Source organism: Mauremys reevesii, linkage group 16, assembly GCF_016161935.1.
Source record: "Mauremys reevesii isolate NIE-2019 linkage group 16, ASM1616193v1, whole genome shotgun sequence".
Classification (NCBI taxonomy): domain Eukaryota; kingdom Metazoa; phylum Chordata; order Testudines; family Geoemydidae; genus Mauremys; species Mauremys reevesii.
In genome coordinates, this window is record NC_052638.1 from 38299437 (window position 1) to 38443615 (window position 144179).

At 47.8% G+C, this 144179-nt stretch overlaps 2 protein-coding genes and 1 non-coding gene across 14 annotated transcripts; all 3 read right to left on the reverse strand.

The window, feature by feature from the left end:
- Positions 1-985: 985 nt before the first annotated feature.
- KIAA0513 (KIAA0513 ortholog) lies at positions 986-82304 on the reverse strand. 7 transcript variants are annotated; one of them, XM_039503197.1, is made up of 13 exons: positions 35595-35823; positions 33379-33890; positions 26694-26793; positions 26172-26245; positions 25499-25569; positions 22852-23059; positions 21520-21560; positions 20848-20935; positions 20229-20306; positions 12424-12453; positions 8267-8347; positions 7203-7297; positions 986-6428 (listed from the first exon to the last, which is right to left on the reverse strand). In XM_039503197.1, the coding sequence occupies exons 2-13, from the start codon at positions 33720-33722 to the stop codon at positions 6379-6381; spliced, it is 1260 nt and encodes a 419-aa protein (XP_039359131.1). In that variant the 5' UTR covers positions 33723-33890; positions 35595-35823; the 3' UTR covers positions 986-6378. The 7 variants fall into 7 exon arrangements, with proteins under 7 accessions (XP_039359131.1, XP_039359130.1, XP_039359126.1 ...); XM_039503196.1 differs by lacking the exons at positions 12424-12453; positions 35595-35823 and adding an exon at positions 82195-82304; XM_039503192.1 differs by lacking the exons at positions 986-6428; positions 7203-7297; positions 8267-8347 and adding an exon at positions 82195-82257 and having other exon boundaries at positions 12165-12453; positions 35595-35838.
- Positions 82305-99187: 16883 nt separating this feature from the next.
- FBXO31 (F-box protein 31) lies at positions 99188-135761 on the reverse strand. 6 transcript variants are annotated; one of them, XM_039502832.1, is made up of 10 exons: positions 135661-135761; positions 127402-127473; positions 124258-124344; positions 115839-115915; positions 114158-114325; positions 112891-112965; positions 110880-110989; positions 105341-105494; positions 103762-104129; positions 99188-102355 (listed from the first exon to the last, which is right to left on the reverse strand). In XM_039502832.1, exons 3-10 carry the CDS (start codon positions 124310-124312, stop codon positions 102133-102135), a joined length of 1230 nt encoding a protein of 409 aa, XP_039358766.1. In that variant the 5' UTR covers positions 124313-124344; positions 127402-127473; positions 135661-135761; the 3' UTR covers positions 99188-102132. The 6 variants fall into 6 exon arrangements, with proteins under 6 accessions (XP_039358766.1, XP_039358762.1, XP_039358767.1 ...); XM_039502828.1 differs by lacking the exon at positions 135661-135761 and adding an exon at positions 135148-135478; XM_039502833.1 differs by lacking the exon at positions 124258-124344.
- Positions 135762-139584: 3823 nt separating this feature from the next.
- TRNAM-CAU lies at positions 139585-139657 on the reverse strand. Its single transcript has one exon. It is a non-coding gene; the product is annotated as a tRNA-Met (tRNA).
- Positions 139658-144179: the final 4522 nt, after the last annotated feature.

Sequence of the window (144179 nt, forward strand, 5' to 3'; positions counted from 1 at the left end):
ACTTTCTTATATAACATGGATTGATTTCTGCTGTGAAGTGGTGAGTAACCAATCAGTGATCAGCAATAAAAGGCATCATCTGTCACACTGTGAGCTCACATCTACATTTACCTATTTTTGAACAGTAATCGGACCATGACCAAATTTCTCCATGTAGAAAGTCCTATAAAATGTTTAAGCAAAGGCTGCAAGTCGATCCATTTCCCCACTCCCCCAACTGTGAAATATATACAGTGCCCTAAGGATGGTCATAAAACTGTGGCAGCTGTTTGTTATTTTCCTTATAATTATTCCCTGTCTTCCTTAATGTGAGAGCACACAAATCAGTCCTAGAAATGCCACAGAACACCAGGGACTCCGATTTGAAATCAGTCTGGTCTTTAGCAGCAAGGCACTCATGACATTGTGCATACAGTTTTGAGGCCCTGATTCAGGGTAGGGAAAAAATAAATCAGGCTTTGTTGTCTCCTCAGCTCCAGGGCAAATGCTCATGCTTTAAAAAGGTGCAACAATGTTATCGTTTGTAAAAAGTAGGTTAGCACAGAGAGAAGTGAGAAGGGGGGACTGAATGGAATGAGACATGGGGAAACACTGCAAATAATCAGATGGGGGAAAGGGGGAGAGGATGGGAACATTGCTTCTTTATGCACTGATATTGCTACAAAAACCAAAACACTCCTCACGCTTAATATACAGTGATGTGCTAAATGTAAGGAAGTTGATTGGGAGTGGGGAGAAAGGGGGGTTTAAAGATAATTTATTCCAATCCCTCCCCACAGTCCAAAACAGGAATGCATTATTTAGCCCTCTCAGTCTTCAGGCTTAAAATATTCTCAAACAAAATCCTTAAACAAAGATCACTTGGGAAATCAAGTTACATAATCCCAGTACAACACATCAATTGTCTAACAATCACCCTCCGCAAATGATATGGCAGTAAGTGTTAAATACAGTGTCAAAGTCAAACTCAGACCAAATATATATATATATATATAATTATATTTATACAAAGAGTAAAATACAGCATTTGAAACCCCAATGGAAGCAAACATTCTGTAACGTGGGGCAATACATTTAAACATTTTCTTTGCATTTGCGTTGGGTTTTTTTTAAATTTTATATTTTTTAGAAAAAATACACGTGCAAATAACATGTTTTCACTGCTAAACTTTTCTAGTGTTGGAAGAAAACAGCAGAATTCAGGAAAGAAAAAATGACAGAGAGAGAGATTGAGATCAGACATACTGTATGCTACACTTTGACGATCATCAGCTACCAGCCAAGGGTGGAGAGTTCACTGCTGCAGCTGCCCCTATGTCCATCAACCCATCAATAAGCAGAATAAAATTCTAAGTGCAGGCTACATTCCTAGAGGAGCAATTTCTCCCCAAACAACACAATTCTAGGCTAATACATCCCATACCAGCAATCCTTAGGAAAGCGACAACCACTGAATTTTAGTTAGGTGATGCAACATTCAAATTCATCCCCCCTTTGGGAATTAGGACAGAGCAGAGTGTGTGCTCCCAGTTCTCTTGGGCCTGGCTTTCCCCCAAGTTCAGTACCACATTTGCACAATTACGGATAAGTACGTCCCACAGGAGTCCGCCTGGGGGTTAGGTACCAAAAGTAATGTGTACAATTGAGATGCTTGGCAATGCTGCACACTTCAGAGCGAGGGGCTCAAGCCCCATGTATTTGTACAGATCGAACCCTTCTCATTCACCTTGGCGGTTTGCAATCATTCCTCGTGTGTCTCGAGAGATCTCAAAGGGGAAAAACAGGCCAATTTGTCAAACTCTCTCTCGCAGGCTGAGCGCTGTCTTGGGGTGCTGGTCATCTCGGCTGGGGGTTACTTTTCCTGACACGCTAGTGAAGATGAGGGCCTTCATCACTTCTACTGCATCTCCAAGGTGAAATCTAAAACCAGCCTCCACAGCTTGAGCAGCACAAACCTGAAACGGACTTTGCCAAAGCCCTTTCTCCATGCGGCACAGAGGGGATTTTAAAATGGGTCTCATCGCTGCCCCAACCCCCCACTCATCACTGTATTTACTCTGGCTCAGAAACGCAAGGCTCAGCCTATGCCAGAGACACTGACACACACCAAAGTCAACGCATTTCTACCTGGATCTGGAGGGTGGCGCTGGGGAAGGAAAAACTACATAGCAAAGCTCATTTCTGAAGCCTTGTTTAAACAGGTGCTGCAGCTCCCAAGGCCGATAATTACAGGGAGGGTTTGACTCAGCAGCTCCTTGCTATGGAGATGAATCTCACGACATTAAAATCCTCATCGCGCCAACATGACCTTGCATGGTGCTGAGGGGCAGGAGGTTACCCCCGAAGACGCAGCTTGGGAGAAGAAAGGGGGTAAAGTTAATAAACTAAAACAACTGATGGGAAAGGTCATCTGGGCTGGGGGCCCTGAGCCAGCCTAGTGCTTACATACCTATGTGTGCAACTTTGATCACGTGATGTCATTAGGTCTAGTCACATGATTAAAGTTTTGCATATGGCTTGAGTGCTTCGCTGGCCCTGGCTAATGGAGTCAAGATCTCCCTCCAATCCAGCTGGCTGCTCCACAGACAGTGGTCTCCTAACTTAACTTCCGCAGGGAACCAAGCCTCTCTCCCAGCAGAGCACTCCGGAGACCCTGAGCGGGGGGTGTGTGTGTCTCTGTGGCTGCTCCCAATCCAACAGCAAGCAAGGAGCTGACCTTTACGTCCATATGCTGGACAGGCCCAGGAGAGGAGATACAGCCCTATGAGTCAGGCTGGTCACCTGTCATGGATGGCCACTGGATCCCAGATGTCTGCCTCTTTTCCAAGTGGGGACAAGGACCCTGCAAGGCTGGCACAACTCCCCTCTTACTCCATCCTTGGGTGTCTCGGAGAGGAGGTGGGGGGGAGAGGTTATTGGGAAGCATCCGCCATTTGTCAAGCTTTCCGGGAGCCTGAGTGCCTCAGCTCTCCCGCATTCCACAGAGGAGGGGAGTCTCGGGAGCCTCGCAAGAGAGCAGTGACTAGGGTATTCCCCAGAGGTGTACTTGGCACAAAGCAGCTCTGACCTGAAAGGGCTGAGGCAGGGGACTGTGACAGTGGGCGACGCTTGGCAACTGGGCTGTTTGCTAGATAGCATGGGCAAAGAGAGGCAACTCTGGGAGGTGTGGGGAACACAGAGGACTTTACTGCCTTGTGCTACTCAGCTGTTCCCACTTAATAATATTGGAAAAAACAAACAAACCCTAAAGCACGTTCTCCTTAGACTGCTCTGGGATCTCTCCCATTTGCACTTAGTCGTGGCTTCTGCCTTTTAACCCAGGACGGAAGCACGGACTTCTCCTATTAACGCATGATGAACAACAAGTCTTAGTAGTAAGTAACTGACGACAACATGGACACACCAAAACTGGCATGGATCAGAAGCAGCAGATCTACTGCATTTGCAATCTGCAGGAAAAGGATCACCCACCCCGGAGCTCATGAACACCACAATATTTGGTCGCATACCCAACACCAAATGCCGCTGCTTCTGACACTCCAAGGAGACTTTAGCACTTTTACGAACATCTACGTAGGACATTTTTTCATTTCCTGAGCATCAGTCTACGGTTACTGGCTTGCTTTGGGGGCTAGGAAGAATCACAGAGCACTTCAAAATCTCAACGTGACTGGGAATATTCGCAGAGAGGTTACTCACGATGTTAAATACCATTCTATAGATTTAGGAAGTTACACTGCAGGGCCAACAAGTCAAGAGGCTGCATTAAAACAAACCTGCGACACTATGAATTAATCTTACAGGACGTAACCGAGAGCACAGAGCAGCCCTGGACAAACATCCCTTGAAACGCAGGCTCATGTAAACACAGAGTTCAGCCACGGTAATACTTGTGAAGAGAGACAAAGCACTGAACACACACAGCAAAATGGTCACCTGAACATCACAACACAAGAAGCATTTCATTTTCTGAAGCAGACAACTGCACGATTTCTATTGTAAATTAGCGTGTGCTAGGCTGTAAATCCTTGTTTGACAGCCACCGAGCACATGAAGGGGCTCAAAGCTTGCCTGCCTTTTGCATGTCTCTGTGCGCCACAGCCTTTAACGTGGGCTTCCGACACGCCTTATGTTCCCACGGGAGAAGCAATCCCATTTCCCTTGCATAAGGCTTTTCTAGAAGAAATTCCAGCACTGATCTCTAAGGTCCCTGAGTTTTGCTACAAAGTTCCCATTTTTATCTAGCCATCTGCACCTACCAAAAAAAAAAAAAAAAGTTTACATAGTAAAGTCTGGGGCCTCTTTTAAAGTCACTGGTATTATACCTGGATAATTCTAATCACTCCATCCCTCTCTAAACACTTGACACCCACGATTCACTGACGCAAGCTGCATGCCACTCTGGTAACAAGGGACCCAGAAAGAAATGAAAGTCTGTGTACTCTGCTCTACTGATTACAATATATCCAGGAGGCTGGAGTCACTCAAGGCCAGGAATAAAATGAGTATTTACAAAAGGCCATTTCAGGATGGCTCATGAAGCTGATTGGTATGGGAGGGGTCAGGAAGGAGAACGGAGGATGATTACATTTGTGGGAAAATAATAAGATTAATATTTTGTTTCCACTTGGAACAAGAACAGCACGATCTGTAGCCTGGCATGGAGAAAGCCCAGAGGCTGAGTGACTCACTAGCACCCTGGAGGTGAGCAGGCTGCACCTGCTCTGGAAGTAGACAGACAGACATGCATCAGTCTGGCCTGGTCCATCTGAAAAACTGGTGGCTGGAAGCGGTGGTTAACAGGAAAATTATCCTGGGTTTATTATGTATTGGGGCAAGTCACAAGGACACGTCATGCTCCAATCATTTTTGGGGCGCCTCCTGCCCCAGAGTTCCTCCCCCACCTGGGGGCCAGACTCTCATCCCATATAGTTCCACGCCCAAGCCTTGAACTCCACTCCATTGCTCCACCAAGCGAACTGAAATGGGGTGAAACTCTAGGGGAGGGGACCAGGTGGGAAGGTGCCACCTGGAGGATTTTCAGAGCAATTTAGAATCTGCAAGAGGAAATGCAGAAGGGAGAAGGTCGTCCTGCTGCTGCTTTACCATCTCTACCAGCAGAACCCAAGCAAAGCAACCCCTCTCCTCCTCTCTCCAACTGACGGCTGTGGACCTCTGCAGAATCCCCGCAACAAGGCTGCCACCAGTCTATCGCGCGTACTAAGGAAGGTCCTTTATTTGCCCTCACACTGAGATGTACAAACTTCACCCGCTTCCCTTGAAGCAAATACAATCATGTTCTCCAAGGGTCACCGTGGAAGAATCTTTGTATTGAAGGAGGGGGCTGGTTAGCCAGATACTGCGTTTCTCTGACTGCAGCAGAAAGATCTGCATGAGTTTCTCTACGCCTGCTTATTGCCCAGACCAAGAGGGACGTTTTCAGATAGAAATGAAATGCATTTTGACACAAAATCAGACTACCTGCGGCGCCACGATCAGTCTCCTACCCTCTCCCAGAGCGGTCCCATCTGCCCAGATTTTGTCACTAAAGAATTCTCTCCCTCTCTAGCCCCAATAATGGAAGTAATCAACATTTCCTTTCTGTGCAAACTGCAAGGGCGGCAGCCCATCTCACTGCAGAACAGCAGGTCAAACCAGATGATGGGACAGATCGCTCTGATCTCAAAGCTGGTTCTTATCGCAGCAGCTGCTAATCTGTCAGAGCAAAACGCAGGGTGCAGCTGTCGTGGATAAGCTTTCAGTGCACAACGCACTACAAGGAGGGTACAGCTCTTGATCTCTGAGCTGGGGGGCTTAGAGTCCTGTTTTCACCTGGATTAGCCGCTGGGTACCAACCTTCTAAAGTAACAAGCACCTAGTGCTACCATTTAATTCCCACCCTTTACATCCAACCCCCCACCCTGCCTACAGTATCTCTTGACCTCATCAGCTGTTGGCTACTGAAGCAGTCACATCAGGAAACAAAGTTTTCAGCAGCATGGCCAGTGCAAGGCACCTCCTTGGTGCCTGGGATACAGCAATCCTGCCCCTTCCCCGAGCCCACATAAACACACAGGGATCTTGAGCAGTTACTCCATTTTACAGACAAAAACACCTCTTGGAATATTCGACTCGGACAATGTGACGGGGCTCAGGGATGAAGGAGCATCTGAAAAGGGTTGGTTTTGTTTGAGCTCCTATTTCTACGGGCTGCACAGCGCAGCTCTAAGGTTTGCTGACAATCATGCAGGTTTATTGCGGTGGTTTTACGCAGCCCATCTTCAGTTGTGGGTGGTCTTGGAGGAGGAGGAGTCCTCCCAGTCCGCACCCACACCCACTGCCGCGCCTCTCTCCAAACGCCGGACACAGGCCAGACGGCTATTCGGCAGCCATTTGCTCGATGTGATCACTAAGCAGCTTGTTTTGCTCTGCAATGCAAAGAGAAAATGAGATTGGGAGGCCACGGTTCATCATTCTGATAACATGAAAGGAGAGGGATGGTGGTACCCTGTCCTAAAGGTTCTGGGGGCTTTTTAAATAAATCAAGGCAGTGACACAACTAGCAAGGTACCAGCATTTTTGTTTTTTATTTGGTTTAGAAACTACTGGATGGTGAGTTTCCCCACGTGAGTCTTGAACTGTAAACAAACCAACGATACACACGGCTAGATTGGGAACTGGTGTGAAGTGGCACCTCGCCACCGTAATCGCCCTGAGCTACCTTAACTGACCCCCACTGGGGATCCAACCCCATTTAAATCAATGGCATTGTGCCTATTTGCACCAGCTGGGGATCTGGCCCTATTTACTCCAATGAAGCTGCAGCAGTTCACACCAGCAGGGAATCTGGCACCCCATCTGGGGGTCTGGCCCCATTGATTCCAGCAGCGCTGCACTCCGAACCTGACCCATCCTGTACGTTAAGAAACATGCCAAGCATTTCAGACAGTGTCAGTGAGAATACGGTGAAATATTCTGAGCTTGCCATAGATTAGGAGGAGCCAGTGCTCTTTGCCCAGGATACCCACAGTATTTGACAGATACACCCTCTCTTCCACCATTGCAACTGGATTCTCCTGGCATGTGTCTGTCGCTAGGAATGGAAGCCATCTTGGAAATCAATTACTTCCCCACCAGCCACATTCCCCTCCCGCTGGAAGGTGGTGCTGGGCTCCAGCGCACAGCTCCCGCGCCTGCTCTACCTTCATCCAGGTTGCCGATCACGGCCTGCTTCTTCAGGAAGTCGTTGCAGAGCTTCTTGCTCAGGCCGAACGCCAACATGTTGTGAGTGAAGGTGCTGGGGAAGAGGAGACGGACATGGCACGGGCACTGCCGAGAGTCACCATGGAGCCCCCGGCCCTCCTCTCACCACTCCCGCCTCCCACTTCACTAACTGGCCAGTAGGGCTGGGCCTAACTGCAGAGCTGGGCTCTGGGACGCCCTAAAAGGCGGCGGGTGTTGGGATCGGGCCTCCCTTACAGTCCAGGGGTTGGAACAGGCGTCGGGGGTGGGCATACCCCGCCCTTCCTGTATTGCTACATGGGGCAGGGGTCCTGGTCTGGAACAGGTGAAACCCCCTGCTCTAGAGTTCAACGTACACCCCCTGATGGCTGCAAAGCACCTCTCACCTTCCCCACCAATCTGGGGGTGTCTGTTGAACTCTCCCTCTTTCCCCCACCCGCAGCAGCCATCAAGGTAACCCCATTTCAGCCCCCACCTGACAAGAGTGACAAGGGCAAAGGGGAGGGGTCTTCCAATCCCAGTCCGAGCCATGGGCGAGAGGAACTTAGTGGATTTCTTCCTATCAAGGTGGGAGAATCCTTGTGTTTGCTCTTAGGAGGGGGTAGGCATGAGGAAATGGGGCTGGAAAACCCTGGACACTAGAATGCTGGTTCTGAGAATCTTTATATAGTTTTAAAAAACCACTAGTGTTTTCCAATACAGTCTCAATACAGGAGTGACAGCATTTCCGTGACAGCATTCGGCTCCACCACCGAAGCTGTTTAATCAAGGAAGGAAACGCCAACGGCCCAATAACCTCTTTGCTTTGGCGTCAGTTTGTTCATCCCCTCAGACAGACAATTTCTGTTCTTCGTTATCAGAGAGAGACCCGACCCAAAGCCCTAAATCTGAATGCTTGGGCCCCGCTCCAAGCTTCGCAGCTCTGTCCCCATCTCTTTTTATTGAGATTTTGTCCATGACGACAATGGACAGGCTCCTTCTGGCCACCCAGACGCAGGCATTAGTCAATTAGCGTGTGCCTTACCCAAGCTGCCCAAAAGTGATGTTCTCGTTAAACCGTAGGCTGTCGTCACGCTCCTCCTGGGTCATGTGACACCACTTCTCCCTGCAACCACAGGAACAGATCTTGTAGCGGGAAGTCCCCGTGCAGCCTCCCCTCCCTACCCTCACATCCATCCAAACCCTGCTGGCTGCCGAGACCCAGCAGCAGGCTTGTAGGAACTGTGGAGCTGATAAAGAATATATCAAGGCAGCCTGGAGGAGATCACAGGTGCAGAACACCTGCCTCCGTGCCCTGCTCTCTCTCTTCTGGGCAAATGGCTGAGCCCTCCCTAGGCTGGAGCTGGCAGACACTGTAGGTATTTACTGCAGTTGTGAGGGAAATCTGCAGTGCCTTGCTTTATTGTTCACGAAAACGAGTTCCTACGCCGATGACAAAAGGGTGAGTTTGGGAGCACGGACACATCAGCATGTGCCTGCCACACGCAGCTCTGAAATCTGCCTTTAATGCCACTGTTACTGGGGGTGGATGTTGGGGGTTCACCGTCTGGGAGCAGCAGTCCCTGAAAGCAGTAGCATGAAGGTAAAGTATTCACCCACGTCTCAGGCCCAGTCTACATACCAGCCTGCGCTAGTTTAACTAAAGGGGATGGGGGGCTTAATGGATTTATTTAAATCGGTGTAACATGTGTTTAGGCCCGGTCGGCTTCTAAAAATTAGATCCACCCAGCTACATCGCTCGGGGCTGTGAAAAATTTCATGCCCTGTGCATCAAAGATAGTTTGCCTTAACCCCCACTGCTGACACAGCTGGGTCGATGTAGCTACCACCTCTCGCAGAGGGGAAATACCCCTTCCGTGGACGTAGGAAGTGTCTACACCCTAGCGGCACAGCTCCAGTGCCCTGGCTGTGCTGCTGTGGCTTAGACCAGGATTCAGTCAAGGTTCACCCCACCCCCTAAAAAATAAGATGCAGAGAGATCTGAACTCCTGGATAACAAAAAAAACAAGGGAAAAGGCGTCTGTTATGCCTCCTTTTCCCCATGAGCTGCAGTCACATGACTCAGGCAACTACCTTAATTACTATGCTGCGCTCCAGATTAAGCTGCATGGCACGTCACAGTGGGCCATTGTGAGCAAGGTCCGACAGGCTTTGTGGGCTGGCAATCATCAAATAGAAGGGAGCTGACGAATCAATGGAGTTTGATTCGAGGGAGTTTGAAATGAGACATCACAGTCCTCCCCGTGAGGATTACTGAGGGCTCAGTACGCAACGCTAGCCATGTCGCCTGCATTCTCTGAGGAATATTTTGAGCTAGATGATATGGTCTCAACTTGCCTCCGGAGGTCTAGCAAGGTCACTGAAGTTTATTGCCACTGCAACTTCACTTTCAAAATAGTAAACCTTGAAAACAGGATCTAGTTTTGTTGAATTCCCATTTGAGGGAACTGACAAAGCCTTGAAATAATTAATACTTTGAAGCGCAAGCGCCATGGCAGATGATACCCAACAGCACCGGCGGATCAGCACCTTTTGGACTGTATTTTGAGCTCTTTACCCAACAAATCTGCATCCACTCCCTCCTCTCATTAGTGAGGAGCGCGGAGATAAAACCGAGCGGATTGCCAGACGCAATCACCTAGACTACACACAGCATGTGTGTTCTTGCCGAGCATTTCATTATCAGTGAACATTACATTAGTCCCAGGAGCTAGATGCAAGTACATCGAGACATGTTTGACCATGAAACTAAATCAGCCTGTTGTATTTCGGTCATAGCCAGCACCTTTTTTGTACGCTCCCTCTCACATATTGCCCATGAGAGGTTACTGTGTGCATTCAAAACTAAAACAGGAGGAGATTGTGGGGCTCCCCATACAGATGTTTTACTAGGGGGTCTTTCACAAAGCCACTATCCTGCCAGGACACAAGTCATTCTAAGTATGTTCATTACACTCATTTAATACACGCACATGGGGAAGACTGGAGGCCAGGGTTTCAGACAGCCCTCTACTGAACAGAAATCCGGTGGGGGGTTATGTACAAGGTTCAGAAGAGGATAAAGAAAAGGGAAGGAAAAAGGAACAGGAAGAAGAAACGACAGAGGAGTGGCAAAAAGAGAATAAAAGGAACAGCACACAAACTTCCACTGCATGTTTAACTCGCCTGCACCCTAACTGGCGTTGGAGGGGCTGCTTCAACTGGAAATAGATGGTGGCACTAGGGTTATCTCTTCAGCAAATTCCATAGTGTAACCATAACTAGAACAAGTGTCAATTCCTGCTGGGACTGGTGACTAGCCATAGTTATCGCAGACTTCTCCCATGTAGGGCCCAATCCAGCAAGCCGTTCCTCATGTGTTCAGTTCTTGTTAGACAGCTTTGCAAGATTGGGCCTAGAAACTGCAAGGGATTTAGCTGCTTCAGTGGAGTTTGTGGGGCCAAATTCTGTGCCATACTAGAAAGTTTAGGCGTATGTTTAAAAACACAAAGTCTGTCAGGATCAGGTTCACTATAGCAACCAATATATGCACTAAATCTGAAGGCTGCCAAGGCAGAGAAAGAAAATCAGCAAGGTGCTTTGAATGCTGGAAGCAAAACTATATAGATCTCACTGTCCCAGTTAGAGAGGAAGCGTATTTCGGTTTTTCTGCCCTCTTTGTATATTCTTGCTGAGAGAAAACAAGAGCAAAGTGACCAAGGGAGATTTATGATGCTTCTAGGTCTGTTATTCAGAAATCGTGTTTGCAAAGGAAAAAAAATATGTCTACTTAAATACTTGGATTTTTATACTGGCACAAAAGGGAACTGTAGAGATTGATTTGTTTCTTCACTTAATCCCTATTAGAAGGGCATGCGGATTAAAGCTTTGACTATTATTTACAATGTACTAGGGAAAGGATATTTCTGCAAAATGAGCTTCTAAAATTCTAGCTCCTCAGCAGGGCAATGCACCAGCAAGCTCAGGATGTTGGACTACAGAGAACTCCAGGTTTGAGCAGGTGCATGTCCAATTCTGGTCAGCAGTGTGATTTGTGATGCATGAGGGTTGACGTTCATCCCCCTCTGCATGCAGAGGAGATGTACAAGACCTTGCATCAGTTAAGTCCCATTTAGTCTAGGCCCCGTGCATGGGTAAATTTCACACCAGGCAACTAATCTGAGCAGTGCTCTGCTTACACAAATTGAGTTGATTTCCTTCCCCTAACAGACATTAGCTGCACTTTCAAGAACTTATCTGTGAGCTCCAAACAGTCTTTTTTTCAGGGAAGCTTTTTTTTGTTGTCACTTAAAATGATTTATTCCTGGATCAGACATCAAGATCTAAACAATTTTTTTAGAGTCTTTCAAGAATCTTTCCCCAGCCCCAAATTCCAGTGTTCTCACTCTGAACCCCAGTAGATCATTTCCTGAACTTGTAAAGCTCAAGAACATAACTCTCAATGCAACTTGCTAGCTTCCCCCCATGGGCACTTTTTTTTTTTTTTTTTAAACATAAGCCACGATTTAAAGACAAATAAATAAATAAAAAGGCACGATTTCAAACCAGCAAAACATCTTCACAACCTCAAAGCAACAGCAGCGTTGGAAACGCACTAAGGCAGGAGATTGAATATACCTTGATTCAGCACTGCCCAGGCATCAGGAACTGAACACGAGAAAAGCAATGCTCACCAGACCACACCATTTCACAGAGTCAGTAGCAAAGGAAAAAATAAAATAAGGAAGAGAGGATAGAATGACATTCCCCCCCGTATGCCGGGAGACTCAGTTCGTGTCCAAAAACTGCCCATGAAACTGGAGCCTCATTCAGCTGCCAGTGTGTGAAGTGGCAGAAGAGAACAGAAGTACAAACCATCAACTGCTCTATCCACCACGGAGCTAGTTCATTACCGAGAGACCTCAATGCAGCGGCCTGTGATTACGTTTTGTTTTAAAAACCAGCAGATCTCAGGATTATGGATATAATTGCTTCCAGTTTTCTTCTAGTCTCACTGATAGCACTGTCCCCATTTCCTGCAGGTGGAGCCAGATTTGAATTTGTGCCCATTTCTCACTTGAGCAGGTGGCATTTCTGAGCCCAACCTGCATCCGAGACATTTTACCATGGTGGCAAAGTTTGGACCTGAAGTGAGTCAATGCAACTGTAAAAAATGCAACAAAGTAATGCGGACAGACACACCTCTTTTCCTCTTCCTCTCCAGCGTTCCCTCTGGAGTGGCAGCAGAAACAGGGTCAACAAAGGTTACATGTTAAAGATCATGCAAGATATATGGATGGAGAAAAAGAGAAGAACAGATGAAAGAAAGAAAGTCATTATAGGCAGAGAGAAGAAAAAAGGATTTTTGTTATTTTTCTTTCCCCCTTGCAGGAAAATCGCCTTCCCAGTGATCTCAACTCTTCTCCTGTTCTTCCAAAGCAATTACCAAGTATGAAACCAAACATTTCTACCACACGCCCCCAGCCACCCTGGGAAGGACTTTAGGCAGTTGTTGCTTTAGGGATTTTCCTCCCCCAGAGGGCTGCGAAGTGAGCGATACAAACCCAGCTCAGTGAGGAAAAACATTCACAAAAGCAGACTCTCTCCTGGAGGCCTTTAAGAAAAGGAAGGACAGGGGAAGGGGTCCCACTGCAGGGACCTAGTGTGTCTTTCTAGCCAGGTCAGAGCGGGTCAGTGACTGCTGGGCACGCTCACTGATCTCCCACCTCCAAGACCGCGTCTCAGGAGCAGATGAACAGTTCAAGGGTAAGCTCCCATCTATAAAGCAGGGTTGGAGTCAAACACCGAAAGGAACCAGTCTCTGGACAGAAGATGAGTTTCTCTTCCCCTTTAATCTCCGAGGGCCAAACGCCAAGGCCCTTAACTCAGAAACTCCCATCAGCTTCAACAAGAGTCTGCCGCACGGTACGTCTACACTTGGAGCTGGAGGCGTGATTCCCAGCTCGAGGAGACATACTCACGCTACCCGGATGAAGGAAGCTGCAGCAGCACGAGCTGCGGGATGAGCTAGCTGGCTTGAGTATGTACCTAGGGTCTCTGACGGGCACGTACTTGCGGTGGTTAACCCGTCCCGCTGCTCACACTGCCATGGCTACCTTGTTTTTAGCATGGTAGCTTGGTGAGAGCTAGTGTGTGTTTTTATCTCCTCAAGCTGAGAATTGCAACCCCAGCCCTCTGTCAGGGCTTCAGTGTAGATGAAACCCTAGCGAGTAACCAGGAGACCAGAACCCATTCTAAACCAATGCTGAGCAAATGAACCACATCAGGATAGCAGCTTTTCTTTGCCGAGCCAAACCCTAACCGAGGCACTGAAACTGTCACTACCAAGGAATGCAATGGACTAGTTTAAACCCCTTTTCATGCTATGCACTGGAAACCATACAAGGAGCTATACAATGTGGTGAGAGACTTGGTCTGAGCACTGGACTGGGAGCCAGGCGCTTGCAGGTTCTAACCCCTGTCCCTGACACACTTACTTCCCTCCACCTCAGTCTCCCTATCTGTACCACGGGGATGAGAATGCTTGCCTGCCTCCTAGGGAGCTGCAAAGATGAATGTTTGTAAAATGCTTTGAGAATGAAGAGCCCAAGGTGTTATAAAATGAACCTCGTGGTGCCGACAGAAATGCAGCTATGATCTTTAAAGCACAGAGATCTTTAGAAATAGACCCCCACACCACAGGCCAGGCCAGAAGGGCTGTAAATCCGGAAGGGGTTTTACATCTGCATGTGACTTTTGCATGCAGCCCCTCTGTAGCTCTGGGGAAAAGGATAGAAGGCCAGCTTTGATTGCTCAGATTCAATACTCCATCACCATTATATGAAAGGAAGCTGCAGCATCAGTGTCACAATCCCCTTTGCAATCCATTGCACATGTGAGATGCTGGAGGCATTCAATCTGGTAGGAGAAACCCTTAAATAGGTACATGCTCCTGCATTAATGATCACGGCTGGAAGACACTGCAGGTTCCTAGAACTGGTATTCAGATGGTATCAATCACTGGTTGCTATGATAAGAAGCTGCTGGTGAATCTCTTCTTGTGCCATTTGCAGGTATGAACCCCTATTTTCATCTCATTCCTCTCTATGAAGCAGTGAGCGCCATGTCTGCATGCCACCTTACCTTGCACCCACATGGAGCAGGCAGAGCTGGAACCAAGCCTGTTGCTTCGTCCCCTGATTTCTAACTTTAAAGGACTTGCAGTGGTTTTATTTTATTTGCAGAGACTGTGCCGTCCCTGTCTGAAGGGCTGCGATCAGCAGACCTGGCTGTCTCAGAGCTCTGCCAGGACCAAGGTGTCTCAGCAGTTTGCATGCTACATTTTGGAAACTGTGCCCATGTGCAATGTGATCCTGGCAACCACTTGTTTTTGCAAGGCGTTTATCAGCCAACTGCACATCTGCAGCATGTTCACGGTCAACTACAGAAGTGCCTGGATAGAGAATGGGAACCAATTTAGGAACACACAATATTCTTTTCCAAGACAAGAAACTCACGTGCAATGCTCAGACTGCTGCATGTCTGCAGAGTTCACCTGTTGGGAGTATTGGACATAAAATGGATTCTTTTCTTTTCAAAAAGAAGAAAACCCAGCTTGTTGGCTTTTATATTTTAACTATATTCACTGATTCATAGATTTTAAGGCCAGACAGGTCCATTTGATCATCTAGCCTGATCTGCTCATATTGCAGGCTATTCAATTTCACCCAGTTACACTGACGTTCAACCAAACAACTTGCATTTGGCTAAAGTTTACCCTCTGGAAAGGTATCCACTTTCACTGGAAGACACCCAGGATGCAGTAATCGTCACTTCCCTTGGTAGTTTGTTCCCATGATAAATCGCCCTCACTGTTAAAAATTTGTGCCTAATTTCCATTTTGAATTTGTCAGGCTGCAGCGTCCAGCCATTAGGCCTTTCTCTACTGGATTAAAGAGCCCTTTGGCACCCAGAAAGGCATTTATACACTGTAATCAAGTCATCTCTCAATCTTCTTTGTGATCAGCTAGACAGACTCATCTCTAAGTCTCTTACTGCAAGGCATTTTCTTCAGCCGTTGATTCTTTTTTGATACTGGTTTCTGCACCGTCTCCAATGTTTTCAACGTCCTTTTTAAAATGCAATCATAATTGTGTGCAGCATTCCAGTATCGGTCTCATCAGTGCCGATAAAAATCAGAGATAAAAATCACAGAGATAAAAATCACATCCCCACAGCTACTCTCTACTCCTGTTTATACACCCATGGATAGCAGCAGCTCTTTTCCCCAGAGCACTTGGAACTCATGTTCAGTTGCTTAGCCACTCTGACCCAGAAATCCCCTTCTGAGTCACTGCTTTCCGGGATACATTTCCCCATTCCGCAGGTCTGGCCTGTATCCCTTGTTCCTAGACTTTGCATTTGGCTGTATTATCACACATTTTGTTTGAATGGGCCCAGTTTACTGACTGATCCAGATCTCTCTGTATAACTGCCCTCTCCTCCTCCGTATTTATCGCTCTGCCAATCTTTCTGTCATCTGCAAATTTTATCAGCAGTGATTTGATATTTACTGCTAGATCACTGATAAAAATATTGAATAGTGTCAAGCCTAGTACCACTGCTTGAGGGACCCCACTAGAAACACACCTTTTCTATAATTCCTCACCGACAGCTGGTTTATGAGATCTGTCAGGCAGTTCTTAATCTATTTAATATGCGCTCCATTGATATTGCAGAGTGCTAATTTATTAATCAGAATATCATGTAGTACTACATCAAACGCCTTACAAAAGCCTAAATGTATTATTATCTATGCGGTTATCTTTATCAACCAAACTTGTAATCTCATCAAAGAATGAAATCAGGTTTGTTTGACAAGATCTATTTCCCATGAAATCGTGCTGACTGGCATTAATTATATTCCTATCTTTTAATTCAATTCCGTGTCAACTTTTACATTATTTTGTCCGGGACTGATACCAGGTTAATTGGCCTGACCTGGGTCTTCGTGCTTGCCCTTCTTGAATACTGACACAACATTAGCATTCTCTCCATCTTTTGGAATTTCCCTGATATTACAGTGTTTATTAAAAATCTATCGTCATCAACAGGCCAGAAATCTCCTCAGCCAACTCTTTTAGGACTCTTGGGTGAAGTTATCTGGACCTGCTCATTGAAATATGTTTATGCCTAGTAGATGATGTTTAGCATCCTCCTCAGTCACTAATGGAGCGGAAATAACTTTATCCTGCTGTCTGTCTGATTTGGGAATTTTCTTTTGATTACTGTCATCTGCCTAGGACTTATCTTGAAGTTTTCAGTGACAAAACTACTGCTCATAACTATAACCATGGGGTATGTTTCCAGCATACCAAAGCTGCTTATGTCAGACACCACGTTCACCAGGGGAATTGCAGCCCTCAGGAGATGTGTGTAACACTAGAAGGTTCCTTACAGCAAAGTTTTGGTAGCAGAGTTTAGCACAGCATTTGCAGAGCAGTGAGAATGGGTCTCCCAAATGGTGACTAAGTTAATTCCAATAGGGGGATGATCTCTCTACTGGGGGCAAATTAACAAGGACTGCTGAGAAGCGACCGCTTTAAAAAAAAACAAACTATGGGGACAAATTAGGACGACCAAGCACAGCAGAGAAGAGTTTCCAAGGAGATTTAGACTCAAGATTCAATCCATTACCTCTGGATTCCTGTCTACAAACAGGAATGAGTGTCAAATGCACCTCTGGTGTAAGCAGGTGTGATGCATTCCCATCAAGTACCGCACTTGCACACTTCAGGGCTCAATTTTGGCTTGAGTACTCGAAAAAGGGCCTTCATGCTACCACGTATGTCTTGAACAGCCTTTAACTGATACCACAGACCAGGCTAAGTCATTCTTGCCTTACCCCAAGTCGGCACTTTACCCTGGAGGAGTCTTTGAATGATGTCCTAGCCTGTGCTAGAGAGCACCCATCCCTGCATAGCTGCTGAAACCCTGCAGACCCTTCGCCAGAGCTGCGTGCAGGGGGAGGGAGATGGAAGTGTTAACAGATGCTACAAAGCTGTAGCGGGAATTGGTCCAGTTTGAGGCTTAATGATGCCACAAAAAGCCTTGGTGCAATATGTACCAAGAGTGCAACTTGTATCCCTCCTCACAACAGCCAAACCAGAAGGGAGGCCAGGGCAGACGTGTGTGTGTGTCTCTAGGTACCAGTGACAGCACACATGGAAACACCCCACAGTACCCGGGCACTGACCGACTGGGAGCAGAGTTTATGGTCCACCTCCCAGTTGCCTTCTGACTAAGGCCAGTCACTAAAATACCACGTCCGCTTCTTAACATTTGACTTCTACAGCAGACTGAGCTCTTTGCCCCTCAGGAAGGGGAAACGCCCGCAGCTGTGGGGTGGGCACAGCATGCTGCATAACAGGGCGGGGAGATGTGCCAGTAGGGGCCATTCGGGCTAAGACAGTACGACAAACCATTCCTCTCCCATGAATTAGCGTCCTGCCTGTGGGGCGTGGACAAAGGGGGTTAAGGTTTCACCCCCAATGAGCATAGCACTCACTGGACACGTGCCATGGAAGGATGAGGAGCTGAAACAAGATTTGAAACTGCAGTTCCAGGGGGAATCTTGGAATTTCCAGCCGAGGCTTAGATTCCCGAGCGCCTCCCTCCTCCCCACCCCACAGCCAGCACGAACCTGACTCTACCATGGCCAATCACCCGCTGGGGACCAGGTTTGAACAAAGGGATATTGATACAGAAGGGTTCAAACCAGTGCAGAATGTTACTCTGAGTCTAGAGGGCTTCCCCTTGGCCTTCCTTGGAGCTGCTAAAACAAACCACAGAGATGCTTTCTGTGGATTTAGGACTGTCCTTTAATGAAAGCTAAAAGGTGAGCCTCTGAACCTGGTATTTTTATAGTGTCCCAAAGCGAGTTGCAGGACGTTACTCGTTTTAAATCTGCTCTCCCAGCTATGATTTAGATTTTCATTCAACAAGCTGTGCCCAGGCTCACATTATGCAGCTGGCCTTTCCTACCTTCCCAAAGGTGCCACATGAGGCGTTGCAGCTTTTCAGAACCTCGGCAATATTTGCAGTATCCTGGCCACAGCTCAGAAAACGTATTTATTACAAATATGCTTTGTTTTTGCAGACAAGGAAAATCAGCCATCCGGTTAGCTCAGAAAGGCATTCTCATCACAGAGCAGCTGCCAAAGGCACATGACCTTGCGAGACATTTGCTCCTGCTAATTTCATGCTTCATAAATGCAAGTTGTATTGATGTTCAGTAGGATCTTTCATTGGTTTGTGTTTAAAAAATACTGAAAACGTGCCAGTCTTTTCCGGTCCATCAGGGCACTTCATATCTGGTAAGTAGCTGAGTCCTAGATTGCAACACTTGGCATTTTTCAACCACAGATCTCAAAGCACTCTACAAAGGTAAGGAAGCATTGTCCCCGTTTCACAGGTATGGAAACTGTGGCAAAGAGAGCTGATTCGCCCAAGGTCACACACACTGGGTCAGTGGAAGAGCAGGGACAGAGGCCAGGTCTCCTGACTCCCAATCCAGTGCCTTATGCACATCACCATGCTATCCTCCTTAAAGGGACACTGTCAGGTTAAAAAAAATTTCTTTTAAAGTAAGTGACCCACCCTGTTATAAGCAACATTTCAGAATACTAAGTCAGAGAGAATTTTAAAAAACAAATCGATTCCTCATCACTTATGAAACTTATTTCAACATTTAATTCAGTAACTTGAAAGGTCAATTTCACTTCTCTTTTGAGTCAATTTAATTTCTACTTCTCCTCTGCCTGTACCATGCTGCTGCTGCCCTTTCACAACACTACAGAGGATTTTGCAATCCTAGCAATGAAACCTCCCATATAATTTTATCATTTCCCTGAAAGGTCTCTAGTAACACAGCTTTCGTAAGACTTGCATTTAAAAAAAATAAAATAATAAAAAAAACAGGCAAAAAACCCATACTGGATTTTGGACCCAAGCTCTGCGACTGTGTCCCTTTAAAAGTAGCTAAAAACAAGAAAACCTTTGAGATCCCAAATCCTCAACAGGATAAATGTCTAGACTTAAATTACATGAGTATCTATATTCAAAAAGAACACTGGAAAAGGTATTCTTTCCTTAGCTGCCTAGACACAAGCTTAGGGTTCTACTTCCATAGCAACCTTTTAATCAAACACATAAAGCACAGCATTTCCCTACAATCTGCTTCTGTTTCGATAGATCAGGTCCATAATGGCAGAGCGAAAGCAGGACCTTGCGTCCAGGTCTTGGCAGGACTGATCATCATCTATTTGCTATACAAACGTAGCTATTTTGGAGAGATGACTTCAATGGATTTCTCCTGTCCCAAAGGCACACGGCCTCTATAACATCCATGGGAACTGCACAGCTGAACTCCTCTAAGCCTATGGTAACCAAGCCCCTCAGTGTTATTTGATTGCAACTTTCTGTGATCGAATAGAAGTTGGCTTAGATGCTCTCCTATGAAATTGCAACCTCTGAGAAGCGCTGATCCCCACCCCTGCAAGTTCTAATGGCCGGGGCTGCACTGCAATGACCAGCCCTGGCAGAAAGAGGCTCAGCACTTTCCAACAGCTACTATGCAATATAGGCAGCCTCACTATGCGCTGTACCCAGTGCAGAGAAAAGGCCTTCAGAAAGAACGCCTGGAGGAGGGGGCAGGCTCCTTTCACCGTACTCTTCTCCCATAATGCTCCACCCGGGCCCGATTCCAAGCACCTCCATGCAGTTAGTTCTAGCATTAGCCATGGCAATTGCCTTCACAGTGCAGCAGGATTTAAACAGCTGTCAGCTGGGTGGACTTCTCAGCAAACTGCTGCAGCAGGAAGGGCCTAACCTGTCATCTCCACTGTTGCGGGGGCTGGGGAGTTTGAGAGTGAAGCATGGGCTGTTTTCCCCCTGCCTTCCAGCCCTCCCTTGCCAAGGGCAGCCAGAATTTAATGTTCACGCTCTACCTGGTGGTGGGAGATCTCTTCCTCCTCTCGCAATGGACAGCATCGAAAAAGGCTGCATTCCAAAATCTCAGGGTGTGCCTGCAAAACAGGGAGAAGGCATTGGAGACGGTGCTTTGCACGGGAGAGCACGGCCGCCACCCCAGCAGCACCTCCGAGCAACCGCGGGGCACTTGTGCACGTACACGGGGTCCTGCCAAAGTGCCCTCCCCACAGATCCAGCCTTTGGCTTCTATGCACACAGCATGCAGCAAAGAGAAGTCAGCTTTACTGAGCTGTTAATGCCTGGTTTTGGGGGCTTTTGATCAGCGGCTGCGTTGACAGATCTCATCATTTGGGGGGAGGTGGGGGGTGGGCAGGGGGAAGGCAGAGTCAACTCTGCATATGCAAAGAGTAGAATACTTGGATCAGGCACATGGCTGAGTTGTGGGGAACGGCAGCATGTCACTCGGCCTGCATGGCAGCACCAGCTCTGGGCACTGTTCTCTGAGCAGCACAGGGCCTGGGTTCCCCCTCACACTGCCGGTGCTGTGCAAGTGGATGCTCCTGCCAGCTGACTCAGAGCTACCAGGCACAGCTGGTCCCCGGGGGCTGCAGCTCAAGGTGGATAACCAGGCTTTACCAGATAGGCTGCTGCTTCAGGTGCATATATAAATAGATCTTCTCTCCCTTCTTCTCCTCTTCCTCCTCCTCGGGGCCGTACAAGGAAACTGTCGGGAAGCAGAGTTGCACACCAAGGCTTGAGGACGCTGATCTGTACGAACACAAACTTAGCACGACTCAGCTACTCACCCCACCCCCCAAGCAGTCACCCCGAGGTACCGGGGGAAAAAAAAAAAAAGCAACTCAAACCATCCCTGCGGGGGCAGAGAAAAACAGCTCTGCTTTGTTTCTCCTCCTCATGGCTGCTGCTGGAGCTCAAGGAGCTGGTCCATTAGCTCAGAGGCAGTAGCCGACACAAACCTCTATACGGGGAAGGGGGACGACACAACACCACAAAGCACCACACTGCGTGTGTGCAGGTTACATTCAGCACCAAAGGGATGCTGCTGTGGAACGGGAGATGCTACTGCTCTGAACAATGGATTGGAAAAACATCCTCTGGTTTCACTGCAGCTTCCTTAAGTGCCCCTGCAAACCGCACTAAGAAGTTGTCAGTCATTCCCCACGGCAATTTCACTCTCCCGGTCACTGGCTATGCCGGGGCATTTCACACTGGGTCTGCCCCGAGCCCCACCCTAAGGTCCTGGGGATCCCCTTGCTAAAGCCATTGATTTGCGGCTGTGCTGCTTACCTGTCTTCTGCAGCTTCTCCTTCGGTTTGTCTTCCCCTTCCCTACAGCAAAGAAACCGTGCTAGTCAGCTCCTCCCTCTCAGAAACCGATGCCCTACAGCAGCCAGCTCCCCCTCCTATCAGCCCACGTGACTAACCCATTCAGCCTGCTGGCATCCACCTCCCCCATCACAGCCACTGGGGTGAGACACAAGAGGCTGACCGAGGTGCTAGCCATGGCCAATATACACTGGAGCCCTTGGGAGAGTTTCACCCAATAACTTCATGCCCACGCAGGCTATTTCCCCAGAATGTCTCCCAGTGCTTTGCAGCCACACTTGCCTCTCAGAAGTAGGTAAGCATGTTATCCCCATTCTGCAGATGGGGAAACCGAGGCATGGGGAGGCTGGCTGATTTCCTATCGTCACCCAGGGAGTCAGTGGCAGAGCCAGGAATGCAGTCCAGCTCTGCTGACTTCTGGTCCCATGACTAACCATTAGAGAACACTCCAGCTCTGGTATCCCCACCATTGCAGAGTTGGGACGATCAGTCGGAAAGCCCCTGGAAGGTTGTTACCCTTCTCTCTGCATTGGGCACTCTCACACTTTCTCACTGAGGGAGCCACATCTAAATGGAGAGGGTATCTCGGGGACACCTGCACGCCCATTTGTGATCACACGGGCCACGCCCATTTGTGATCACACGGGCCACACCCATTTGTGATCACATGGGCCACCTTCCCTCCGCTCCCATTGGTGGTCAAACACCACCTCCCTGGCGTTTAATGCATTTGTAGTTTATCGAGCTTTACAGGCTGAAAATGAGGGGCAGCAGCCAGCAGCACGTGGCCTGCCAAATCTCTTCCGCACACCAGCACGTTCTCTCTGGGCTGTTGATGGTCCACAGAGCAGTTTGGGAACCACGGCTCTACGCCCAAAGAAATCCATCTCCGGAGACCACCTGTCTCAGCACAGATAGGGACAGACATGTAGGCCTCGCTAGGAAGCCCACATAATGCTAAGAGCTGCAACTGGAGAGCCTGAATTAGAAGGTCTCACAGATCTAGGGGCCTTGTGCTGTATGGAATCATACCTATCCATGTGTCTGTCTCATGCTCTAGTGACTGCGGAGCTGGGTGAACGTGCTACAGGGGAGATAAAGCCCTGCTTTATCCTCCTCCTTTAGCCACCTGAGTAGAGGCACCTGCTTTCAGAGCAGGAGGTCGCCTGTTCTATCCCAGATAGCACATGCATGTGTCTGGTTGACAGCCATGCGGTCTGCACGGCCCGTTTGTCCAGCCCACAGCACACGCCCCCTACTCAGGGCGTCAGAGCACTGCTGGAGCAATACTCACTCGCTTTTCTTGCCCGTGGGTCCCTTGAGCTTGGTTTCCAGCCCCCCGAAGAAGCCCTTCACATTCTCAGTCTTCGCTGACGTGTTCTTCAAGAGTCGCTCGGCAATGTCTTTCTTCTCAGCCAGCCAGCTGTTCGCCGACTTCAGGTACGAGTCGATGCTCCCCATGGGCTTCTCCTTAGCCTCTGAGGGCAGCGCCTGGGCTTTACCTACAAGAGAAACAGGAGGTTCCTAGAAATGGCTCTTTTAAGTGATCCCAGGATAAGTAAATCTAGGCGGCTCCCTACTGCTAAGGCGGCTGCACGGCTTTAGCTACAAGCGCCTCAAGTCCTTACTCCTAGAAAGGTTACAAAGACACCAGGTTTTAGCCACATGGAGACTAAACCAATACCACAAGGCTTCAGAAGGCAAATCCCCCGTGTCAGCATCTCCGTCTCTCCGGGATGCATCCTTCACTTTAAAGCCAACAGCGTGTGCATGATGGCCAGCATCTCCTGAACCAACAGGTGGTGCAAGGCAGACTGCTGAGGGGTTTGGCATCCTCATAGCTAGAGAGCAGAGAGATTCTCTTGGCTGCTGCAAGAACGTTCAGAGGGGGAACAGCCACTCGATTTGCAGCGGAGGCTGTGGGGGTGCCGGGACGTCACTGGTCTGAGATCTAGAGCAGTGGTTCTCAACCATTCCAGACGACTGTGCCCCTTTCAGGGGTCTGATTTGTCTTGCATAACCCAAGTTCCACCTCACTTAAAAACTTGGGCTTCAGCCCTGAGTGGTGGGGCTTGGGCTCTGTGCCCTGGGCTCCAGCGAGTCTAACACTGGCCCTGGCGACCCCATTAAAACCAACTCACCCACAGATTGAGAACTGCTGACATAGTACATAGAGCAGTATAAACTAGTCATTGTATGAAATTTCAGTTTGTGTTGACGTCGCTAGTGCTTTTTAGGTAGCCTGCTGTAAAACTAGGCAAATATCTAGATGGGCTGATGTGCCCCCTGGAAGACCTCTGCGTACCCCTGGTTGAGAACCACTGTTCTAGAGGAACACTCTTTCCAGCAACCCACTGGATATTTTATGAATGCCATTTCCCCTCTCCTCCGCATTCACCACTCAGAGGTAAGGCCCTCACTCTCCAGCCCCCACACTGCTCAGGGTCTCCCATTAGGCTCCCCATCTATTTCCTTTAGTCTTTTGGGACTAACTAATCCACCACTTCACTGTGCTATGAGCCCAGCTCCACACTCTAACTCTCCAAGAGAGTTTAATAGTATTCTCTAGCTGGCAGCGGGACAGGAACAGCAATTCAGAGAAACTCAATTAAAAGAAGCTGGCCCCAGTCATGAAAAAAAAAAAAAAAAGCTGTCACTGGACATTGATTTCTTATTTGAAAAGCTCCAGGCTCAGCAGAATCAGAGGAGCCTGGGTTCCTAATGGGGAATCTTTGAGCCTCACGGGTCCGTTTTAACCTGAGCTCACAAACTCTGAAATGAAGTAAACTCAATCACGCAGCACTGCCATGACCCCATCACGCTGTGCTGAGCTGATAACACTGGCCTTAGAATGGGTGCGTTCCCTGGCCGAGAACACAGGAACAGGGACCCTCTAATAATAAAGGAGAGATGTTTAGAACAGCCGGATTCCCCTTCTGCTGCAGCTGGAGAAAGCATGCGCTGCAGCCCCGAGTTTCAATATTTATCTACCATGGCTCCCGTCGTCCCAATAGCCAAGCACTACTGTAATAGCCAGATGACATCTCTTCTGTTGAATGGACAAGGACACACCAGAGTTTGTCGCCCTTGGGCATTTGTGGTAAGACACTGAGCACCAAGGGGTTCAAAGCAGCCGTGAGCTGCCGGACGACGACATCTGGAGCACACACGATACACTGAAAAACACGCTCCTCACTCTCTGCATATACATAACTCACAGTAGCATTAATGACAATCATGCACAGGAAGAGGGAAGAGCCCTCAATGCCATAACAACGCCGGGCTCCCAAACACAGCTCAGCTCATGCCCGATCTTGGTTCCAGTGACTGCGATACCGATTCCATCTCTGTGCTGGGCATTTGGTGCAGGAGCAGAACCCGCAGCCAGAGGAACATGGACAAGGAGAGAGAGAAGCGAGGAAGCTCCTGTTTTTTAAAATGGACACAATTTTCTGTTGAAAATGGCTCCTAAGGCTGAAGACTTCCCTGTTTAAAAGTGCATTGGATTTAGAACAAGATTTTCAGAAGTGACTAGTGATTGCGGGTGCCTCAGTTTCTGGGCATCCAGAGACCCAGGAAGGAGGCCTGATTTTAAGGAGGTCCTGAGCCCCCCCTCTCCGAAAAATCAAGCCGCTGAAGTATCTCAAGTTTGCGATCCACAAATCACTAGTTAGTTCTGAAAACTTTGACCTTTAGTTTTTTAAACTTTGGTTAGAAAATTGAGCCCTCCGCAGACACCATTCTCAGTGACTGCCTCCCAATCTCAAATCAAGCGGATGTTTCCGTGTGGGATTAGGGACGTCATCCTAGAGCCAGCTGTGCCCCTTCAAGTGAACACACATCTGTTCTAACAACCCACCCTCACACTTATTCTGAGTCGTTTCAACGCCCCCACTCCTTCAGCAACACGAGAAAGGCACCCGTGCGCACAAGCCGCTTACCGATATGATAGTAAGTGAAACACATGGTCATTAGATTTTTGGCAGGACCAAAGTCATCCATCTGGTGACACCTGAAATGGGTCAGGGAGAGAGAGAGACGCAAGAAATTAGCAGCCATATCTACAGCAGCATAGCAGAACTGGCAGATACCCAGAGGTACCAGATGTTTTGGTACCAGGCCACCTCCTCCATAGTGTCAGCTTAACTAGACTCACCCTCTGGTTACTGTAAATCCCATTTGGGAAATGTCAGACTTCCCGCATCCCAACTGCTCAGAGCCCCACCCCACCTCAGCATTACTGTCTCTAAACCCACCTACCTACCCAGGACCGGCTCCCCCCACTGCTTTACACTAAACCAGACACTCTGCTTCCAAGCAGCCATGTGCATTCACACTGGAGATGCTGCCAATTGACAGGTGGCCCTCAAAGTAATTTCGGTGCAATGCAGCTGGCTCAAAAGGTGTTTCCAGAGACACTGCTCTGCGGTTCAACTGGACACAGGTAGCTATTGTTAGCACCGGTTGCTGACTTTCTACTTAGCTGAGGCTGGTCTCCTGGAATTAGGTGGCATGGAAGCAAAGCGTCCCTCTGATGGCTCGGTGGGTAGATTACAAGAGGGCTCAGTTGTGAAAAAAGAAATCAATCCTGCTTTGATATCTGCCATTACTTACTCGAACAGCACCACCGCGAAGGACTGCACCAGCCGATAGAAAGTCTGCTCCGAGACGCACTTGGAGTTACAGCGCTGCAAAGACAAATGAAGCCGACACATGCCAGCGTTAGCACCGCTTCCTCTCCATTGCTACTGACAGCGCAAGCCTCGAAGACCTGACGTGAGTGCTCCCAGAGAATTCGCCAGTGGGGCTGGGCCACTGGATGCTGTTTTGACTGTGTGGAATTTGACTTGGGAGCTGGGAGGAGTTTTGATGAGTTATTTTGATTTTCTTTTAAATGAAACTGACGGCTTCTCTCTAACATTCCGCTGCCCAGTGATTGATACAGTCGCATTTTTAATACAATTCAATACATGCATCCCTTTGCCCCCAGCTCTCCCCACTGAGATGAGGCATGGTCTCCAAACACATCACTCTGCTGTTCTAACAGACGTCCAGGAGACCCACCCTCCTGCCAGGCACCCTCAATTGCTTTGACACAGAGTAGTTAGCATCAGGCAGCTGTTATCCCCTGCTCACCTGAGCACTGACGTATCTTGCAAACCACTCCCTGCCTTTTCCGTTCTCTCCGCTGCACAGCTCCCCAAACTTGGCCTTCTCTTCTTGGTCCAGGTCCTCCCTGGAACAGACAAGAAATCAAACACTTTAAATTCCCCTCCCGCACTGAGCTGCTCAGAAAATCCCTGCAGCCTGTGAAACAAGCAGAGGTATTTGGAGAGCCAGGAGCAGACCCTGGGGGGAAAAGAGTCCACGAGTTCTATCGAGGACACAATCAATCAAGTATCAGAGGGGGAGCCGTGTTAGTCTGGATCTGTAAAAGCAGCAAAGAGTCTTGTGGCACCTTATAGACTAACAGACGTTTTGGAGCATGAGCTTTCGTGGGTGAATACCCACTTCGTCGAATCAATCAAGGACGCAGCTGTATCAGCAGGGCTACATGTACAGGACACGTCTGTATTGTCATGCACATACCTGCTGCTCAGGCTGCTTCTTGGCCTCTCCATTCTGCTCCTGGTCTTCACTAATAGATGCAGTACGTCTTGGGGGGGAGCAGTTTTTTTGTTCAGTGCATCACAAATCACCAAAGGTATGTCTACACAGCAACATGAGCCCAAGCTTACATCTAATCCCCCTTGAGTCTATGCTGCAATTGCGCTAACTCAGGGCTCCGACACAGAGTCCCAGGACCCTGCAGGGCTGGAGGGTCCGAGGTCGAGTTAAGCCGGGACCCAGGATCCGAGCTCTATTGCTTTGCAGTGTAGATGCAGCCCCACTTGACTTGGGGGCTAAGGAGTCAGCTGGAAGTATCCCATAATTCCATGGGACAGATTGCTTAGTCCTCTCTATCTGCAATGCACTCTATTGAAAACAGAAGCCATCCCCGCTTTGCGAATGGCAGCAGCTCAGGTCGGCGTTGACCCGTATTCTTCTGATCACCAATCTGTAAGCATGCCAGAGAGCCGCCTGGGTTTGCAATGGAGAGCGAATCGATCAAGCAAAGCGAGCTGCTTCCTGGAAACATGCAGGACGGACAGTAAAGTTTTCCCACAGTGCACCACATTCAGGTGTAAGGGGTGGCTAGGGACTCAAACCTGGTTACTTTGACTCAGGTCTGCGCACGTCAGTGTGGACATCAGAGCCCTAGGTTTTAGCACGGGTTAGAAAAAAATCTTAATGTAGGGTTAAAATACGTTGACGTTCAAGCCCAGAGATCCTTAACAGGTCAGCTGACTCGAGTCCCACTAACCCTGGGCTTACATTGCACTGTAGACATACCCGGAGTCACACATTCATCTTGCAGTAACCCCTAGAGGTCCCAATTATTGACCTTTGCTAAACACTGTACACATACATGGTAAAGACAGTCCCTGCTCCAAAGAGATTACACTGGCAATACGGATTAATGACAAGACATGATCGGGGATGAATATTTCTCGCCAACGCAGGGAAGGGAGGGATTGTGTGAGTATTACACTTATTGGTCTACCTGCTGAAAGACACCATGACTATTAATATAGCATCACAGGCGGTACGGGGCATTTTACAGGAGTAGCAAGACAAGCTTATGATCCAGTAGTCTTGGACAACTCCTAAACCATGTCAAATGGGCATGTCACCTTCCTTAGCCAGGGAAGGGCTGAGAGAGGTACCAGAATTTCTTTACACACCGCAAGCAGAGTATACAGTGCTCTGTGGTGGAAGTCAGAGGCGAGACACCAATACAGCAGCTGAAGCACAGGGAAGAAGCTGTTGATGAAAATCAGGCAGGGGCCAACCAACACTAGCCACGCATGACAGATTCTCTCTGTTTGGAGCCGAGATGGCTGCCTGGAAGCGGGGAGTGGGCAAAGCCGCACTGCTTAGTGGGAATGTGATGCATTTTAATTGGGGCCTTTTTGGCGCACGGTTTTAATTTAGTTTTAAAAACCCCAAAGCAAACCAAGTCATTGTGACTGTGAGGAGCCGAGGTTTCTGCTCTGGGTTGGGATGATGCAGCATTGCAGTCCTCAGGCAATAGCACTTGTAAACGAGATAGAAACATTACACATCTCAGGGGCTTCTCTAGAGCCAAGAAAGAGTGTTTCTTAGTGAAAAGAACTGCCAGCACGGAGGCAGCCAAGTGGGTTTTCTCCTCTGTCGAGTGCTCAGACTTGCCAGGAACGTTTTGAAAGTGAAACGAGAGCTCTACTCTCAAGAGCTATTCACTCAGCAACTCAACGAGTGCAAAACCTCATTGGAAATAGAAAGGGAGCTCTCCCTGCATGGCAGGGCCGAGGAACATCTGCTCTCCTGGCCTGCGCTCTTCACACACACAGTGCCCGGCACTGCAGGAGTCGACTGGTTTGTAAGATGAAAGTGGGACAGAACCTCAGGGTAGCGCGGATGTGAGAGAGCACAAGGTGCGAACTGACCCCCCCCGCTAGCCGGACACAGAGCGACCGCACACTTAGAGTTCCTGCCCTCAGGAAGGGCAATGTGCCCGACCACCATTGCCAAGTGCTACCTACCCAGAGAGTCCTAACAGGACTGTAGTAGGGCCCCTTGGCTTCTGCCTCTGCTAGGTTCACAAAGTCACTCGGAGACCCTGGGTTTAGTAACCGCTGGTGCACTTTATTCTCAGGCTTGTTCCCACCACCGTACAAGTGCTATTGCCTGAGGACTTTAATTTGTTCGCCTAAGGAGGAACGGGTGTGACCAAGGGCTGAATCTGCAACCCTTTGCCCAACACCTGGTCACTAGGACTCAAACCTTCCCTAGCTCCCACCACTCTTAAATTTTGTCTACACTACAGAAGTGAGCTGGGCGTGCCAGACGCAGCCTCAAGCTTTGGCTAAACAGGCAAGGAGGTCAATGTCCCTCGCCGCTAGACGGCTCCTAGGGCACAGTTACGGCACTGCTTGCTGCAATGGGCTTGAGCCCCTCAACATCAGCCAGACAATCACATTCAACCCGGCCTGAATTGGAGCTTATATTCTCCAGGCATATGCACTCCCAGGAGCTCCTGGGTATTGGGGAAATGAAAAAAGATTCCATGACGGCAATACTAAAAATTCTGGTCAGTTTCCATTTGAGACACACACACACAGACTGTTCTCAGCTTGGATCTAGGATGTCTCTGCAAGGAGAGACAAGGAGAGTGAGGTCATGTCTTTTATTTGACCAACTTCTGTTGGTGAAAGACACAAGCTTCCGAGCTCCACAGAGCTCTTCTTCAGGTCTGGGAAAGGTAGTCCTGGCATCACAGTTAATACAAGGTGGAACAGATTGGTTAGGATAAGTAGTTCACACATTGTCAGAGACCATTCAAAGTGCAGCGGCTCTGTAGTCACAGGACTAAAAAAAAAAAGGGAGTGGGGTGGGAGGTAAGTGGGTTATAGATTGTTGTAATAAGCCATAAAGCCAGTGTCTTTTTAGGACCATGATTTTTAGTGTCTAGCAAAGCAGGTTTCCTTTGAGGACAAGGACTGAGAGGTCAGACATGGAGTGATCGCTTTCTGGAAAGTGCTCACCTACAGGTGATAGAGTGTTTTTGTCTTATTTTCTGTTGTTGTGAGAGGTCATGCAAGTGTGTAATGATTGTTATTGGGGCATTCAGTCCACTGGATGAGGTCCCCTACATGTGACACGCATGCGCAGGACCCAGGGATCTCAAAAGGTGTTTTGTGGGCGGGCATGCACTCCGGGTCTGACCTCACTGTCCTCGTCCCCAAAAGGAAACCTGCACAACATCTTCAAAGGACGAGCTTGGGAGTTTAAGTAACTTTGCTAGAACCTAAAATTGGAAAACAGGTAGAAAGTTTTCCCTGTTTGGATAGTTCAGCTCTGGAATGGGCTTACAAGGGAGGTTGCAGAATCCGTCACTGGAGGTTTTTAAGAACAGGTTGGACAAACCCTGTCAGCGATGGTCTAGGTCCTGCCTCAGGGCAGGGGGCTGGATGAGGCCTCTCAAAATCCCTTCCAGCCCCACGTTTCTATGATGAGAGTCTGGCTGGCATCTCCTGCACCCGAGGGCCTGACGAAAGCTCTAATCCCCACTAACTCAGATCACTCCGGGACATTTGGCTCTTGCCACAAGAACTTGACAACGTTTTGGCAGTTGAAGTGTTCCAACCACTGCTTCTAATGCTGACCAGTATTGTCCTCCTGCCACCTTGAATCTGCCCCCAGTCTGTCTGTTGCATCCATCTGCTGTCTCTTGTCTTAAGCTACATCTACACTAGCCCTTTTGTCAGTACAATGTATGTCGAGTGTGAAAAAACACCCCCCCCGACCGAAAGAAGCACCGGCGTAGACAGGGCTATGTTGGGGGGTGGTTTAACGATGCCGACGGGAGAGCTCTCCCCTGTCGGCAAAGAGCAGCTACACGGGAGATCTTATAGCGGCGCAGGCACATCGGGAAAGCTACGCCGCTGTAAGGTCTCTAGTGTAGACAGTGCCTTTTTGTCCTGTGTTTGTACAGCACCTAGCACAAAGGGGCCTGGTTCAGGATTGGGGCTACTAGAAACTACAGTAATGCAAACAAATAATAAACTGCTCCCTTCAGCCACTTCATCACCTATCACCTTCTGGCAGCTTCAGGTAGAAGGGACAGGCCTCTGTGACCCCCTACAGTCTGGACCCCCACGTGCCCTGTCCCATCTACCTTTCAGATTTATCTGCACTGAACATGGCCACCCCAGCCCAGACGGACTCAGGAAGTGGGCCAGTTTCTCCTGTACAATTGACACGATGGAGGAGGCTCCATCTGCCACCCCTCTGACCCCTCCCGGAAGCTCCAATCCCCTGTCCAAGGAGCACTTTGTCCCAGACAGCCCCCTAGCTGTGCTCTGAATCCTTCCGGCTCTACTGCAACTCGTCGCTCTCCCTAGGGTGACCAGACAGCAAGTGTGAAAAAATCAGGACAGGGGTGGAGGGTAATAGGAGCCTATATAAGAAAAGGACCCAAAAATCGGGACCGTCCCTATAAAATCGGGACATCTGGTCACCCTAGCTCTCCCTTCCAGCCTGCATCCAGCTCCGTGGATCAGCAAAGCCGCTTTGGGAGTCTCATGTTACCGTGCACCCCCCATCCAGCACAATCCCCAGGTGCGGGAACTCCCAGTTGGGCTGGTTTATGGCCATGCTGACAGGTGGCCCTGTTCCCTTTTCCAGCTTCATGCTGCTCTTTTGTTCTCAAGACAAAGGAAGGAGCCACCGATTTCCAGTGCAGAAATTCCCCAGCAACAACTGAATCACCTCGAGCAAAACTATCAGCTCTGCCTATTGCTTCCCACAGACGATCTGCTCAATCACACTGGATGCACTGAACTGGATTATTTCATAGACCGAAACAAGTAAGCTTTGCTGTCGGGATCAAAGGGCCTGAGGCATCCGTCGCTGACAAACAGCAAACAGACCCCCGTGTGCATTGGATCCCCTGACATTAAGATTAGTGAGGAGGTCTGCATCAAAGCCTGGGAAACGCAGAGATGTGTAGCAGGGCGAGAATGGAGCAGGGGACACAGTCCCTCCGCCTCCAGACACAGCTCCATTGTGACTAGATGCAGAAAGCTCTCCCTGCTCCTCTCTGCCAACCCCCCTCACTCCCGGATCCTACACCAGGTTAAGCAGAGTGATCGAATCTGGCAGCCGGGCCTGGGCAGGCAATCAGAAGGGGACGTGCCGTTCCAGGCATCGCAGTCTGAGGAAGAGCCGCACGCAGGGGACATGCTTGATGCCTCAGCAGCTCCAGCGTATGGCAAGACATGATGTCAAAGGCCATTTCCCTGCAGCCACCCAAATCCAGGAACTTAGCACGGCTCCACTGGCCAAGAGCTTTCCTCTGCTAGACGGCTCTGTGCTACAGTGGCAGGTATGGGGCGGCCTAGACAGCGGTTATATCAGACAGGTCAATTCCTCCCCTCCTTTCCTGGGTACATGCAACACAGCCACATGCATATAGGGCTGGAGAGGGACTACATGCACAGGCAGTGCCCAAATTCGGACATGCTCCTAGAGCGGATGCCCCATACCACTCCCCGCTGTCATCCCCCGACTCATTCATTATCTCGCTTCATGACCCATTCTCTGCTTTGTACGGGAGGAATGGAGCACTGGGAAGCATGCATGAGGGCATGCACCCCTAGGCTATGCAGCACAGAAAAAGGCCAACCGCCGAGCCCCTGAGCAGCCCAGCACATGAGGGCAAGGAGGGGAAACAATAAGTCTGGTTAATTTCAGTCCTGTTGGAAGGAGGAGGGGAACTTGCAGAACCTGATCTCCCTCCGCGTGGCTACCACCCTTTCCATGGGAGAATCTCCAGGCACTTTACAAGCATGAGTGAATTTAGCCTCAACCTCTCATTCCCACTCATGAGATAAGGAAATATCCCATTTTACAGAATGACAAAACTGAGGTACAGAGAAGGAAAGGGATTTGCCCAAGGTCACAGAGCCAGTCAGTGGCAGAAGCAAGAGTTGATCCTAACCTCTTGAATCCCAGTCTCTAGTTCCTCTAACACTGTGTGGAGGGGGAAATCTATATTTGCCAAATGCAGAAGGGGGGGGAGAATTTAAGCTTAGAAAAAGGGTGAACAGAGAAAAGTCATGCCAGTGGAAGTTACTCAGCAGCGTGCTCTGGAGGAGGGAGCAGCTTCATTATTCCCCACTCCTTCCCAGCATGCACCTCCGCACAGAGCAACCCCCACTGCGCCTGGCTCACTCACCCCCCACTGAAGATCTTCTCCACATACTGCCTCATGAACTCCCGGCGCTCCACCATCACCTCGTCCTTGGCTGACTCTGTGCTCTGGTTGGACGAGAAGGACTCATTGGAGGAGGAGCGGCGGTAGTTGTTCCAGCTGTGATGGCTGGGCGAATCCCCCATGTCGTTCTCACTGTCGGCCGACTCCGTGGTGTCGCTCTCCTCTCCTACAGATGCCGGGTCCCCCAGTAACCCATTGCCGCTGGAGGGTTGAGGGGGGGAGGGAGGGGTCTCAGCGGGGACGGAGGCAGGGGGCTCGGAATCAAAGTCAATGAGGTTCCCCACCGGCACGTCGGTGGCCTCCATGGCTCGTAGAGCGAGCGTGCAGGGGCAGGAGGCCGCTTTGGTGTGACTCGATTTCCCCCGTCAGTGAGATTTCAAGGCCATCTGCAGCTCAGTGTGTCAAAGACGCTCCTAGGATAAGCCGGCTTGAGCTGGCAAGTCCCCCCGAGGCTCCAGGCTATCAGACGGCATCTGAAAGGCAAGACACAATCACCACTGAAAGGACAGCCCAGGGAACTGGCATCATGGAGCCACTCGGTGGGGTCACGACAGCTCCAACCAGAGCAGCAGCGGGCCCAGAACCTTCCATCCCTCTTTATCCTCCCAGTGACTGACACTTATTCAGCCAATTCCCACTCCTTCGCCACCAACAGTGGTTGCTAGAAGGACAGGGAAACAGTGACGAGCCGGTGCTGGCTTTGCAGCATTTATTAATGCCATCTAAACAAACCAACCAACCCACTCATCGGGCAGTTGCAGCTTTTCCCCTAATTCACCCATTTTGCCTGTGAATTTAATTAGCTCAAGCTCTGCTGGCTTGTTGCTGTACACGACATTGAATCATAGAAGATGTGGGTTGGAAGAAACCTCAGGAGCTCATCTAGTCCAACCCCCTGCTCAAAGCAGGACCAATACCAACTAAATCATCCCAGCCAGGGCTTTGTCAAGCCAGACCTTAAAAACCTCTTCGGATGGAGATTCCACCACTTCCCTAGGTAACCCATTCTAGTGCTTCACCACCCTCCAAGTGAAAAAGTTTTTCCTAATATCCAACCTAAACCTCCCCCACTGCAACTTGAGACCATTGCTCCTTGTTCTGTCATCTGCTACCACTGAGAACAGCCAAGCTCCATCCTCTCTGGAACCCCCCTTCAGGTAGCTGAAGGCTGCTATCAATCCCTTCTCACTCTTTATCTTCTGCAGACTAAATAACCTCAGTTCCCTCAGCCTCTCCTCGTAAGTCATGTGCCCCAGCCCCCTGATCATTTTCGTTGCCGTCTGCTGAACTCTCTCCAATTTGTCCACATCTTTTCTGTAGTGGGGGGACCAAAACTGGCTGCAATACTCCAGGTGTGGCCTCACCAGAGCCTCCACCCCCAGAATATTTACTGGGTCGCGACAGGCCAAAAACATTTACAAAGGGGTCCTGAGCACAACAAGATTGAGAACCACTGCAATAAAACATATTACCCCTCCCACCTTGTCTCTCTAATATCCTGGGACCGACAAAGGATAGCTCAGTGGTTTGAGCATTGGCCTGCTAAACCCAGGGTTATGAGTTCAATCCTTGAAAGGGCCATTTAGGGAACTGGGGTAAGAATCTGTGTAGGGATTGGTCCTGCTTTGAGCAGGGGGTTGGACTAGATGACCTCCTGAGGTCCCTTCCAACCCTGATAATCTAGGATAATAACTACACTGCATAATAGCAAAGTAGGCAGATTTTACTCTCAATTAGCTTTCTCAGAACTGTATTTGGGGCAGGGTGGGGTCTGATCCTGGGAGGTGCTCAGCACCAATGGTTCCCATTGACGAGCCAGGAGAGCTCAAGACCAGACCTTCTTTTGAAGAGCTCAGGAAACAAGTCACTAACTTTGATTTGCAGTGCAGCTGTGCGAAACGGTACATGGCACAAGTGCCAGAAGGGAGCCAGGGAAGGACACACTGACCTCTGTGGCGGTACATGGGGATCAGGAAGGAATAATGAGTAACTCACGTCCCAGGGGGCAGCACAGTGTTGGGAAAAGGAAAACAAGTCCTTGACTGGGACACAGGCTTTTACTGGTGAATTCGGGTCAATAACAGAATCTGTGCCTGTTTCAGACACACAGGAACAGGGTCTGAATGATCAACTTCACATACAAATTTAGCAACGTAAAGTTAATTTTTAGCACTGACTGATATACGCCGAGTTGCCTTTGATCTTCATGGTGTTTCGCAGACATGTAACCAGTCCTCAGCTCCGCAGCAGGTATTCTAATCCCTGTTTTCCAGCCAGTAAAACCAAAGTACAGAGAGGTGGTGTGACATGCCCGAGGCTGGACAGTGAGTCACTGTCAGAGCTGAATTCAGTAGGTGCCCATTCCCAGCCTGCATCTGGCCTGCACACCTGTCCGTCTGCCATCGATTTCTGTCACAGGACCTGGGGGGATGGACAGGCTTCTAATTACCATCCTTGCTGACTTATTCACCTGTCCTCTCTTCTTAATTCTTAGACCCAAGGGGTTACAGCTAATTCTGATGGGCAAGGGGCTTTGGGGAGACAGTTCGGGCAGTTCCACTCTCTACCAGCAGGTGTCACTGCGGGGGGAGGGGGGAAGGAATAATCCTAAACTAAACTACACAAGCTTTACCAGTGAACCAATCGAGACTGAGGTCTTGTCTACACAGCAATGTGGCACTGGTTCAACTTAAATCAGTTTTTAAACCAATTTAGTTAAACTGGTGCAGTCTGGTATGGGCATTCCTGTTTTGGTTTATGAGTGGCTTATTTCAGTTTAGCTTCACCTGTTCCGAATTGATTTACGCTGAACTGGAAAAAAAATCACTTTCAAACCCAAATGAGAGTGCATCTATACAGGGGTTTGAACCCATTTAACTGAATCAGTGTAAATTCACACCTTAGGTTAAACTGGTGCAACCTTCTTATGTAGACAAGGCCTGAGCCTCCTGGAGCATGTGTTTTGGGATATGGGTGCGTGGCACCTCTCTACATTTCTCCCTGAAACTCCTTGTCAATCCAACTCTTGTGGGTGTCTTTCCACTGACTGCAACAGGCATTGGAGCAGACCCTTACGGAGCAGTAAGGAGTAATGGCCCCTTAGAAAGATGACAGGGTGAGGCAAGAATCCCTCCTGATGGCAGAAGTGATGCAGAGGCCTCAGCCCTTCCCTGAAGAGGCGAGGAGAAAGGGCTACATTATTCTTTCCTAGAGATGGATGAATCACACAGCCAATCTGCCATCACCCCTCGATTGCAGAGATGCAAGGAATCCCCACTGCAAAATGAGGAAGACGAAGCTTTACTAGGGACTGAGCTCTGAAAAGCTTTACATCTCCCCTCTTCAAAGTGTTGGCCTCAGGCTCTCACCCCCCTCCTAAACAGGGCATGCAACGCACATACACTCTCTAAAACCCCATCGCAGACAGCGGATGCTGAATGAACTAAACAGAGCTTGTTCCCAGCAATGCACCGAGTGAAGGATTGCCCTGCAGAAAGACCCTCCGCATCAGAGACGAAGCAGCAGCTTAATTCCCAAGGAGCTAGTTTGACCCAAAGGGAGCAACAGACAGCAGCGAATGCGTTCTGACAAGCAAACCAAGTACGAACAGAAAAGCTGCAGCAGCGAGACAGGCCCCGCAACCGAGATCAACAGGAGCAAGTACGCACCCACCCAACGTGACATACAGCATGTGCAACGCCACGTGCAGAGCTAGAAAGGGCAATCACAGAAATCCCTGCATTCAGGCCCTCAGTCCACCCCCGCCTCCCCAATGCCTGCAAACCCTGAGATAGTAAAAGCATTTATTTTTCAAAGTATTGTTGTTACTAATCCGGGGTATTATGGGTAGCATCTAAGGACCAACCAAGAATGGGTTCCCATTGTGCTAGGTGCTGAACAGACACAAAATACGAGAATCCCAATCCCTGCCCCGAACAGTTTACAACTGAAATAGACAAGACAGAAGCAGCTAGGGGACTGGGGTATAACACACAAGCAGAGTGAACGTGATGGCAAATGGCATGTTGGTGTCACAATTGTTCTCCTTGGGGTAGGAATTAGTGAACCCAGGAGCACACATCATACTCTTTCACCGTTTTAACCCTTGCCTTACCACACTGTGCTTTTCCCCACCTGTGTGTACCAGTATTACTTGCTGCATCAATATTTAATTTAGATTAGTAAATCCAGAGTTGGACTGGGCTGGTTGAACAAGCCGATACTTTCCCCAGGGAGATGAGTTTTGTATGCCAGAATCTCAGCTTTCATCATAATTACAATATATATCATATTGAGAGATTTTTCCAAAAGTAACTAGAGGATTTAGCCACATAACCCCTGTTAAAATAAATGGTTGTCTGAAAATCTCAACCTAAGTCTCTAGCACGGATCGGTAACGCGATGCTCTTGGATAGGTCACTGGCAATGAGGCTCAAACCTTGGATCTCAGGATCTAAACACCAGTTTCGCTTCTGCCAGAGCTAAAGAACCAGGCTCTTCAGTTCAAAGGCTGGAGCAGACGTGAACAGCTGGTCCCGAACTGGCCCAGGTATGTCTGCACAGCGGCTGGGAGTGTGCTGCCTAGCCAAGCCCAGCCCAGCCATGTGCTAGCTCTGCTTGCTCTGAAAATCGTGGTGTGGCCATGGCAGCGTGGGCAGCAATCCCACCCAACCCTCTGGGCACGTCCTCGGGCGGCTAGCCCAAAGCACCGCGGACACGCTGCTATTTTTTAGCATGCTTGCTCGAGCAGAGCTAGCGTGTCTGTCTTCCCGTGCTGTGAAGCACCCTCTCGAGTAAGGCGTAGAGGGACCCTAAGGGGATGAAGGGAGCATGCTGCACTATGGTAGCCTAGGTTACACGTGGCTGGCAAGATAACATGCAAGAATGAATCGATACAGCAATGTCTGCCGGAGCCTGCAGCAAGCCTGAAACAAGGCGGGGCGGTATCAGCTCAGAAACCTGATTTCAAATCAACACGCACAGTCTCTTAAGGACCATTGCTCCAGCCAGCGGGACCACACTGATGGTGTCTCGCCAGGCATCGTGTGCTGAAGGCCCCAGCTCTAGCTCAAACCCGTGAGAAACCTAACAGTCGCCATTTAAACGCCAACATGTAACTACGGGAGAGACAAGGTGGGTGAGTAACATCTTTTACTGGACCAACATCAGCTGCTGAAAGATCCCAGACCTGAAGAAGAGCTCTGTGGAGCTTGAACGCTTTCATGGAACCGACTATCTAATATCCTGGGACCAACACAGCTACAACAACATGTAACTATTTCACTGCTTAACAAAGCACGGAAGAAAAGAAAAGGAGGATCATATTATGGGGACATGTGATGTCTATTGCAAGCTGCATCCCATGAATGGGTGGAGCTTGGGGGAGTACACCTGCACCGTTCCCCCCCACATCGGGCCCAATGGGCAGGGATCTACCCTTTTAACTGTCTCTAAAGGTGGGTCTAGCCCATCTAAATAAAACAAATTACAATAAGCAGCTTTAGCATCTGCGATTAGTTTGCAGTCATTGCACAGGGCCAGGTCTGCCCACCTAGTCACCCGGAGTTACACAGGAAAAACGGCACCATTAAATGTTGTTGCCTCCCGACCGGCAGAGCAATTTTTTATTGAACTGCTGTGATTCGTTTTAGCTGATTGCTGGCAGGAGTATGGAGTGCAGACTCCTGACTATTGGCTGGCCTTGGGTCCTTCTCTGATCTGCCTTCTGCTGCAGAGGAAAGGGAAAACCATTTGCTGGTGTCCCATCCCGAGTGTGTCAGTCTCCAGGTTCGGGGAGAGATGGCCTTTAGCTGAATCCCTTTTGCTGCTGATTGGCCCCTGGCCCATCCCATTCCTTCACTGGGAAGAATAGGGACCTGCTCTTTTAAAGCTCCGGGGGGTGGGGGAAAGATTCTCACACCTCTTTGCCAGGGAGTAACGTCAAGCTGATCATTGTGATCAATTCCTGGCTCAAAGATGGCTGCCTCTCCCTCTCTGTCATTAACCCAAACAGCAGGCCACCACCTCGGCCACTCGTCTCATCCCGTCGGCCGCGGAGAAAGCTTCCAGACGTGGGGTTCTCTTGCGGGGTGCAGGACGTCGCCATCAGCGAGAGCAGTACCAAGGGCAGATGGCGCCATCTCCTGCCCTCCATTCTTAATGGGCTCTCGTCAGCGAAGCCCCCAACTAACTCCAATCACCTCCAGCGCGGACAGACACTCCCGTCCACATTGGTTAGGTTCCTCCAAAAGGCTCCCCACACAGAAGGGGATTCCTCTCTGCCCCCCCACCATGTTGCATTCCCTCCTCCTGCCTGCCCCATTCTACAAACCCAAACACTTCCCTGATCCAATCCCCAGCCCTGCCCTCGACATACCTGGCACGTCTACACTGCAAGGCGGCGGCGTTCTTAACTCGGGTTAACATAGAAGCAGTGCAGACACGGCGGGTTAGCAGTTCGAGCTCAACCCGATTGACTAGCCTGGGGCTGAATTTGAGTTGCTAACCTGAGTTAAAAGCCGAGTTGCCACATCTTCACTGTTATTTTAGTCCATGCTAGCTAACCCTAGCGAAGAAACGCACCTTTTTTTACAGTGTGGACATAGCCCTGGAGTTCTCCATCCCTTTTGGTTTAAGTTTTCAATTTGACACCCCGCCCCCGCAGGGAACCATCTGCGTACACACTGCAGCTGTTCAATCAGGAGCAACGAATAACCACTGGGGAGGAGAGAATTTCTGTTTTTTGGGAGCACAGACCCATCCAAGAAGCTCCAGCTGAAAGCCCAAGGGACGAGGTATGGGGGTGAGACTGGCTACCTGCCCATTACGAACACCATTCTGTACACAGAGAACCGTTAGTCCCACCCACGCAGCTTCGCCAGCTGCTCAGCAGCTACACCCAGTAATCTGCTAATTGTATGGCCAGCTGCAATCACCAATAATAAGCACTTTCAGAGTGCAGCTGTTTCAGGGGGCATCAGACAGCAGCTGAGGGAGCCACCAAGATGGTCCCCTCTCCACCCCATCCCTCTGCTTTAACAGCCTGCCCCAAACCCAGGACAGCTCCCCACCTGCTTCACCGAAGGCAGCTACAGCAGGCTCTCCTCTGAGCGAGAACAGCGCTGCTTCAACAGGCGGATGTGAAAGTGGAATGAATTATATTAAAGAAATAGAATGAATTAAAGAATGCTGTATGTGCCTTTAAGTAGAAATGAAACGAATGCTGCGATCCAGGTGTCAGGAAAGCAGACATTAAGGTAGAACAATTGCTCCACTTAAGGGTGACTGGTGAAGCATTAGCCTTAGATCAATAAGAGTTAGTAAGGAAGTAGGATATGCATGCTGTGCCCCAGGTAAATTTTACAATTTTGCTCTCTTTGTTTAGTTCACGCTCTTTTATCTGTATAAATAAGACTGTTTGGGTCTCGCATGGGGGCTCACATTATCTGGGTGTTATTAGCAGAGCGCTGTGCTAATAAAACAGAGTGGTCTGACAAACTGTGAGTCCTGAGTCTAACTTTGACACGGATTACCATCCGACACGCACAAGGTCTCTCCTCCAGCCTCAGAGATGCCGGGAGTGAGTCGCAGACTCAGACCTGGCCTTTCTGCATAGCAGTGCAGAGCCCGAGTTCTAGTTGCGCCACCAGCACTTTGTTTACTGTAGGCTATTCCACACAATCCCACACTGTATTTTAACAGCCTCGGAGCATGTAACACATTAAGTAGAGACAGGCCAGGATACAAACTCTCAACAGCCCCAAGCTTCGCACCCGAGTTCTGTGACTTATGCCCGTCTCTCCCCACGGAGATGTGCCATATTTTTACATGCTCAGGTCACGTGATCAAAACTAGCTGTTTTTCATTGCCCCCCCCCCAGTCACATGCAAACGTTCCCACCGAAAAGGACACAGGAGGCAGCCCAGCGTAACACAAAGGACAATCTAAAGGCTGCGATTTGCTTTGCTTTATTGGATTTCTATTCCCCAGAATGGCACGCTAGGAATTAAACTGACACGGCAAACCTGCCAGGAATAAAGCCAGGCTTCTTTCCTTCCAACGCGCACAGCATCTCATACCACAAGCAAGGGCCGCCTTCGGTTGAGAGACATCCCCCACCCCACAAAAGGTTGTTTTACTTTGGAGAACCACCTTCCTGTACTGGGACAAGCAAATATACCCTAGTCACAGGTTAACTCTGCTCGCCCGTCACATATTCCAGAGGCTTTCCAGACCTGGTCTGCCAATTTCCAAAGACACTGGGCCACGAGTTTCAGAAGCAATACTGACTTTGGATGCCCAGCTTGAGACCCCTGAAAGGGGCCTGACATTCAATGAGCAGGAGCGCAGCCAAAATTGCTAGATACCCACCAAAAGCAGAGTTCAAGGGTCAGTGTCGTCCCCCCCACCCCCTTCAAGAGGTAATGACTGAAAAGACCTACAATCAAATGCGGAACCCAGGTAGAAGTTCTGCAGTAGGATGTTAGCAGCATCAACTGCTCTGGCGAAAGACTGAATTCTGAAAACAAGACTTGGAAACAGATTTGCAAGTGCGTGTCCCCAGAGTAACCATATTCAGCCACTGAGCCAGGATACTCGGCTCTTTTTAAAAAAATGCTTTTTATTTCAATCTTTAATGAAATAAAATCTCTTGAGAGCAACAGCATCTCTCCCCCAGTAAAAACAGATGGGCATCTGGCCACTCAATGAAAGCCAGTAACTCACTAATTCAATTTAATATGTAGGAAACCTCCATGCAAAGGATCAACAAAAATGCATTGCAGAACACAGAGCCAAAGATGGAACCAAGTTTTATTCAGTATACCTGCAAGACTGAGACACGGCCTCTTAGAAGGGCAGCTGCTTAATAAGGATGAGGTTAGAAAAGGAAGATTGCGGGTATTTATTTAGGTTTTTAAAACACATCCTACCCACACTCTGTTTTGCTCCCATTTAGCTGCACTTCCTGGAACATGACAGCTACACATTAAGAGCACTTTTCAATCTCAGCACAATTATTCTCAGACAGCCTAATCAATAGGGTCTTCTGCACCAGCCTGCACTCGGAGTCCTGTCAATCCTGTACAAGGCAGATCAGAAGGGCAAGCAAAGATTCCTAGCACTGAGCAAGTACAGCTTAGGGACAAAAGATAATCAAGGTTTGGGAAGCTGAGCATTAAGAAAACAAAGAGCAAAGATCCCTTAGTTTGACACTGTTCCGCTTTAAACCACTGAAAAGGTTCATACTGCATGGCTGGAAATGCACAGCCAGCAGCCTAGCACGATCCGTGTGCCATTCATATCACACGCACACACACGCACCCCTCCTCTCAAACATCTCCCTGTAACCCACAACTAGGAAGAACACTTTCCTCAGAACTGGCTAATACAAATCTCACCACATTAGACATCATCATCTGCTTCTCAGCAGGATAAAGGTCCTATGACAGTACCCAGGGCAGTGCCAGGCTTCTGCCTGGGAGAAGTCAGGTCTATAAAGAACCTAATGGATAATCTAGCACAACACAGTACATCTAATTCAAGTTTTCCTGCAAAGCACTGTAACAGGCTAACAAACGTTTGTCTAGAACAAGGGTGGACAAAATACGGGTCCGCAGGCCGGATCCTGCCCGTCTAACATTTCTGGCTGGCCCGCCAGGCTCTTTGGCTGCCTCCTCACGATCTCCAGGCCACTAAAAGTCCCGCAGCGCAATGGGGTGCTCAGGCAGGCTGCCTGCCTACTGTGGCCCCACGCCACTCCCAGAAGTGGCCGGCTGCTGCTGGCATGTCTCGGCGCGCCCCGGGGGGGGGGGGGGCGGTAAGCTCCACACACTGCCACCGCCCACCCCCATCCTCACAGCTGTGGGGGTGGTGCCTGTGGGCACCAGCAGTGCACAGAGACCCACTGCCCCTCTCCCCCTAAGGGATGCACAGATGTGCCAGTAGCAACCGGCCGCAGCCACTTCCGGTAGCAATGTGGGGCCATGGCATGCAGGCAGCCTGCCTGAGCCCTGCTGCGCCACTGGCCGGGAACAGCATGCGGTAAGCGCCTCCTGGCCAGAGCCTGCACCTCGCACCCTCTCCTGTACCCCAATCCCCTGTCCCAGGTCAGAACCCCCTCTTGCACTCAGACACCGCACCCCGTCCTGCACCCCTGTCCCAGCCCGGAGCCCCCTCCTGTACCAAACTCCCTCCCAAACCCTGCACTTCCTCCATTAATATAATAGAAATGTGCGGCCGGTGACAACTTATCAAAATTTGTGGAGTGGCCCCGCTGCAAAAATTATTGCCCACTCCGGTCTAGAAGATATTTCCACACACCTACGGTCAGATGGCGTTGATGCTATCTCTAGTGAACGGGCTATGTTGGAATCTGCTGATTCACTGAGGCAGGTGGCTTGTTCCCCTGCCTGGACATAGAAGCGTGTGGTCTGAGCACTCAAGCCAGGAAAGAAGGTTTGAGCTGAACATTGTTAAAACTGTGCATTAAGAAAAACAAACTTTTGGAGGAGGGGGTGAATTTCTATTCCAAACGGCTTGCAGTCTCTGCGAGCAGGCTCAGAAAGGGACCTCAGAAAGCCAATAAAGATTTTTAATCGCTCGCTGGGTATCGAACTATACTGTTCTTTAATAAAATGTCATTGAGCAACAAAAGGAGTTTTTCTACATTTCTAGCAGCTCGAAGTTTGAACCTAGATCATGTTTTGAAAAAACAGACTATCCCAAACACTTGGGAAAGGTCCCTTCCTAGCACTGCTCAGCACTTTCGTTGTAGGATCTTGAAGGACTTTACAAACATGAATTAAACCTTAGCACCCGCATAAAGCGGGAAAGCACACCAGCTCCACAAATGAACACACAGGCAAAGAGAAGTGAATGAACTTGCTTCTATGAAGCACAGAAAGTCAGTGGCAGAGCCAGGAATCGAAGTAAGAGTCTCGTCTTCCATTTCCCTGCTCCTAACTTTAGGGTATATTTCCCTCCCTCCCTCATCAATAATTCCATGGGCAAATTTAGATCAACTCAGACATGTTCCAAAACATATAAAATACAGCTGGGAACAGCAAAGCCTGTGGATACAGAGGCACATGGTTCTTTTCAACTGGATTATGATTCCCATTCTGAGTTCAGTAGTGAACTGAAATGGAAAGGGACTTCCCAATTGATTCATTTACAGGATTATGAAATAGATTCTGGTTGTTTATCACATCTGTTAGGTTCCGCAATTTCAGGGCCGCTTTGTAAACAAAAAAATGACACTGTTCAACTAGCCGAACAAGGTCAGTGGTACATAGAGCTGGCTGCAAACCTGCTTGGGTAGCAAGTACAGGAGTACATCTGCCTCCTCAGAGGCAGAAAAAAGTTGGAATACATACGCTAACCAGCTTCTTCCCACTGAAAACCCAAGAGTGAAATAGCAGCAGCAGAGAAAAAGCTGGCTGGAGCCGACTGTAAATTCAGCTGCCTTGGGCCTGTGGGTTTCACCACATAAGAGGATTTTTCTAATCCCAGCTGACACTCAAACAGAGTCTGCTTTATTATTAGAGTACCCTGAAGGGGAAAGGAAATGGGAATCTTTTCCAAGTGCTTTCAGGTTCAGGTTGATGACTTTGCAATGCATCAGTGCATGATGGGCCTGACCTAACCGCTGTTCTGAGTGGGCTAATGGAAGATACATCTTAAGCCCTCACTAGATAACTCCCTGGTACTCCTGCCCTGGCGCAACGCTCCAAGGGAATGCCAGACTGCTTAAAAACATTCCAAGGGGAACAATGTATTTTTAAACAAACACACTGATGCCAGCCTTAAGGTAGGGAATGGCCTATTTGCATCAATCAGGCTCAGACTGACCAGCTGGTGGCCTTTTAAACCAAGTGGGATAAGTTAGCTCAACCTTTACGTGCCCAGCTAACCACAGATGTAGCCTGCCCGTCTCTAGGGGTCATCTCACACAGCACCACATCCAGGGTGCCAGTGAAAAGCAAGCCACTGGAGCTGTCCAGTGGGCTGTTTCTCCGCTGCCTCCCCAATGAGCCCCAGTTCAGGTTCCAGTCCACATGTGAATCAGTGACTAGCAACCAGGCCCTCGTATTCTCTAGAGCTGAACACACCTGGGGAGCGAGATCACACCTGCCTCCCCCAACAGGGCTAACAGGGCACACTAGATGCAAGGCCAGCGGAAGGTGTATGGGAGAGGAGACAGTGCGGGGCCTTCTTCTGTAGATTCTACTCTTCCCAGCACAGCTACTGGGCAGGCAGATGCAGTGCCATCTTCCCCACAGGATAGTGGGCCTCCCCCATCCTCTCGAATGACTATCGCTAAGGTAAGTGGGTAGTTCAGTCTCCACCACCAGTGACCTCTCTGCCAAGACTGCACAAGCGGAGCTAATTCCAGTGTACTATACAATTCCCCCCCACCACCGATTTTAAAGACAAAACCAGCTGAGACAAAGAACAGCACATGAACACCTGGGACGTGAACCAAATTTCATCCCAACATCTGATACCAGGGATCCATCTCCATCTAAAAGGGCATCAAGGCTGTTTAATTCAGGTGGTACCATTCCCCTCCCTAATGAGAACTAACATTAAAACCTCTACTGCTCTGAAGCACCATGCATTTAAAACTTCTGGCTGCCTCCCATCTGCAGGCAGAAAACAAAATGGCCAGAGGAGAATCTGCTCCCTTTAGAAGCGAGTAAAATCTAGAGAGGGGATACTGCAATAAAGCCACCTGAGAAGAAAAGTTTTGAGTTACCCTGAAGGCAGGCTTTGGGAGCAGAGAGCACTTGAAAAGTATCCAAGTGAAGACAGACCAGGAGGGCGACTCTGATTTCATAGATTTGTAGAGTTTAAAACCAGAAAGCACCATTAAATCATCTAGTCTGACCTCCTCTATATCACAGGCCATAGAATTTCACCCAGTACCCCTGTAAAACTTGTGTTTTATTCAAACGTATCATCCAGAATTGGATACGGGTGGGAGCTTTTATATCTGTTTTAACAAGGCCTATGCTACTAATCAATTGCTTTGCCAGCATAAGAACATTAAGATCAGAGTTTACCGAATAAACCTTGGTCACTGAGAGCACAGAAAGCCAGAAGAATGCCTGACAGCTCTTTAGCGATGATGAAATTTCCGAAAGCCAATGCTAGATCTGACTGCATCCATTTATCTACTGATAAGCTGCTGGAGAGGAAATTGCATCTAAGAATGAAAAAAAGCTGCCGCCATCTGTGGATTTCCTAATCAAGCATGATATGAAATATACCCCAGCTCTCTCAGCAGCAGCTCGTAATAAGACTTTTGCTGGTCCAACACCACAGCTCAGGGGGGTGCAATACAGTGTCATGCGTGGCAGTGATGGAATAAATATCCGTGTTGCAATAACCCTGTGCATTTCCTGAGATTCAAGTATCACCAGCTCTCAAATGCACAATGTTTGCCAAGTGCCTGATGCTGGAGTTGGTACCAAGAGATACAAAGAGTTTATTTGTACTGCACCTACCACAATGGGGTCTTGCTCCACAACTGGGGGCCCTGCTAGACAAACAGCAATAGGCTTTGCCCCCGGCGATGTAGAGTCTAACAGACATGGAGAAGGACGGATGCACTGGGTGACCCAGAAGAAGGGGTTAAGACAGAACAGGGGTCGGCAACCTTTCAGACGTGCTGTGCCAAGTCGTCATTTATTCACTCTAAGGTTTCGCGTGCCAGTCATACATTTCAACATTTTTAGAAGGCCTCTTTCTATAAGTCTATAATATAGAACTAAACTATTGTTGTATATAAAGTAAATAAGATTTTTAAAATGTTTAAGAAGCTTCATTTAAAATTAAATTAAAACGCAGAGCCCCCCGGACCGGTGGCCAGGACCCGGGCAGTGAGAGTGCCACTGACAATCAGCTTGCGTGCCGCCTTCGGCACCCACAGGTTGCCTACCCCCGAGACAGAACATTACATTTGACTGACGAAGGGTTAGGGCAGTGTGGGCCACATTAGAGAGAGGAGTCAGTCTAGGAGGATTTGACAGAGGACAGGGGGGGGGCAGGCACGCTGGAGTTGGAATGACTTCCCGTGGCTAGTGGTTCAATGCAGGGATGCACAGAGGAGGCAGCGGGGAAGGAAACAAAGGAGGCCTTGAGGCTGGTATCATTGGGGGAGGCGGGAGGGGATGCGATGGGAAAGCAGATCTGAGACACAGCCCAGGCAGAGCTGTGCCGATCCTTCACAGCACTACGGAGTGGCAGGCAAAGGGAGTAAGCCAGAGGATGGGTTCAAAGAGCATAGCGCTTAAATCACAGCAACAGGCCAGGAGGTCATTTTGCAAGTTTCATTTTGGATGGGCTGGAGGATGACCGTGACTTGGGATTTCCAGGCTCCCAATCCTGTGCTCAGCACACACTTTTCCAACGTAGACAGGGCCTTTTCTGAACACGGCCTTTGCAGTCAGACACTTCCACTCCCGCAGCTAACCCAGAAGAAATTACCCACCCCGAAACCTTACAGATTGTAACTGAGCGGGAGGAGAATTCTGGGCCTGGACATGCAAATGAGCAGGGCACAGCCCAGTACCCCAAATGAAGACATTCGGGAAGTACAGAACCAACTTTAATATTATAACTAAAGAGAAAAGGGAACTTACAGACAAGCTCATTCACTAGCCCAGTAGGAAGACAAAGAAACCAAGATTTAAAACCATCAGGGCTGCCCAGAGGGGAGGGCAAGTGGGGCAACTTGCCCCAGGCCCTGCAGGGCCCCCCCATGAGAGTTTTTTGGGGCCCTGGAGCGGGGTCTTTCACTCACTCCGGGGGCCCCAGAAAACTCTCGTGGGGCCCGGGCCCCTGGAGCTTCTTCCGCTCCAGGCCTTTGGCAGCAATTCGGCGGCGGGGGGTCCTTCCGCCCCGGGACCTGTCGCCAAAGTGCCCCAAAGACCCGCGGCGGGGGGGGGGTCCTTCCGCCACGGGACCCGCCGCCGAAGTGCCAGGTCTTCAGCGGCAATTCGGCGGCGGGGGGCCCCCAGGCCTCCTGAATCCTCTGGGCGGCCCTGAAAACCACTGGTTGGAAAACCATCAGAGGAGCAGGATTAGAGGGGAAAGTGATGCAGATGCCAAGGTAATGCTAGCAATCGGGTGATTAAGTTACTTTTAATGATCCTTCCCCCCCCCAGTGGAAGACAGTGCAGCTTATAAAAACTCATTTACAAAAACAGCACAATCCATTTTTAAAAAGTGAAAGGACAAGGCTTCTCAGCCAATAAATCAATTCTAAAAGGGAACACAAGGCTCAGTCTCCTTACATTAGAAAAAGGAGTTTAACAGGCGTGTTCAACATAGTTACAGCTCGACTGGGTTACAGCAGCTTGGTCTGATCCGCGTAGGACAGGAGACACAACCTTAAAAAAGGATGTGCTTTAGCCCAACTAGAGACAACTGGACTTGGCATCCATGGCTGAACTGTTTAGACTGCACAGAGAGGAAACCGAGTCACCTTGCCAAGGTCCCACAGATCACAGACATCAGGTAACACAGGAGAAAGCCAAAGGAAATCCTGCATAACAAGTGTCGGCAGCAGAGAAGTGGGTCTCCTGGGAAAACCAACACCCGCTGGAAGGTTCTGAGAGTAAGGAAATAAAACAATTACCGACATGACCTTCACACTCAACAAGAGCCTTCATATTTGGCTTGCTCACGGAAGGTCTGCACCAGGCCTATGCACCACTTATCACTGACAGCCACAGTCTTAAATGGTGAACAGGCCTCATGCTGGCCCTTTGCGCAAGGCAGATTTAAGAACAAATGAAATTGAGGAGGTTTTTCCCCTGCAACCCTCAGGTAAATGGATTAAGCCTCTCTGGAACTGGGTCAGAGGCTTTAGGCCTAGCAGCACACACAGCCAACCCAGGCATCTGAAAGCAGAAGATAACATCGGGTGTAAGACCCTCCTCGCAGCCAGTGGGCCCACAGACAGCAGTCTGCACCTCTCCGCAACTTGCAGGTGGTGCTTTCTTAGCAATTCATCTCTGGACGTTTCTCCCCACTATGCATTTCTTCAGGTCCCTCTAGGATACTGAGTCAAAGCGAACAGCAGATCCTTGTTAATATGCACCAGTGACAGCGGAAGTCCCTTTGTGAAGCCCTGAATTTTGGAAAGCCCACTACTGTATGCAATGCTGTCTAAGGTGGAGAGAGTCAGGACTCCTGGATTCCGTTCCCAACTCTGCCAACAACTCGTTCTGCAACTTTGGGATAAATCCCTTAATCTCTGTGCTGCATTTTAGCTGTCTGTAAAATGGGGATAAAGCCCCAAATGTTCAAGAGAAATTATGGTCCGTGCACAGCCTTGGCCCTTGTGCCCAAGTCAAGGCTGGTGTGCACTAACCCTAACTCTCTGCTTCACAGATTGCGTTTGAAGATGCAAGACATCACCTATGTACCTCGCAGTGGAGTCAGAATAGCTCAGCACAGCATTTTGCGATCCTCACATAAAGACGCTGCAGGAGCTTGGAGTATATTATTCTGAAGAGCTCTAGCACTACAATGGAAATACAAAGAGCAGAGCAGGGCACTGGATGCTTCATTGCCCTGGAACATGAAACACACACTGCGCTACAGGTAGGTGCGACACAGGGAGCCTGTGAAAGATTAGCGGGCAGATTAACGCAGCCCAGCTGCAGAATTTTCAAGCCCCACTACAGCGAGGCCTCAGCATCAGACAAGAGAGAAAACTGCTCCCATCTCATCCCAGTTAGCATCTGTGATTTAAGCAGCTGCGTTTGTTTAAAAGGCCACTCGACCCCGCCCACCAGTGTCACTTCTTATCACTGGAATTATAAACTTGAGTCATCCCTTCTGTGCTGGTGCAATTTGCATAATTATGACATTGGAACCCATACTCACATCTGCGAGCTCCATGGAGACCAAGTCCTAGCCCTGAAGTCAGAGGCTATTAAAAGCTGTAATTAAAATGAAGCAACCTTTCACTGCTTTCTTTGCAGTACAAAACAGGCACAATAGCAGCTTGCACCCATGCTCTCCCCAACCACTGACGCAGCCAGCTGGTAATCTCCTGGTGAGCAAATATTCCTTCAGGTATCTGCACCGCCCTCACTTTGTGTCTACGAGAAGAGAAACATTAGTTTCTCCAGTTTACAGTGGATAACAAGCCGATGCTCAATATGCAGGGATACCAATATTTTCAGCATTGGGCGCATGCAAAAATGTGCATGCCCTCATGATGGCAATTCCTGCAACTGTGCAAACAATTGTGATAGATGTGCAAACAAAAAACAGTGCATCACCAGGCAGAGCCTATTCAGCCCCTGGCAGGATTCTGAATCATTCTGTTGCCAGAGTTTTCAGCACTGGCCAGAGAGAGGTGTCTAAGCACAGGCAGGGGCAGAGTGGTCTAGTGCAGTGTTTCTCAACGCCCCGGCACCGGTCCCTGAGATCTCCCGGACACAGATTAGGAAGGCGGTAAGTCGGTCCCTGATATTAAAAAACATGGTCTAAGTAGCCTAAAAGCATGAGACTAGCAGCCGGGTCCTCCTAGATTCTACCACCAGCTCTGCCACTGATGCTTCACCTCCCCGTGCCTCAGTTTCCAAATTGTAAAATGGTGACATTTACTTGCTTCATGGGAGGGTGGGGATGAGAATGCAATATACTTGTTAAATATTATCCTGCAACCCAGGCACTCTGGCAAGTAGAGAGATCGCCACAGAAGGGACAGAAAAACCCACCCAGTTGAACAAAATCCCCTCTACGCTGTGCCACTGATTTTCCGTACTCTTGTTGCCCATTACAAAGATCGGCTCGGGCCAGCTTTCTCCCTTGCAACACACCTTCCCCTCCTACTGGACCCAGCAGCAATGTCCGAATCCTAGAATCAGAGCAAGTCTCTCTGGAAGGGATCACGATGTCACAGGACCCGCTGCCGGATCAGGTGAGAGAACACGAACACTTTAAGACCTGATTCTGTACCTAAAAACTTAGGTTGATCTAGCTAAGTCGCTAGGGGGTGTGAAAAATTTCACACTCTGAGCACCACAGTTAGATCGACCTAACCCCTGGCATAGAAATGGCTGGGTCAATGGACTCCTTCTGTCGACCTAGTTACCGCTTCTTGGAAAATGGGATTACCTACAACGACGGAAAAATCCTTCCTGTCATTGTAGGAAGTGTCCGCCCTGTAGCGGCAGAGCTGCAGCATAGACGCACCCATAGAATAAAGGGCCAAACAAATGGAGGGCTTATGCCTGGCGGCATTTCTCTGCCTGTAACGAGACAACTTTTGAATGGAACGCTGCACCCGATCCGTTCCAAAATTCCAGGGAACGTTCTAGGCGTTCACGGGGAAAAATTGATAAAAATCAGAAAACTGGCAAGGGGGAAAATGAGGGACACATGGAGCTCCTGGCATCCGGTTAGCAAGCTCAGTAGTTTCAACCAGGTCTGTAACCGTCTACAGATCAAAGAACCGGTTGATGGCGCCATTCCAGCCTGGCACACCTCCCATCTCAGCTCTGCCCAGGGCACAGTTTAACATGTTGACACCCTGGATGACTTCCCTGCCAGACAGAGAAAAGAAAGAAGAATGGTGGAGGAAGGGAGGCACAGAGCCCTGATACAGTGGGGAAATGGGGGACAAAGGTCTGGGGGAGGGGGATGCAGAATCCTTGCCATGGTAGGGAAGAAGGGAACAGGAGGCCTGGGAGTGAGAAGGCAGAATAAGGGGACACACAGAGCTCTTGGCATGGAGGTTCAGTGGGAGACAATGGTATTGAGGGAGAAGGACATGGGGGACACAGAGCTCGCTCCATGGTGGGAAAGAGCCGGATGGGGGTACCCAGAGATCCTGCTATACGGGGAGGAGGCCCACTGAGCCCCTCACAAGAGGAAGAAGGTAGGGAGTTGCTGGGAGTCCCTTACAGAGGGGGATAGGAGGGTGGTGCCCAGGGAGCTTCAGGGGAGGGTGAGGAAGGGAGGGATGCAAGGAGCCCCAGGTGCGTGCAAGGGGCCCAGCCAAAGGAAGCAACAAAGCGTGCGACCCTCTAGTAACAACATTGTCTAACTCTGTGGGGAAAAGCCAGTCTATGCGCGATGCTGACATGCAGGCAAAGCCAGGAGAGAGGGACATCAAAGCTTCACAATCCATTTAAACCCTGGCCTATATTTAAAAATCAGATTAGACCTAGTTCCCTCTGAGCACTGTAGTTAGGTCCATTAACCCCCTGGTTTAGACACGGCTAGGTCAACGGACGCACCATTCTGTCAACCTAGCTACTGCCTCTCGGACAGACGGATTAATGGAAAAACCCCTTCCATCGAAACAGCAGCATCCACGCTGCGGCAGCCAGAAACGTGCCACTGTAGTGTAGACATGGCCTAAAAGGTCCCCTGTGCGGCTTCCCCAAATGGGTAGATCATCTCCAGGAGACCCAACCTTTCCTTTCACTGTTGCTCTCATTAGCACCACCTGAGAATAAATCCGAGAGACATTAAACTGAATTCCTTTCTCCACAAACTAAGTTCTACTCATGTTCTTTTTAAGGGTGACCCAGTCCACTTCTTTTCTTTTAAAGAGATGGCTAATTCAATCTTGAATATTAAAGCTAATTGTATTTTGTAAAGAAGAGAGCTATCCTGAAATTCTGGAAGTCTCTTGCTTTTCTTGTGCATCCCAACCGCATCATTTCCATTATGTCAACACCAGATATCAGATGCCAGCTTCTTATTTTATTATATTTAAAAAAAAAACAAATTAAACATCTCTTAAAGGGACAGGCTCTTCAAGAGCACCATTTAGACTACCTTTTCCACTGCACTGAAATTTTTCCCTTTAATTCCATCCAGCAGGACATATTTTTCAGCATCCAGAGGAGATATTAGACTAAGCCAGATATTTGAGAGTCCCCACCCCTTTGGGGGAGGGGGGGGGGAACAGGAGCCCAGATTGACCTTGCTAAGCCATTTGATGACCCAGCTACTTTCATAGCTGCAACCCCTTAAATGAAAATATTTTTAACAAGCTTTTCACGCACTAGAGCTCTCAGAAGTAAGCTCAGGCATTGACTAATTTGAACTGCTGCCTCCAGCCTTTTATTGAGTTACTGGGATATTACTCCAAGAAGCTGATCAGCAAAGCTGGAAGCCTGTCACTGAAGCACAATATTGCCAACGCCTCGGGATAAGATTTCAGATCATGAGTGTCCCACGCCAGCGGGCAGTCTGTCCGTCCATGCACAAAGGTACCTCTCAGCTAGGGAGAAGACAGAGAGAGAAGCTCTAACGGATTGCTCCACACTGCACCAATGGGCTCTGAAGGGAATGCAATCCAGCCATCTGCAGCCCACTGCATTAGTGCAATGAGAAGATTTTAAAGGGACAAGAATGTTTTGCAAGGGGGATCCCCAGTGGAAAGAGAACAGAGAAAAATCTCACACACACACCCACACCCCCCCGAACCAAATAATTCAGACTACTCTGCAAAAGCCGAGATCTCTCCAGTTCCAGGCTGCCCTCCATGCGCCAGGCTCTAAGGTAGCGGCTGCCCCTGCTTTGGCACTCAGCCATTTCCCTTCCTTTTCACCTCACCTAGATTTTACCTGTGGTGAATAAGTCTCAAAGTGCCTTTGTTCCCTGTGCTGTTCTGCTTGTTCAGTGGCAGGTTATCAGCGCTCAGAAAGGCTCTTATCTGACTTCACAGGAGCAACGGGAGTGGGGAACAAGCGGTGGAACACCATGGATATTCTTGAAGAAGCCACAATTCCTCTCTCAGGAGCTCATATGCACCTAATCCACCCCCCCCCCAAAACGCACACTCCTCTCCCCATGCCTGCCCAGCACTCCTTGCATGTCAGCTCAAAGAGGAAGGAAGGTGTGTGTGTTGTGTAATTTTGACAGTGTTCACATCAGTGGGTTTTTGTTCCCAAGCACAGCACACCCCAGACAACAATGCAACTCAACTCCCCAACAGCAAACCTCAAAGAGAACAAAACACAAAGCAAGGGCATTGCCTCACTGCAAAACTAACCAAGTTACACTGGTCAGAATTGGCAGCGGATTACCTCTTCCACTCAGGAGTCTGAGAACTGAAGCGATATACTTCGAGGGCATGATATACTTCGAGGGCATCGTCTCGCATGCTGGGCTTACATGCTGTACTGACAGCCAGCGTGCCAACCCATAAACCAGACACATAGTTCCACTATGAATAAAGCATTTCATGCATCTTTAAGTTTAGCAAAGTTAAAATAAATATCTCTGGCTCTCTGGTGATCTCGTTCGAAAGCAAAGCAATTACTGTAACTACCGCGGGTCATAAATTACCTGCTTTGCCACTTGCCTGGTGATCTGTGCCAGGAAAATGAAGACGAGATGGGGAGAAACGTCCAACTCTAGGCAGCTGTTGAGAGGGGAGGAGAGAACAATCCAACAGCAAGGGGTAGATGCTCAGCGCAGTGCGCAAAGCAATTCAGCACGCAACATCCAGCAGCCACCAGAGCTGCGTGTGTGAATCCTCGTGCATCCGTCTCCAAATCAGCCACACGCGTGCACACCCACACGCACCCCGTTGATCACGATAGGCTCGTCAGTTTCCCCACCCCCTGAGCTCCAATTAGCAATTGGCACACAACATATTCACTGACTCAGCTAATAATTTCTCTCTTTCACTTAAAGGTCAAATGCCGAGGGATTTTTTTTTTATAATGCCATTTTCTGAGCTGATAGCGAGGAGCACGTCCCAGAGCTACCAAAAGGCTTTGACATTTTAATTCCATAGCGCATCAGAGCAGTAAATGGTGAGACGTCAAGGGGTCTGAAAGCATTCTCCCCCCACGACGCAGCAAGGGGCTATGTGAATTGTGCATCACTAACAAGACGGGAACACATCCCACCATCCTCCGCAAAGCACTAAAGTGAGAGGTTAACGGATGGAGAGTTTTATTGTTCACTCTACGGCACTTGCACCTCCCTGTGGGGGGTGGAGGTGGAAATGTGGATTCAAAAGAGCAAGTGAGGGGGCGGGAGCCTTGAAACAGGCAGAAAGGTTCATCCAAAGTTTGGAATGTTGACAGTTCTTTCTTTGAAAAATCACCACTCTTCCCAGCCCGCTCTAGAAACAACCGGTGCAGAGAAGCTCCACAGCAGGGGTATGTACGGCCACTCTGCCCTTCCTACCCCACTCAGTGGGAAAAGGGTTCTAGAAAGGAGAAGGCTGAGAATCTCTGCAACAGGGCAAACCCTGCATCTGACAGCAGCGATACTGTAACATTGAGGAGGCTGTTGTGCTGTATTTATAAAGGAGCACGATATCAGGGAGGCTTCACTGATGAAGCACAGTTTTGCTCCAATACAATAGCTAGCCCCTTCACTTCCATTTTTTTATTCTAGCATCTTCCTTCTCTCTTTCTCGGTATTCTTTGCTCTCCATTCCCACAGAACAGTACAGCAGCTACTCAGAGTTTTGTGGTCACTAGCAAGCAATAAACATGGCTACTGAACTGACTTCTCAGCAAAAGCCCCACTCTACCACCTGCTCCTGTTACAAGGGGGAACCTCTTTTCTCGCCCCAGGATTAGGACATTGTACTAATTAGAGCTGCAGCCACTAGAGGGCGACACAAACACTGTCTAATCAAGGGCAGCGAATCATGTAGTCCTAACGAGTTCCGCCCTCCCACTTCGAGAGCCGTCTCAAGCCCTGTCCTCATTGGGAGTAAAATCATGCCAGCTGTGACTGTGTGTAAAGTGGTACCATTCTTCTCCCAGAGCAGATAGAGACTGATAACAGCACGTGCTCCTCCACCCCAGCGCTGCCAGGTGAGTCCCAACACGGGAGCAGCTGGGACATTTGCAACTGTTCCTTCTAGGGTAAAATTCTTGAAGTCTCCCAAGAGGTCGGGAGAGAAGGTGGCACAACTTCCAACCCCCATCTTACAGGCACCGGTCAGGACACTATGCTGAATGCCAGATCGAAAGGCCATCTGACTGTCCACTCAAACAAGGGATCCGGTGGGAGAATTACTCATGAGCTGTAAATACATTTGATCAAAATCACCGGGGAAGACATGCCTAGGCCCTGTTGGTCACGTTAGATTTCCTTAAAAAGAAAAATTTCCTACAGATCCTCAGCAAACCAGCTGAGCTTTAAAGCATAGTGCTCCCTTAGCAACCTGCTCAGCACAGCTGCTCTCAGTTATCCCAGAGCAGTGGTTCTCAAACTTTTGTACTGGTGACCCCTTTCACATAGCAAGTCTCTGAGTGCGACCCCCCCCATATACATTAAAAACACTTTAATATATTTAACACCATTATAAATGCTGGCGGCAAAGCGGGGTTTGGGGTGGAGATCGACAGCTTGCAACTCCCCACGTAATAACCTTGCAACCCTCTGAGGGAGTCCTGACCCCCAGTTTGAGACCCCCTGTCCCAGAGCTTAGCCTCGAGGAGGGAGAGATGACTCAGTATCAAGCCCGGGATCTTACACACACATGCTGATGTATGTAAGCCACTTGTTAGGGCACCTTACACTTCCCCCTCTCTGTATCTGACCCACGGAGGATGCCAGTCTGGTATAGCCCCCGGGCTCCTCCGCTCAAGCGGAAGACACTCCTGCTTTCAGCTGTGGTGGCTCCCGGTGTCAAACAAGACGGCAGCTGTCATGGAAGCACTTGAGAAGGCCACAGCCCCTGTTTAATACACCTTTCGCCAAAGCCTCATCCTTGATGCAGAGGGCATTCAGCACTCCAATTAGCATCACTCTCATGATGGACGGCCTCTGCCACCCAACCCCACATCACAGCAAACGCAATCCTCTATAAGGTTTTCCAGTACTTTTCAGTAATCCTGTGCATCCAACTCCAGAGACACGGAACCTCTGTTCTGAGAGCTCAGACACCCCTCTAATTCATGCTTTTAAAAGGCACCTCGCTGCTGCGCATGATGCGGTGTGGGGCTTGAAGTTACTGATCCAGAGATGCATATTTTTCCATCTCAAGTTGCATTTTTTAAAAAAAATATCATGCACGTGAACGTGGCCAGTAGTTCTGAGCAGAAAACCAAATGTCAGTAATTTACTACTTTCCACTGATTAAAATCATCATCATTAACATGTCCATTGCAAAGAACATTTTAAAAAATTATCCAGACCCAAAGCTTTTATACAACAAGGCTATGCAACCATACCTTGGCTTAGTTACATCCCTTTGCACCACCTTCCTACATCCCACTTTTGTCTGTTATCACTTGTTTTCAGGTCTTAACTTTCATTGCAAGATCTCTGATGCACAAATAGCAGATCCCAGTTTAATCTCAGTTCTGCTGTTGTAAATCCACAGCAACTTCAATCGAGTGACTCCAGATTTGCACCAGAGGCTCACAGATCAGAGTCTGGCCCCATGTCTTATTTGTTCTGTGAACTGCTATTCACGTTCATGGCACTATATCAGTGCACACATCAATCCATCTCTGTTCTCTCTCCATTACACTGCAGAGCCAGCAGATAGGGGCAGAAGGAACAATGGTATTTATTTCAACAAAGAGTATTTCAATCGTTTCCCCCCGCCTCCCCCGCAACTTTGACATTTCATCCCTAAAATCATTAGTTTCTTCCAAAAAGGAAATAAAGAGCCAACAGCCCAGTCAACCTAATGTCCCATGCACACCTGCAAGAACAGGTAAGGAACCTGAGCTGTCCATCTCTACTGTGTATCGAGCTTTGTTATTAGTACAGAGATAGAAGAGATTCCATGGTGAGTTACAGAAATATATTTGCAGCCAGAAGTTCCCCTTCCAATTCTCTCTCACGTTAAGCCTTACCTTGAAAACAACAGCATGGAAAACAAAACAGATTTACCCGCCATTCGCTAACCCATGGTGTATCTGAATCCAGAAGATTACTCAACATTTGACAGCCCCGGCAGCTTTAAACTCACTGGGGCATGTGGGAGATTATTTCTGGTTATTTTCTTCCCCCGCCTCCTCCCCAAACTCTGAAGTAGGCTTGGGAAGGGGGCAGGCAGCAAAAGAGAAAAATCCCAAACCAGGCCAGATCGCAGAAACTAAGATGTGATTCTGTTAGACAGCACAGCTAACATTTCAATCCTACTGCACTGCTGGACGTGCCAGAAGGAACTAGACAATGGAAGGAACACTAATTTCATAATAGAAGTCCTTGGAAGGAACAACATGGGCCTATGATATCTTCAGATAAAAACAAAATGTATTTTTTATTCCAGGCTTGTTACAATTTGTACACCCTTCCTGCTAAAAAATGTCGCAGGAAGAGTGCCCCTCAGGCCCTTTGCAGCATCTTGCAGAGATGCGTCATCTTCGTTGTCTTATTTCCATAAGAGGATCAGCTAATTTTCTGCTATTAAATAGGCTGCACCATGCAAAGAAAATTCAAGGATCACAGTGCCTGTCAGTCCACAGTTACTGAACAAACTAGGCACATAGGAATCCCTTGCAGCCACTTCTGCGGTAGAACATTACAGCAGTTTCACAGCGCACAGTAACACTACAGGAGTGTTTCAGGCTGGAAATGAAGGGTACTTTGGCTGAAACCATAGGGAGAATGTAGACTGGCAGTAGTTACCCACACTGGAATCTGGTCAAGGGCCAGTTCTTGCCAAAAAGGACCGCGAGGACTTCAGCTTCCATAAGCATATAGGACTTTGCCTTTGAGGACTCCTCCAAAACAGCAGCAGCAGCCCAGGCCATCAGAGCTCCGTGAGAAAAGTAACACCCAGAGAATGAACCAGCTCCACTTCCCGAGTCTCCCATCCAAATACCAGCCCAGCCTGATCAGGCTTAGTGTAGGAGATCTGATGAGGTCACCAGGAGCAAGGTGCAATTTGGCAGTGAAAGTCCTTTTCAATTAGGTGCAAGACAATCCATGAAGACGTCACAGCAAGGCCCAATGAGCAGAGAAAGACCAGCCTTTCCTAAACTCAAGCAATTATGGCACCATCCTAATGAGTCCTGGTGGGATTAGAGCAGCATTTGAGCCTACTCCATGGAATGGGGCACAAGTGGATGACCATAGAAGGCCCTTCCAACTCAATCATCTAGGAGCTGAAGGGCCCTCCAAATGGGATTGATAATGAGCTAAGTGATGGAGCTGATCACTCTAGGTGACTCATTCAAATACAGCCTGTGCTAGTAATAACTAGACATTGTTTGCCGTTCAATGGCCGGCCAGAGGACTTTGTGAAATGAGTTAGTGATTTAAATTCATTTCCCAATGGGCAAAACTCACACCTCACCACCACCAGCGGGCACTGGGCCTGGAGACCTCCTCGTTGTTAGAGCAGAGCTGGTTATCCCATGCACAAGGCTGAGGCACGTCACAGTACACTGCATGAGGAAGCCTGCACTGCTGCTGTCAGCTGCGTGCACATTTTTGGGGGCTCACGGAAGGCTCCAGTTTCCAGGGCCAACAATACAGTGGATAATTTAGTTTGTTTTTCTGTGTGTTCGCAATTAATACATAAGGAGCAGAAGACAGGAAAATCCCCCTCTGCTACAACTATGCTTTTGACAGCAGAACAATAGAGTCCTTAGCACTCAAACAGATTTGTGTGTATTTAGATCAAAGTGGAAACCAGTTGTTTGCAGGTGTGGTTTGTTTTTAGCACAGAGTTCTTAACCCTTCAGTGGCAAGGGCCCTGGGCAGCTCCAAATCTGCACAGGGCTGAACACACCAGTGGCATCCAAACATCATGCTGAGAACCTGCACGGGTTGGCTGCTGCATCACTGCAGGACCCTTGGCTCTGAACTTGGGTTCATTAACTGACTGCTCAATACCTAATTTTGAAAAGTGACAGCATCCAGTTAAGCACCAAATTATACTCACCCTAAAGTCCAGGAGACTTTTTTAGAAGTAAAAGAGAAAGGCATGTGTTAATCTTTCTACGCATTCCACTTCATGGGGAGTTTTAAAGGAAACACTACATTTATGGAGTAAAACCAACTGGAGACAAGCCCTGACTCTACATTGGAAAGCAATCATCAGATCCATTTGTCACTAATGTGCCAATCTCTGTGGTATTCCTGATGCCAATTTATCATCTCCCAGGCTATATGCAAATATACATAAACACCCATGGCAATAGTGTGTTATGATGTGATTCCATTGCCAGTCAGGAGGGCAAGGGCGGCTCCAGGCCCCAGCACGCTAAGCGCATGCTTGGGGCAGCAAGCCGTAGGGGACACTCCGCCGGCACCACAAGGGTGGCAGGCAGGGTGCCTTCGGCGGCTTGCCTGCGGAGGGTCCGCTGGTCCCACGGCTTCTGGACCTCCCGCAGGCACGGCTGTGGGAGGTCCGCCGAAGCCGCGGGACCAGCGGACCTCCCGCAGGCAAGCCGCCGCACGCAGCCTGCCTGCCGTGCTTGAGGCAGCGAAATGCCTAGAGCCGCCCCTGCAGGAGGGCACTCTTGAAAAAAAACAACAACCAAGATATGCCATTGTTCCACCACATCCCTTCAGAAAACTCTTCTAATCCAAAGTATGTCAGTGGAATTAAGCTGGCATCTCCCTCACCAAATGTCCCTGTTTACAGACTCACTGTGAGGCCTTAGGGAAGTCCCTTAGCTTAGATTCCTTCTGTTGCTGTTTTGACATCCTTTACATGGGGTAACAGCACTTCCCCATACCACAAGGATTTGTGGAGGCATTAATTAAAATCACTAAAGGCCTCAGATTCCTGGAAGAAGGTGTTACAGAAATGTTGCCACGCACGACAGTCAATTGCATTCTCTAGCCAGCCTACTACAGTGTATTGCACCGCGGGTTCATGGGGTTTGAAATGGGAATGATGCGATATGTGAACAGCAAGAGTAATACAAAAGGTGTTTTGGTACCTGCCGTTCCTGGACAGACTCTCTATCTGGGTGGTAAGGAAGTATGAAGACTGCAAGCAGCAAACTGCTGATAGGACTCTACTAGCATTTGCGAACAGAGTCATATAGTAAGCACGGCGCTTGGGGAAATGGCTAGCATCGTTCTGCCACTACCATGCTCCTCACCCACATTATGCCCGTATGCGTGGCACATGGAGTTTATTTTTGAATTAGGATACGCAGAACGAAATAATAGATTAGATCCCACCTAGTGCATCGTTCTGTCAGTGCAACATTCTTCTCTACTGTATGTTTTGACCAGAGTCTGGAATAATTTTAAAATGTGCCAAGCAATGGAGCTTTCATCACTTCTCATGGGAGGTTAGCCCACAAACTAATAGACCTCGCCACCAAGGAAGCTTTTCTTGATAATCTGTAAATTTCCCTTTTCTTAAATGTACTCCTAGTTGTTCTTCCTTTTATCATGGCAAATTCCTCTCGCCCTGGGATTCACAAACCTTTCAAGATTTTCTTTCTTCTACCCTGGGACCTCTGCTCCCAGATAGCTGTCACTTGTGCACACAACTACCAGATTGATGTGTAACTGCACACAATAGTTAGGTATTGAGTATGCATTGAGTGCACCTTAACTGTTTGAAAATTAGGCTCGTGGATCAGTGCTGGAACTAGGGGTGCTGCCGCATCCCCAAGCTTGAAGTGGTTTCCATCATATACAGGGCTTACAGTTTGGTTCAATGGCTCTCAGCACTCCCACTATACAAGTTATTCCAGCATCCCTGGGCTCATGCTAGATAGTCAACTATGCAAAACCACCTCCAGCCTTTGCAAAGAAAAGTTACACACACACACACGGAATGACACATAGAAGGCTAGAGAGTGCGCATATTTATTCTAGCGCTTGTATTCTTGTAATATTAACTGCTTTACAAAGGAGAACTTTCCCCATTCCCAAAGGTTTTTCTCTATTATGAACAGCTGTTCTACAGCATGCATGAAAAGATCAGCAAGTGACTCATCCGCCTTAATCAAGTTAGGATGAAAGCGTTACATTTACCATCAGCCTCCACACAATCTGCAGAGTGCAAAAGTTATACTAAACAAGTGGAAAATGGCTAATCCCATTCATAACACATTTTGGTAAACATACGCAAACTTGCTTAGATGTCATCTAACACAATAATGTACTCATGGATTTTAATCAGCTGCCAAACTTAAGACACTCATCACATGTTGCATTTACATTGTAAATCAGATCACACCAATTCCTTTATCTAGGTTGCCTTTTTGCATATCAACATTACCTTCCTCTCTATTTGCAACATGCAGAATCTGTAGACTGCCTTTATCCAAGTCAACAGCAGCCATTCCCACAGCACAAAAACAAATGACCAGGCTAACTGAGCTGGAAAGATGCATCTCAGTGCTAAGAATTAAGTGCACCTTGGAAGTCTGTGGCAATCATTAAAGACAGAAGAAACATGAAAGCTGCTCTTCTTTCTCTTCCTTGCACTAACACATCAGTTACCTCTCCCAGAAGCTGTTCCGTTTGCTCATGGAATCAGATGCTTCAACTTGAATGAAAGACATAACAGCGAGGTGGGAAGGGGGAAGAGAATGTAACCAATGAGAAAGCGTGGGACAGAATCGTGACACTGGCAGACCAGGCGTTAACTTACGCCAAGGCCCTTTGGCCTCACTGAACACTGACAAATGCTCAGGTAGAAAGCAGTCTGGCTCCCCGTGAGTTAGCATTGTTAAAATAAATGTTAGGTTTATAAGAATGTGTTTAATGTTTAGACTTTATGAAATGCTTGTAAACTGCTGCATGCATTACCTCACTTACAATATCTGTATCCTATAAGAGTTTTCAATGTTTGCTTTGAAACTATAAAAGTTTGCTATGAAACTGGAACCCTCCCTCCTCCCCATCCCTCTACCCGCCCCAGTCAGGAGAGAAGCATTACCAAGTGTGAAATACTAGTTCACGACAAGAGATGTCATCTTCCGCCCAACAAAACAAGGCCTATACGCATCAGACAAGCCACCGTGGAACATCAGTGGGCAGAAGACTGATTGCTTTCCCCACACCATGAAGAGAGGACGTGCACAAAAACTCGTCCCATCACAGCCTGAACTCAAAAGGAAGGGAATAAAAATTCCTGTCAAGGAGAAATTGTTATTACTGTGCTGCTTGGAATTTGGAGAGGGCAAAATTTTCAGCATAAGCAAGGGATCCCCAAGCTGCTTGGCTTGGGTTAGCTCTAAGGGGCATACAGAGCTCGCGTATCATAGCAGCTATTACGTATTTGGAAACGAAGCCTGTAGCTAATTTGTGTGGACACGTTTACCTGCTTTAACCTTGTAAATAACTCACTTCTTTTTCCTACTTAATAAATCTTTAATTAGTTTATTACAAGACTGGCTACAAGCCTTGTCTTCCGTGAGAGATCTAAGGTACAACTGTCCTGGGGAAAGTGACTGGTCCTTTGGGACTGGGAGTGACCTGAATCTTGCTGTGATTTTTGGTGCAAGGGACAATCTATCACCAAGGCAGGCTTGCCTGAGTGGCAAGATAGACCAGAGTGCCCAAGCGGACTGTCTGTGACTCCACGTTAAGGCTTGAGGAGTTCACACTTGATACTTGCAGCGCCACCACAATACAGAACAAATAATAAAAGCAGGGCAGTTGGGTGTTTCTATTCTAGGAGAGCATGAGGGTGTAATTAATTCTCTTTTGCTGTGGAAACAAATGATGCCACAATCAAGATTATGGCTTCAGGAGGCAAAAGCAGCAAGCGGGGCACAGGTATGTAGCAACAAACCCAGTTTCCATGTGTGGGGTCTCAGTGATACCACAACAGCAGAGAAATGCAGGAACTAGGAAACATTAGCAGGGTTGTTTCTCAGCAAAGCTTTCTTTAAAGCAATCTAAGAAGTATCAATAGCTCCTTAGCAATAAGGAGCTTCCCTCTGACAGCTTTAGCCAGGGATATGCAGTGCTGTCGTAGCCATGTCAGCGAGGTCATATCTTTTACTGGACCAGCTACTGTTGGTGAGAGAGACCAGCTTTCGAGGCGCACAGAGCAGAGCTCTCGCTCTCTCTCTCACCAACAGAAGCTGGTCCAGTAAAAGAGAATACTTCACCCACCTTGTGTCTCTGCTAGGCAGCAAACCATGCAGCAAATGTGCAATGAGATTTAGTTACTGGGCATCAACCGAAAATTCAGGGAAAGAAATTAAGCCAACTTTGGTCCATATAAAACGTTGACAGCTGAGACGGCCCTGCCTGTCAAAGAGATACCTACGAAAAGCAAGCAGCTAACTGCGTAATTAAATGCATGGAGTAGCGTGTGCTAAAGCGTATGCGTTGCCCTGGCAAGTGACAACTTGTCATTATCTTAGTGCTGCTGTCACACAGACAGGTCTCACTCCATTGGTTACAGAGACATTAAATGATGTCTCTAGATGCTGTATCTGAGCCTTTCAACTGTCAAAAAAGGCCTCACTTAAGCATAACTCTCCAGAGGGGTAGGTGAGTCTGAGGTTTAAGTACGGCTTGTAAAGATCCTCTGAGTTCTTCGAACGAAGGGTGCTATATAAAGTATTATTAATCACCCTTTGTCACTTAATATTATAGAGTCAGGAAAACGTGGCCACAGCAAGGGGAAATATCCTCAGATTGTCTAACCCAGTGGCTCTCAACCAGGGGTACGGAGAGGTCTTCCAGGGGGCACATCAACTCAACGACATATTTGCCTAGTTTTACAACAGGCTACCTAAAAAGCACTACAGAGTCAGTACAAACTAAAATTTCATACAGACGATGACTTGTTCATACTGCTTTATATACTATACACTGAACTGTAAGTACGATACTTAGATTCCAATTGTTTTATTTTATCATTATATGGAAAAGTGAGAAAGTCAGCCATTTTTCATTACTAATATGCTGTGGCACTTTTATATTTTTATATCTGATTTTGTAAGCAAGTCGTTGTTAAGTGAGGTGAAACTTGGAGGTACGCAAGACAAATCAGACTCCTAAAAGGGGCACAGTCGTCTGGAAAGATTGAGAGCCACTGGTTTAACCCACTATTTCTCAACCAGAGGGACGCAACACCCGGGGGTGAAGGGTCACATAAGAATTGGGGGGGGAGGTTTGCAAGGATTTTATCACATGCTAAAGCAAACAGACTCACTTCCTACACACCCTGACCTTTCAAAGTCAAGTATTCTCAGTCAACCTCTCCAAACACACATGCAAATAAATTATACAGGCATATCACTGTTAGTATTGATAACAGTTTTTACTCTTATAGTAAATGTAAGAAGACGACAAACATTTTACTTACATACAGAGTTGCCACCTGAAAAGGCTGAGAAACAGTCGTCTACCCTATGGCACTGATGCTATTCTTCCAAATACTGTAGTGCTGGGGGCTAAACTCTCTGACAACAGGCACATTCAAATGGAGAGAGACAGGCTAAGCAGTATATACCAGTGGTGTCGAGGACCTGATTTTCAGAAGTGCTGAGCATCTATAGTTTCAGTGAGGGTTGTGAGTGCTATGAAAAATATCAGGCCTTCCATCATTACCTAAATGCTATATGACAGAAGCAGGTGGTAGGAGCAGAATCTATAAGTGTGTTAGTATGCTGGGCTCCTTGGGGTAGAGAACTTCTACATCTGTAAAGCTAAAACACACAAAATTAAGCTCTTCTGCATGAGTTACAGTACGTGGCATATAAATATGTAGACAAGGAAATTTAATTTGCAATTGCCTTAAGCAATCTCTGTGCACAGACTGCAAGGAAAAAACCCTTTTCCTTCCATAGATATGAAGACATTGCTGAAAATTATTAAACAAGTTATTTTTGCTCATTTCATTCTATTTTTATTCAGTAAGGGGTTTGGGATTTTTTTGTTTCGGGCTTTTTTGGCCAAAACACAAAGCAAAACAAGAAAGTCGGACTTAATACCAAAAAGCTACACACTACTTATTAGGCGCAGGTAATGGATCAATAATGTAATGCTGCGCTTGGACATTCTTAAAATGCTTTACAAAAGTGGCTTGGAATTACCTCTATTTTATAAAGGTGGAAAGTGAAGCAGAGAGTTTGAAATGACTTTCCCAAGGTCACATGATGAGTCAGTGGCAGAGCTTGGACTGGGACCCAGGTCTCATCTCTCCGACCACAAGACCATACTGCCTCTGTAGCGTATTACGCCCTGGACTCAACTCCTGCTTAGGTCACAACGACGACACGTACAAAAGCAAAATGAGATAGTTGGCACTAACCTCGGTCTCTGCTCAGCCAAACTACAGAAGCACCATACAATCTGAGGCAAGTAGGGAACATGCTCAGAAGTAGTGCAGGTCACAGAGGGGGATGCAAGTTAAGACTGAAGGTCATGGGAAGCGTTGGCCCAGTACCCAAAGTAGAAGGGGATGCTGAGGGACGGGATTGAAGAGTACCAGTAAGCTAGGACGACTGGAAGGAGCCACACTGGATGAGACCAACAATCCATCTAGGCCAGTGGTTCTCAACCAGGGGTTCAAGGCTCCCTGGAGGGCCGCAAGCTGGTTTGAGGGGGTCCGCCAAGCATGGCTGGCATCAGACTCGCAAGACCCAGGGCGGAAAGCTGAAGCTCCACCATGCAGGCAGCCTGGGACCCTGAGCTCCAACACCTGGTGCTGAAGCCTGAGCAACTTAGCTTCACGGTGCCCTCCGTGGTGTGGGCCCTGGGCAATTGCCCTGCTTCCTACTCCTTAATGCCAACTGTAGAAGTTAATATGGAGAAAAACAATTGTTGTGGCACAGGTGGGCTGTGGAGTTTTTATAGCATGTTGGGGGGGGCCTTGGAAAGGAAAAGGTTGAGAACCCCTGACCTAGGCCATGCACCTCTGCCTTCAGACAGACCCAAATGTATCTCCGTAACGGCCAGCAGCTAAGTATACACAATACCCACCCAACCCAGAATCAGTGCAATTATTCCTTCATTTTTCTGGGCACGATGGTCATTCACGAAGATAAAGGGTTTGAACCTCGGAAGGATTTTACAAAACCTAGCATTATTAAAATGATTTCCTTCAGTTCCTAAAACTGAAGTTTGCGGTTTTAATTTGAACTTCTTCCTGCAGACTCTGAAACCCAGACCCTGTGGCACTGTGCACAGGACAATCAGAAAGTGAAACTGACGGGTAAATAGATGGGGCTGTTTATTTTTGAACCACCCAGCCTGAAGTAAAGGGTTAGGGGTTTGTAAGATTCTTTCCATACTGATAAGCTAAACTCTGACTAGCAAAGGCACGGCAATGCTTTGCCTCTGTGCTTTTAAAATTGCCTCCCTTAACAACTTGAATCACTGGATAGAAAGTCTGATGGTGTTTTCGGAAGATTGCATTGCACATTTTTATAAACTGAAATTTTCAGAGGTGCTAGGCCAAGAGCTCAACCCTTTGAAAATCAGGCCATTTACTTACCGCCCTAAGTATGGGCCTCAGAGCCTAATTTTTAAAGCGTTGACCTAGAAGAAAGGCAGCATCTAATATTTTTCCCACTAAAGTCCAGTTTTGAATGTAAGCAAGCTGGGTAATGGGGCTTCTGTTTCGGGATTCCTCCTAAACATTGTCTGTCTTGTTTTACATGCCAGACAAAGGAAGGCAGGAAAGCTGAAAGCGAGTAGCTTTACTGTCTATCAGCTGCCTAGCCTGAGGGATGGGAATCGTCAAGGAACATTTTATCAGATTAACAATGAAGCAAGGGCAATTTCATGTTTAATAACAATGGGACTGAACAGTCTTTGCTTGCAGGATTCAAGGCAAAAAAAAACCCCATTTAATCTGGGGTAAGTAATTAACCGCTAAGCAATGCCCAGAAGACAGGGTCTGGTGCTACAGCACCGCTCCTCCAGACATCAATGGGAGGGGAGAGTGCTCAGCACTTCACAGGGCTGAGCTTTTCCTGAGGATATGCTTTTAAAAGACCCACCCTGGAGCTACTGGCAATGATACAAACTTTACTATGCTATGCCATGGCTCTTTTATTGCAGTGGAGATGTACCCTAAGAATCTAACTCAGTGGGATCTGAATTCAAATCCCTTATTGCCCTAGGAGCGGCAGGGGGCTGGGAATGCTGTGGAGGTAGCAGCTGGAAAGGGAAAGAGAAAATGGATCATTCCTGCAACCCCCCGCTATTGGGTGAATGGCCGGCTCTAGAAGCAGCTACGCTCACCTCTCCTGAGCCAAGACTGTGCACAGCCAGGGTCTCTGTGAGCACAGGACAGAGGCGAGGTACAAACAGAGGAGGGAGTGGCCACCAGCCCACTGGGAACTAGGTAAACCTTCAAACAGCCATAGGATGGTGTTACTCTCAGGTCAGCACATGGTATAATTGCCCAGCACACAGTATAATACTCTCATCAGCTATGTATCTACTTTCCAATTATACCGGACAGCAAGAGCGACCATTTCCCTGGCTTTATAAAGCTGCATCACGAGGAGGGTTAACAGCCAAAGAAAAGATTTTTAAAATATATTCCTTAAATCAGTATCACTAGAACCATGTGTTAGAATTAAGAGCTAGGCAAACAGCAGCACAACACGTGCATAAACATAGCAGGTGAAGCTTCCTAACAGTGACGTCTACCCGGCTACTGAACAGTCTCCTAAGGGAAATGATGGAAACTTAAAATTGGGCTGGACAAAGGATTAGAAAAAGTCCTATGGGGAACCACCCTGCCTTGGCCAGGGGATGGACTAGATAGGACCTGATAGAGACTGAGAAGATCAATCTTCCATGAAAATCAGGATAAGTTTGCACCATTTATATATACCTTGGGTGGAATCCTGTCCATGTAGGTTAAACCAGGCAATAACTGACAAAGGATCAGTATAAAACGATGCTCATTCCTTGCCCATTACAGGCAGAAGGGCCTTCTAGATTGGAAAGCATTTGCAATTTCTAAGAAGAGCATTCCCCGGTCAAATCTCAGCAGGTTGAGATGCAAAGAAGAGCTGCAGGCCAGGATAGACCATGAGTAAATGCCACACACTGAGCAGCAGCTGCAGAACCCACCTAATCATGGCCGTGGGCAAAGGACAGAAGAGACAGGCTTTATCGGAACAAAGAGAATCCCAGAAGGGCGATTTCTCCTTGGGAGACGTGCCAGGGGTAATTTAACAGCAGCGCAATTCAGATGACAATCAGACTGTGCCCTGTACTGTCAAATTCACACTTGGCCACAGTGATATGAGCATCTGTGATCTTTAGGCTCAATGGCAGCAGCACGCTGTACCTAGGAACAGAAAACTGACCCAGAAATAGTTCGACGCTTGATTCAAAACGGAGCAGCCACCCTGCTATTAACACAGGCTGGCAAATGCACATCCCAGTCCTTTGCTCATTACTTTGGCTCCCTGCTGAACATTGGGTTCAGTCATCTTCAAAGCACACTGGCTTGAGCTGTCTAAACATGACAGCCTCTCAGCACCCCCACAAGCACCATCTCCCTCTACGTGTGTCTTGGAAGCACTCAGAGGCCCACCACAGTGGGTTCTATGCAGTCCCCACCCAAAGCAATCACTCAGTTCCTAAGAAACCGTCAACCTCCAAGGTGAGACTGATGAGAGAGCTAGCCTAACGAGCGCAGAATTCTCTTTCATGGGGGATCGGAACGACCATGAATCTCGCCGCTCTCAAGCAAAAGGCAAAAACTCCCTTTCTAGCTTTCCCACCACAAGACAAACAGTCCCACGATGGAGGGACTGAAGGGAGAGAAGACACAGAGATCATCATTAAAGTAGCTTTTGTAACTGCAAGCCCACAGTGAAGAGCATGGTACAAATGCCCTAGATTTAAAAAAAAGGGGGGTGGAAGGGAAATCAGTTCACAGTGACAAGACAGGAAAAGTTACCTTCTTTTATACAAAAAGAACGAGCAGTACTTGTGGCACCTTAGAGACTAATACATTTATTTACAGTAATTTTGTTGGTCTGAAGTTAATATCCTCTGTATTAATTCTGTTGTGATGAAGCCAAATAGTTCCATCTTTTAACAGCTCTTCACCACAAAAATTCACATACCTTTTGTCGGCCATGCATGCAGGATCACACAGACAAATGCCTCATTTCTAAAGCGTTATGACAGGCTGCAAGGAATGTTTGGCTTTGGTGGAGTTATCACTTGTGCTCCAGGAGGAAATAGGTCACTTCCTGCCATGCAAGTGAAAACAGTTCTCTTTCTCCTTCCTTCAAGTGTTCCCTCCCTAAACATATGTTTTTGACTTGCAAGCCGTCTGGGTCAGAGTCCATATCTACTGGTTCACACAGCACCTAGCCCAGAGTCCTCCATCCCAACCGAGGTCAGTGGATGCTACTGCAACATAAATGTTACAGAATGATTTAATAATACACTGGTCAAACACACTGTCTCTGAAACTAATAACCTCCATACAATGGGAAACATCTAACATTCGCCAGAGTTTATAGGCTGTTACTTTTACGATCAGCTATGAAGAGGCAACTCACTCAACAAAGAGAAAAGAGCAAATGCCACAGGAGAGGGATGCCTATTAACAGATACTGCTCAGCTCATTAACAGGAGAGAACAGCTGACAACTCCACAGAATTTAGCATCTGCCTGAGCTGCTGCAAGAACGCAGCAAGATTCCAGTGGTGCATTACGGGTAGAAGGGCTGCTCTCTCTACATGCACAGGGTTACATCTTTGCTAATTCTGTTCACTTTTTCTCACCACTCTGACACCTTCTGTAAGTGTAAAGTTCACATGAATCCCGATCAGCCGGCTTTGCTCCTGCCTTTGCTGCCTGGAGTCTATGTTAGAAAGAAGGGGAACTTGCCAGGGCTTTAACTATACTGACGGCAGGCACTGGATCAATGACTGTCGAGGTCACGATGAACTCCTCCCTACACGTGTACATGCAAACTGTTGCAGGCTTTCCTGCATCTCCAACTGGCGGGAGACGGTCTCTGACGAGGGGACCGAGGCACCATGATCCACAGTCTCATGACCTCCAGGTAAGAATACTGCAAACCTCTTTCAATGTGCAGCCATCACACAGCAACTTGTTCTGCCCTTCTCCACTAGATTAAACATCCCTTTAGTACCTGGTATCTTCTTTCAGTGAAGGTACTTCTATACTGTAATCAACTCTTCACTGGAACCTCTATAGTCCCTCTTCCCCCATACGCATTGTTCCATGCTAAGGTCTGATCCTGGCAAGCTGCTTTGTACGTGGGCAGAAACCTGTGGAGTGGCCTGCAGGATTGGAACCTACTGAAATATCCTCAGCAAGAGATTTCCACTGGAGTTTTCATTGCAGGTAACCCAACTCCCTTAAGCATGAAACACCGCTTTGCACAGCGTTCTCTGAACCTTTAGCCTCTTTCGGCAGTTCACAAGGGTTACTTGTCCCATCTACTGAACTGCCCATCTCAGAGGACAGCCAGCAGATTATGTCCAGCGCATTGTGTCATCTGCCATTCATCTGCGTGCTTTTAAAAATCTACACACCAATGTCCCCATCACACAAACAGTTTACAAGGATCACTCTTGCTTCCCAGCTAACCTTGAATAACAGAGCACCATTAATAATTCAAAATACAACTGTCAACATAACCGATGAACAAAGTGAATGTATGAGGCGTTGTCTGCTTTTTTTACTGCTTGTTCAGTGACACATTGCAAATTGCAGTTAACTTGCAATGAAAGTCCCAGCTATTACAGACAAGTCACTCTTGTTGTACGAGTAGCCCCCCTGCAGAACTGCAGCCAGAGCCAACCCCATTATGGACCAGTGGCTAGGCTACCAGCTTAGGACTCAGAAGACCTGGGTTCGAGTCCCTGCTCTGCCCATGACCCCCGTGTGATGGCAGAATGGGTCCAGGTTTTATAAGCTCTTTGGGGACAGGGACTAACAATATTTGTGAGTGGCCCATCCAGCACATTGCTAGCACTAAACAAACACTAACAGAATCAGCCAATTTGCGATGCTCCAGGATAGCTCAGAATTCAACTAGCTTGACTATGTTGTGGTAAACCTGCATCTTTAGGCAGAGCATTAAGGAACAATACAGCAGACACAAGGTCTATCGGCTTTCAAAATAAATTATCCAGTGAAACAATGGGAACTTTATTTCTCTGACAGTTACTGATCTTTAATGCTGTCAACACAAGACAAGCTGCGGATTCACGACCAGGAGCCAGGGACTCACGTGGTCTTGGTCTGGAAAGGTTTCGTTTTAACAAATGGAGGGTTTTTTCCCCCTGCAGCGCAAACAGCAAGAAACGTCCGAAGGTTCAAAGGCACAGAACAGAAGGAAACACTATAACCACCATTAGCTGGTGAAGAGTTGGATGAGGGTCGCTTGGCAGAGCTTGCTACTGCATCTTACTTACATACCCGCCTCCTCTGTTCTTAAATTTGCCCTGCAGCACTAGATGGATTTGCCCCAGTTATTTTTCAGTCCTGCTATGAGCGCTGATCTCAAAGGGTGACAGGCTGCAGCAATGCATTCCAACCATTGGATAGTCTAGTTACTAGGCTAGGATCTGATCCAGTGACAACTCATACTAGCGGGAAAAAATTAATGGAGCTGCTACTCCAAACGCCTACACTTTTTTTTTTTTAAATTCAACCATCACAGCTTTCATGTATAATGTATTTTAAAATATATTTTATAACAGTTTGATATAAATCTGTTTCCCGACAATAAGGGGGTGGGAATTAACCTGATGAAAACCTCTCTCTTTGTCAGCACTGCCTCAGGGCACACAAAACTAATCCAAAGAATACAATTTGTTGCTGTTTCTATACTGAACAAAAAACTCCAGGATCGGGGGGAGGGATAGCTCAGTGGTTTGAGCGTTGGCCTGCTAAACCCAGGGGTGTGAGTTCAAACCTTGAGGTTACCACCTTGAGGTTGCCACTTGGGGATCTGGGGCAAAAACTGGTCCTGCTAGTGAAGGCAGGGGGCTGGACTCAATGACCTTTCAAGGTCCCTTCTAGTTCTAGGAGATAGGTATATCTCCAATTATTACCTTCACAGTAATAGCAACCCTGCAAATTACAGGCCAAGGTAACAGACAGTTAAACTGCGTTACATGCTTACAGTCATAGACTATATGTATTTGAACAGCAAAACATCTTAACACGCACATCCTTCAACATCCGAGGCTTTTATTTGTCTTATATTGAGGGGTCTGGTAATCTTTCAACTATACATCACAAGTTCAAATACAAGCTAGATTAGTATCAGTTAAAAAGTCCTTACCATCTGATGGCTATTTGCTGGCCTGGAAGATATAAATTGGTGGGATTCCAGGCAGACGCCAATATTGCAATCAACACCATTCATGGCATGGAAAGTGAATTATTCAAGGTCAGGTTGATGGGGCAGCATAAGGGAGGTTTGCACTGTTCATGCTGCACCTGTTCTGTGCAGGAGGAAAGGAATTCAGATTCCAGAGCTGCCAAACAGGCTAGCAATAATGTCACTTGGTTTTACAGTATTTGCTTTGGGGGAAAGAAAACAAATCTTGGTAAACAATTTAATCTGCCTGTCCCTTGGCATCTGTAGAGATGTCAGCCCAGCAGAATTACTCTGACAGTTCTCTCTGTTGATTTCAGACAAGAAAAAAGAAACCATGTCATGCCAGATTTTGCACAGCGTGAAACTTGAGTGGCCAAACCACTATACCGCCACAAGAACAAACCAGTTTTTCCTTCAGCGAATATCTCACTTCTCTTCAACAAGATCTGGTGCTGGCATTCCTGTCACTTCCTTCTTTTGGGAGAGATACGCAATAGGCATTGTTCGCCTCTTGCTGATACACTGCACCCTGCATGATTTAAAGCTTCCCTTTCCCTGCACGACAATTGGCTTTCAAAAACAAGACTCGGGATCTTGCTTTAAAGCTTCATATGCCCAATTAAATAACATTTCCAAATTAACAAGGCCAGATTCATTCCTAGGGTAAGCTCCATTGGCTGCAAGGGAGTTTAAACCAGACAGTGGACCAAATGCATCTCTACCAGCATGCCAAGCGCACCATCAAATAGGTTTGTTACAAATTAAAAAGATGAGGAGCATATTGCCCAGTGGCTAGGGCACAAGGCTGGAATTCTAGAGACCTGTGTTATATTCCCAGCTGCCAGCCACCTACCGCAAGGCAATGGACAAGACACTTCACCACTGTCTGCCGCCCCTATGCCCGGCTTTGCCTGTCCCACCTATTTAGAGGGTGGGCTCTTCGGGACAGCAACCCTCTATTACAGGGGTGGCCAAACTGCTGCTCGGGAGCTGCCTGCGACTCTTTTGCAGTTGAAGTGCAGCTCGTGGAGACTCCTCCCTCCATTCTCCACCTACCAGACTGCTTCTATCCTGCAGCGGGGTGGTGAGGCTAGGAGCTTCTGCCAGAGATGACTGGGGCCTGCTGAGAGCGTGGGAGGGGGGGGCAACAGTTTGAGTCGTGTCCCCTCTTCTCCTCAGTGGCCCCTCCCTGCAACTCCCAGATGTTAGCTCCAGAGGCAAACAGCTGGGAGCAGAAGGAAGGGGTAGTGGCTCTCCCTGCAGCTCCCAGCTGTTTGCGTGGGAAGAACAGGCCCGCAGCCCCCAGCTTGCCAGCTCCAGCAGCTGCCATGGAGGGAAGCGGCCCTGCGGCACCACGTGACTGAGCAGGGCCAGCAAATCCTGGAAAAGCTGGGGGAGGGGTACCTGACCCCACACACACGTCGCCCCTGGCTTCTGCCCAGCAGGGAGGGCGGTCTCGGGGCTTCAGCCCGGCAAGCGCACCCTACACGGCTGAAGCCCCGAGTCCCGGCAGGCTCTACAACTTCTGAAGATCGTCATATGCGGCTCAGAGGGTCTATAAGTTTGGCCACCTTGCTCTATTGTGTCATTTCACCTCAGCTGGCACTAGGGTGCCCCAATCACTGTTGGGGCCAACCAGTGGGCTAGCAGGAGAGAACTGCAAAGCTACTGGGTTCAGCATGAAGCAAAGGACCTTTCAGTAGAGGGAAATAAGAGAAAGGACGCAGCAATGTGTATAAACAACTACAACAGAAGCCAAAAGGAATTGCTCTTCTTCATATTAGTAGCTCCAAAGCTATTACACTTCTCTTTAAAAAACAAACAAACCTTATCTGTGCTCCTGCTTTACTCGGCTTAGCAATCTATTATTAATGCACTTGTCTATAATGAACCATGCTGCGGCACTCAGATTTAATATTTGAAAACCACTTGGCCCAGCAGCAAGGGGAGCAATCTCTCCAAAGAGCATTTCCTTCCAGATTTGTCAAACTCTCATAAACAAACTCGGCAGGAAGAACTGTTTTATCATCACAATTTCACACGGGCAACAGTTTTCTAAATGATTTGGGAAAGTGACTTTGGTGTTGAGAACACTTCAGAACAAGGTGTTTCTATGTTCCCATCACTTAGAAAAAGGTGAAATTCACCCACACAACTAAGTGTTCAAAAGAGACTGCCCGTGACTAGAATGACAAGAGAGCTGCAGGGCAGGACTGAGGTGCATTAGCAGAGCTGTGGGGTCCCATACTGCAAGGTGCTAAGCACCCTTTGCTCTCATATAGATTCAGTAGGAGTTGAGAGTGACGATCATCTGAGAGGAGGCACCCAGCTTCCATAAGGATTAGCCACTGTGGGAATCAAAGACCAGAAGTGCAGAGATACTGCAAGTGGGAACTGAGGTGCATCCGCAGAGAGAGATGAAGACTTGCATAGCTCCTGCCCATCTTATACTTGAAGCACTAGAAAAGGTTCAGAAAAGAGCAACTAAAATGATTAGGGGGTTAGAGAGGGTCCCATATGAGGAAAGATTAAAGAGGCTAGGACTCTTCAGTTTGGAAAAGAGAAGACTAAGGGGGGACATGATAGAGGTATATAAAATCATGAGTGATGTTGAGAAAGTGGATAAGGAAAAGTTATTTACTTATTCCCATAATACAAGAACTAGGGGTCACCAAATGAAATTAATAGGCAGCAGGTTTAAAACAAATAAAAGGAAGTTCTTCTTCACGCAGCGCACAGTCAACTTGTGGAACTCCTTACCTGAGGAGGTTGTGAAGGCTAGGACTATAACAATGTTTAAAAGGGGACTGGATAAATTCATGGTGGCTAAGTCCATAAATGGCTATTAGCCAGGATGGGTAAGAATGGTGTCCCTAGCCTCTGTTTGTCAGAGGATGGAGATGGATGGCAGGAGAGAGATCACTTGATCATTGCCTGTTAGGTTCACTCCCTCAGGGGCACCTGGCATTGGCCACTGTCGGTAGACAGATACTGGGCTAGATGGACCTTTGGTCTGACCCGGTACGGCCTTTCTTATGCTGTCCGAAGCCAACATAACAGGGACCTCGTTTCCATAAGCACTCGTCATGAGAGATGTTTTATAAAATAACTTCAATACACTTCTAACAGTATCAGTCTGTCTAAATTATTCTGACCATAAACAGTGAAATGAAGTCATGGGACGTTAAAATAAACAGCAATATTCTGACATCAGAAACATTAATGAAGCATTTCATTTTTTCAGATAACTACTGTTACTCTAATTATACAGCACAGTGTGTGCAAACAGCATGTCTGCACAGCTGTAACCCATATGTATATGTATCTAAAATCCATATGACAGGTCTATTTCAGAGACATTCCCCCTGGCCAAGTCACAATGGAACTGTCTTGTGACACCACTGCAGGGCAAGGCACTTTCATGTCAGCATTCCAGAGCTTAGGAACATTCAACTAATCAAGCAATTTACCCATCTGAGCCTCCCTTAGCCACTTCCAAGTAAAGGCTTAACCAAGCTGAGAGAGAAGTATTTGTTATTGTCTCTGTACATCACGCCTCCTAGGGCTTGATCCTGCAAGCTGATCTCTGGGGGAAACCCTTACACCTGCACTGAGTCCCAGTGGAGTCAACAGAACTCAGTACAGGCATTCAGGGATATCTGAGATTGCAGCATCAAGGCATAAGATATTACGGTATATTCTCTAGAGCAGGAGCCCGGCTTCTCTCTGCAGACAACACCTAGCAGAATGGGTCCCCAATTCTAATCTGAGCTCCTGGGGGAACCGTAAAATAAAAGAACCATCATGCATCAGTCCCTAACAGCTGTAGAGCCCAAATCCACCCCTTTTCTCTATCCCACCCAGCACAAACTTCCAGCCCCTCCAGAACACTTCCACAAAACTCAACGCTCAACAGCAGGCAAACACTCCCTCCCCGTTTCCAGTCCACACTCACAGCAGCTGCAGGACCACCCATCAGCTCAACAGCAGCATTGTTGGCAAGTATCACACTATTTTAAACAAATACAAGTTACAAGACTTTAATATGACTGCTTCTCCTGAAGTCATTTCTCCAAAATTCAGGCCTAGTCTACACTTCAGTTTTGCCACTTTAGCCAACCAGAAAGCCCCTCTTAGTGTAGATGTAGCCTATACCTGGAAAACACCACCACAAATAGTGCGCTTCCTGGTATAGCTTATACCAATTCCCCAAGAAAACTGGAACTATGTCTACACTAGGAGTGCTTTGCCAGCACAGCAATCTGGCATATTGTATCAGCAAAGCATACTTAGTGTGGATTTTTTTGCATTTTTGCTGGTATCACTTATTCCAGATTACACACACACACCCCTCTCCAAGTGAAAAACACCATACCAGCAAAAGTGCAGTTTTGCCAATATATTTGCATCTACACTAGGAAGTGTGCCAATATAAAAGTGTCACACACAAAAAAGCACTCAGCCCCAGATTACTGCTAAATATTAAGGCTGCAGATTAAATCACCGTTAACTCACACAATTAATCATGATTAATCGCACTGTTAAACAACAGAATACCAACTGAAATTAAATATTTTTGGATTTTTTTGGCATCTTCAAATATATTGCATTCTGTGTTGTAATAGAAATCAAAGTGTACAGCGCTCACTTTGTATTTTTATTACAAATATTTGCACTGTAAAAATAAAGAAATAGTATTTTTCAATTCACCTCATACAAGTATTGTAGTGCAATCTCTTTATCATGAAAGTGTAACTTACAAATGAAGATTTATTTTGTTACATAACTGCACTCAAAAACAAAACAACGTAAAACTTTAGAGCCTACAAGTCCACTCAGTCCTACTTGTTGTCCAGCCAATTGCTAAGGCAAACAAGTTTGTTTACATTTACAGGAGATACTGCTGACTGCTTCTTATTTACGTCACCTGAAAGTGAGAACAACCGTTCACATGGCACTTTTGTAGCCAGCATTGCAAGGTATTGACATGCCAGATATGCTAAACATTCATACGTCCCTTCATGCTTCGGCCACCATTCCAGAGGACATGCTTCCATGCTGATGATACTTGTTAAAAAAAAATGTGTTAATTAAATTTGTGACTGAACTCTTTGGGGGAGAATTGTATGTCTCCTGTTCTGTTTTATCCACATTCTGCTATATATTTCATGTTATAGCAGTCTCGGATGATGACTCAGCATGTTTGTTTTAAGAACACTTTCACAGCAGATTTGACAAAACACAAAGAAGGTACCAATGTGAGATTTCTAAGGACAGATACAGCATTCGACCCAAGGTTTAAGAATCTGAAATGCCTTCCAAAATCTGAGAGGGACAAGGTGTGGAACATGCTTTCAAAAGTCTTAAAAGAGCAACACTCTGATGCAGAAACTACAGAACCTGAACCACCAAAAAAGAAAATCAACCTTCTCTTGGTGGCATCTGACTCAGATGATGAACATGAACCGGTCGACTCTGCTTTGGATCATTATCGAGCAGAACCTGTCATCAGCATGTATTCTGGAATGGTGGTTGAAGCATAAAGGGACATATGAATCTTTAGCACATCTGGCACATAAATATCTTGCAACACCAGCTACAACAATGCCATGAGAACATCTGTTCTCACTTTCAGGTGACACTGTAAACATGAAGCGGGCAGCATTATCTTCTGCAAATTGTAACTAAGTTTGTTTGTCTGAGTGATTGGCTGAAGTAGGACTGAGTGGACTTTTAGGTTCTAAAGTTTTACATTGTTTTAGTTTTGAATGCAGTTATTTTTTGTACATAATTCTGCATTTGTAAGTTCAACTTTTATTATAAAGAGATTGCACTACAGTACTTGTATTAGGTGAACTGAAATATACTTTTGTTTTTTTACAGTGCAAATATTTGTAATAAAAAGCAAAGATAAAGTGAGCACTGTACACTTTGTATTCTGTGTTGTAATTGAAATAAATATATTTGAAAATGTAGAAAACATCCAAAAATATTTAAATGGTATTCTATTATTATTTAATCATGCAATTATTTTTTTTAATTGCTTGACAGCCCTACTAAATACCTAAAAACTACAAGCGGTAGTGTCTGGAATCCTCCCTTTACCGCCTCCTATAGAAAACAGCCAGAGCATGGAACTAACAGAAAGACGATCCGATCATCTGGACAGTCAGAGGCACTTTGTAAGAATTAAGAGTAATTAGGAACGAAAGGTCTTTGTGAAAACAAAGCCACAGTTGTGTGGTGCCAAAAGGCTTGTTACAGCCAATTTTTTTTTTTAGAAAGCTTCTTAGCTAAAAATAAATTGAATGTCACTGTGCTAAACCTGGAAACTCTTAAATATGAATCTGCCTCCAGTCTGGGTCTATTACATGAGGATCCAGTGGCACAGTGGACTTTACTGTATCAAATCAAGCACTGATTCATATGAGGAAACCACATGCAAGTCCCCTGTAGAAGAGGGCACACAGGTAAAAGTGTGTCTACATTGCAACTGGGATTGAGCCTCTCAGGATGGGGAGACAGAACCCAACTGAGGCTCAAGCGAACATGCTAAAAATAGCAACGTGGATGTGGCAGCATGGGTTCTCAAGCCCACCCGACCGCCGGGATCTGAGCTCAGGTGAGCTAGCCAGGGGCACCACCAGATGCACACTATTTTTAGCACACTGGCTCAAGCCCCACTAGTGCAAATCTGTTCACACCCAGCTGCCATGCAAACATCCCCTAAGGGTACATCCAGTTTGCATTCAAACCCTTTTTAGATTCAGCACTTGTACCCACCATTAAATTGCTGTAGCGCTGGTAGTCACTGGGGAAACCCACTTCCTGTGGCTTGCTACCCAGGAAGAAACCTCTCTCTGTAATTGAAGTGTCTAGCTATGACCAGCACCAGTTCCCACTGGGATCTGTAGTATTCTATGCCATGTTAGACCCCCCCACACCTCTGTTCCAGGGGAAAATCATCTCCATCGCAGCTAAGAGGGTGGAGAAGTGTAAAGAAACACACAGATCCGCGAGGTTCAGTTTGCCTAGACAACTACTGGGCTTGTCACCTGCACCCACAGTGCCCCCCCCCCGCTCCGGCCCAGCTGCAAGGGCCTGGAGACTACAAGCTGAATATGAGTCAACAGTGTGCCCCTGTTGCCAAGAAGGCTAATGGCATTTTGGGTTGTATAAGTAGGGGCATTTCCAGCAGATCAAGGGATGTGATCATTCCCCTCTATTCAGCACTGGTGAGGCCTCATTTGGAGTACTGTGTCCAGTTTGGGGCCCCACACTACAAGAAGAATGTGGATAAATTGGAGAGAGTCCAGCGGAGGGCAACAAAAATGATTAGGGGGCTGGAGCACATGACTTATGAGGAGAGGCTGAGGGAACTGAGATTGTTTAGCCTGCAGAAGAGAAGAATGAGGGGGGATTTGATAGCTGCTTTCAACTACCTGAAAGGGGGTTCCAAAGAGGATGGATCTAGACAGTTCTCAGTGGTAGAAGATGACAGAACAAGGAGTAATGGTCTCAAGTTGCAGAGGGGGAGGTTTAGGTTGGACATTAGGAAAAACTTTTTCACTAGGAGGGTGGTGAAGCACTGGAATGGGTTACCTAGGGAGGTGGTGGAATCTCTCCTTCCTTAGAAGTTTTTAAGGTCAGGCTTGACAAAGCCCTGGCTGGGATGATTTAGTTGGGATTGGTCCTGCTTTGAGCAGGGGGTTGGACTAGATGACCTCCTGAGGTCCCTTCCAACCCTGAGATTCTCTGATTCTACACAGGCTGCTGGTTCCAACTGCAAGCTGGCCCTGCCCTAACCCGTCCTTCCTCCCTGCAAGCCGCTCCAGAGCAGGGACCAGGGGGCCACACGCCCACCTCCCCCGGAACATGCCTCCCTACAGCTCCTGTCTGCACAAGCGCTCCACCACCCCGCACTCACTCTGCTCAGACCCACGGGGTCCGCTGCCCATCACCGCCTTCACGCAGGACGCAGTCACCGGAGAGCCCACCGCAGAGCCACCGGCACCGTGCAAAGAGCTCCCCCCCCCCAGGGGCCCGGCACACGCACCCACACCTACGTCCAAGGCACCTGCCCGGGGCGCCCCTGAAAATCCTCCCGCCCGCGGGCTCCCCACACGCACACAGCGCCCCCCCCCGTCCGTGCACAGCATCCCCCGCCCCCTCGGTGCACAGCACCCCCAGGCTCTCACACACACACACACCCCCGTACCTCCCCCGTGCACAGCACCCAGGCTCCCCCCCCGCCGTGCACAGCACCCCCAGGCTCTCACACACACACACAGCGCCCCCGTCCGTGCACAGCATCCCCGCCCCTCGGTGCACAGCACCCCAGGCTCTCTCACACACACAGCGCCCCCAGTGCACAGCACACCCCTGCCTCCCCGTGCACAGCACCCAGGCTCCCCACACTCAGAGCACCACCCCCGCCAACAGCGCCTCCGGACTGCCCCCACCGTGCACAGCGCCCCCGCACCTCCCTCCGCCCCGCACTGCACCCCGGGCTCCCCGCCCACAGCGCCCCCCCGCCGCGCACCGCACCCCCGAGGTCCCTGCCGCCCCCCGCTCACCCGTGCAGCTGCCTGGGCCCGGCCTCCGCGCCCGGCTCGCAGCGCCAGCACCGCGCAGACTCCGAGCCTAGGGCCGCAGGCAGCGAACCTGCCGCCACGTGAGAGGGGCGGGGCGGGGGGCAGGGAGCTGCGCTTGGCTTGGGGGCGGGGCTTCGGCTTCGCTCGCCTGCCCCCTGCCGAGCTCGGCCGGCGCCCGGCAGCAGCCGCTCGCTCAGGGCCCCCCCCCCCAACTCAGCTCTGCCCCAGGGGTGCCCCCATCTCAGCCCTATCCTGCCCCACCCCAGGAGCTCCCCCCGCCCTCATCTCAGCCCCACAGCGCCCCTCGGGCTCCCCCCTCCACCCCATCTCAGCCCCACAGCGCCCCACGGGCTCCCCCCGCCCTCATCTCAGCCCCACAGCGCCCCACGGGCTCCCCACCCTCATCTCAGCCCCATAGCGCCCCACGGGCTCCCCTCCACCCCATCTCATCCCCACCGCGCCCCTCGGGCTCCCCCCTCCACCCCATCTCAGCCCCACAGCGCCCCACGGGCTCCCCCCTCCACCCCATCTCATCCCCACAGCGCCCCACGGGCTCCCCCCTCCACCCCATCTCAGCCCCACTGCGCCCCCCGGGCGCCCCCCTCCACCCCATCTCAGCCCTGCCAGGCCCCAGAGCTCCCCGCCTTCATCTCAGCCCCACAGCACCCCACGGGCTCCCTCCACCCCATCTCAGCCCTGCCAGGCCCCAGAGCTCCCCCCGCCTTCATCTCAGCCCCACAGTGCCCCACGGGCTCCCCCCTCCACCCCATCTCAGCCCTGCCAGGCCCCAGAGCTCCCCCCGCCCTCATCTCAGCCCCAGAGCACCCCACGGGCTCCCCCCATCGCAGTGCCACAGGGGCTCCCCCTACCCTGCCCCACCCCAGGAGCTCCCCCCCATCCTCATCAGTGCCCCTCGGGTTCCCCCCCACCCCTATCTCAGCCCTACCCTGCCCCACTGCAGGATCTCCTCCCCTGCTTATCTCAGCCCATAGCGCCCCACAGGCTGTCCCTGTCCCCATCTCAGCTAAGGTGACCAGACAGCAAGTGTGAAAAATTGGGACGGGGTGGTGGGTAATAGGAGCCTATATATTAAAAAGCCCCGAATATCAGGACTGTCCCTATAAAATTGGGACATCTGGTCATCCTAATCTCAGCCCTGCTACATCCCAAGTCTCCCCATATACCCCTATGTCAGCCCTGCAGTACCCCAGGGACTCCCCCCATCCCCATCTCAGGCCTGTAGGGCCCCAGGGGCTCCCCTACTGCCCTGCTCTGTGGCACTACAGGAGTTCCCTGCTTCCTCCCTCTCTCCCTGGCTGCCCCCACATCAGACCCACACTGATTACAAATGCTGCACCCCACCCTGCGCTCTGCTGCAGCTTTATCCACACCCCCTTGCCGTGTCACTGGTTTGGGCCTGTGCTGCAATGTTACAGGCCTTACCCTGCTCAGTTATGGAGTTTAGCTTCACTGGTTTGTTGAAAATCTAGATTCAGCATGCCAGCAATACCTCTTTTCTGTAATTCAGTACACCTCAATGTAGCTTTTAAAGCGAAATAAGCAAAGACTATTAGCACTGGAGAACTAGGAACAGGTTGTTCTGAGCTTTATTTAATTTATTAAGGATTCCATTAGCTGATTCTGTTCAGAAAAGTGCTTCTTGCTTTTCCAAACACAACCAGGCTTTTCTAGTTGGTCCCTGTACTTAGAGAGAGCATTCTGAGAGTTCAGCGTGACAACTTGTTCATTAGTGGATCTCAGATGCAGTCCCTAGAATTTCTTTTTCCCACTGTACTAAACTTTTTTCTGAATGTGCACTCTTATAATTAAGGGATCGTTGGCTGATTAAAGAGCATAGAACTAGTTTCTTACCCATCAATAATACCTAAAATGATTAGATTTTTATTGAAACAATTTTTTGTGTAGATTGCAAACTTGGTGCTTTGTTTGTTTTGTAAAGCAGGATGCATGCCTATGGGGCACTATATAAATAAATATCTAATTTACCATTGATACTGGGGGTGGGGCAGTACTCTTTGTACTGCATTCATCTTGGACGCTAAAAATAGATGTCAGTTTCAGCCCTTCTTTTTAGTTCAGTTTCACCTTCTGTGTTTCATGCACTAATAGCTCAGTGTAATGCTTGGGTTGCAGGCACACCTGAGGAATGTTTAAATTCAAACCACCAAAAAATATTTAATGGAAACATTTTTGGTAATTAGATTTTGCAAGCTTATATCAGCTATATTTTAGAGCTAAATTATCTTCCAATGTCCATTTAAGTATTGAAAATAGCATGATATGTTAGTTCAATTTTACTCCTGTGAAAGCGATTCTGGTTTAGTCAGCTTGCTCTCTCTATGCAGCTGGATACATTTGATTATATCATTTCTCCTTGGAATTGGTAAACATTCAGGCCAAGTCTGCAGAAGATATGTACAGCGGTGCTCAACCTGCCCCATTTTTTTAATCCTCTACATTGGCAGTTTGTAGAGAGAGCTAAAGGCAGATTTCTCACACCTCCTGTTTTGATTTACGAATGTGGGTTTTGACACTTATAAGCCAACAGAAATGGCGATGAAGCAATTCAGCGTACAGCCCTAGGCATATTCATCACACATTGTTCTCTGTATCGTAGGAGTGCAATAATAAATATATTGCGTATGCAGGAAGGATTAGATTAAGTCTGTGTCTATAATACTGTAATTCCATCCTGCTGCTCAGAGTCTGACACTCATTTTCTGGCCGTGAAATGGAAAGCTGTAAAATGGAATTGCCCAAGAGTTGGTGACTACTACTCCACCCATGGCATTAAAAAAAAAACATCCACCCCGGTAACTGGCCTGTGTACCAACCCAAAGGCTAACCCAGGTGTGACACTTCTTGGAATACCCAGAAGTGTGAGTCACCTTATTACCACCTGCCTATGCCAGCTGAGTGTTAGTTCCCTAATTCAACCAGCCCATCCACCTCTCCAGACACTGGCCTCTGGGCTATGCCATCCCTGCCTTGCAGGTTTACAACAGATGTGCCCCAGCTCCCAAGTCCCTTCAAAAAGAATCCCCCTGTGGTGTCCAACTCCTGATCACTGGATACCACTGAAATCCCACATCCTCTTGTTCCCAAAGGAGCAGTGTCCCGCAGTTTGCCAGTTTTACCTTAGCCCTGTATCACACACAGCGCCCGAGTTCAATGATAGTAAAACAAAACGAAATTTATTTAAGAAAGAGCAGAGATTCAAATCAAAACAAGTGTGAATGATGAAAACAAATGGTTACATTCCAAACAAAGTAATTACATGAAAATTAGGGCCTATACTTAATAATAGTTACCTTTCTGAGCTAATAAAGTAGATTATCACCCCCAAAATTCAGTCTTTTGCCGCACTTGGTAACCCCAAGGAGCCAGGACACCAGTCTTCCATGAAGCAACCACCTCATCAAGGTACCTCCTCAGTGAATGGATGCAGAGTGTCTTTTTCCATGCTGTGATAGACTGAATCAGTCTTGTGTCTTTATTCACGATGTCCTGTCTCTCCATTTCACTTCCAAATGGTTTCAACATTTATAGTTTGTCTTTGCTGGTTTTCCATTGACTGTTCTGGATGGGTGCAAAGGTGGACAACTGAGCAAGACATTACATCATTGGCTAGCCAGGGTGGGGCTGGTACAGAGACATACAATGGGTCACCATCAAGACATACAATTCCCTGATGACTCCAAGCCATAAGGGCATAATTTTCAATGTAGTTACATTATTCCTTAAATATTACCCATACACACCTCACAATGATTATGAGTACAGATAAGTTACAAGTTTTCAGTAGTGACCCTTCATGGATGAATACCACAAAAGCAGTGTATTAGGTGTAGTGAGTTTGTCAGGTCTGAGACAGGCATTGTTTGTAAACAACCTCAAGCTCTTTGCCAGTTGACACCAATGGATTCTACAAATATATACAGTAGAACTTCAATTTTACACATAAGCAGGTAAGTGAACCGTTTTTCCAGAGGGGGAGGAGAAATCACCTAACAAAAGTGATGTACATGAAGAACAAGTCGACATCTCTTCACATTCCAATGCTTGCACTGCATTGGAAATGACTTTGCAGTGGGTTGAAGGAAGGACAAGAAGAAAGTCATGCAGTGCAACATATGCACCACAACTACTGTCATTCTGAGATATTCAATGGTATGAACTCCGCACTCTGCAATTATTTCATAAAGTGGGGTTCTTATGGTAGCAAGAAACACTCCCTGCCCAGAGGGGTTTATAATCTAACTAGAGGAGACAAAGGGTGAGGGGAAACTGAGGCACAAGATTAAGCACCTTTCTTGCTCATGGTTTTACGGCAGGTCATTGAGAGAACAGGAATAGGATCCACATCTCCAGAGTCCCAAGACAGCTAGCCATTGACTGCACTGCCTTTCTAAATTGTAAGTCAACCATCTTCCCTGAGTCTCTCTGCGTCTCATCTGTGTCTGTCTTTTACACCATAAGCTCTTCAGGGCAGGTGCTCTCTTTCATTTATTCTGTGCAGGACCAGCTCCTAACAAATAATGCATTGCACAAATCTTTTCCATCTACGTGGCACATACACCTTGCAGCATTTTCCAGTGTGGGGGGAAAAAAACAGCACTATGGATTTAATGTTTACATTCAGCTGCCACGTGATATGTGATAGGAAACAGGACCAACTTGGCACTTCTGTCCACAACTAAAATAAATATGATCCAAGATACGATGCCTGTGGGGAATGAATGTGTTATCTAGGCTCGAGCCCTTGGAATTAGACTCTTAGGAGACTAGTTGCTTCTGTTCTTGACCCCAAAGGAAACAGGGACACTCAGAAATCTAGAGAAATAATGACAAAGATCTCTCCCTCCATAACCACAGGAAATTAAATCTCAGTGTCATTCGTTCAAGTGGTTTCCTGAGCCCTTAAATCAAACCTCTCAACCACGTCACCATTCTAGGGCTTCACTTGTCCTCAGTCCCCGCCTAATTTGTTTTAAATTCGCACCAGCAGGAAGGGAGCTGAGCAGCACAGCTCTAAAGAACAGAGATTTGCTCCTACATCAAGGATTAAACGAGAGAGAGAGAGAGAGAGAGAAGAGGAAGACATTGTAAAGTAGCCTTAATACCTTAGGAACTGGGGTTGGGTAAATCACCTGAGGCAGGTAAACAGGCTGATGCAAGAGAAAGTTTTGTGCATAACTAGGGTATTAAGGGGAAAGGATCAGAGTGAAAGGTCATGTGGAGTCACTAGGAAAGGGTGTGTTTTGCACCTCTCCCCACTGCGTGCAATTTACCCAATCATGAGAGGTCACGACCGTCTGCACTCCCTGGGCTATGGGTGGTGGTGCAGGGAAGTGATGCAGAACAGATGGGGGGGGGGGGGTGAAGGAGAGGCCAAGCAAGCCACAAAGAAAAATTATATGGAGAGGAGGAGGAGGAAAAGGAAAAAGAGGGGAAGGCCAGAGGAAGCGAAAGAGATCAGGAGAAGATGAATTTAGAAAGAAAATCTAAATCAGCTTGCCCTGCCTAGCTTGGGAGAAATAGGGAAGAACATTGGACCGCAGGCTTAGCGTGATCTTGGTTACCTCCTGGGAGAAGCCCAGAGACTACAGTGACCGTGGCAGGCAGGCACTGTTATAAGACCCTAGGACTCCTGTCCAGCAGCTTGCATTAAGGTCTCCGCAGCAGGATTTCCTCCCCTCAGAAGATGGCAACATTCATTAAAGGATTTCCCCAAACTGGCATGGATGGTTCCCCCATGACTGACACAATGTAAATACAATAGATCCAGGTTAACAGGAGCTCTCTGCACAGAGAAGACTAGGGCTTCCCACGGGGTGGGGGGAAGGGGCAGTTTGCCCCACACAACCCCCATTTGAGAAGGCCCCGAAGCCTGAGTGGTGTTGCAACCCCACCAGCCAGGTCACAATCTCCAGAGCAGGGAGCTGGGCCCAGCCCCACAGGACAGAAGCCATCGCTGCGGGATGAGTGTGGGGTGGGCTTGCTCTCCAAACCCCACCCACCCCCAGGGCCTCCCCTCAGTGGTTTTCACCCTTGGTTGCATGCTATTTGTGAGCATTCCTAAACTCGTCTCCACAGTAATACTTTGGGGGCGGGGGGGGAGGATCAGTTCCAGATTTTGCCCCAAGCCTGCCAAAACCTCTGTGCAACCTTGGAGAAAACACATATGGTCCACATATGCAGGCGTGCCTGCGGAGGGTCCGCTGGTCCGGTGGCTTTGGTGGACCACGGGTGCCGCGGGACCAGCGGACCCTCCGCAGGCACGCCTGCGGGAGGTCCACCGGAGCCGCCTGCCGCCCTCCCGGCGACCGGCAGAGCGCCCCCCGCGGCATGCCGCCCCAAGCACACGCTTGGCGTGCTGGGGCCTGGAGCCGCCCCTGGTTTTGTAACACATTAGCTAATGAACTAATAAGCAACACGCTCAATTCTTAGGGATTGGCGGAGTCCTTATTGCATTGTCTCATAAGCCTCATCACAAGTCGTGACACAGTGCAGCGCCTCACACTATTATTTGTATCACAGTAGCACCCAGGAACCACAGTCAAGGATCGGGGCCTTGCCATACGTGGCACTGTACAGAGACACGACCACAGGGGTCCTTCCCCAGATTGCTCACAATCCACATCAGGCAGGAGGCAACAAGCACTGATAGAACAAGCGGACAAAACAGTCAGGGAAGGACTGGGACAAAAACGGATCAGAGCGTAACGGAGAAGCAGAAGTCGCAGCTCCCCACTTGCCTAGCCAAAGCTAACTTGAAGCTTGAGAAAGCCCATCAGCTCGATTTAGCACATGATTCAGAAGCTACCGTTTGTTAGAACCAGGCTCCAAATAGTCTCAGAACAGTTAATCTTCAAAAATAGTCTCTTTGCAAGATCAGCGTTGATTGGCATGAAGCATAAGATGAAATAAATGTCAGTCAAATAGCTCCCTAGGCAGGGGCGGCTCCAGGCCCTAGCACGCCAAGCGCGTGCTTGGGGAGGCATGCCGCAGGGGGCGCTCTACCGGTCGCCAGGAGGGCGGCAGGCGGCTCCGGTGGACCTCCCGCAGGCACGTCTGCATAGGGTCCGCTGGTCCCGCGGCTCTGGTGGTCCACCAAAGCCGCTGGACCAGTGGACCCTCCGTAGGCACGCCTGCCGCCCTCCCGGCGACCGGCAGAGCGCCCCCCGCGGCATGCCGCCCTGCTTGGGGCGGCGAAATGTCTAGAGCCGCCCCTGTCCCTAGGTGTGTCAATACAAGTCGCCAGGTTCAAGGCACCACGCAGGCGCATCCGACGGGGACCGTAATGTGGGCTCTCTCGTAGGTGGAAAGCTCTAGGTCCCTGTGGCACGGCTTCCTGCACAAGACCAGCATGCTGTGCTCCCAGAAGTATGAATTCGTGCGGAGAGTCTCAGTCTTGGAGCGCCTGTTGATGCAGCCAGAGCACAGGCAATCTGGAAAAGCCAGTTTTTGAGGATGTGTGTCTTCGTTAGGGTTGATTCTGGAATGACGTTCAGCAAGGCGGGTCTGAAATCAGGGCTTTGAGACAGACTGGAGTAGCCTGGGGAACAGCACGGCTGCCACATGGGTCAACTTGGGCTCAGAAGCCAACTCAAGATCCCTGCCTACCCTGCCCTACAAAGAACCTGAAGATTATTGCTGCAAGAAGGGAGCTGGCAGTCCTGATCTCAGGGCGCCCCCTGCTGGTTTATCTGTTCAATTATTGCAACAGCTGCCTCTGGAAGTGTTCCCAGGCCAAATTCTCATTCTGTTGCACCAGATTAAATTTGAACTAACCGCATTAACATCAGTGAAGTCACTCTGGATTTACATCAGTGTAACAAAAAGGCAGTTGGTCCTCACACCCTAGTAGCGCTATTGGCAGGCCAGTGAACAAGGGCTTTTTATATTGTAATTTACATTTATGTTTTTCAACTGGCTTTTTAATGCCAGGGTCAATAGGTGGCCTGAGGGACAAATCCAGCCCACACAGATGCTTTTGAATGGACCCCAAAATCTTATTATTTTTTTATTATTATTATTTTCTCTGAAGTCTGGACCTTGACTGTACCTTGACCAATAAATTTGGGCCTTGACAAAAAAATAATGGACTATCCCTGCCTAAAAGAGAGTTAATTATTGGGTTGAAATGCCATGAGATCTGATTTTCTCATTGTACTTTAGTCCCTGCATGGTGGAAATACCCTGGGAAGATCATATTTCATATTTTTTCCCTGAGACAAAACAAAAAGCCCATGAAAACCAAATACAGTAGAATCCAGTGGTGCTGAAACTAGGGACGCTGCTGCACACCCAGCTTGAAGTACTAACAACAAACAACAAATACATGGTTTCCATCATCAGCACCCCCACTATAAAAATTGTTCCAGCACCCTTGGTAGAACCCAAGAGCAGTGGAAGCACCCTAAAAGTGTGGGGGGGGTACACAGGCACCCAAACCGTGGCCATATCCCCTGCACTGCACCACCCCCAAGGCCCCACCCTCACACTGCCCCTTCTCCCCGAGCTCCCGCCCCACTCGAGTGCCACCTCTCCCTCCCCGCAAGGCTCCACCCCAGCTCGCTCCTCTCCGCCCATCCCCCTTGTCACTTGCCCTTACTGCTGATAAAAAGCGGGAGGCCATAGGAGGCCATAGCCCCTTCTCCCCACCCCCATTCTGGCACCTCTGGTAGAACCCCATTTATCTGAACAAGCAGCATATGGGGCCAGAAGGGAACAATCTCTCCTGTGGCTACTAGATGGCCCATTCTCCAGATTATCGGAATTTTTGATTATCCAATCTGGCCTGGGGTCCCAGTTAGACCAGTTAAACGGGGTTCTGCTGTACACAGATAAAAGCAGATTTATAGGGGTTTTCTGAACAGCGAGAACACCCAGCCCTAAGCCCTGATTCTGTTATAGAGAGGGACTCTTGGTCATGCTCAGAAAAGAGACACTCCCAAAGAATGCAATACTGCCGGTCAGGATTGAGATGCAAAAGCACATCTGTTCGGGGGAGCCCAGAACTGCACTATCAGGGGGTGCCATCAGTCAGGATTACGGTGCATTGACAAAGCTGTAGGGGAGGGACTGCGGTAGCAGGGGGACAGTCCTGCAGGTTAGAACGGCAGTGCATCAGCAGAGCTGTATGGAAGGGCCCGAGTGGATTAGCAGGGGTTGCTGTAGGTCAGGAATCAAATCACCCCTTACTCTTCTCTTTGTTAGGCTCAAAGAGATCAACAAATTTAGGTTATCACTAGAAGGCAGGTTTTCTAATCCTTTAATTCTAGTGGCTCTTCTCTGAACCCTCTCCAATCAATCAACATCCTTCTTGAATTGTGGGCTTCAGAAAGCAACAAAGAATTTGCATGACAGAGATGAGACAAAAGAACGAACCAGCCCAAACAAAACAATGCAGCTGGCTGCCCATAAGACACCGAGGTCTAATGCTTAGGGAGCCACCGAGCCAATGTGAAATGCTGTTGTGTTGATAGCAACCACCTTCCCACAGAAAAACCTGAACCCTTTGGCTCCCTCCCTATAGTTACTACATTTACAACTGTACACATGGGGGCCTTTTTCTTTCATGGCAATGGCTGGTAATAAATCACATCTCCAAGAGCTTTTATACCTTTGACAGGCAGAAAATAAAAACACAATACGTCACAGAAATGTAGGCCTGGAAGGGACCCTTGAGGGGTTGCCAGGTCTGACCAAAGGAACCTGTCTGTGCTGGAAGTTCATGTCTGGACCGAAGCCACATTCTCCATTCTTGGGCAGCTGGCTCAGGGGGCAGGCTGCATGCGTTTGTCTGTCTGTAGCTCACCCAGCAGCATCCCCAACCTCTGAGCAGTGTGAGCTGGTCCATTGTCTCAAAGAAGTGGCAAATCAGGCCTGATGAGGATCATTTAAATGTCGACATCACTAGTCCATTCCTCGCGGCAAGGAAGAAGGGAGGGGCACAGCAAGGGAGGGCTCATTTTGGGGTCACGCGTGGCTGGAGTTTGGGAGATACCACCACTTACTTCTATTACTCAACGGGAAAGGCCGCAGGCCAGTGGAGTCCAGCCTGGCCCAAGGCCCCTTCAGGTCCCACTGAACGGGGTCTCTCTAGAAGGAGACCAATTAAGCTCAAAGAATCGCCCAATGGAATCTGGAATATCTGCACTAGCCCCTGTGGGAAGTGTCTCCTTTTGGCAATTCACATAGATCGAACTTCGACAAGTCCCACCCCCTTCCCTCCTCACCCCACCTTGAGGGTTATCATACTTTCGGGGCCGGGAGAGCAGAAGCCACATTGCAGCCTAGACTTTGCAACCGTTCAGAAAACATTTCAGGGGTAGAGAACTGATTGATCATGGCCAGGACTCATCCTGGCCAAATAGCCGGGACAGTACTGCCCAGGACAGGATGTGGGCGATGGCATTGGGAGTGCACACCATTCACCATTTCCAAGGGACTTCCATGGTGGCCCCAAACACCAAGAGAAAGGCTCAACTCTAGAGGAGAGAATCTGAACTCATGGCCCTTCTATTCAAGGGCAGTGCTTGCTCCGCTAAGATACCACGTGAATACACTACTCAGTGAGTCAGTCACCAAGGACTATGAGAAAACAACAGCTTTCAGAGGAGAACTGTCTAAACAGAGGTGCTAAACCTCTTAGAGTGGCATAACTTGAAATACTTCCAAACTAGTCAATCAGTAGGTGATTGCAGGGGCAATTCATGACAATTTCATGAGGGCCAGTGGATCAGATTTTCCATAGCTCTGCATCAAAAATAGTTTAAGAATCAGAAAGTGTAACGAGCAATTTGTTGAGAGACTGTATTGAAGTCACCCCTTGACCCCACATTTTTGCCACAAACTCTGTCCTACCCTTGTTGTTGAATACCAGTTTTCAAGACAATTTCCCCTATGCATATGGATTTTAGAGCCATTTGAAAATTGAACACCGTTCCTTATTGGGCCCCCTGTATCTGAGGAACCCCTGGATCAAACGACCACAGACTTGCATCACTACTAGATATGCTTTGAATTATCGTCCCTTAAACCAGAAGCTTTGCTCTTGCGGCAAAACTCCCCAAAGAACAGGGTGACCAGATGTCCTGATTTTATAGGGACAGTCCCAATTTGGGGGGCTTTTTCTTATATAGGCACCTATTACCCTCCCACCCTCTGTCCCAATTCTTTACACTGGTTATCTGGTCACCCTACCAAAGGCAGCCCTGCAGAATGTAACCTGTGTGCACAACACGCTCTCAGAAAGCTGCCCCAGGCAGGACTTGAACCGTAGAGAGCATGACTCAGGTTCAAGGGCCACAGTCTGTCACCTTAAGCCGCCCACTTACTCTGACATCAAGCAACATTCTAGCTTGCGGTGGAGCTCCTGTCCCGCTGCAGACGAGCACATGATTAATACGTCAGCTTAGCTTGAGCCCCACTGGAGAGTCCAATTTTGTCCTGAATAACTTTGAAATGTTGCTTCCCCAAAATAGCATTAAGTTCGGGAAATCAGCTGAGATCAAACCTGAGTGGATGATATCAGTGTGGCAAGGATCCGAAGCCTGGTTTTTGCCCCAGTAGGTGCAAAAAGATAGAAGAATGGTAAAATGTTGATGTCATGCAATTTAGGGGGATGGGAACTTGGCACTCTGCTCAAATGCGCCCAACTTTGAATCACAAATCCCATGAGTTTCAATGAGGCAAAGCAAATTTCAAGATAATTGGAGTATGCATGCGGATATTAGAGCACTTAGGGGAAAAAAGTCAGCAGTTAAATAGTATGCTAGTCTTAAGCTTTATATAGTAGTGCTACCACCTCACTGTATTCCCTTGGCAAGGCAGAGGTCCATGTTTACTCCTGTAAGTCTTGCCATTTTGAAGCTCTTTCTAAAGAGCAACTTTTAATACCAAACCAAAATACATACTGTAGACTTACATTTTCCAGAGTTTTGGATGCTTATGGCACCTTTTGAAAATCAGGTCCCATTCAAAGTGCTGATAACCTATCCTCTGAAAATTAGGTGCCTTTAAAAAGGTGTCTCAAACTAGGTACCCAAAAAAAATCAGTAGTCACTCTTGAAAGTTTAGGCACTGAACGACAAATTTTACGGATCCCCTTGCATCAACTCCTTCATCCCTCATCTGAGCCCAGGGGAAATGCACACATTGGGGTAACAAGCATTCTGCACATTTAAAGGTCTGAAAGTTAACAGCCACATTTCTATGGAAAAACCAGACACGACTAAGTTCACAAAACTTTCATTTTTATTATTTTAAATTGGAAAAGGCTCCTTGGGTAATCATGATCGGTGTAAAAGTCACACACACACTTTGTTCACACAGCTTGCTATCCGACACCTGGGATGCAGTGGGCAAGTGCTGCAAAATCACTGCTGTTTTTTTGCAGAACCACCCCTTTCCTCCCCAAACCAAATACAAGCAGAGGCAAAAAATCCCCCTCCGCCCCCCAAAAAGGACACAAACTGGGACAGGTGCATTGTTTAAACTGCAGTTCTGATTTTCCATGTTAATGTTTGTAGCATAAGAGGTTTAAGTGCCAGAAATGGAGGATCAAGTGGCATTTCAGAAAGAAAGTTCACCTTTCCTCTCTCTGCTACCATTTGTAGAAGGCAGATAGCTGGCGTGTTATTTATATGGTGTCATGGATGCACATGGCACTTTACAAACACTTAAGACGACAATGGTATTGACACCAGATACAAACCTCTCTCTGAAAGGCCAGGTGGAGACTGCAGTCTGTGCCATATGAAATTGTTAATGAAGGATACACATAGGAATAGGGGAAAAACTATTTAGGGGAAGGAAGGGGGAAAAGCAACCAACAAAGGGCATATTGCTTTGATAAAGCAAATGAACACAACCAACTTAAATGCTTTTTTCTTTATCAAGATTGAAAATTAGAGTGCAACCCAAATAAAAAAACCCACACATAATTACATAATTTTAATTTAGCATACACACACAAAAATCAGTTGCACTCACATTTACATAAGTTACCTCATTCTTCTATTGATCTCAAGTATCTCGTACGTTCCACTGTTTGTCTGCCCTGAACCACAAAGACCAACATGCAATCCTGTGGCAGCTGGACACAACGAAAGAAGTTTGGCCATGTGAGTAGTCGTCTATACACACAAAATTATATATTATCTTCTAAGCTAGCAATCTGAGATCCAACAGCTCTGTTTCAACACGTGAAGCCAGCACTTGCATTATGCTCAGTGATTAGTTTTAAATAAAAAAAGCTACTTAAATTAAAAGTGTCATCTGGTACAAGTAAACATTGAGCCTGTTTCATTTTTCTCCAGCTGTTCGCTTCTCCACAGCAAGTCTTCTATAAAGTTACCTTCTTCCCCCGTTATCGTTTCTTAATGAGCTGCATCCCTTCCCTTAATACCTTGTGCCAGAATTGCTGCAGCCACACTGTTAGAAACATACAGCAACCACAGGGGAAAGTGGATACCCAAAGCTACACATTTGCATTCTCCCTAAGTAAACAGAACTTTACAAGTCTGTCTGGACTGCCAAAAACCTTCTGTACCAGTGGAAAGTCCTGTCAAGTCACAGCAGTTTACAGCTAAAAAAAAATCCAGCCCAACACATGGACATCCTACTGGTTGTTACAGGCTCTATGAAGTTTGCTGGATGTGACATTGAGCTAGAAATAAACCCACATTCAGGAAAGTCTCCAAGGATGTGACAGTTTCCAGCTGCTTCATGGGCATCTCTGTTTCCTAATGTTCATGCACTGTCCTAAGCGTGCTTGTATGGAAACACCTGTCAGAGGATGCTGAGCCATGGTTTGTCTGGTAGCTGCTAGGTTAGGTTGCAGTGCAGATTGCAGGGGTTTGGTTTATGTATTCCCTGGCGCTACTGCCAGCAGAGCATTCCTAAACCAACAGACTGACCAGCCGGAGTCTATTTCCTGTCCGCGGACGTGATAAATCAACCCCCGAGCACTCTCCCTGTCGACTCTGTCTGTGCCTCTCACGGTGGTGGAGTACTGTACAGAAGTCAACAGGGGAGTGGCAGCAGTCGACTCACCACGGTGAAGACACCACGGTAAGTCGATCTAAGTACGTCGACTTCAGCTACGTTATTCACATACCTTAGCTGCGTAACTTAGATCAATCCCTCCCCTAGTGTAGACCAGGGCTCAGCCTCCTCTAACAGGTGTTTCCGTGCAAGCACCACTCGTAGGACAGTGCACGAACAATGGGAAACAGAGATGCCCCCAAAGGTGGGAACTCTGTCGCACCCTAAAAGATGCAAACTCCACCACAAGGCTCCTCATCTTGGGCCAGCTCAGACACGCAGACCCCTCCCTGGTAAGTAATTGCTCCTCCGAAAGACAAGCGCCTTCACCCAGAGGAACACAGAGCCTGGAAACATGGTACCACCCCCTGCCCAATGACAATTCTTCAACTAACCCATAAAAGGGGCCCATCAACCTCCCAATGTCAAGAGACAGGATTCCACACACTTGAAATGGACTTATGCTACACATCATTGCTATTTAGAGAAAACCCTTTCCCACAATCACACGCTTCCACACTCCAGCTTTCACTAGGCCTCTGCAGCACAGATGGTTATTGGGATTATCACAGTATCTAGGAGCCCCAGTCACGGAGCAGGACCCCACCGTGCTGGGCGCTGTACAAACACGGAACACGCTCACTTCCCCCGCCGCGGATTCAGACAACCCTGAGAAGGTCTCCTGTGCTACCAGCCGACCCTGCTTTTATACAACCTCCCCGCGGGTGGAGCGGAGGGTTGGCGGAGGCATTTGGAGCCACTCAGAGAGGGCCCAATCCTGCAAGCATTCTGGGCATGAGCCAAAACCCACTGAAGTCGATGGGAGTCTTTCCATCAACTCCAAAGGGCTTTGGCTCAGTCCCCCATGAGCAGAGAGGGCTTGCAACAGCTTTTGGTAAAATACTTGGAGATCATTGGCTTGGAGGGACTAGACTGGTGCAGAGTCCTGTTAATGCTGGGTAAAATATCACCTTGATCTGGACTAAAAGCAAGGGGGCTACTGAACAGGAGGAGAGCTTGGAGTAAGACTATCTATTTCCCCACCCCCCAGTGATCAGGTCAGGTGGAGAGACCAGTAAGTTTTTCAAGCTGATCTACAGTACAGAGCGGTTATGCCATCATTTAAATACCTTTAAATAGGGGTTTCACACCCCAGTTTTCAGGGGCACAACGGCCCATACTCCATCTGCAAGGGTCTGCGCAAGCGTCACCATTTCAGTCCCGCTGCTTTGCTATGACGCAGGCACTGGAACACTCGGGAGATGATCCCTAGCGAGAAGCTTCCCCCACCAGGAGTGATGCTGTTTTCCTATTGTTGTAAAAACTTGTCAGGGATCAACCCTATCCGCAGCTTTAGGATTTCACAGTGATACAAACACCTCCATCGCTCAGCCACCTCAGCTTCATCAGTGGCATTCACTTCCGGGTGGACCGGAAGTGTAGATTACAAGAGGGAGGGCTCATTCTGAAGAGCGCTACAGTAACTCTGTATTGATGTCTAGCCTCAAATGCATCAGCACTACAAACTCCTGTACATTGGCGCTGGATGCATCGTTACACACAGTGGCGTACGGTAAAAAAAGTGGGTAAAGAACCTAAACTCCATATTCCCCAAACGAGAAGGTGGGTAAAGTCCATTTACCCGTGACTACGCCAGCGGTTACACGTCAGTTTTGCCAACCCAGATGTCACCTGCCTCCGCTGAAAGTTGGCAGGGGAACCCCACTGCATAAAGCTCTCACTAGAGAAACTTAGGCTGCCAAGTGCAACAGCCTTGTTCTGTGGTGGCTTCCCACACTCAGCTTTCGCACAAGCAGAGGGTCTTGCTGGGCCCCTTTTGCAGTAAGTGGCATTCTCCAGGGGGAAAAAAAAAATCTTCATTTGTCACTGGCTACGTTGCCAGTAGGGCTCAGGAGGCTAGCAGGGCACATGATATAAAATCTCACCCTCCAGGGCATGTCACAGCCTGCATGAATTAGTACAGCCAGACTAGACCTCGGACACTATTGCTTGTGCACGCTGTCATGACACTGCTTAAAATTACCACTCCACCAATGACACTGCACCGCTGAACCTGACTTTTTTTTCTTTTTTGTATAGCTCACACCTACCAAGTGCCACTCCTCTCTCTCACTCTGCCCTTCTGCAGCCTGACTCTGAAAGCTGTTGGGTCAAACTCTTCACAGCAGCTTTTCTTTATTCTACTTTTCCCTGCAAAACATGGATACACCTTGATCCAAAGGCCCCTATACAGACTGTAGCGTGGAAGGCCACTGCTCCCCAGAGGTGAAGTACCAGGTTCCATGGCTTCAGACCTCTGCCAACTTTCCATTCACACAGGGCCAGATCAAAGGGAATTCGCTTCTGAAATGTCACAAGCTTGAAGGCCTTTTTTTGGCATTAGCCCAGATTCCAGTCACTGTCTATTCTCTAGCAAGAGAATAAAAACCACGATGTACCAGCAGTTCAGCCTGGTACGTTCTGACACTGAAGTTAGTCGGGCACCCTATAAATGAGAGGAGCTTCTGAAAGTCTCTGAAAAGCAGCTGCAGCACATGCAGATCTCTGCACAGCCCTCTCACTGGGTGAGGAGCTGGCCATCCTGCCAAGCACATCTCGAGTTCAAAGGGCATCCACGGAAGAACTCAAAAACTGCCATTAAAATATTATGGAGCAACACGCTCCAAGTGGGGGCATTGCACCAGTCTGGAGATCAGACACTGCTGAGCATGCGCTGACAGCCTAAGAAAAGGACTCAAACACAAGCATCAAGACTATATTTGTGAAAAGCCCCCCTGTCTTCCAGTGCATGATGTCTGGGGGCCACAGGTAACAAACGCAGGGTTACCCCACCACTCCACTCCGCAGCCAGACTCAGAAATACAGGGCAGTCTAAAAGTGGCAATCACGACCCATAACATCATTTTAATAAATCTTAGTGTACACGTTATCTTCAAACATTCCCCCACCTGGGTAAAAATGCATGAGAGATTTGTTCTACTCCAAGATCAGCTACTGAGTCAATGTAAGGGTCTATGTTTGTATTTACATGATCGATGGAACAACTCCACAGGAGTCATGAGTCTCTCAAGTCAAGTATCCATATTGTATTAAATGCAGGTTCATTTTTAAGTGCTACTGTAGAAACAATTCAGGAGAGTCTGTCAAAACTTTAAGGGCCAGATTTTTGATTTGCATATGTAAATTAGGGCAGTTATGGACACATTTTTGCCTTAGAAATTAGACCCGAAACTGGCTGCTCAAATGCCTACCAGGCAACTCACACCCGCAGGCCACCTAATTAGCCTGCACAATTGCACCTGCAATAGCCAATGCTCCTTTTTGCTTGTGCATTTGCACAGGTGCAGCTCGGAGCGTCTGGTGTGAAGGGCAAAAAGGAAATTCAGAGCTAAGATTGAGAAGCTGGTTTTAACCTGTGCCCATGGACCAATGACCAGAGAAATAAACACCCTGCCGGCATTCCACAGCCTTAGCAATGGTGTGAGAAGAAAGTGAATTCTCCCTTCTGCTGGGGTAGAAAGAGTCATAGCCCCTCACCCACATGTAAAGAGCTACATTGGATAAGCTATACAAACGAGGCAGGCTCAAACGAACACTACTAACATTCCAGAGGCCCTCTCACTCTGATGTATACCTTGGTATGGTTCATGCTAGAGATGATTGGGTAGGAAGGGAAGAAGTGCCCAGAATTGCTTTTTGATCCATATAGATTCATGCAACTTGATATGATAGGGATTAGTCCCGTGAGTGACACAACCTGCTGCTCTGAGGGACACTGTTCACTTGCAGCTCAGGAAAGGAATGACATGAAGGCTGAAGTCGGAGCAGCAGCAACAAAACTGCAACAGGAGGGAATAAGTTTCCTGTTACCAGTGAAATCAGCCAAGAAGTGAGTCTTTCCCACGAAAGCAGCACAAAATCATCCCACTCCACTGTCAAAGGTGGAAAGGGGGAGAACCTGCGAGACAAGGAGTCGTCCCACCAATGGAGGCGCCCTGATGGGGGTTGAAAGATGCAATCTTTAACAGTCTTCCTCTTCTCCAAAAGGGATTGGGACAAAGGACGCAGATTTCACTTGGAGTCAAGCCTTTCCTTACATCCCCTCCCCCCAATCTGCCTCCAAAAGAAGCTGTTGGGGAGATCGCTTCTATAATAGCTGACAAGTGATAAATAGCAGGAGAGATGTTAGAAAGGCACAGAGTTATCCATCAGCTGCCTCACAGCTGCGGTTCTCCCAGCCCCTGATCCCAGACTCAGGTCAAAGAGATGGAGGAAACTGGAAAAGGAAGGCAGTTCCCTTGATACGTTACACCTCAACTCTTTCTTCTTCGTTCAGTTGGGGATTCCTGCGTTTCTTAAGACTAATGAGAACAAAAGTGTCTGGAAAACTTGTGATGCTGTGAATAAGAGATATAGAGCCCGAACCATAATCCTTCTGCTGCACAGTTACCTACTGCCTGACCTACAGTCACCTACCGGGTTTCTGAGGCAAGCAGCTCCATTGCTTTTGAAGCAGAACAGTGCCAGATAGAAGATAGTGGTTGGAATTCTGGACTTCTTCCCACCTACCTGCACCTTCCAGTAGCGCTCAGATAGCTATGTTAAGAGTAGCTAAGGGAAATTAAGAGCAAAAGCTTTCTGAGATGGTGTCACTAGAAGAGAAATCTATATTAGGCAGGGGAAAGAATACAAGAACTCTGCTGTACAGTGATGGGGAAGCCATCAGAGACAGGCGTCTACAGAGGCCACTGAAAAATAAACAAAACGTTCCCCGGGAAGTGTCAGAAAAGCCGCTGAAAGGCATCAGAATGAACCACAGCTTCCTTTTCGCTGCACTGGGGGAAATACCACATCACAGGCACTGGCCTAGTCAGAAATTACATTTCACAGCGGCTGCCATCCAGCAAGCGTGAAGAGGTGAAGGTCATAAGTTCACCATATTTAGAGGATTTTTAGTTCTTTAAAACGAGAACTTTAAAAAAGTCTTTAAAAAGATCCAATTAAAATGAGCTAAAACTGCAGAAGATTCTCCTCCAATCTGAACTGGTTTTGTCTGGAGTTCCATATTGGGTCCCTATAAAGGTAGCTATGATTCCCCCTTGGCTTCTAGTCAGATTCGGACTAGAGTCCGAGAGGGTTATGGGGGCAGCGAGCTTTGGGAGACAGCACGAGGGTACCTGTGGAGCTGTTTGCAGTGGAAATCCCCTCTCTTACTGTTGAATCCCACTTTGATTTCCAAACCAAGGGCAGAGCTACCTCGGGTCTGTTTTTCCATCAAGGCTTTGGAGGGGGGCGAAACACACATTAGTAGTCACTTTTGAGCCACGCAATAAATTGGCAGGTGGGGGTGTTGGGTTTTTGGGGGTGATCAAGTCTTCAAATTATTAGATTGGGCCGGCTGCAGGAAAGATTGAACATGACACTGAAGGGTTTGCCTTCTGCAGAGATCTGCCAATGGCTAGAGCAGAGAGCACGTATATATTATATCTGCTATATCGATTATTTACATGTTCCTCAACATTGGCCTCTAATGAATTTTGCTCTGATACATTCTTTTAAAAATGCGAGCATGCTCATTTCCCTCCTGTGTAGGTTCCCTCCCACTATGCAGAGTGGTGTCGCAGACTATATAGAAAGTACTGCCAGGGAGCAGTGTGGGGATTCTGTTTATATTCTAACAGGGATGTGTAGATTTTGGCAAAAAGGCCCTATTGAAAAGTGCATGCTTTTGTTCAGAGGTACCACAGGCAGGAGTTCTGTCCTTGGCAGGAGAGAGCAGAAGCGTTCTTCGCAATCCCTCCTCTGTCCACCAGGGGCCGCCTGTCAAGTCGTCATGGACTGAATGTTTTTGAGCATTTCATCGAAGGCCTCTCGGGACGGCGCCTCGGCGTTCTGGAAAGAGACCTTGATCCGGCTGTAGAGGCTGAAGGATTTCAGCTCCAGCCAGATGAACCCGAAACGATCGTCATCGAAGAGAATGAAGATGCCCGGGGTTCGCTCAGGGCTGGTGAAGCCGTGTCCAGCAATGAGCCCCGTGCCATAAAAACTACAGAGAGGGAGAGAAAAGCAGGGAAAAGAACAACATGAAAAAGCCTCTGACTGCATCACTGTGGCAGTTTAAGATGAATTTACTGTACCAGAGCAAACCTGAGGTCCATCTAGACAAGCCACCAGCGGCTAGGACCTGATGGTTCAGAGGAAAATCAAACGACCCCAGAATGCACCTGAGTAGATATGCCATGCTGCATAAAGGGGGGAGTTTTACCTGCTGACTTTGAAGCAATCAGCTCACACCCTGCAGCATGAAGTGCCATTGCCTCCATCTTCACAAGCATGAGAACAATGCTACAAACACTCACCTGCTCCTTTAAGTGCAGCTACATATCTGACTAAGCTAAGGATACGGTACATGGGAGCTAACCTAACATCCCTGCAGCTATGCACACAAGGATTTGACTTCAGTTTCAAGGATCAAACCAGACTATACAAAGGCTGATAGGCCTGGGGCATGAGACGTGTGTAACCAGGCCACATTCTGGCTGTGGAGGAAAGATGGGTAAAGTTCAGTGCAAAGCCCTTAGCACGCAGTGGGAAGGGCACATCTGAACAGCGTGTTGCTTCTAGCTTGGAATCGGGCCTTTGTGGATTCCTGGAATGACCCGCTGCGAGTTAGTTAGCACAGATGTTTGGCTGAGGGTCATTTCTGTTTAGATCCAGACTCTTCCCCCCACCCCACCCCTTCATTTAGCAAGGTGCCTCACTGAAGACAGCACCTCCACTATCTGAAAATAAAGGGCTCAATCATGCTGCAAGGTGCTCTGCATCCTCACAGCTCCCATTCATTGAGGGTGCTGAGCACCTTGCAGGATTGGGCCCAAAGCGCACAAGCCCTGAAGCAGAGTCAGCGGGAAAGGGCAGCACATTCCCATGGTCTCGGGAGACAAGTGTGATGCACAGGTAGGACCCAGCTAGGGAGGATCCTGAGAAACAGGGAGAAAAGGGGCAAGTGGCTCATGGAGAAACAGAGCAATAAAGGGAAAATACAGGAGGGATTATGCCCCAGGGCACCATCGGGGCAGGATCTGCAGGGGAGGTGAGATAGGGACACAACCCCCCCCACCGCTCGCTATCTGCCAGGAGGTAAAAGGAGCAAGGAGATTGCACTGGATGGAGCCGCAGAGGACGGAGTGCTGATAAGAGATGGTAAGCTCGGACTGAGCGCTGGGGTAGGGGGGTGAAGAGCACAACACGTGCTTCGGGTGTCAGTGCAGAAAGGCTCTGGGGGTTTTTGCCCCTATATTTTCCGCTTGGGTTCAGGTTGGATGTCCCGTCTGGGCAGGGGAGGGGCAATGAGGGAGCAGTGCTAATAACGGGGCCTCTTTCCTTTGCAGGTCCCAGCTGCTTGCGTGGGGCAGGGCGCGTAGGAAAGGCTGATTAACAACATTCATTTACCACATCCGGCAGGTCCGGGGATAATCCTCGTTCCTTGATATGACTCCCACAGGCAGCACAAAAGGCTGCGAGGTCGGCGCTGACTCCTGGGCTGCTGCTGCCCCCGCAGCCTCAGTCCCCTCAGCCCCAGCATCGTCCCTCTGCGCAGGCTGCTCCACTTGCTGAGAGTCGCCCTGTCGGAAGCGGCCCTCCTCTTCGTCCTGCCCTTCCTCCTCCTCCTGCTGCTCCCGGCGCACCTGCTCCTGCACCTCCAGGACAATGCGGGAGAGCTCATTGAAGTTGCGCAGGTTCTCGATGTCAGGGAGCTGGATGGGGTGCGCCAGGTCGATCTCCACTGTCTGCTGGCCAGCTGGGATATTGGGATCTCCCTGCAGCAAGGAACGGAAATCATGCTTCAGGACACTACGGAACACAGCTGATGCCAAAAGCTCAGATACCTGTACTGCTGCAGCTGGCTAACAAGTTTCCTCCACCCTGGCAATGCCCAGTTCCACAGCAGCACCCCCCCTGCTTGTCAATTAAAAGGTCCCCCCCAAATCCCAGCAGCACATGCCCCTGGAGCTGCCTGCATCACCCCCTTGCACCTGGGATACGGCACCAAGGCCCAACCTGTATGTGGAGACTTGTTCAGAACAGATGGGACAAACTGAGTGGCTGGTGACGTGGCAGGGTAGCCCTGCAAAGTTGAAGGGGTTAGTCAATTTCAGAGTTGCTTTCAATCAGGACCACTCCCTGCAGGGGGAAGGAAGAGAGGTTATCAGCTGGTCTCAGTGCATGGCTGCTAGTGTCGGGTGCGGGGTGGGGCGGAAGAATCTCAGATACAGGTAATCTGCTCATAACCAGATATTCCCACAGAATGGACTGGGGTGGGGGGAAGGCAGTCTGGATTCAAAAGCATTTCACAGGCCTGCAGAAGCTCTGCATGGTAGGATTTTACTGCTGTGCAGACAGAAGACAAGACAGATGATAGCTCAGCATTCTGGAAAATCCTGGCATTGGACTATTTGCCTAGATGGCATTTCCCCCAAGGCTGAGAACAGCTAGGCTAACAAGTGTCCCTACCCCAGGAAATTGTACGTGCTCCTACATAATGAATTTATTCCCACCAATCCCCCAGGTAAGTTGGTTCTGCTGTGACAAAGTTATTATTCCCTTCTCTAAGTTACTTATCTGACCCCAATCCCCATAGTGTCCGAGCGCCTTATTCTCACAGCATCCCAGTGCTATTATCCCCATTTTACAGATAGGAAACTGAGGAACAAGTCAGTGTAATACCCAGACCCCTAAACCCCAGCAAAATCAATGGAAGCTAGGAGCCCAAATACCTTTGAGAATCTGGGCCGTAGTGACTTGTCGAAGGTCACACAGGTAGTCTGGCGAGCAGGTAATGGAACTCAGGTCTCCCAGATCCTAGGCTTGTGCCCTAACCACTGAATCATCCTCTCTCTACCCCAGGCAACCACCTCTGTCACACAGACCCCTGCCGCAAGGGAGAGCGAGAAGGGCTGCAGCTTACTACCCTGATTCCACGGCAGTTGGAACCTGTCAGGGAGCTCGGGAGAGAGAAAAAACCACTCACAGTTATTTTAGTCCCTTTGGCTTTCTTCCCATGAAAACTCAGCATGACAATCTCCAGGCCGTGGCTCCCATAAGTTCCCTTGAAGAGACCTGGCTTTAAGAGGTCATCAGCGTTGCTAGGAGGGAGGTAGATGCGTCGGTATGTCAAGCAGTTGCTGTGGAACAGAAGCTGGTCAGGTAGTTTACAAGAGAACAACGAGATATTGATTCTTCGCCAAGAACTTAAGCTCCCCTCCGCTCCCCTTGCCTGCCTTGGATCTTTTAAAGAGATTCTTTAACAAAAGGGGCAAGATTTTCACTTTCTGGCATTTTAAAAAGCACTCCAGATTTTGAATAGCACACATCCCCCTACACCACCCCTCCCAACCCCCTTTTCCCACCTCCAAAAGTCCATTTGGCTACGAGATCTGTCGAACAGGCAAAGGCTGCGCCGCTTGTACCTAAGCTACAGCATATCAACCCACCCCTATTTCTGGAGAACCCAAGGTGAGTGGAGCCTAGTTAAATATCTTTTAAAGCAATTAACTTCTGATAGCTCTGAAAATGACATTTACTGCTAGTTGTTACGTTCCCAGAAGCTGGGACTGTGTAATTTGTGTCTAGTGCGGTATAAAGCATATTTCCTGCTAAAAAATATAACCAGCAGATGGCCTGTAGGGATGGTTGATATTCACACCATTTTAAAAGTCAGTAAGATACATTTATTCATGTCTGAACATTGGTGACATTAGAGCAGACCTTTTGGAAGCCTTCTCAAACCATTGCTAGCTTTGAATACTCAGCAGCTACTGCACATCCTCTTTTTATCTTCTAACTGGTTGTCCCCTACAACGATGACCCATCACCATTCCTTCCATGATCATTTTCTCAAGGTTATTTTAATCTCCATGCCTGACGTAACCCAAATACATAAGTTTGCGCCTGTTGATTTCCAAGAGGAGGGGCGGCTTCTCTCCAAGAGTATTTCTATAATAAACATTTGTTTTCTCCATCCAGAAGATATGCAAGTCTTTGCTAGCACCACATCTCAAAAGCTTCCATTTTCTTCTGGTCGGCAACATTCGTTTCCCATGATTCACATCCATAGGTTGCTATTGAGAAAATTAAGCTTTTCTCCAGTTAAACCTTCGTATATTGAAACACCATGTTTTTTTCCAAACTTTTGTAAGAGAGGCCATTGCTGATGAGCTGTTCCTCATGGTCTTCTGATTTCTTTGGAACAGCCTTCTTGGTTGGATATGTATGATCCCAGATAGTTTAATTCATCTAGTGCCTCTACAATTTGAATTAATCGTGCTGTCCACATGCATTCCATTTTTGTCAATCATGTCAATGTGCATGCATTTCATTTTCACCTCATTCAGGGATAGTCTATATTAAAAACAGACTCCAACAGTCCTCGCATTCCCTCAGTGGTTGTAGCAAAGAGCACTGTATCATCACCTCAGTGGGAGATTATACTTCCTGCACTTTTCAATGATGCAACAGATGTTCACGATTTGATCATGGGTGCCTCATCCCTCTCTGAAACCATCCTGTTGTGATGGACATTCTGTTTTTATCCTTTGCTTTGTGCAATCCTGGATTATCTAGAGCAAAACTTGACTGTGTATGATAACAAAATGATACTATTCTTATTACACTGTTATGTAATCTCTCTTTGGTAAGATTGATTCCCTTTGTTCAGTTGTCCAGCCAATTTCTAGTCATCCACACAGCACTGCAAATTTACCATGAGATCAATACTGAGCACTGTCAGGCTTTCCATGGAAAGGATCCAGTATCTCTGTTTACAAGCACCCTGTGATCTGTACAAGTCTGGTTCATAATGATTTTCTTAATTTATCAACAAACTCAATAAAGTGTCTTACCTTTCTTAAAAAAAAACAAAAAAAACACACAGTCTCCAATCACTTCCAACAGTTCTGCTGGTATGCTATCTACCCCTGGTGCTTTCCCTGGCTTCACTTTCACATTAGCATGCACAATTTGTTCTCCCAGGATCAATGGCTCCACCTCCATACTCCTTTCTGTTGTCCTGTATTAGGAGTGGCTGTGAGGAGGAATACAGATTGGCACAGTAATCTCGCCACTGGCATTTGATAACATCACTTTCAGTGAGGGTTCCGCCATCATGATCTCTTATTGGGTTTGATGACAGGGAAGTCTAACCACTGTAAACATCTCTTTTGTATTCCTCTTTGTGACTCTCAACCTCTGTGCATTTTGCCCTTCTGTATTTGCTCTTGTCTCATCTAATCTGCTTTTGGAGGCATCTGCTCAGTTCTTCGTCCTTACACCTTCATTTTTCAGTCTCTCTAAGCCATTCTTTTTCACTCTGCATTGTTATTCTGCCAGCTCAAATATCTTCTCAGTCAGCCATGCTGCGATCCAATGCTGATTTTTCAGAATATGTGCTTTGGCAGCTTTGAGCATGAGTTTTCATTTTATTCCAAAGTGCGTTCGGGGTGTCCTCCTCTTTCTCCTGTGCCAATGCCTCAAACCTGTTCTGGACAGAAGTCCTGTAGTTTTCATTGATTTTGGACAGATCCAAATGTAGTGGACCTGCCAAATGTCTTATCTTTTAAGTTTTCATTTTATGTTTGAGGCTAACAAGTGACTGCCTGACCCACACGGTCTGCACTTGGGAAAGTCTTTATCCATTAGACTGTGACGCTTCCCAGGGGTTTCCAGGGCTGTGAGGCACCTTGCTACCACCTGCCCTTGTCTGTGCCTGCTGTGGGTCAGTTCCAACACCATCAGCCTCTGACAACACAAGCCCTGCCCTCCAGACCTCCATAGGCATTACTTTCTCTTCACAGGTCAACGAGAGGCATCCACCAACCCTCGAGTCCTCCAGGCATCTCCTGCAGTGCCCCACCCTTGATGCACTGGACACTTACAGAATTCTCAGATCCTCTGTTTCCAAGAGGAACAGGACACCTCAGCTTACCAGATACACTGCAGAACTCAGCTCTGCCTAGCACATAGCATTTAGATTTGTTGGTAGCGAAAGCAAGTTTAACAAAGAACAGAGATTCAAATGTACTGGAAACAAAAGGTTACATATAAAATACAATCATAACTTGCATCCTAGAGCCTAAACTTAACTCACAAGATGCCCTGCTGTCTAACTGTGACCCTAAGAGCCACTGGTAGAGAGCCCACTGTACTGCAACTCACATCAGGCCTGACACACTCATTACCCTCAACACATTGAAGTCGTAGTGTGTCTAAAAGGTGTCATGTAAGATACCCACACATACACTGGTGACATGCTGGTCACAAAAATCATTGTGTGATGTATGTATGGGTAGTGCACGAAGAGTAATATGAGAGAGCTGGAAATAGGTTCTTAAAATGCCTTTGGGAGGCAGTGCATACATGGAGCTCATCTAGACAAAGGAATGTGGATTCTCCTGTCTGACTGGAGGCAAAGGACAATGAAAGTTTCTTTACATATACGGTAAACAAAGCCAAACATGCAGCAGTTTAATAAGAACAACCGGGGACAAAGTCTGCACCCCAGGGCAACTTCCTGGCTCTTGAGGCACAGACAATGGATTTTGGGTAATATAAAGGGAACAATTAGACATTTGAGTTCTCTATCACTTGGGGAACAGCACCATTTTATTCTGTGAACATTGGTTCCCCTGCCCTAGAGGGCTGGAGATGCTGGTAACTTGATGTGAATGAGAAAACTGCTTAGGCCAAGACTAAAACTTGCTAGGATTAAGCTTTAGTCACTAGAAAACGTGCTTTATTTTGTTTTGTCTGTAACCATACCTCTCTTTTTCTCTTGCTTAGTATCACTTAAATCTCTGTCCTTTGTTAATAAACTTATTCTTGTTTTATTACAAAACCATCTCAGTGCTGTGTATTAAAGCAAAGTCTGAGTCTCCGGGCTAACCTAACAGGCTGATGGGTGCTCTCCCTCTTTGGAAGCAACAAATCTAATAATTTCCATGTGTCCAGCGAGAGCGTCTGGACGCTGCAGAGACATCTCTGGGGGAACTCAGATTGTTACCTGCAAGGCAAGCAGCATCTTGAAGAGTTTGCTGGCAAGGCAGACAGGCTGGTGTGTCAGGGAGCCGATACAGCTTAGTGGCAGCAAAGCTCTGCCAAGTGGGTAACAAGTGGTTCACAGTCCTGGATGTCCTGAGCAGGATGTAACACTAATGAAATCTATCTTACCCAAATTCTTCTCCCAGAATTTTTCCTGGCTGTGGTCCTTTTTTAATGAAACAACTTACCTCTGAGGTGAAAGATTCAGATTGAGTCTCTTTAGCTGCAGTTATAGTCCGAAAAAATCCACTGTTTTCACTTGCAAACAGGATAACCCTGCTTGTGTTTTCCTGTTTGTAATTTCCCCTGGAGACTTTGTGATCACTTGATTAGCATTTTGCTCAGAGTGTAAATATCCCCTGTAAATACTTCACAATGAAGTATACAATAGTCTGTCTACACAGATACACTTCTGCCTGAAAGAAACTTGTTTACCACTTCTGAGGCTGGCCCCAACTCACAGACCTTGTAAAGATGATTTCCAGCTTATGCGTACACACACCCCTTACATATTATCTGTACATACATTTCACAATGACAGTGATGACCAGTGTGACACAGGCTTTCAGTAGAGACCTTACACAACACTGTGATGAACTAGTACATAGATCCCAGACCCAGGGGATTTCTGGAAGGCTTACGCACCCAGTGTCCTCTGGTAGTCAGCACCAAGAGTTCCCTGACAGAGACACTGAATCCCCTTCATTGCTGCATCGTTACCTAGTCAATTTGGTTCCTGGCTATACCATCAGGCGACATCCATGTTGGGTGAAGATGGTGTTTGTAAGGACCAGCTGACTACAGCAGCAGAACTCAACTAAACCCCTTCCTCACTCCTTTTGTAAACCCAGACCATTGTTTCTCACTACTTCTTTATGAGAGCTTACAGCTCCAACTTTCGCATCCAGGTCCTCAATCACAAGGGAGATCTCTCTGCTTGCTGTTTTAGTGAATGTCTTTCAAAGCAATTCACAGAATCCTGCACTGGGGACTGCACCTTGCTGTGGTGGGAAGGCTTGTACAATTTTAAGATTACACAAAATCAAATGACCCAAAGCCATCTACTGGGCACACAGCTATTCCGAGTGACCGTACGGCCTGTCACCGTGTCCCCCTGCTGCATCTTACCTTTCACTACGCTTACAGGAAGAGACTGGTTTACCACGTGTTTGTACACTGCTCAGTGAAACAGGGCCCAATCCAAATTAAGGTCCTGGGGCACTATTGTAATCCTGATAATGGACCTGATGAGGACTATTACATACGTTCATTTTCTGTGCGGACAATACCACCCTCTCTACAAACACAGCAGAGGCCCCTAAAACAGGAGTCTGAGGAAGGAAAAAGATCCATTCACATGTGTTGCAGCAACGTTATCAGTTAACCAGGAAGACTGAACCAACAAAACAGCAGTGCCCTGGGCCAAGTTCAGATGCCCCCAACCCCAATGTTTAGAAAAGAGCTGCTCCCCTTACTCATATTGGCTGGTGTAGATGAACTTCATCAAGATGAGCTCTTGCATGTGCTCATGGAAGATATCCTCCAGAGTCCGGCCCCATTCTTCCCTCAGCCACGTCCGGAATTCCTGCAGCGCACACAGAGACATGGAAAACCAACGAGCTACTCACAGACACTTTATAATTATGATGGTGCCTTAGCTGCACAGCATCACTCTTGGCCATGCAACAGAATTCACGTAGACAGTCAGCGAGGAAAAAGCCCAAGTGCCCAGCTGGTTACAGAAACAAAAATACCTATTACTTTATACAGCCCTTCCCATCCCCTGCCCTCACGGCCCTTCATGAGAGGGGAGCAGGACCACTAACCCCATGTTAATGGAAAAGAAACTAGGGCACAGAGTGGAAGTGACTTGTCAGACTGGGAATGGGACCCAAGTCCTTGTTGTCTTGGTCCTGCACCCCATCCCCTGGATCATGCTACATGGCGTATTGATCATCAGAAAGGAGAAAGAGGCAAAAACACTAAAAGATTGAGGAAAATAAATTCTATTTACTTGTAGTATTTGTGCTCCTAAATCCTTCATGAGCTCTGAGAAACCTCCCCAAAGTGTCTCAACAGCAGCTCTGAGCAATCTCTGAAAAGCTACTACTCTAAGGTGAGTTACAATTTCATGACAACAGCATCCCCACTAAAGGTATCAGCCTCTCAAGTGATCTTCTGAACCTGCATTCTTTACCTTCTAAATACAGAACCTCCAGTTACCAGGCTCTCACTCTTACCCAACACACTGTTTCCAAAGGACTGTGCACACATTATTCATCTGCTACGGAACTGACCAAAAACTTACCTCTGCAATACATTAGCCCTCTACCGGGAAACCACTGGGGGAAAGGGTTGATTTTTTAGCTTCACAGATGGAACAGTTTGAAGTATGAAAACTCAGAGAGCCAGATTTTAACTAGATGGACTCCTAACTGAACTTCTCAGCAATGAGCATCCCTACACTGTGCAGTAGTTAACAGAGAAGCTCTCTCATGATACATCTGCTTTTTCCTCTTGACAGGCAGAGCTGCTGTATTTAATTATATTACTCCTGCACTGCTAACCAAGGTTTTAATCCCTCATCTCGGCAGACAGGCAGTAAAAGGAGCCCCTCTTGCCATAATTACAAGAAAACGAGGCACGCAAGCATGGCTGATATTTAATATCGTGCCTGTTTGTGACAGGCCCAACTTCACACAGGTCTCAGCAAAGGCTGCTTGTCTTATTCCAGACTGGGCCGTCGAAACACAACCTGAGGGGTCAGACATGGCATAGGAAGAACAAGGACATAGTGGCTTAAATCTTGCCACGTGCTAAGGAGTGGGGAGCTGAGGGTTGTTCATTGTCTCATAACCTTGGTACACAGTCAGAAATGGTTCTTCACGCACTCCGTTGTGTTTGGCTTTGCAGCACATATGGTGCGGCAAAGCAACCAATAGTGCTCCGGTATCACAGAGGTCTCCCAACAAGATGGTTGTATAGTCTGACTACTGAGACGGTCCGGTGAACTGGAGTCTGAAGCCAGGCCTTACCCAGTGGCAGAAGAGGTTCCTTTGGATTGTGCGATGCACAACACAAATCTGCGTGTGATGATTTTCAAGGGGCAGCCCAAGGGCCAAGTGCAGCCTGTACCTGACGGTCTCCCTGCATCAGCAGGAGGAGGATAAATTTGCTCCACTACAAGTTTTACCACCGGCAAATTCAAATCACAAGTTATTTCTATCCATTAGAAAAGCCCCAAGGACAGAAACTGCCACTGATCAGCAGCTTTGTTTTTTTCCAATACCTGTAAAATTATACACAAGTGGGCACCTTAGGGGTCGTATCCCAGCTCCCATCATGACCACACAGATCACAAAGATTTGGGACTGGACAGTAACGCCACACCCTGCTGTGCCTCACAAACGCAGTTAACCCCAGTGCATTTAGATGGACATGCAAGTGACAGACTCTTTCCAGCCAGGCTGGAAGGGACGCTGTTACCTCCTGCCTTCCTCCTGACATTCGATGGTGATCTGTCTGGTTGCACTTTGTGGAGAATTCGTCCTTCTTTACGATCTGCAGTTATTGGGGAGGAGAGTCGGTGAGCTCAAGTTAGCAGCAGGCCGATGTAGCAATGTAACAAAGACTGCCTCAAACGGAATCCTAATGCGACATGCTGGATGGCAAGATTTACGTAGTTTGCCAGCCCCCCCTAGCTGCACTGACGAGGCAACGGGACTCAATAGGTGACCGCTAGAGAGAACGGAGGCCAAGTGCTTCAGCCTCTTAATGCAGCAGCTCCATGCTCTGAGGAAAGGGAGCGAGTGGGCATCATTCCAAGGGAGAATCCCAATGTCAAGCTGCCTTCTGCAATTGAGCCTCTTGTTTCAAGGAGCAGGATCTCCCTGGAGTTTGTTCCTTAAACATCCCACCTACTCCATGGCTTATCCCAAGTACCCTCCCCAAGGCCCCTCCAGGGGATGACAGGTCACTGTGCATACTTGGACACGTCAGTGCATGGGACCATTTTTATACACTCCTTCCCTTGACTCCCACAGCCTGCTTTATAACTGGTGCCCCCAAGCCGGCTGATCCATCCTCACCAATGCAGGGGCAGCAACTGAAAGCAAGGCCTCAATGTGCGATCAGCCTAGAGATCAGAACTGACCAGGAGATGGCCTAAATCAGCGGCTCTCAACTTTTCCAGACTACTGGGCCCCGTTCAGGAGTCTGATTTGTCTTGCGTACCCCCAAGTTTCACCTTACTAAAAAACTCCATGCTTACAAAAGCAATCATAAAAGTGCAAAAAAAGTCTCCCAGCACACTATTGCTGACCTTCTCATTTTTACCATATAATCAGAAATCAATTGGAATGTACATATTGTAGTTACATCTCAGTGTATAGTATATAGAGCAGTATAAAAAAGTCCTTGTCGGTATGAAATTTTAGTTTGTGCTGACTTTGCTAGTGTTTTTTATGTAGCTTTTTGTAAGACTAGAAGTATCCCCTGGGATACACGTACCCCTGGTTGAGAACCACTGGCCTAAACGATCCCTTGTGGTCACTAAAGGAAAGCCGATTGAGAGATGGACAGAGAAAAGCCTTGCGCGTGACCCACACAGTAGTGATGTCACATTCCCTACCACTGGGTACTTTTGTTTACAGGCCCAGGGAATACAAACTCTTCCTCAGCGCCTGGTGCCCAGGTTAAGCAGCCAGACTCACCTGTGTGAGGGGAGGGGAGGGAGGCACAGGCTGGAGCTCACCTGGATATGGCCATTGTGGGGCCCCTTGTGGCCGTACATACACTCAACAGTCGCACTTTTCCTCTCCATTAAGTGAATCCGGAAAAGGGGCTTGAACCTCATTGGGTCATCCACGTGAGGGTCATGAGGGGGCAAGTACATCCAGCCAATGATAAAAAAGCCATCTACCTGTGAAGAGGTGGGAGAAGCAAATGGAGTTAATGCTCCCCGGTCCTTCATTCATTGGGCAGCAGCTGTTGCCTCAGCCCCAGAACCTCTCCAGTTAGGGAGTAAGGTGGCTCTCCCCCAAGGCACTGAGGAGCTGTTCTCAGCAATCAGATGCATTTCCAGTGCTAGATAGCTGCTTTCCAGTGCCAGGATTCCCGCCCAAATAGACATAGTGCAGCCTCTGTGAGGGGGAAGAACCACCCTTTATAGGGCTTTGTTTCACGGGATAAGCATTCACGTCATTACTGCAAGCAGCTTGGTGCCAGATACGCATTGGGCTCTGGAGAGCGAGATTATGCTGAGGCTAGTCAAGTGCTAATTGGTTTGTGACGAGCTCATGCTGCCAGTGATCCTCTTACAGGAAGGACTTCTAGTCTCCCTAATTATGTCTGGCTTTTGGATGATGAATTGTTGTGCACTATTTCTCACTGCCAGTAAGGAAAGCAACAATCCCCTTCACTTGCTAAGATGCGTGAAAGAGCCGCCTTTCTTCCCACCTCTCTTCCTGCAAACCTCATCGAATCCTCACCCCACAAAGGGAAAGCGGCTTTGAAGAGCAAGTATTCTGTAATGGAAATTTCTCCCGAAGACACAAGGAGAGATCGGCACTGCGGTCTCTCTTCACAAGCTAACAGTAGTGAACAACTAAACCGGTGGAACTCCTTGCCAGGGGCTCAAAAAAAAAAAAAAAAGAACTAGATAAGTTCATGGGGGATAGGTCCATTGAGGGCTATTAGCCAAGATGGCTAGGGATGCAACCCCATGTTTGGGGTGACCCTAAACATCAGGCTGCCAGAAGCCATGAGTGAGAGACAGGGTGGATCACGCCGTAACTGCCCTCCCCCTATACACTCCCCATGGAGCTCTGGTACGGTCACACTGCTGCAGCCAGATGCCCTTGATATCAGGCTCTGGAACACACATTTCTACAAGATAGCCTTGGGCTCAAAGATTAACAAACTCAATGAGTTTAGTATGTTAAACCAGCCAAGCCATGATCCTTGGTGCAGAGGTGCCAGAGGATATCAGAGGGCATCAGGCAAGCCTCTATCCTCAGCCTCTCAGAGTAATCCCAATAATCCTAAATCCAGAGAGGCAAAATGACATTCAGCAGCTCTTCTGCTTCTCTAGACTTGGTCTCACTGTGGTCCTAACTCAAAGCTCATTGAAGTCAGTGGAAACATTCCCATTGAATTCAGTGACTTTGGCTCAGACCCTCTGTCAGTATCATGTCTGATGTACTGCTCTTCAGGGACTAGTCACTATGCAAGTAAACATATCACATACTGTGGCAACGAGGCTATGAGGCAGCCAAGTGAACTGCATATGGAGCGTCTTTACCAAACTCTTCCTAATGCAACGCAGCGGATGCCAACTTATGCCAAAGGCGGAAGCATAAAAGTTTTAAAGGAGCTTGTATGAAATTGTTGCCAGAAGCTGATGCAACAAACCTCTGGGACATCTCTGTACTCACCACCACGTTCAGCAGTCCCCCGTATGGCCCAATGTCTGGCTGCCACAGTCCCAAGATGTGTCGGTATCGGTGAAGCACTAGGGAATAGGAGACAAAGCAAGACATTTCACAATGAACGCAGCAAGAGGGATTTGAGGGGAGAGGAGGAGGCTGCCATAAAATTGCACAGATTGAGGGGGTGTCAGTTAACAAACAGGGTTCTTACTGGGACTGGGAGAGAGAATCCCAGTTCTCCCAAACCCAAAGAGAGGGGCTAATTCTGAAGACTTTCAAAAAGCTGTTACATGAAGCCTACAGCAAACGCACACTATCCTCCTGCACAGCTGCACGCCCGGCCAGGAGCAGTGGCAAGAGCTAGCTTTTCAAGGATTTATGAAGGCAGAGATCCAAGGACCCAACTAGCAAGTAACTTTCCATCAGAAAATCCTCTCATTGAGATCTGTCGATAGGCATCACATGCTCTGCTTGGAGCTTACAAGTGCAGGCTATCCACCTTCCTGACCACAAGTAAGATGTTCTCGACACCAGACACCTCTGATTTCATAGAGGTGTGAATGCGGGGGGATTTGAAACTTACAAGTAGGGGAGAGCAGGGAAAGCAAACAGCGTTTGCTTTAAGAGATCATCCCCTTCTTGTCTTACCAGACAGATGCACCCCCCTGACTCCACTTAAGCACCTGATCCTCATCCGATTCAGCCATTAAGATGGCAGCACACATGCCCCATAGTTCCTGAGCACAGCATCCAGAAGACTGGGTGTCATTACAGATTCAACACATACAGAAGACCTTGGAGAAATCTCAAATAGGTTACTGCATTTCAACATTTCCTCAAAGCTACTCCCAAGCATCGTGTACTGGAGCATATCTTGTACTTTGGATCCTCTTCTCGGAGCTAGTTAAGATTTAAAGCCTACCGAAAAAGGGGACAGAAGTAGGAAAGTTTTCCACAAACTGCAAACACAAGTGATTCTTTGAACACTGATACATACAGCCTGCTGCAGACAGGAGTCATAAGGAACTGACGGTATCTACTACATCATATGCCTGCCTTCCATGAAAAATACAGAGGCTGTTCATCTCAGATTCTAAAGATAAGCATCAGCTGACCCATAATATGAGAGTACATTTAACGGCCTGACGTGAACAAAGGACACAGGACTGGAAGGGACCTCCTGGGTTACCACGTCCAGCCCTCTCCATCACAGGCAGCCGAGCCATCGTAGGAGTAGAGAGGTTATTTTACCTCTATTTGGCACTGGAATGGCCACAGCTGGAATCTTTGCATCAAGTTCTGGTGTTCACAATTGAAGGATGTTGATAAACTGGAGACAGTTCAGAGAAGAGCCATGAGAATGATTAAGGGATTAGAAAACCTGCCTGATAGTGGGAGCTCAACCTGTGTAGCTTAGCAAAGAGAAGGTTAAGGGGTGACTTGAGCTGTAAGTATCTACATGGGAAACAAATATTTTATAATGGGCTCTTCAGCCTAGCAGAGAAAGATCTAACACGATCCAATGGCTGGAAGCTGAAGCTAGACAAATTCAGACTGGAAGTTTTTAATTTAAGTAGGCCAGACTGAGCTGGAGTGAATCCTGTTACTGGAAGAGTTTAAGCCCTAAGTGGACGTCTTAAAAAGTAATTGTATAGAACTAAACAGGAATATTTTCATTATTTAAATGCCAAAGCAAAGAGCCGTATCTGGGATCAAGGACACTGCTGAGGACTGTTTAAATCCCAAACAGCCCCATGCTAGGGAAGAACTGGAAAGCAACACAGGAGAAACGAGAAGTAGGAATGATTGGTCCAATGTCACTCAGCCCATGGAGTCAAGCGCAAATAGCAAACTGCATGAAGGATACCAAAGTGGATCAGATTTAAAATAGTCTAAGTGCAGTTACTATGCACATTCCATTTAATACACAAGAAACCCCACTCACTGATACCTGCCTCCTCCACCCTGTTTGTGTACACAGCTGATAAATGCCAGTGGCTTTTAAGATTAGAATTGAAAACCTAACAGCTGTTGAACGCAGACAGCACTGAACTGGAGGAAGAAAAGCTCTTCCATTAGAACCATCTTCAGGGCTAATGCTACAAATAACAGTCTTGTCTTAATGCCAGACTTTTAAACACAAGAAAGTGCCTGTTCAAAAGAGGAGAGACTGTACTGAACAGGGTTCATAAACTCAGTTTCTGGGTAATCAGCCAGCTACAGATTAGTTCAAGGAAGGCCATGTTTTCTTAGGGAAAGTGGCTGAGTCATAGCAACATCCAGATCAGTGAGTCTGACACAATCACCCTTGAACTTGGATTAAAAGCTGTTCAGCCTTCCAATGGCAGGCGAATCTAACCGAGCAGTCAGAGGCTTAGATGCCCTTCTCTCGCCAGTAATGTGAAGGGCTTTTTAACAGCTGTTCAGAGCCAGAAAACTCCCTAATCAGCTGAATGGGAATAGACTGTTCCCAGACAGAACCTGCAACCTGAGCAGCATTGAAAACTAACTGCAGTCTCCCCACCCTCTCCCTGGAACTTTCCAACAACCCCTTTTGGAGGCAGGCAAAGTGTCTCAGGTGGACAGCAGATGGTCTGCATCTTGGGGCAGGGGGCTTTGTATTTTTTAAAAGGAAGTCTCCAGGAAAATGGTAACCTTTGGGCTTCATTTCAGATTGTGAGCAGCGCTGCAATGCCTGAGCCTGTCAGCTCAGCAGGTGCATTCCCTGCAATCAAGACCTGGTTAGTTATAGTTCTGACTCCGAAAAATTAGGGAGATTAGGGATGAGCCTGGCAGCTCTCTCCCAATTCTGGATGGAAGCACCATACCTCTCCTTTCCAATGGACTCCCCTCCTCTCTTTGTGCCTTCAAAGAGGTGGGGGAGATAGAGATGGTCCCTAAGAAGTGGTCCCTTTGGGATATAGGCCCCTCTCCCCATCAAGGGGATGTGTGTAGGGATTTCCTTCTGGTTGTCCTGGCCCAGGGTCAGCTTTTCTGGCTCCAATGCATGCTGCCCCTGGTCAGGAGAGGTTACCTCCAGTAGTGTGATTGATGTGTCCAGCATCATTCAGGTAGCCAACAACGGATGGCCAATTAGCATCAACTATGGCAATGTCTGCAACAGAGGGCTTGTCTACACAAGGACACTATTGTGAAGTAAGCTGGAGTGAGTTTAAAGCAGGGTAGCTATTCCCTCATGTAGACAAACCCAAAGATGCATCTGCTGGAAACTGACTATGACCCACCATTCACAGGGCCACCAGGAAGCCATCAGATCGGAGGCCATTTGAAAAAGGGATTGTATTCAGTCAGGGAAGGGGCAGAAGGAGGCACATTCCCCCAACTCCCTTAGGAGGGAGTTTGCTTTGGCAAGTTCCAATATCAGTGTTATCCAGCTATGGTGAGATAAGAGAAATATAGAGAACGCTACCGAGTCCATCCCATGCAATTCAACCAAGCGAGATCTACGCAGCTGGGACACGCCACAGAGAACAGCACAGCGATGCTGTTACAGCCCTGGAGATATTCTTCAGAACGGGATGGGGACCACTTCAAACGCCATGAACGTTAAGTAAATATTCTCTTATCACCAGCATCTGGCTTCTACCACCTGGTGACTTTAAAACACAAATACTAGGTACTTGAGTTTTCTGTGAAATCTGCAATCTCCAGAGCAAGGGGAGTTGGGAATGAATGAAAGAAAGCTAAATCAATGACCCGTCACAGCTGTGTCTGCAATTCTTTAAAGCAGTGGTTCTCAAAGACAGTCTGCCGCTTGTTTAGGGAAAGCCCCTGGCGGGCCGGGCCGGTTTGTTTACCTGCGGCATCTGCAAGTTTGGCCGATCGCGGCTCCCAGTGGCTGCAGTTCACTGCTCCAGGCCAATGGGGGCTGCGGGAAGAGGCAGCCAGCACATCCCTTGGCCCACACCGCTTCCTGCGGCGGCGAACCGCAGCCAGCGGGAGCCGCGATCGGCCGAACCTGCGGACACGGCAGGTAAACAAACCGGCCCGGCCCGCCAGTGGCTTTCCCTGAACAAGCGGCGGACCGGCTTTGAGAACCACTGCTTTGAGGCTCACCTACAGAGGAAACAGGCATCAGACGTCAGTAATTTGGGAGGATGGGGAAACAACCAAGAAGTTTGCCATTAGGGAAACAGCCTGAAATGCAAGTTCAGAGCTGTTGAAAACAACAAACTCGCTATATCAGTTATTCACTAAATCAGTAAAGCAATTCTGATTCCTGCTGTGCAGCGTGGCAACCCCGTTTCATTTAATTCCAGGTGGAGAACTGGGCTGGTGGGTGCATCAGAGGGTCCAACTCGGACATGATGGCCACCGGTTCCTGTTCTGAAACAGTCACTGCTTTGCCAGGCTACTTCACCCATTCTAGCTCCAGGGCTGCTTCAAACCCTCGTAGGCTGAAACCCAATGGCTGCCTTTAAAGCTTTAGTGCAGGTGAGTCCATAGCATCCACACCACATGTTAGCACATGCCATGAAACCGCACTCCCAAGCGCCAGTGAGTTAGTAACTCCATCCTGCTTTACCCTCCTCTACAAAATAACCATGCTATCATCCCACTGATAGCAGAGGTGGCTTTATACATACCCCCAAGGACAAGGCAAAACTGGTTTTTCCTCACTCGATTTCATTCATTAGATCGGGGGTCAGCAACCTTTCAGAAGTGCTGTGCTGAGTCTTCATTTATTCACTCTAATTTAAGGTTTTGTGTGCCAGTAATACATTTTAATGTTTTTAGAAGGTCTCTTTCTATAAGTCTATAATATAACAGAGGTAGGCAACCTATGGCATGGGGTGCCGAAGGCGGCGCGCAAGCTGATTTTCAGTGGCGCTCTCACTGCCCGGGTCCCGGCCTCCGGTCCAGGGGCCCGGCCTCCGGTCCAGGGGCCCGGCCTCCGGTCCAGGGGCCCCTGCATTTTAGTTTAATTTTAAATGAAGCTTCTTAAACATTTCAAAAACCGTATACACTTTACATACAACAATAGTTTAGTTATATATTATAGACTTTTAGAAAGAGACCTTCTAAAAACGTTAACATGTATTACTGGCACACGAAACCTTAAATTAGAGTGAATAAATGAAGACTCAGCACAGCACTTCTGAAAGGTTGCCAACCCCTGAACTAAACTATTGTTGTACATAAAGTAAATAAGGTTTTTAAAATGTTTAAGAAGCTTCATTTAAAATTAAATTAAAATGCAGAGCCCCACGGACTGGTGGCCAGGACCTGGGCAATGCGAGTGCCACTGAAAATCAGCTCGTGTGCCGCCTTCAGCACGTGTGCCATAGGTTGCCTACCCCTGCATTAGATCAAAGTCCCACCATGTTCCAGACCATTAGACCCTCGGGCCTTGCTATTCTTCCCTTGATACATTAACAGTGGTGAGAGTTACGTACACTCATGGAGAAAGTGTAAACTGTTTGTTGGGCGTAGCTGCTCCATGGGAGATGTACATCACAGGCTCTGAAATACTACGGAGACCTGCTTTCTTTGGAGCTGTTTGCAGCACAGGGCACGGAAAGGTATTCTGGCATACTGGGACGTGTGCTAACAGAGCAGAGGACGGTACTGGGACTTTATTTTGCAACAATAAAGGCTGAATTTGTAGTTTTCCAATAGCACACGGATGGCACTTGATTTGGATAAAGTGACAGATCAGATCATTCAGATCAAGTCTGAGTATGGCAAGCAGGAGCCTACAATCTCTGTACATCTATTCAGGTTCTTATACTGCATCCCTCACCATGGTATCGGAACACTCTCTCCATTAAAAGCAAAGATGGCCATGGACTAACTAGGCTTAGCAAAATACCGGAGGGTGGGGTTAGTTTTCTTTTTTTGTTTGTCTTTTTTACAATTTTGACTGTTAATATTTTTAAAGCTTCTTTTGATTTGTATCCGTTTAAAATTTCACAACCGTGCAAAGTTTTGGGTTTTAAGCATTTTTCATCGAGTTAATTTCCTGTGACAGTGAAAATTTATGGGGCGGGTCGGACAATCTTTATTTAACAACAATAGATGACAATAGATGTTGAAGGCAACAAAGAGTCCTGTGGCACCTTATAGACTAATAGACATATTGAAGCATAAGCTTTTGTGGGTCTGATGAAGTGGGTGTTCACCCATGAAAGCTTATGCTCCAATATGTCTATTAGTCTATAAGGTGCCACAGGACTCTGTCGCTTTTTACAGATCCAGACTAACATGGCTACTCCTCTGATACTTTAATAGATGTTGAGATTCAAAAAGCTACATTGCAAGTTAACACACAAAATGTCAACATCACATATCAAAATATACAGAGTAAATATCCTTCAGTCAAACTCTAAGAAATTCTCAAGCCTTTTTTCTTACTTTGCCTATCTGTAAATTTCTATCAGCATCATTGGAAATATTTTTTCATTGGCTTGCATGCATATGGTAGATCATTTACCGATAAAACACTAACCTTTCCAAGCCTAACTACAGCACAGAACTTGGGGTTATGTTTGGACTGCAGGCTGCACTAGAAGGCACCAAGGTAAAGGTCATCTCTAACGTAGTGCCTGTGAGCCAACCACAGCTGATTACTCCAGGATCACTCAGTATTTTCAGGTTTCAGAGTGGTAGCCGTGTTAGTCTGTATCAGCAAAAACAACGAGGAGTCCTTGTGGCACCTTAGAGACCAACACATTTATTTGGGCATAAGCTTTCGTGGGCTAAAACCCACTTCATCAGATGCATGGAGTGGAAAATACAGTAGGAACATATATATATACACAGTACATGAAAAGATGGGAGTTGCCTTACCAAGTGGGGGTCAGTTCTAACAAGACAATTCAACTAAAGTGGGAGTTGGCTATCATCAACAGGAGGAAAAAATCACTTTTATAGTGGAAATCAGGGTGGCTAATTTCAAACAGTTGACAAGAAAGTGAGAGTAACAGTTGGGGGAAATTAGCATGGGGAAATTAGTATTTAGTTTCTATAGTGACCCATCCATTCCCAATGCCTACTGTATTTTCCACTCCATGCATCTGATGAAGTGGGTTTTAGCCCACAAAAGCTTATGCCCAAATAAATTTGTTAGTCTCCAAGGTGTCACAAGAACTCCTCGTTTTTTCAATATTTTCACTAAGCTACATGCACCCAAGGAAACTCGAGTTTAAAGGTCCCATGAGCAGTGGAACCATGGGGCTTTCTAGCATAATTTTGATTCCTAAACAGGTTCAGATTTTCAGTGTGTACATAAGTGGAGACCCCCAGTGCTCATTCAGACACCAGCAGAGTTCACATTCTATCAAGGTTACATTTCAGCATCTCTCCCTACAGAAGGAGGGTAGGTCTAGCAGTGGCTGTTAGCCAAGATGGTCTGGGATGCAAACCCATGCTCTGAGTCCCTAAACCTCAGACTGCCAGAAGCTGGGACTGGATGACAGAGGATGGAGCACTCAGTAATTGCTCTGTTCCATTCATTCCCTCTGAAGCATTTGGCACTGGGCACTGTCCAAAGACTGGGCTAGATAGTGTCACTGCATGACCCAATATAGCCGTTCTTATGAAACTTCCCTTTGTTAGGATTAAATAAAAATCCTGAAGTCCAGAGTGCATTTTATTTTATTGGGGGGAGGGAGCAAGAAGGAATTCCCCTCTGTAAATGACATGCCTCCAGCAATGATTCCTGGGCTGCAGAAGTCCAGTGATCTCCCCTCTAGATATCAGAGAGAGAGAGAGGGACTACAGTTCAGAGAGATCTATGGGAAACTTTCAGAACTGACAACACTTAGACTCATCCAGAGGGACAAATAAAGGGGATGTCTCTGCCCACACCGAAGAAAAAGCTGATTAACACCCATATTCCTAGTTTTGTCTATCTAGGGAAGTGGTTTTCAGCTTGCAGACTAGTCAGCACACAGCTGTGGCCCATGTGACATCCTCAGGGCCATATAGGTAGTTTTGGATGTGGCCCACAATGATAAATAGGTTGAGAACCACCGATCTAGAGCCTATTAGTGTCATTTCTGGGGCTGGGTGGAGTTGGTCCCAAGAGCAATGCAAGCAGCCCTCCTCCTTCCCCTAATGGCAAGCTGGAATGTGTTATCTCCACAGTACACTCAAATCCACTGCCCTGGAAAGCATCTGCTACCTGTGCCTAGTTAGTTTCCACCAGTGCCAACCCTGGATAGGATGCTCTCTAACACCAAGCATTTCACCAGAGGGGTGAGTACTGTTATCCCTATGTTACAACTACCTAAAGTGTCACCTTAGAGGGTCAGAACAAAGTGCATGAGAACCAAGTCACGGGAAAGCCTGGGTGACAGCTCTTATTCTGCCCCCGAGGTAGCTGCTTGCAGTAACTTCACACGCCATGCAGCGCCACATGTGTGCTCAGTGCAGAAAGCGTTTGCTAATGGGAGGTACGTACGGCAGGTGTAAACATCTCTGTACTCCATGTGTTCGTAGTCGGGAAGGATTTTCATAAAACGCCCCGACTTCACTCGTGGATTTATACCTGGACAGACACAGCAGGGTAAGTACCAGAGAAGTTGATTCCCCTCTGAACATCACATAACATTAATGTGAACCAGACAGGAAGGTCAAGTCCCTTGTTGACTTAAGGCGCACTTCTTCAGCCCCCAGCCCAGATCAGCCACTCAGAAGAATTCGGCACATTTTATGATTCCCTCACAAGTTATTGATGTCACCAAACAAATTCGAGTGAAGTCCGAGCTTATCTCAGTCTACGCAGGACAAGAGCAACCAAAGGCTTTTTGCTCTTTTCATTCTTCAATCCAGCTAATTGTTTTCAAAACACCATCAAGCATCTGTTTCATTATGCCCTCTAAGATCTTGGGTTTGGCTTTATTCCCTATTGTCTTAGTGTAGCATGTAGAATAGAACAAACTTTCATTGTTTGCACCTTCAAGCCTGAATTCTGCCAAGAGTTCTACATGACACTAGAGACGGAGGACACACCACCAGGCAATCCTTTCAGGAAAGCTGAGCAGGAAAGTACCAGTAGGTTTGTAAACAGAGATGTTTGTTGAATCTAAATTGACCGCAAGCCAAGGATTTCATATCCCTGCAAAACAGGGTACGGTTCAGGAAAGGAGGAATGAGCTGACAAGTGTTCTGACTCTGCAGAAGTCTGGAGATATGCACAGGTCAGGATTCACATGTGTGGTAAGAGATTCTTTATTTACAAATGGAATAGAGTGTATGGCATGCTTTCTACAGGTAAAACACTACGTTCTACGGTACTAAATGCTCACCAAGGACCTATTGCAGTGGAAAGAGACTAAAGATGTCAATCATATTAAGAGGTACTTTGAAGTGTAAAGAATCAGTGGGAAAAGTTGCAAAAACAGGACCATATCAGGTACATAATTAATAGATAATTTGTAACTATACCACCATTCTGGCTATGATGAAAGTCACACTGCACAGCAAAGAAGGGTCCTGAAGTGACTGAGGTTTCCTTACACATTTTCAAAGCATTGCATACACTCAAGTTCCCTGCATGGTCTCCCAGGGAGGTAAGTGGTACCATTCCCATTTTACAGATAGGGAAACTAAGGCATGGGGAAGTGAAGTTACTTGGGTCAAGGCCACACAGCAATGGTCTCAGAGCTGGGATCAGAATTCAAGATTCCTGGCTCCCCACACGAGGTTCAATGCACCAGGCCACCACCGCCTCTGACAGTCAGATAAAGCACAAGGTCCATTTGAAAGGAGCCAGACATCCTGGGGCCAGCAAAGGACTCTCACTCTGGTGACCTACAAAGACAAATGCTTTCATTTTTAACAAGCTAAGCCCTGCTTCTTGTAAAGGGCCATGGAACCGCAGACTAACTACTGGAGCCAATGGTTTGTCATTGCTGATTTCCTAAAGATCCTGGGTTGTTCCATCCCCTGCTAGACCAATTCAGCATCAGCCTTTGGGACCCACGAAACGCCTGGGTCCCTTGATTTTGGTGGCAAGGACAGATCAATTCACTACTGCGGGGCTTGTGTCATCCAGGCTGCTGCTGGGGTTGTCGCAAGCGCTCTCCCAGCTGGTACCTGCGGCTGAACCAGCTCCTGTGATAAACAGCCAAAGTAGCCTCTGACCCCTTGGCACAAGAGGCAGCTTGATCTGGCTAAGCAGGGGACTCCTATATTCAAATGCCAGTTCGGGGTCAAGTCCCTAATCTGCCTGTTTCTCTCCCACCCCCTGTAAAATGGGGATGAAACTCACCTACCTCCCAGGGGGCTTGTGCTGACCAAGGAGTTTGTGTTTGTAAAGCACTCACGTGCAAGTGGCAACATTCATCATAACACATGGGCTGTGGCTGCTTATTTGGAGATGTGTCCTGGAAATAAGTTGTGACGCTCTATGGAATCTGGGGGACACTTGAGGATATTATGAATATCAATATTGTAAAAGTGTAATGAGTTAGGCCATGTAAGGTATCTGCAAAAATGTTATAATTTGCCAGATATGATCATCTCATTTATGTGTTTGTATTATTAGTTATTAGATAAATATGTCTGTCTGTATTTCAGATTTGCGCTACGCTTTGGGTGACACCCCCCAGTCAGTTTGGCATCAGCACTGCTTAGCCTGCTTGATGGCCCATTAAGGACCATCAGCTATACCACTGACCCATTGAGAGAAGGCAGACACACCTTATGACTCAGCAAGGCACACAGGGACATGCCTATGGACAGAACTCTAAGGCTTTTAAGCCATGTGCTGGGCAGCTTGTGTTTGAAACAAAGAAAGCACAGGCCACATGACAAATGACTAATTGGCAGCTGCATCTTCTCCATGTCTTCAATTGTGTTTACCTCACCTCTGGAGGAACTTTGCTACAAACTGAAGCTCCGAACAAAGGACTGAATGACCCATCCAAGCAGTGGATGTGTTCCAGAGGGACTTGCAAGCCAGCAAAGTCACCAATACTGGTAGGAACTTGATATATGGACTTTGAAGTCTTTGGATGTATGTGACTGTTTTACCATTTAACATCTCTCTTTTTTCTTTATGATAAACCTTTAGTTTTTGACACTAAAGGACTGACTGGCAGAGTGGTATTTTGGATAAGATCCAAACCTATACTGACCTGGTAACATGGCTGACCCTTTGGGGTCAGAAGAACATTTTGTATATGTGAGCAGAGTTATTTTAAATAACTTCTCACTGAACCGGACCTAGGTGGTGATTGGGAGCCAAACAGTTGAAAGTATTTTTTAAATCCTACTGACAGATTAAAAACTGTCCTCAGATTTGGGTGAGTGGTTACCAGTTGCTAGCCACAAACTAATAGCTATTTCCAGAAACCCTCACACTCTGTGGTTTCTTCCAATCAAAGGGGTATTGAGAGGCAACAGCGATTCTTGATATCTGTCTGGCATTAAAATGCTGTGGTAGTCAAACTCGTTACAGCTTTAGAGATGAAATCTCTGCCACGAAATACAGAGTCTGTGTTTCAAATGCCCAGGATAAAGATTCAGTGCAAATTCACTTTTAAAAATGGAATTAAACAAGAACAGGAGCATACAGACCTGCACTGACTTCATCACTTACGTTTGGCATAGACATCTCGACAGGACACTCCTGTGATCTCCAGTTTCCGTAAGTTCTCGCAGACACCATACTCTGTAGTGACAGACAGAAAAGGGTTAAGAGGTAATAAAATGAGTGACTGTGTGAAGAGGTTTTGGCCTGTCCACAGAGCTCCAGGATACCTACAACTGCAGCAAGAATTTAGGCAGCTTTAAATTCAATCTGATGAATTTTATTTAAAGAACAATCTTGCAAATTGCTGTATTAGTTAGCAAATATTCTTGTTGCTGTTCTCCAGAAGCACTAGAGGAAAGATGGATGGTACTTCATTCCAGACTAGATTCTCAGATTCCCTAGTACATTTTACAAGTGATGGCTGCTTGCAATATATTGTGACAACTCCTTGCTGATAAATTACAGACACTTGCACATAGAATAGATGGTGGCATGAAGTGGGGAAAATGACCCATCCAAACTCGGAATCTTTGTCAGTAGAGCAAACTATCATTGCAACTAGGAGTTATTTACTCCCACTAATTTGTCCAAGCAAAAGTGTTTATTAAGACTCACAGAAAATGGCCACATTTCAGAGTCTTGAAAGATCTACAGCTAAGATTATTTTAAAAGAATAAGTATGTTTCATAGCCCCAAATTGTTAAGAGAATGTAACGTGTCTGCATGTACAAATATACTTGCAAACAAATCAGACTGAAATTGGTCCATTCTTTGCAGATGCCTTTGACTGTTTTGTTTTCAATACATTCTGTTAGTGATGCAGGGATCATAAAAGTCTTTTCAAAATTTTAAAAGCAACTTTAAAGCCGGAAATGAGAGACTTCAGTGCAGGTTCAGAAGGCATTAAACCTGAATTCCTAAAAATACAGACAATTACTAACAAACAATTCAATGAAAGAAATCCTGTAACACCAAGGGAAGAGGGAAAAACATATCAAACAGCAACAAAAATAGAGCTCAGTGCCAAAAGCAAATCAGCTGCAGAGACCCTTATAGTCCTCAGCAGGGAAAATCCACACTTTGAAAACCTCAAATGCACCTGCTAAAAATCAGACACCAGATTCCTTTAGCAGAAGATTAAAGCACCTGATAGCTCCCCGCACCTGTTAGATATCTGATACAGAGTATGTCCTTAAAGAACCTCAGGGAAGCCATCTGATCTGAAACCCACCCTCACACAAGGGACGGTGTCGATCAAGCTTCCTTGAATTTATGATTAACTATTGCTGCCTGTTACCGGTATCTATTCCTAATAACTTGCTCTGTACTCGGATTTCAATTATAGGCCAAATGAGAGAAAGCAGACACCTGCCTAGCTCAACTCAGTTATGTTCTTACTATACATATGCTCTATGTACATACACGTTTTACTCGGGTATGCAATGTAGCTTGACAGAGCATATACAAGACCACATGTGTTTTGTAAGGTTGACATACCGCAGGAATGAATGTGAACAGTCTCTTGCTATGAGAAGTGAGTTGAATAAAGACAGGAAGGGGACAAGAGGGAAAACACAGTTTCCCCTCCCTAAAAACTTCTATTGATGTGAGTGGAAGCTTGCCACTGACATCAGCGAGAGCAGGATGAAGCCCTAGTTGTTTAGGATGTGAGATGAGAGGGAGTACAATTAGCTAGTGAGCAGACAGCAAAGCCTCCAGGAATGCACTTCCAGCCTAGCACAAAACAAGCTATTTAGTGCTGGGCTAGAGCCAACCGAATGTATGCAGCAATTCTGCAGATTTGTGAAATCAAAGCTGTATTCAAAGCTGGAAATTTGGACCCACCCCACAAATGATCCAACGTCCCTCCCGCCAGTCTATCAGACATTATACCACTTTTAATGCTAGCCTGTGTCTCGTTTGATAATAATATCAGGGACATGTTAAAAGCAATAGGCTTTTGCAGCTGATCCGTGATTCAGGAAATTACAGGTCTTCAGGAGAGGCGAGAAGCAATGTTGTCACAGCCTGTAGTTTGGAGAACAGCTGGTTCTTATACTAAAGAACTTCACCTGCCCGCAGAGCCAACAAGGGGCCCGCTAATGTCAGGCTGCACACTTTCTGCAGCAAGCAATGCAGCTAGATTAAACTGGATACTGTCATCTGAAGTCAGAGACTGCATTGGAAAAAAAAAACCATGAAGGGATGTCACAGGTCCAGCTGAGCGCCTCTTTTGGCCACTCACCAGACTGCTATGTGGGGATGCCACCACCGAATCCTGCAGTTTTAAGCCCCTACAGTCTGAACAGAGTCCAGGTACTACCACTATCTTAAGGTCTCTAGGTGCACTCTTAAGGTGTGGATCTTCTCTTTGGCACCCTCCCCCCAACAACTGTAATCACATGGCCCGCTGCCCAGCCCTCAGAACCAGTGCTGACCCCTCAGACCATCCCTGTAGCTTAAACTCGCCATTTCCGTGAACCCCAGTAATAACTTCATAGAATCTATCAGAATGCCTAAGTTCTACATAGGTTCCCCAAATCATCAAGACAATTCTGACCATTTGTAGGATAACATTCTCTCTTCCTCTAGGTCACCTGCTCCTGATGCCCCAAAATTCTCAAATGTTCCTCATTGTAGTATCTAAGAGGTGCCAATCCAGTCTGAATTTGTGGAAACACAGATCATACACAGAAATCATGACGTCAGTTGGGAAAAATCATCCAATGGAACAAAGATCCTGGTTTCCAACAAGTGGCCTTATTAACTAGTAGGAGACAGAGAGACTACCTAAAAGCAGAACTATCACTAGGTCTGGTGTATTTTACATGCTTCACAGTTTGGGTTTATTGGATCTTCCCCAAAAGAGTCAGCATCTGCTCAAACATTAGCAACTTCCTAAAAACAATTCCAGTGCGATTTTCATTGCCATCTGACATTAGCCATGCAAGTCCTGCAATAATCTCGTCTTGTTTGCTAGCAAGAATGTAATCTTAGCTGGTGAAATTCCTATAAATCATAATCCTGGTCTACTCAGTGATCTAAACTACAACCAAAAGCCCATACTGGCTTTGCTTAACTGTGAATGGATAGAACACTTCGGTTTTTTCTTGAAGGGCTGTCATGGTGGTGAAAGGTACAAAATTATAGATTGTGAAGACTGAACTCCCCTACCACTCCCAGATCCAAATCCCAACTATTAAAGGCAAGAAAGCTCACCAATGCATGGACAGCACTATTTATTCTTGATGCTGGAAAGGATAAAGGGGAGGTTAAGAGCTATGTAATGCTGCAATTCAGCTACAGGAAAAAAAATATTGTTTTGCTTTCCCTGACAATCAAATGGGAGGTTTCCGGTAAATCCTGCTTCACTGCAATTAAGGCTCTTTTAAGGGAAATTCTCAATGCGCCAGTTCACCAAGGAAATTAAATATTGAAAATGTTCTAACTCGTTAATATGGATGAAAATTCACAACCACAGTGAGAGTGGTTGCTCATAATCCTACTTCAAAAGGAAAGATAGAACTTGGTTATGAAATTCTCATTCTACTAGCTGGGAAGGTTGTTCTCTTAGGTTAACAGGCAGGACTCAGAAGATTTACTCAACACGTGATAAATACACCAGCGTTGCCATGCCCTGTGGAATTTAAACAGCACACTGTTTATTATGGCCTGCACTTAAGCGTAAGATTGTCAGCTTCCTAGTGTGCACATTTGTAAGTGCAGTGTACTATATCTTTTGCTTTTATATAATGCTCTAGTCCCTTTCTGGTTTTACTCTTCCTTCTCCTTCTATAATAGATCATGGCACAATTATATTCCTTTCTGCACCTTATGTTCTCTACCCTCCCCACAACTAATTTTTTCCTACAGTAAAGAATTGGAATTGCAGCAGGTATTGCCACTACCCTCCTGAAAAGTCATGAAGACTTTGGAAGTGCTTTTCAAGCAAATCTTTAGTAGAGAGCAAGGAAACAGACACTGGAGCAGGTAAGGCCATGTCTTTACACAAAAAAACATATTTGTGAACCTAAAGAACCAAGGACAGCAAACTTCATTCTCCACTTTTATGCCACACTAAGGCTAACTGTTAACGGCAACTAAGTCTTTTAATTCTATACCTACATAAGCACAACATTAGCAGCCCAACATTTGCACTGGGAATGGGGAGACCTGGCTTCTATTCACAGCTCTAGATCACTCCCCCACTCTTCCCCCCATGCGACTCAGCTTCCACATCTGTAGAACAGACACCCACCTTTGTAAACTGTTCTGAGATCTACAAAAGACTAATCTACAGGTGCTAAATGTAACACAAAGCCTGCCCCATGATGACTATTTAACAACTTATATTTTCTCCCCAACCCCGTTTAAACAAAAACAAAACATTAGGGTGTTTTAAATTTGTGAATTCTAGATCTGGTTACTATGAACTATCAGTGAAATTTCCTAGACAGGTGCCCTGATACGGTGTGTTATTTCAGTATAAAACTGGTGACCACTTAAACTACAAGCATACAAGGTCATGGGTTAAAGTCAAGTCAAAAGCCAGAGTGTGTAGAAAAGTGATTGCAACACTCCTCTTGCCAAACAAGCAGGTCAGAAAAACAGTTTATCCCAAACAGTCACAATGATAAAAGGGCATCATCCCAAAAGTATCTGCTACAAATGTTGCATAACTAGCTAATGTTTCCCCACATCATTCTCCAGTTTCAAAGCCATAGACAAAAGCAACTGTGTGTAGCCTGAAGGGGGGATCCCCCCTACCCAAAATACTGCTCCAGGGACTGCAATAAAATTGAGTCTGCCTGCAATCACACTAAACCAAGGTGTCAAAACTCATTTGGTTGAGCGGGCTGATTTACATTTTTAATTATAGTCTACGGCTACAAAGTTAGGGCCGTTTATAACCCTTGATCCACAGCAGTGATCTCATGACAAAAGCAGGTATACACAAAAATCAAGAGTAAAACAAGACAATTATGTAGCACTGCACTCTTAGCAGAGAAAGATGTCAGAGTAGCAGCTCTGTTAGTCTCTATCCTCAAAAAGAACAGGAGTACTTGTGGCACCTTAGAGACTAAGGAATTTATTTGAGCATAAGCTTTTGTGGGCTAGTGCCCACTTCATCGGATGCATGGAGTGGAAAATACAGTAAAATACAGAAAGCTTATGCTCAAATAAATGTGTTAGTCTCTAAGGTGCCACAAGTACTCCTGTTCTTTTAGCAGAGAAAGTGTTGTTTAAAGCACTTGCATAACCATCTGTCCCTTGTTTAACTGGCCATTTGTGCATGCACAAGTGGATAACCACACAAGCAACCAAGAAGGCAGACTTGCACAACTGACATCAGGAAGTACAGGTCTGTGATGCGCTCAGAGTTAATATGTTATTGTTGGGAATAGGAGCATGTTATTGAATTGAATTCACCCCTTTGCTCTATTACTAGGCCCTTATAATTTCACAAAAATTATACTTTTCTGCCTAAATTGTCATATGCTAGCTCTCAGCCCAAACTGATGCTTATTTTTATATATCACACCTACCTAGAACTCTGTCTTCCCTTATAGATGTTTGAAAGTCATGCAACCTTATACTCACTACTACATGGAGACAACATATGAAGACAGAGCTCCAAATATACACATATATGAACATGAGTCTGACATGGCTACAACACTGCATGGAACTCCACACATTTCCAAGCAGTTGATTTATTCCTATGATCAGGCATTCAATTAAACCCAGATCATGTATTTATTTGAATGTATATTTTCATATACAAAGAGAGCATTATTTGAATATATGCAATGGTACCACTAAGAGACCAAGAGATGGTGAAGTAATTACCCTAACACAAAGTTATCAATGAGATTTTATACTTGTGCAGTCTGAAAATTCAAGATTATGGTTTTGGTATAGGAAGTGCTCCAGTGGATCAGACATGGTGTTGATCTAATTCAGCATCCTCTCTCTGACAGTGGCCGGAATCAGATGCTTAAGAGAAAACAAGGAAATGTAATGGAGAGTTACGTAATGTGTCAGCAGAAGTAGTTTCTTTCTACACCTTGCCAGATACTGTTTGGTTTATGCCCTGAAGGGAGGTGGTGTTATATACAAAAGTTTTCAATCCTATCTAATGCAACTGTGGATGCTCTTATCATACATAGTCGCATTCAAAGGAAAATGAAACTAAGTTCTTGGTCTCAATGATACATAGTGACAATGAGATTCACAAGTCATTTATGAGTTGTCTAAAGAGATATACTTCCTTGTATCAGTTTTAAATCTGGTTTCTTTTAATATTATTGAGTGTCTCTTTGTATTATAAGAAAGAGCAAATGGCATTGTATAAAAAAGGACAGTTATACATACTCATATGTAGAACTTTTGCCAGCCCCACAACTCAAAAAAAAAAACCTTATGACCTAGAAGAAGTGTGTGTTGTGTGTTATTACCTACTCCCAACTGATATCCCTGGGCAAGGAGATCAAGGATCTGCTGGAAAAACACCTGCAACTTTCAACAGTCAGTCTTCACTGCTTTTCTTGAGATCAGATCCATGGGTTCTCACCAAGCACCCAAAGCTGCCCCCTCACATCCATCCCCTATCCTTAATGCATCTGAGCACTACCTTTCTGTTTGATGGCACAGAGTGCAGCTGCCTAGTGTGCTCAGACACTCCAACTAGATGCGCTTGCTGGCAGGTCCAAAATGTTTATATGTATATGACATCATAGCTGGCCACAAATGCACCACATAGCAAGAGATGTGATGAGTACCATGCTGGGAGAAGCAGAAGCAAGTTAGGCAACTTGGAGGGTATCAGGGCAGCTGGGTTAGCAGACAAGGGACAGGCAGTGGGGTGCCTGCAAAGCAAAGGGCAAGGAGTAAAAAGCATGCATTACATTTGGTAAGAGAGGACTGGGGCTCTGAAGATGGACATGTCACTAAATATGCAGCAGGGTGTCTCTACAGGGGAAGTGGTACGGAGATGCCCTAGGAAGATGGGAGGGCTGTCACCCAGGCTGTGACCCACTCACCAGCACCAACCAGAAGCCGGTATCATTCCCCTTGCTACAGGGCTGGCAACCAACCCAGCCCAATCCCAGCAGCTCGTGTCAACACCCTCCCCCCCCCACTTCATCCCAGGATGCCCCTACTTTACCCCCAGCCCGCTACCCTTCTCAGCTGCCCCCCCAGAGGCCTTTCCAGAGCCTCACACCTGCAGAGTCAGCCCTGTGCAGCGTACCCATGGGGACCTCTCGCCCCCAGCGCCCTCTCCCCGGGCCTGGCCCCTCTGGGGATCCCACATCCCCACATCTAGTGCCCCTATGGGGACCCCTCGCCCCCAGCGCCCCCCCCCCTGCCCTCTCTGGGGATCCCACATCTAGTGCCCCCCCCACCCCCCCTCCCCTCCCCCCCCTCCGGGCCTAGGGGATCCCACATCCCCACGTCTAGTGCCCCCACGGGGACCCCGCGCCCCAGCGCCCCTCCCGGGCCTGGCCCCTCTGGCGATCCCACATCCCCACATCTAGTGCCCCTATGGGGACCTCTCGCCCCCAGCGCCCCCTCCCCGGGCCTGGCCCCTCTGGGGATCCCACATCCCCACGTCTAGTGCCCCCATGGGGACCCCTCGCCCCCAGCGCCCCCTCCCCGGGCCTGGCCCCTCTGGGGATCCCACATCCCCACGTCTAGTGCCCCCATGGGGACCCCTCGCCCCCAGCGCCCCCTCCCCGGGCCTGGCCCCTCTGGAGATCCCACATCCCCACGTCTAGTGCCCCCACGGGGACCCCTCGCCCCCAGCGGTACCTTCCCGGCAGCGCCGCCGCCAGATGGTGTCGGTGCGGAGGATGCGGCGGAAGGTGCTGCAGACCCGGGCCAGGCTGGGCAGGTCGGTGCCGGGCAGGGAGCCGAAGATCTGCACCAGGAGCTCGGGGGGCAGCTCCAGCAGGGAGAGCGGGGCCGGGGCGGGGGCCGGAGCCTCCCCTGGTCCCAGCCGGGCTCCCTCGATCCGCTCCTCCTCGGCGTCCGTGTCGGGCTCGCTGTCGGCCGGCCCCTCCCGCCGCTGCTCCCGCTGCGCCCCGCGCCGCCGGCAGCCCCGCGCCGGCCCCACCCCGCACAGCCGCGCGCACACCGCCATGGCCGGCCGGCGACTGGCGGAGGGCGGCTGCCGGCGGCGGCCCGCAGGCGCAGGGCCCGCCCACCGGCGGGCTCGGCCAATCACCGCCCGCCCTCGGGCGATGACCCCGGCGCGCCACAGACGGCGACACGCCCCTGACAGACGTAACCACGCCCGCTGTCACTTCTGCCACACCCACTAACCGTCTCCAACGCGCCGTCACATTCACCCCGCCCACTCGCCGCGTGACACGCCCACAGCCAGCGGCCGCGCCCAGCGAGCGGCAGAGCTCGCCCCCTGTGGGCTGTGCTCCCGTCTCGTTCGGACGAAGCCCCCGTTGCCCCCTGCCTGCCCCAGCGGTCACACAGGCCGCCGGGTGTGACGACACATTGCGAAACCCTCCCGTTGGGCAGCCAGTGGCCGTTTCTGCCGCCCAACGTCACCATGTGGGCTCCTGCTCAGGACTAGCTGCCGCCTGGTCCATGGGGTTGCGAATCAGGAGCAGGGCCGGCTTTAGGAAGAGCGGGGCCCAAGTCGAACATTTTCCGCAGGGCCCCTGGGAGGGATGACTAAAAAAAAGTGTAAAAAAAAAAAAGCCCTCTTTCTTCTCCATGGACTTTATTTTTTCATATATAAATAAATAAAATATATATATATTATATGTACATATATATGCTGTTGACTGGTTGTATTAATGTGCCCGCGTTTGTTGTGTGGGTCCCCACCCACACCCAGTGGTGTGTGTGTATATGAGTCCCCCTCCCCCCTCCCCCCCTCAGTGTGCTGCAGGACTGCAGGGGGAACTGCAGGGCATCAGTGGACATGGGGTTGGTTGGAGGCAGGGCAGGGGCTGACTGGAGGTAGGGTCTGGCTGCAGGCAGGGCAAGGGGTGCAGGGCTGGCTGGAGACAGGGGAGTGCGGGACTGGCTGGCTTCAGGCAGGGGGGTGCAGCAGGGGTTGGCTGGAGACAGGGCAGGGGGGTGCGGGGCTGGGTGCGGGCAGGGCGTGCAGTGCAGGCAGAGGTGTGTGTGGGGCTGGCTGGCTTGCGGCAGGGGGGTGCTGCTGGGGTGGGCTGGAGCCCGGGCTGGGGGGGGCGGGGCTGGGTGCAGGCAGGGCGTACAGTGCAGGCAGAGGTGTGTGTGGGGCTGGCTGGCTTTAGGCAGGGCCCGGGCTGCAGGGGTGTGTGGCAGGGGTTGGCTGGAGACAGGGCAGGGGGGTGCGGGGCTGGGTGCAGGCAGGGCGTGCAGTGCAGGCAGAGGTGGGTGTGGGGCTGGCTGGCTTTAGGCAGGGCTGCAGGGGTGTGTGGCAGGGGTTGGCTGGAGACAGGGCAGGGGGTTTGGCAGGGGTTGGCTGTGTGGGCACAGGGTGCAGAGCTGGCTGCAGGCAGGGGGGGGCAGCAGAGGCCATTCAAATAGCCCCCAGAGCCCTGGGGTAGCAGGGCTGCAGGGTAGGGCTTGCCGTGCTCCAGCCGGTGCTTTGGTCAGGGGAGCGGGGCCACGGAAGACCCCAGAGCAGACCTCCTGGGGTGGGAAAGTTTGTCTTTACCAGCAGCCCTAGGCAGTCTTCCCATTCACTGCTTCATCATGCCACTCTCTCAGTGGCTGGCAGGGAAACCTGGGTCCATCCTCCTCCAGGTTCCAGCTTAGGGACCCACGAGTCAACAGTCAAGGTCTGGTCTCTTCTAGAACCTTACTGCCTTTTCCTGAGCCCTAGCTTCTCCTGACTCCAGGTTTGCTAGCCCAACCATACCTCCCTTCTCCAAGGCTGTAACTACAGAGTTTCCTACCCTTTTGCTTCCAATCTCATGTCTTTATAGTCCCAGTCCAGCTTGTTCCTCCTCAGGTGGGCTCCCTCATTCAGCCAGTCTACATCAACCCTTTCCAGGCAACAGTGGGGTAAACACCCCATCACAGGAAGGAATGAAAGAGAGAGAGAAAGAGAGTGTGTGTGTGTGTAGGGGTGGCCCGTTCATATAGGTGAACTAGGCGGTCACCTAGGACGCCAAGTTAAATGGAGTTCCAAATTCGAGGAAAAAAATAAAATAAAAAAAAAGAAAGAAAAAAATGAAAAAATAAAAAAATACAAATAAAATAAGGAAGATGTCATCATTTCAATTCCTGTGTGTGTACAGAAGGAATATGAATTATAATTCATTTCTCTACACTTCTGAGAATTTATTAATATGTCAAATCTTTAATTTACTGCAAAAATAAATATTTGAGTGAATTTTTTTTTCAATTTGCGAGGTAGAGTCAAGATGACCCACTCCACAACTTTGATATGCAATAACTCAGCCACAATGAAACACGCCCGCCAGCAGCAAGAGCTGCAATGCTAGTGACACCTAACTCTAATATACATCAAGGTCACATAAGCAGAAATTCATGTAGAGTGGAGCTATTGCAAGTTGCTACATGTCAAACGGTCATTTTAACACACGTCACAGGTAGATGGTTAAGAATTGAGCAAATACTGTGGAAAAATGCATTTATTGGTGCCAAAGAACAAAGAATAACATCTTTCAGCATTATAAATCCAAAATATGAGTATCTTTAAGCGTTATTAAATCTTAGTGTTATTTTCAGGCTGTATAATTATGAACTTGCATGGCCTTGCATCTGTCTCAGTTCTGGTCCTGTTAGATTCCCTGCCCCCGTCCTTTCAGTGCCAAGTAGTATTTTCAGAATTACTATCCACCACTAGAAGTTGGTAGAGAGGTAGATCCTCACTAGATCTGATGCCACCAGCAGGTTTATTACTATCATTTTAAATGTTGGCTTTAGGTAATTTGTAGGCATTGTTCATGTTAATTCCGAAAGTTTAATACATTCTGTACACCAAATTGGTTGTTGGTGGCAAGGAGCACACAAGCCTGATTTGGAGGGTGTGGAGGGGTGACACCAGTTGGTCAGAAAACTGAGGGATAGAATTGCTGACTTGAGTGTACAGAAGCCTGATTTGTATGTCTTTATTTGTTTGTGTGCATGTCGGATGGGGGTGGGGGGGTCTGTCTGTAAAACTTGTGAATTCTAGTTGATATTATGAAGTTGTTGTCATGAAATTTCCTAATCATAGGAAACCTCTTTCTATGCGTATCCATCCTGATGGACAGGACCTACAGCAGGTACTCACTAGGCTGAGGACAATGGGAAATATATTTATGCTAAGTAGGGAAGCAGTCTGGCCAAGTTGATGTTAAGGAGAATGGGGGTTAGGAGTGGAAAGTTACTGAAGGTTGACAGAGAACAAAAGGTTCTAAAATAAATCACTGGGGGAAGACCCACAGGACAGTTGGGGAAGAGGCCCCTCCCCCCCCGGGTCTATAGTAGGCGCCCCCGGGGTTACACAGACCCGGCCCCCCACGGGGTCTATAACAGGCGCCCCCGGGGTTACACAGACCCGGCCCCTCCCCCCCGGGGGTCTATAACAGCCGCCCCAGGGGTTATGGGTCTGGACCCCTCACTGAGGGTCACAGGAAAGCCCAGCAGCTTCTGTCTGAAAGGTTCCTTGCCAGATCTGATCATAACTGGAAGCCCAGGCACTGAGCAATAAGCCCTGCAGCGCCAAGGAAGTGCAGGCCATGGGGGGGGCTATGCCCGTGGAGCTGCCCCCGGCCTCCTCCAGGGCCAGGAGCCAAACACGCCTGCTGACTCCACACTGCCCGCCCCGGCAGCAGGCAGCAGAACTCAGGGGACCGTCTGTATTACCCCCGGGGGCAGGTTGATTTCATCTCCCCACTTTAGCAGCCCACCCTGCAAGCCAGCAGCTGGCCCTGGACACCAGCTCTGCGGGGCTGGGAGCTGTCTGCCGCCTCCCCTGAGGGTTGAGCCCTGCTTTACGCTATACCCCTCTGTCGGTATAAGTAGGGTGCTCAGGGGTGCGGGATAGGCGGATCCCCCTGCACTGGTTTTCACACCCGCCCTTTGCAACAGTCTCTGCAGCCCTGTTTGCTGCTTGGAAAGCAGGGAGTTAGGGCCGCTGCATTGCTAATCTCGTGTCCTTCCTCCCGGCTGCGCAAAATCTTTTGACATCGCCTCTCTTCTGCCTGCAGATAAGGAGCAGCAGCCTTGCTCGTACTAGCTACATAACAAATATAAGAGCCGGGGGGGGAGGGAAAAAACTCAGGCTGCCCCGTGTGAGGATCGAACTCACGACCTTCAGATTATGAGACTGACGCGCTACCTACTGCGCTAACGAGGCTCCTTGAGAAAGCAGCCTTCAAAGAGATCATTTAATCTTAGTTTCCCTAATGGCTGGGTTGGGTTATTTCTCTTTGTTGTGTATTGAGTACATGAGATCTCCAGTGACCATAAACAACACTGAAATGCTGAGAGAGGGCTCTGCTTTTGCAAAAGACTCCTCCCCTTGCTGTGGCTTTTTGGGCGGAATCCTTTCCCCTTTGTAATTTCCAGGCATTCAAACATTTTTTGCTACTTAAAGGAGGGCTGTGGGTGCTCAGCAATACCTGGGCAGCAGCTCTCTGCAGAGAAGAAGCACAATGCTTTAGGATACCTATTAATATTGTTTGCAAGGAAACAGGGTGGTTTCCATTTAAACATTAAAAATTAAAACAAATCTTATGTTTGCTTCACCTCGTGAAGAGTCAGTATTAGATTTTGAGCTCTCTGGAGCAGGAACAAACTTTATAGTCATTGTTGGTATAATGTTTAGTACAATAAGGTTTATAGAGGGAAATCCTAGCCCCATTAAAAAAAACAGGAGTACTTGTGGCACCTTAAAGACTAACAAATTTATTTAAGCATGAGCTTTCGTGAGCTACAGCTCACTTCTTCGGATGCGAGTTTTGCCATTGACTTCAATGGAGCCAAGATTTCTCCCCTAATTGGGGTCTTTCAGAGCTGCCAATAAATAAATAATAATAATAATAATAACCCACACTTAATATATTGGATCATTATATCCTCACCGTATACATTAATGGCTGGAGGTGCCCTAGATGGAGCAATAACAGTTACTTCCATAATGCTGCCATCTCCCCCATGTTCATTTACAAACAAAACACTAGCTCAGGAACTCAACCAAATTGCAACAGGCCTGTGAGTGGGCAGGCATGAGTGGGATTGCTGGACATTTTGATAGGAGGAGGCGGATGCTCTGTTGATGAGAGCTATTGTGGAGGATGCAACTCAAATAGGCCTGGAAATGCATTTTGTTTTTGGTTGCATGCTCCTGTGTCAGACGCTGAAGAGGCAGCTGAGCTTGTCTGTGAAATAAGGCCAACATTTTCAGGAGTAGCCACTGATTTTGGGTGCCCAGCTTGAAAGTTTGGGGCTTGATTTTCAGACAAGCTGGGCCTCCATAGCTCTGATTTCAATGCATGGAAGCTGCAGGTGCTGTAAACTTCTGAAAGTCAGGCCCAAGTGGACGTTAAGTTGGGCACCCAGAGCCTGAGTCACCCCAAACCAGTATCCACTTTTGGAAATGTGGCTGCATGAGAGGCATAAGAGGGATGGGGGAGCCAAACATCTGCTTTCTATATGGATCAAATCACATGGCCCTCTTCATTTATCATGTTAACCTCCGGTCCCCACACAGAGGCGCACAAGAGTTCTGGTGCTGCTGGTCTAGAGGATTTTGTAGCCACTATGTAGCCAGTTAGGGCCACTGGGCTCAGGGGAAAAGCAGCAAAGAGACAGGTGGCAAGAACTCAGTTGGGGATTAAAACAAAGGATACCCTTGTGCCATTACTCCATGCTGAAACTTTGCAGCACAAGGCTGATGAGTCCTTCCTCCTTCCGTTTTTCTGGTTTTGCCTCTATTTTCTTCTCTCTCTCCTCTGACCCTGCTCCCTACCATATCCCTACCCTGTCACACCTGACCCCCACAGTCATCTCCCTGCCTCCGATATAATCTTATCCGCAACATCCCTTTGGCTACAAGGAGCTATCCATCACTCAATGATCAGCGCTGCCGCTTTCTCCCAAGTCTCTTCATAACTGGGATTGTCATCAATGAAAGCACCTTCCTTCAATTTCACCTCCCTAAAACTGTTCAAGCCAGCAGATGGCAGGTTGGTCCATGGTGATGCCAGGTGGCTTCTTATGAGCTGAGGCAGATGAAGGCAAGGGAGGGAGAGGAAATGATTCACTAACAAAGAGATGGCGGAGGTCTCCAGTCTGCATTTGTTTCACCTGACAGGTAGCCTGGCTTAGGGGTATGTGCATGGATCTGGGAGCTAAGAATACATGAGTGCTCCTCCCACCCTGGGCTGAATCCAAAACCCAGGGAAGTCAATGGCAGGTAGACGGCTTTAGATGAGGCCCTGTGTGATCTTGGACCAGCCATTTGGCCTCCCAATCTGTATGAAATATAAGGATTTTAAATCCTCCCCCATGGGGATGGGGGATCAAAGACTGCAGCTAAAGATACAAAGTACTCTGCCAGTGCTAAGGATGACTGTTGTCTCCCCCCTCAGATGCAGTGGTGGTTTGAAACACTAGGGTCCCCATGCCTTTGCAACACACAGGATAGGAGTAACTCCCATTGAAGTCAGCCCAGGATCGAGGACCTAGCTGGAGGGTCTTGCGAGATTGTTCATTCGGAGCCCCAGCTGGCAAGCGATTCAGGTGACAGCTCCTGATGTTGCTACAGGCAGAGAGGAATTATGTGGACAAGCCAAGGAGATGGGAGTAGTGGGGGCAAGTTGGGTCAGATGTAGGACCAGAACCCTTATATTTGAATCTCCTCAGCACCTCCTCTGGAGGCTTAATTCCCTGGTGTCAGATTATCAAACGGACATTCCCTGCTATGTTATCTAGGCCCCTCACCTGAATGCTATCGTCCTTATTTTTCCTGGCAGCGGTAAGGATAAATATGCTGTATTATTCACTTACATCGCTCACATGCTCTCTGGTACTACCAAGTACTTGAACATACTTAATGCCTGGCACAAAAATGACTGCTGCGTTCTGGAGTGATAGCCCCTAACACTTCAGTTTCGTTATTACAGGCTGCAGCGCTTGGAGCTGTTACTGGAGTACTTTTGAATAACGGATGTGCTGAAAAGGGAAACATCTCTGTTTCATTTCTCTCTAGCAATAAAGGGCCTGATATAGCTCCCACTGCAGCCAGTTAAAGTCTTTCCATAGACTTTAAAGGGCTTTGACTCAGTCCCCAAACTGATGTCCCCATTTTCTGGAATCCGGCAGGTGTCTACACCTTCCCCGGCTCTGTGACAGGATGCACTGCCGACTGATGGCACAACTGGCCAATTATAATCTGAATAACTATGCCAGAGGATTATTTATTTGCCAGTTGGCAAGCGAAAGAGGAGAGCTGTAAACCTGCTTGTCTGTCTGTCAGGCAGAGACAGACAGACAAGTCCTCTTTGCAACCCCTGCTCTCCACAATGATTGTAACAGTGCATCTCATGGTGTAAGCCTACACTGCAGTTTCTGCCTTGTATTATGTGGCCTTGGGGAAGGGATTATTTGGCGAACAGCCATTTAGGGCTCATCACTCCAGACTAGGAATACATCCTCAAGGACGGCACAGTTTTGTTTTTTACATCTTGATTCCAGATGTTCCTAATTTTCTGGGAAACAGCTTTTTTCCTCCTGAGTTTAGCAATCGCCACCTTTTGGTATTCTAGCTGGGCTCTGATCTCATCAGACCTTACAGGATAAGCTGGTCAATGTCCAGATGAGGGATCTCCAAGGAAAACCCAGAGTGCTGCAGAAATTGCAGTTGATGACTCAGTGGCTTTTTTCTCTTTGAGTCAATGCTGAGCCAAATGCCATTGCATGGTGCAATGGGTTGCTGAATTTAAGGAGGTGCTGTTTGTCTAATGAGCTGTAAGACTGATTGATCACCTGTGGTCCTAATCATGTGCAGTCATTAAAGACTGTGGCAATCTCACAGGCAAAGGATTGTTATTTGTGGTGTCTTGGCCAGATTCCAGTCTGAGTAATTACATTCTGCCTGTCTAAATCCTGCAGCAGGTTCAGTTCCGAGAAGCATTATGTAGTGTTTAGATCACGGGGCTGGGAGTCGGGTGTTCTAGGTTCTATTATTAGCTATACTACAGAGTAACAGTTGTGTACTTATGGGCAAGTCATGAACCTGTCCATGCCTCAGCTTCTCAGTCTGCAAAATGAGAATGATATTTACCCACCACACAGGCAGTTGTGAGACTTAATTATTATTTGTAAAGTGCTGGGAGATCCTTGAATTCAAGGTGTACTAAACAGAGTGGAAAATATTATTTCAGACATTATGCCACAAACCCACACATGCAGAGTATACAGTTTATTGTGCTTGCAAAGGGAGTGTTCCTCTTTCAGGATGACCAGCGCTATATAAATGTAAATTATTCTTTCCCAGATGCCAAAGATCAGCTGACTCCCAGTGTTGTCATGGAAAACAACTTCATCTTCAAAAGTGATTTCTGAGGCCAAGAAATGTTTGCTCGAGCACCAGCATCATTAACTGATGTCAATATATGTGGTACCAGGGAGCAATGCTTTTTACACCCTCTGCAGAGCCAGCTTGGGGAGCACAAAACACTACTGTTTTGCACTCCCCAGAAGAATCACTATTGCTTTTTGTTATTCTTAATTCCTTGCTGAGCAAGTGCAAAAGTTGTGGGGCAGAGGATGTTTTCCAAGAAGAAATTTAAACTCCTGAGGATTTTCCTCACAGGACTATACAATAACTCCTCACTTAATGTCCTCCCACTTAATGTTGCTTCAAAATTACATTG

Excerpts from the sequence above, each read along its gene's own strand:
- KIAA0513 (XM_039503197.1), bottom strand. The coding sequence starts at position 33,722 with ATGGAGGCCACCGACGTGCCGGTGGGGAACCTCATTGACTTTGATTCC. Across the intron at positions 20,307-20,847 it reads CTGAAGCAGCAGCCTATCTG|GCACACCCTGAGATTTTGGA; the intron begins GTAAAGCCTGGT and ends CCTGTTTTGCAG. Across the intron at positions 8,348-12,423 it reads GGAGAGGAAGAGGAAAAGAG|GGAGAAGTGGTGTCACATGA; the intron begins GTGTGTCTGTCC and ends CTGTGGTTGCAG.
- FBXO31 (XM_039502828.1), bottom strand. The coding sequence starts at position 135,478 with ATGGCGGTGTGCGCGCGGCTGTGCGGGGTGGGGCCGGCGCGGGGCTGC. Across the intron at positions 124,345-127,401 it reads TCGAGATGTCTATGCCAAAC|GTATAAATCCACGAGTGAAG; the intron begins GTAAGTGATGAA and ends GTGTCTGTCCAG. Across the intron at positions 114,326-115,838 it reads GGGGACTGCTGAACGTGGTG|GTAGATGGCTTTTTTATCAT; the intron begins GTGAGTACAGAG and ends ACCTCTTCACAG.